We start from the raw sequence: 144179 nt of genomic DNA on the forward strand, positions 1-144179 counted from the left end.
GATGGTGTGCCGAAACGTGGAGCACAGGAATGTCATAGTACTCAAAGGAGAAGAAACCTGGACAACGGGGAAACCGACCATCCAACGAAAACGTATGTATCAAGAGGAGAATCAAACTGCAAGAAACAGAGAGACATCATGAAAGTACACAGTTCATGAAAAATAGTTTTAGTAAATAAAACAAAACATCAGTCAGAACATAAATAATGTAAATAAATAATATTCATATATATATAATATAATAATAAAAAATGACAAGATATAAATAACACAGACAAATAAACCCAGGGAGGGAGAAAAGCATAATGGGTGGGAAATATTCGCCTCCTGTCTTTAATAAAATTTAGATTATCTCTACACCAAGGCTAGAGTAATCCCCAATTTTATGGCAAGACAGGAGGCTTCATATTTGCAATTTTAAAGCGACACCAATAATCTAGAAGAAACGTGAGGACGAGGGCGATAATAAAAGCAGCGAAAAGTAGTTTCCCTAGACCAATCCGCCGCAGATAGAATATCAGAAAGGGAACCTCCCAAATCAAACGCAGCGGAGGCAGCAGCGCCTCGAACGGAGTGTGCGCCAAAACAACGATCGACACCCGCCAAACGGAGAATCCATTTAATCCATCTGGCCAGTGTAGGAGAAAAGACCGGTTTAAAAGGAGATACATAACTAATAAACAAAGGCCCCGAAACTGAGGATCGAAGAGATAATGTAGATGCAAGATAAACACGAACACAATCCGCCACACACAGCTTAGGGCGGTCAGAAAAATAGGGGTAAATGACTGAAGAAGAAGACTTCGTTCTACGAGATATAGACACCAAAACACCTTCCGGAGAAAACGAGAAGGAGGTAGTGTCAAAAGCTCTAATGTCTGAGACCCTACGAAAAGAGATCAAACAAAAAAGGAGGGCCAACTTAGCTGAAAATTGACGCAAAGACAGAGCGTTGTTAACCGGCCACGATTCCAAAAAATCGAGGACAAGCGAAACGTCCCAAAAAGTAGAATACCTGGAAGAAGGGGGTCTCGCGAGGCGAATCCCTCTAAGCCGACGACAAACAGTAGGATCCTTACCTACGCTCGACCCATCCACCGGAACATGGGCAGCTGGCCTTGGAGAATCAGTGGATGAGGGTTGCCGTCCTGATTCAGGAGAAGGTCTCGCAACTGAGGAAGCAAGAGAGGGTCTGCACATGACATCTCCAGCAACAGGGGAAACCACGGTTGCATTTTCCAGAAGGGCATGATCAGCAATAACGTGATCTGTTGTCTGCTCACCTGATGGAGGGTCCGGAGAATCATGGAGGGGCGGGAAAGAGTACGCTCCTGAAGGAGGCCAAACTTGAAGAAAGGCATCCACTGCCTGCGAAAGAGGATCCGGAAGCCAGCTGAAGAAAACTGGCAGCTGATGGTTGGTCCTGGACGCGAAAAGATCCAGAGATAGTGGACCTCGAAGTCGATCTAGAGATTTGAAAACCTCTGGAAGAAGACGCCAGTCGCTGACATCCCTCCAATGCCTGGAAAACCAATCCGCCACCATATTTTCTTTCCCTGGGATATACTCCGCCCTGATGGCAAGGTGATTGTCCAGGCAATACTGATACAGATCCCTGGTGAGATCCGACAGAAGCTTGGACTTGGAGCCCCCTAAATGATTGATGTAGCGGACAGCCGAAACATTGTCCATCCTGAGGACCAAAGAACAATGCGTTATGTTCTTGGTGAAACTTCGAATGGCAAATGAGCCGGCGATCAGTTCCAGGCAGTTTATATGGAACCCTCGTTCTTCTTCCGTCCAGAGTCCGCCGGTGGCCGAGTTTTCGCAGGCCGCCCTCCAACCAAGGAGGCTGGCATCCGACTCCAGATAAAAATCTGGAGCGTGACCGAAGATAGCCCGACCGTTCCAGGCATCCATGTGACGTAGCCACCAATGCAGTTCTACCCGAACCTCGTCCGTCAGCTGAATCGGTTGGTCGTATGAATCCGACCGACGTAGATAAGCCGTCTTGAGACGTTGCATAGCTCGATAGTGTAAAGGGCCAGGGAAAATAGCCTGAATGGAGGCCGAAAGTAACCCCAGGGTGCGCGCAAGGTCCCTTAGGGAAACACACTGGGAGCGAAGAATACGGCGTATATTCTTCCGTATAGCAATCAGTTTTCCCGATGGAAGTTTTAAAACAGCCTCCACGGAATCCACAAGAAATCCGAGGAACAGGACCGACTGGGAAGGGGAAAGGTCCGACTTCTTGTCGTTGATTATGAAACCCAGAGACTGGAAAAAGTTGGACAGCCATCTGAGTATCCCTGAGAAGGGTATCCCGGTCCTGTGCCATCAGGAGAACGTCGTCGAGGTAGATGATGGATCTGACGCCTCGTTCCCGCAAAAACTCCATGACTGGTTTCAGCAGTTTCGTGAAGCACCATGGAGCGGAACTGAGGCCAAAGGGAAGGCAAGTGAATTGCCAGAGAGCGTCCTCCCACCAAAACTGAAGGAACCGTCTGTCTTCTGTGTGGACCGGCACGGTAAGGTAAGCGTCCTTTAGATCCAAGCGAGTGAACCAGTCCCCTTGGCGTAGTAGATCGCGCAGCAGATGGATCCCTTCCATCTTGAAATGTTGATAGGTCACGTGGACGTTCAATGCTCGCAAATTGATGACAGGACGGAATTCCCGTTCTTCTTCTTCACCAGAAAAATGTTGCTCACAAACACCGGACGTCCACGAGTGCGTTCGATTGCGCCCTTCTCTCGAAGGGAAGAGAGTTCTGCATGAACCATCCTTAGTGAATCCCGTGACATATGAATAGGGAGAGGGGCCCGAGACTGACAAGGAGGGGAAAGGAAATCTATGCGAAAACCTCTGACACATTGAAGTACCCAAGGATCCCGTGTAAGACCTTCCCAACAGTGGGTGAAATGTACGAGTCTCCCCGCCACAGGAATATGAGGAAGAAAAATAGAGGTCCTTACCTGATGGAAATCTCCCTCTGAAGGATGAAGATGTGCCTCTTCCTCTAGTAGAACCTCTGGTGAGCGGGTTCCTGTATTGAAAGCGACGTGTCGCATCATATTGGAATCTGGGCCTGTTGCCCTGATAGGCAGCTCTGCTGGTGACTCGGCCCCTCTGTCGACCAGCCCTGGACAAAAAACGGTTCTCGCTTCTGAAAACCCTGCGTAGAGACGTCTGCGCCTTATTCAGTGAGGTAAAAATGTGAACGTGTTGGTTAAGTTCTTTTAAGAACTTATCACCAAAAAGAAGGCCCTTGGCCTCAGGGCCCAGTTCCTTGGGCGCCAGCTCAGATAACTTAGTGTCCAGCTTAAACAATGCCGCCTTCCTGCGCTCGGCCGAAATAGCAGCGTTGGCATTTCCCAGAAGGCAAACTGCACGTTGGGCCCATTCTCTAACTAAATAGGGATCCAATTGAGAGCCATCATTCAAGGCGTCATCAGCGATAGACAGTACTTGGGTCAGAGGGCCCGTAACATCCAGCAACTTGTCTTGTGCCGTCCGAAGGCCTTGTTCAATGCCTTTGCGTGGATCACGACCACTACGCGTCATGAAGGACACAAATGTACAGTCGAATTCGGGTGTCTGAGCCACCTTGTCGGGGATCGTAGGTCTCGGGCATTCAGCACGAAGTTTTTGACGTGCTTCTTTCTCCAGTGGGCGTCGCAGCCAAAATCGTATGAATTCGGCAACATGCGCAGAAGGAGCCCATTCTGAAGATCTTGGGTGACGTAAAACCCGAGGGTCGAACATGGGAAGTCCGGCCGCATCCAGAATCTCAGTCGTTAGTGCGGCAGCCGAGGTAGAAGGCTGCAGGTCTGTCGTCACATCTTTAGACTGTGATAGAACCGGAGGTGAAGTTGATCTGGAGACCACAGGTAAACATTCATCCACCACATCATAGTCGTCTTCCAACACAGCAGGATCCAGAGTGGTCACAGATGGACAGGAGGGATCCGATCGTGGACCTTTGTGACGCTTAAGGGGAGCCTTGCCCTTGAGGGAGACATCACCCTCGGTCCAAAGACGTTTGCGTGGACGATCTACCTCTTCAACCGGTAAATGGGAGTCATCAGATTCCGAAACCTCAGCATGAGGAGATCCGCCAGTAGGCGGTAGTGACTGGGGCACAGGGGCCCTATCAATAGAGGCCAATGCAGATGGCAATGAATCCATTAAAGCGGCCTTAAGCCATGCTTTGAGAGCAGCGGGCATTTGAGGAAGCTCTGAGTCAGACATAGCGACCAAGTATATGAAGAGAAAAACAAAGGAACATATGTTGGACACAAGCACATAAAAGCGGGGGTCATCCGCTAAGCCCAGAGAAATTCAGTCAAAGGGCTTAATATATTTTTTTTTTTTTATTTTTTTTTTTTTTTTTTTTTTTTTTTTTTTTTTTTTTAGGGTAAAAACCCAAATACAGAGCAGTGACCAAAGTACTGCAATCAAATGGAGCAACAGCCCCTATACATAGTCTATGATAGACATAGAATCACATCAGGCAGTAAGGCTTACCCTTACAAGGGGTTAACAGCCATATAAAAACATAATTGGGACATAAAACTTAAATAAAATCAGCAAAGTCCCACATATGTACATTGATTTAATGTATTTATTATTATTATTATTATTATTATTATTTTTTTTTTTTTTTTTTTTTTTTTTAAAGAAATGTGCGTGTCTCTTTAATTTTCAAATATGTAAGCCTGTGTGAATACTAGAAACAGCGGCATCGCGGTGCCGAACACAATCAGAGGGGAATTCCCTCATGACAGGAGGTGGTCAACCTCCCACCGCACGGAACAGCCTTATACAGAAACTGCAACGCGGGTACCATGGAAAGTATAGTCAGGTAAGTGAACAACCTTAGAGAAAAAACAGAGAAAAAACAGAGAAAAAACGGAGAGCGGGGTTTTATCGTTTATGCAACGAAAATAAAACCCCGCACTCGAACTGAATAAACAAACCGAAGGCAGAGGTAAAAGATACCTCGCCCCCGGAACGAGAAAAAATAACGGACCGCGCGTAGATAGGAAACAAACGCGCGATAAAACGACGCGCCGAGTAGATGGAAAAGGCGCGAAAAGAAAAAATCTGCGTCACAGACACAAATGGCAGTTGAAAGAAAAAAACTGTCACGGCAAGGCCCAGCAAGAGACCTAATTTAAAACAATAGAAAGGGAGCAGGATGATAGAATAAACACCGAAATAAACCTGTTAAAGGATGGTAGAAAGAAACCCAAATAATGATATATAAAATATATATATATTAAATAGGATAAAAACAAATGTAGGTAAAAAAGAGAGAAGATGGGTAAAACAATCAAAGGAATAAACCCAAAGTATAGAAATAAAGAAAAACACATATAAAAACAAAGTGAACAGATGAAATAAATGAACATAAAATATATAATATATGTATGTAGGTATGTCAAACTAGCCGTACAGAGTAGCACGCTAGCATGGAGAGTGCTCACCTGGAGGCCAGCAGCAAAGAAGAGGAAGTGGGATTGTTTTGGAGTGATATTTATGAACTTTTTCCTGTTTTCCTATTGGTCACTTTTTATTACATGTTAACTGTTTCTTTGCTGCTGGAGGTTTTGGAGTAAAGAAGTTATGCAAATATGAAGCCTCCTGTCTTGCCATAAAATTGACTTATACAATAACACTTTCTATAAATGTGTAAAATAATGGACTTTAATGGTTTCTAACTATGCTTGGCTTGCTGTGTGATTTTTAACTCAGGCGTGCAGGGACTTCGATATTCTCTTTCTTTGTCTTGTTTGCGTATTACTCTTGAGTGGCAGTACGGGAAGAGGAAAATGACTACTTTTTTATGCCCTTTCTATAGCAGATTATGCAAACAGGACCTATGAGATCATCATGGTGTCTATTGCAGGAAGTATTATGCTGGTATCTGCCGTTATCTTATTGCTGGCAATCATGAAAAGGTATGTCATGTGGCATTGATAAAGATTCTGACAGATAAGGGCGATTTAATGGATGGGGGAACAGCTGATCCCCATGATTTTCTTATTTCTCATGATATGAGGTCAGGCACTGGCACCTTCTGGTTTTTTTTTTTTTTACTTGTTATTATATGTATGCCCTCAAGGGGCATTTATGCTTAAATGTAGCTATGTCTTTAGTTTTGCCCTGGTCTTATACATATTTGGGAGGGACACATAACCTACCTCCTCATCCTTGTACTGAGTGTAATCTTGGAGTACCAGGACATGACTTCACATAATAACGCATCCAGAGGTCACACAGGTTGGCCAAAGGGGTATTAGGGAGGTCTGTGCCTGCTGTGATGTCCAACACACAGGAAAGCCTAGATCTAGATTTTTTACTCAGCCCAACAGTTGAAAGGGTGATAGTAGGGTATTATGTCAAAGTTGATACTTTATTGGGCCAACATACAAAACGATGTAAAGTTACAAAGGTTTTCAGAAAGTCATGGGTCTCTTCTTCAGATGGAACATTTTCTGTGAATATCACTTGTTTAAATGGTTCTTTGTCCTTCGCACAGGCGTTGGGGTGGCTGTGACTCCTCTTACAAAGAGTACGCGGAAGAAACAGGAGTCTCAAGTGTCAACGTGAATCGGAACACACATGACAACATCTCCACAACTGACTTCAAAGGCCCGGTGCATATAACTTATGTTACAGAGAAGGAGAAACCATGCTCGGAGATTCCCATCAGTAGGGTGAAGCTATCCAGATATGCTCTTTTCTATATTTCTCTGATAACCTGTATGTACCTTCCCGATGACATTGATTCAGAAGAAACTCTTTAGATGTCAATGCATCAACATTCGGTGATATAATCTTTAATTATGGGGAAACAGCTTATTGATCCAAGGAGAAATCTGACTGCCATTTTGGGGTCAAGAAGGAATTTTTTTCCCTGGTTAGTGCAAAATTGGAAAGAGCAAAACTGCGTTTTTTTTGCCTTCTTCTGGATCAACAGCAACAAATTAACAGATATAGAAAAGGCTGAACTTGATGGACGCATGTCTTTTTTCAGCCTATATAACTATGTAACTATGTGACATGATTCTAAGAATCGTTCCTAGAGTCCTGACTTGGTTGGCTAAAAACCACTTGGTATGGCCACTTTCACGTTCCCATGAAACCACCAAACTGCTTAACGACACTGGGACGGCGTGTACTGTATATATGTCTAGAGGAACTCTTAAATTATCCGGTGCCTAGTTACCACTTACCACGTCTTACCATGTCGAAAACATAGTAAACATAACAAATTATATCATTAATTAGAGAGAAAAAAAAACAATTGAAAAAAGTGAAATAAGTGCATTGATATTCAATAAATGAATAAGAAAGAGTTCACACTAGAAAACTCGTTCAAGGCTCCACCACAATATAATAATATCTCCATTTGTTGTATTAGACCCACTTGCCAGATAAAATTGAAGATCTGTAAGCAATGTGATGAAAACCAGGAATACATTGCTCATAACGGGATTCAGATTGAATTAATGAATTTTTATTTATGTATATTTTGAAGAAGTCAGTCGTTGTATCTTTAAAACAATATCAACATTTTGTCAGTTCCATTGTACAGTTGTGTCTATGTTAAGCATCTATCGTGTATTTAAAATATTTGAAATAAAATTAAAGGTGTAGCAAAGTCTTGGTATTGTTCTTACAGAGCTCCACAAGCAAAATGGACACTTAACTGTATAAGTTGTATGATTTATATTGAAAGGTGTGTGTTTGGACATCAGAGGTCTCTCCTACAGAAGATATGTTGACAAAAAGACCTCTGAGGTCTAGAAAGCCAGGTTAAAAAAGTATAAAGTGGGTGCAGGGTTATGTAGCAAGAAGGAAAAATAGGAAACTGGAAATGTACATACCTTTGGTATCCAGGTAGATAATTCCGATACCAGCCTGGAGTTGTTTTTTTTATATATATGACACCCCAGCCTGAAAAGCTTCCATCCACCAATTGGTGTACCCAAAACAAAAGTGCTTTGTGAAGACATGTAGAGTATGTTCTCTCCTCCATACAAAATGAAAGTTTGGTGCTGGTACATGTCAGCGGTAAGGGTGATGCACAGTTCCCAAAACCACAGTGCATTATCAATAACAATACAACATGGTGGGGTATACCTTTCCGATCAAAGTCAACAGCCCTACCTAGTGTTAGGCAAGACCACAACATGGTATACAAAAGTTGTGATCTACCTAACCAAAGTTGCCGTGTTTAATACATAGGTGCTTTAAGATAAATTTGGAACTGGCAAGAGCTACAATTTTCTACAGTTCCAGCTAAAGATTTTGAGAAACATCCTCTGATCCAAAGACAAAAATGGCATTTTCCTTGTACAATCCCCCCACAAAACACACAAAAAGTCTGCTATAAAAAAAAAGTATTAGGAAAAACTCGTTAGGTACCACTGCCCTTCCTGTCCCTCTCTACCAGGACTCTGTATCATACAAAAGTAGGGAATTGGAAATGTTTTCAATAATATATATCGTTCTGCTTTTGCTTTAACAGTAGGATTGCAATGACATCCTGGAGTGTTTTGATTCTGTTTTAGTTATGTTTATTTTTTTATTAATACTGCTGTATTTTTGTAATACTGTATTTTCTGACACGATCACAGTATGTTGATCTCCTCTCCGTATCTGGTGTTATTCACTGTCCACTGTTCATTCTAGAGTCTTTAGGACCCTGGTACGCTTACCGATATCGTTTTGTTTTACTGTGCAAACGCGGGAGGTGTCTCCCATTCCTCTAATGTACACACTATAACTTGTCTTTACGCATACCTTGAATAAACGGAGATTTGAATTGAGATAAAAAAATAAAAAAAAACTTAGGATTGCTGCAACTTAGTAAAACAAGATGAAAATGTGGGGTATTTTGATGGCACATAACCTACATAAAAACTCTTTGTTCCAGACAAATTCCCCCCCCAAAAATGTAAAAAAACCTATGCATGTAGGGTATTTCCATAATTTAAAAAAAACATATACTGTATTTCTCTGCCATAACACATAACCTGTGCCAAAAAAATCTAAAAAACACAGAAGCGTTGGTGAAACAAAGTTCAGGAAAGTATTTCTATAGCTAATTTCGGCAGTGATTGGTGGCCAAATGGCTGCTTGGAACGTGTCCTGAAGCCAGTAGTGACATATCCTAGATTGGGTGGAGTTTATGGCTTCTTTGTTTAAAATTTCCAGTTACAAACCCAACATACTAAATGTAAAAAAACAACAGTTCCAAAACAGCAATATACACCTTATAAGCCCAATTAAAATGCTCAAAACGCATATACAATCTGGACACCTTAATTGTTGTTGGGGGTAAGTTCTGTCAATTTAACTGATTTAGTGAGGGTTTAGATATATATGAAAAATATGGGGTTTTAGTATTTTTTTATAACATTACTCATTCTAAATGTTTAACTATGATGTGTGTAAAGATGTAAGTGACGTCTATACATGAGAAAAAAGACGCAGTGATGCAAATTTGTAACCTTTTAAATTCATACATTGTCCTTTTTCTACACCCATGCATTGGTGTTTTTTATTAAAGCATGAAATGCCTGGCAAAGGGCCCTGAGGAAGCCAGCCTTGCAGCTCTTTAGCGTACACACTGGTTGGGCCCGATCCATTGGTCTGGATAAACTCCATTCATTTTTGTTATTACATATGGTTACAGCTACTTTTAGTCAATAGTATAAAAAACACAACAGAAACTAATGGTCATTTAATTTATTTATTATTAATTACAACATTAATGAATTAATAGTCAAATTAATTAGGCCTGAAAGCACTGATCATGGTGACAGCTACCTCGAGACTCACGAAGAGTCACCTTTCAGCACACAGGAGAGGAAAAACCCCTAAGGGGGGAAACCTCTGGGGGAACCATGGCTTGAAAGATTGTCCTTCCCTCTGGACACTAAGAGGTTAACTGTGTATTTAGACTTGTAGAGAAGATAAGGCAAAACGTATTTGACAACACGGAAGCACAAAGCCTCTATGGATGATTATGCCTCCACCGCAAGCTCATTCCCTTGAATAGGCTGCCTTAAGTTCAATATAAATGGACATAGCATTAAACATGGAGATGGCTTTACAAATGGACATGGCATTAAACATGGAGATAGCATTACACATGGATGTAGAACTACCTGGACATATCATTACACATTTCATTACACATAGAGATAACATTAAACATGGAGATAGCATTAAATATGGATATAGCATTAAGCATGGATATAGCATTAAACATGGACATAGCATTACACAGAGATAACATTAAACATGGACATAGCATTAAACATGGACATATCATTAAACATGGACATAGCATTAAGCATGGATATAGCAGTAAACATGGACATAGCATTACACATAGAGATAACATTAAACATGGGCATGACATTAAACACAGCGATAACATTAAACATAGAGATCACATTAAACATGGACATGGCATTAAACATGGGCATACCATTAAACATGGGCATAGCATTACACATAGAAAAAACATTAAAAATGGACTTTGCACTAAACATGGACATAGAGTTAAACATGGACATAGCATTACATAACGACATACGATTTCACATGGACATAGCATTAAACAAGGATATAGCATTACACATAGAGACAACATTAAACATAGACATAGCATTAAACATAGAGATAACATTAAACATGGAGATAGGACTACACATAGAGATAATGTTAAACATGGACATAGCATTAAACATAGACATAGCATTACACATGCATATAGTATTACACATGGAGATCGTATTACACATGAACATAGCATTACACAAAGCGATAACATTAAACATGGCTATAGCATTACACATGGACATATCATTACAAATAGAGAAAACATTAAACATGGGCATAGCATTAACATGGATATAGCATTAAACATGGACATAACATTAAACATAGAGATAACATTAAACAAGGACATAGCATTAAACCTGGACATACATAAAATTACACATGGAGGGAGCATTAAATATGGAGCTAGCATGGATATAGCATTAAACATAGAGATAATATTAAACATATACATAGCATTAAACATAGAGATAACATTAAACATGGGCATAGTATAAAACATGGACATAGCATAAAACATGGACATAGCATGAGAAAAGGACATAGCATTAAACATAGAGATAAAATTAAACATGGGCATAGCATTAAACATGGATATAGCATTAAATATGGACATAAGATTGCACAGAGATAACATTAAACATGGACAAAGCATTAAACATTACAGAATACACATAGACACAGCCTTACACATAGATATAACATTAAAGATGGACATAGCATTCCACATAGAGATAACATTAAACATTGGCATAGCATAAAACATGGATATAGCATTAAACATGGACATATCATTAAACATAGAGATAACATTTAAACATAGAGGTAACATTAAACATGGACATAGCATTAAACATGGACATAGCATTAAACATGGATATAGCTTTAAACACGGAGATATAATTACACATGGAGATAACATTAAACATAGAGATAACATTAAACATGGACATAGCATTACACATGGATATAGCATTACACATGGAGATAACATTAAACATGGACATCGCATTACACATAGAGATAACATTAAACATGGGCATTATATTAAACATGGACATAGCATTAAACATGGACATAGCATTAAACACAGAGATAGCATTAACGTGGATATAGCATGAAACATGCACATAGCATTAGAAATGGATATAGCATTAAACATGGACATAGCAATAAACATGGACATAGCATTAAATATGGATATAGCATTACACACGGATATAGCATTAAACATGACATAGCATTACACATGGATATAGCATTAAACATGACATAGCATTACACAAGGAGATAGCATTAAACATGGACATAGCATTAGACATTGACATAGCCTTTCACATGGAGATAGCATTAAACATGGAGATATCATTAACATGGATATAGCATTAAACCTGGACATATCATTACACATAGAGATAACATTAAACATTGACAGAGCATTAACAAGGTCATAGCATTAAACATGGACATAGCATTACATATATAAATAAGATTAAACATGGACATAGCACTACACATGGATATAGCATTAATCATGGACACATCATTACACATAGAGGTAACATTCAACATGACATAGCATTACACATGGATATAGCATTAAACATCGGCATAGCATTAAACATAGAGATAACAGTGAACATGGACATAGTATTAAACATACAGATAACATTAAACATGGACATAGCACTACACATAGATATAACATTAAATATGGACATATCACTAAACATAGAGATAACAATAAACACGGACATAGCATTACACATGGAGATAGCTTTAAACATGGAGATAGCAAAAAACATGACATAGCATTACACATGGAGATATCATTAAAAATGGAGATATCATTAACATGGATATAGCATTAAACATGGACATAGCATTAAACATTGATATAGTATGAAACATGGATATAGCATTAAACTTGGACATATCATTACACATAGAGATAACATTAAACATTGACATAGCATTAACAAGGACATAGCATTAAACATGGACATAGCATGAAACATAGAGATAACATTAAACAAGGACATAGCATTAAACATAGACATAGTATTACATATATAGATAAGATTAAACATGGATATCGCATTAAACATGGACATAGCATTACACATAGAGATAACATTAAACATTGGCATAGCATAAAACATCGACATAGCATTCAACAAGGTCATAGCATTAAACAAGGACATAGCATTAAACATACAGATAACATTAAACATGGACAATGCATTAAACATGGACATAGAATTAAACATACAGATAACATTAAACATGGGAATAGCATTAAACATTGACATAGCAATAAACATGAACATTGCATTAAACATGACATAGCATTACACATGGAGATAGCATTAAACATGGAGAGAGCTTAACATGGATATAGCATGAAACATGCACATACCATTAAACATGGATATAGCATTAAACATGGACATAGAATTAAACATATTGATAACATTAAACATGGACATAGCATTAAACATGGACATAACATTACATATATAGATAAGATTAAACATGAATATAGCATTACACATAGAGATAACATTAAACATGGACATAGCATTGCACATACAGATAATATGAAACATGGGCATAGCATTAACCATGGATATAGCATTAAACATTGGATAAAGCATTAAACATAGAGATAACATGAAACATGGACATAGCATTAAACATGGACTTAGCATTACACATAGAGATAACATTAAACATAGACATAGCATTACACATGCATATAGTATTAAACATGGAGATAGCATTACACATGAACATAGCATTACACATGGAGATAACATTAAATATGGACATAGCATTACACATAGAGATAACATTAAACATGGACATGGCACTACACATGTATATAGCACTAATCATGGACAAAGCATTAAACATAGAGATAACATTAAACATGGACATTGCATAAAACATAGATATAGCATTACATATGGAGACAGCATTACACATGGACATAAGATTACACATGGACATAGCACTAAACATGGATACGGCAGTACACATAGAGATCACATTAAACATGGACATATCATTATACAGAGAGATAACATTAAACATGGACATAGCATTAAACATGGATATAGCATGAAACATGGACATAGCATTAAACATAAAGATAACATTAAAAATGCACATATCATTAAACATAGAGATAACATTAAACATGGACATTGCATAAAAAATGGATATAGCATTACATATGGAGACAGCATTACACATGGACATAAGATTAAACATGGACATAGCACTAAACATGGATACGGCAGTACACATAGAGATCACATTAAACATGGACATATCATTACACAGAGAGATAGCATTAAACATGGACATAGCATTAAACATGGATATAGCATGAAACATGGACATAGCATTAAACATAAAGATAACATTAAAAATGCACATATCATTAAACATAGAGATAACATTAAACATGGACATAGCAATAAACATTGACATAGCATTACACATGGAGATAGCTTTACAAGTAGATATTACATGGTTAATTCATGTAATCTATGTTAAACATGGACATATCATTACACATGGATTTAGCATTAAACATGGACATAGCACTGCACACAGATATAACATTAAACATGGACATAGCATTAAACATTAAACATAGACACAGCCTTACACATGGATATAGCATGGATATAGCATTCAACATAGAGATAACATTAAACACGGACAAAGCATTAAACATGCACATACCATTAAACATAGAGATATCATTAAACATGGACATAGCGTTAAACATGGATACAACATTAAATATGGACAAATACTTACACATATAGATAACATTAAACATGGACATAGCATTAAATATGGATATAGCACTAAACATGGACATAGTATTACACATAGAGATAACATTAAACATGGACATAGCGTCAAACATAGACATAGCATTAAGCATGGCTATAGCATGAAACATGGAAATAGCATTAAACATAGAGATAACATTAAACACGGGCATGGCATTAAACATAGAGCTAACATTAAACATAGTGATCACATTAAACATGGACATAGCATTACACATGGGCATAGGATCACACATAGAAAAAACATAAAAAATGGACTTTGCACTAAACATGGACATAGCATGAAACATGGACATAACATTACATATGGACATAAGATTTCACATGGACATAGCATTAAACATGGATATAGCATTAAACATGGACATAGCATTAAACATAGAGATAACATTAAACATAGAGATCACATTAAACATGGACATAGCATTAAACATGGATATAGCATTAAACATGGACATATCATTAAACATAGAGATAACATTAAACATGGACATAGCATTACACATAGACATATCATTAAACATAGAGAAAACATTAAACACGGACATAGCATTAAACATAGATATATCATTAGACATGGAGATAGCAAAAAACATGACATAGCAAAAAATATGACATAACATTACACATGGAGATAACATTAAACATTGGCATAACATTAACAAGGCCATAGCATTAAACATGGACAAAGCATTAAACATGGACATAGCATGAAACATGGACATAGCATTAAACCTGGACATACCATTACAGAGATAACATTAAACATTGGCATGGCATTTACAAGGCCATAGCATTAAACATGGACATAGCATTAAACATGAACATAGCATTACATATATACATAAGATTAAACATGGGCATAGCATTAAACATGGACATAGCACTACACATGGATATATCATTGATCATGGACACATCATTACACATAGAGATAACATTAAACATGGGAATAGCATTAATCATAGATATAGCATTAAACATGGACATAGAATTAAACAGAGAGATAACATTAAACATGGACATAGCATTAAGCATGGATATATCATTAAACATGGACATAGCATTAAGCATGGACATAGCATTAAACATAGAGATAGCATTAAACATAGTGATCACGTTAAACATGGACATAGCATTAAACATGGGCATAGCATTAAACATGGATATAGCATTAAACATGGATATAGCATTAAACATGGGCATAGAATTAAACATAGAAATAACATTAAACATGGGAATAGCATTAAACCTGATTATAGCATTAAACATGGACATAGCATTAAACATAGAGATAACATTAAACATGGACATAGCATTAAACATGGATATAGCATTACACAGAGATAACATTAAACATGGACATAGCGTTAAACATAGAGATAACATTAAACATAGAGATAACATTGAACATGGATATAGCATTAAACATGCACATATCATTACACATAGAGTTAACATTAAACATGGACATAGCATTAAACATGGATATAGCATTAAGCATGGATATAGCATTACACAGAGATACCATTAAACATGGACATAGCATTAAACATGTGCATAGCATTAAACATGGATATAGCATTAAACATGGGCATAGCATTACACATAGAAAGAACATTAAATATGGACTTTGCACTAAACATGGACTTTGCACTAAACATGGACATAGCATTACATATGGACATAAGATTTCACATGGACATAGCATTAAACAAGGATATAGCATTACACATGGAGATACCATTAAACATGGACATAGCATTAAACATGGACATAGCGTTAAACATAGAGATAACATTAAACATGGACATAGCATTAAACATGGACACTGCATTACACACGGATATAGCATTAAACATGGACATAGCATTACACATGGATATAGCATTAAACATTGACATAGCCTTCCACATGCACAGAGCATTAAACACAGAGATAGCATTAACGTGGATATAGCATGAAACATGCACATAGCAATAAACATGGACATAGAATTAAATATGACATAGCATTAAACATGGAGATAGCATTAACATGGATATAGTATGAAACATGCACATAGCATTAAACATGGACATAGCATTAAACATATTGATAACATTAAACATGGACATAGCATTAAACATGGACGTAGCATTAAACATGGACATAACATTACATATATAGATAACATTAAACATGATTATAGCATTAAACATGGACATAGCATTACACATAGAGATAACATTAAACATTGGCATAGCATAAAACATGGGCATAGCATTAAACAAGAACATAGCATTAAAGATACAGATAACATTAAACATGGGAATAGCATTAAACATGGATATAGCATTAAACATCGACATAGCATTAAACATAGAGATAACAATAAACATGGACATAGCATTAAATATGGATATAGCATTACACACGGATATAGCATTAAACATGACATAGCATTACACATGGATATAGCATTAACCATGACATAGCATTACACATGGAGATAGCATTAAACATGGACATAGCATTAGATATTGACATAGCCTTTCACATGGAGATAGCATTAAAAATGGAGATACCATTAACATGGATATAGCATTAAACATGGACATGGCATTAAACCTGGACATATCATTACACATAGAGATAACATTAAACATTGACATAGCATTAACAAGGTCATAGCGTTAAACATGGACATATCATTAAACATGGACATAGCATTACATATCTAAATAAGATTAAACATGGACATAGCACTACACATGGATATAGCATTAATCATGGACACATCATTACACATAGAGATAACATTCAACAAGACATAGCATTACACATGGATATAGCATTAAACATCGGCATAGCATTAAACATAGAGATAACAGTGAACATGGATATAGTATTAAACATACAGATAACATTAAACATGGACATAGCACTACACATAGATATAACATTAAACATGGACATAGCACTGCACACAGATATAACATTAAACATGGACACAGCCTTACACATGGATATAGCATGGATATAGCATTCAACATAGAGATAACATTAAACACGGACAAAGCATTAAACATGCACATAGCATTAAACATAGAGATATCATTAAACATGGACATAGCGTTAAACATGGATATAGCATTAAATATGGACAAATACTTACACATATAGATAACATTAAACATGGGCATAGCATTAAATATGGATATAGCATTAAACATGGACATAGTATTACACATAGAGATAACATTAAACATGGACATAGCGTTAAACATGGACATAGCATTAAGCATGGCTATAGCATGAAACATGGAAATAGCATGATGCCCACGTAGTCTGCATGGAACGGAGGGGGCCCTGACAGGGGTGCAGAGCAGGGCTAGGTCAGGGGGTTAAAGAAAGTTCAACGGGGAGGGGGAGGAAGTGAAGGGGGGTATATAAGGTTGGTGCGGAAGAATGTTCTGGGCTTTTTGTTGTGCCAGCCTACCCGGTGTGTTTGTCCCACCCTCCCTCCCTTTATGTTGTTCTGTTCCATGTGGTTGTGTGATCTTGTTTACTAATTTTCTGTGTTTCGTTTCAGGATTCTGTCACAGCCGGGGGGCGGTAGCTTGCCAGGTTGCCGGGGGGTGTTATGTGGTTATTGCCACTGGCGTTAAAGTGTCGGTGGGAGGTTCCTGGCTGGGCGGTTGCTGGAACCTCAGGTGGGGGAGGGGCATCATGGTATGCCCTCCCATAAGGTGATGCTTACAGTTTGGCCCCGGTTGGTCCTGGCAAGCTTTCGGGTGTTTTATTGTATTTGGGTCATTGCCGTGTTAATGCACCTTCTTTATGTTTACAGGTTGCGTGGCAATGACGTTAATAAATCGGCTGTGGCCTTTATTCATCCCACATTTGGTGTCCGTGTTTTTATTGGGGGGTTAACCAGGATGACATAGCCCGAGAGTCGAGGCTACCCCCTGTCATTAAACATAGAAATAACATTAAACACGGGCATGGCATTAAACATAGAGATAACATTAAACATAGTGATCACATTAAACATGGACATAGCATTAAACATGGGCATAGGATCACACATAGAAAACACATTAAAAATGGACTTTGCACTAAACATGGACATAGCATGAAACATGGACATAGCATTACATATGGACATAAGATTTCACATGGACATAGCATTAAACAAGGATATAGCATTACACATGGAGAAAACATTAAACATGGACATAGAATTAAACATAGAGATAACATTAAACATGGAAATAGCTTTAAACATGGACATAGCATTAAACATAGAGATAACATTAAACATAGAGATAACATTGAACATGGCTATAGCATTAAACATGGACATTTCATTACACATAGAGATAACATTAAACATGGACATAGCATTAAACATGGACATAGCATTAAACATAGAGATAACATTAAACATGGACATAGCGTTAAACATGGATATAGCATTAAATATGGACAAATCATTACACATATAGAAAATATTAAACATGGGCATAGCATTAAACATGGATATAGCATTAAACATGGACATAGCATTAAACATGGATATAGAATTAAACATGGACATAGCATTAAACATAGAGATAACATTAAACATGGGCATGACATTAAACATAGAGATAACATTAAACATAGAGATCACATTAAACATGGACATAGCATTAAACATGGATATAGCATCAAACATGGACATGGGCATAGCATTACATATGGACATACGATTTCACATGGACATAGCATTAAACAAGGATATAGCATTACATATAGAGATAACATCAAACATGGACATAGCATTAAACATAGAGATACCATTAAACATTGACATAGCATTAAACATATAGATAACATTAAACATGGACATATCATTACACATAGAGATAACATTAAACATGATCATAGCATTAAACATAGACATAGCATTACACACGCATATAGTATTACACATGGAGATAGCATTACACATGAACATAGCATTACACATAGCGATAACATTAAACATGGACATAGCATTAAACATGGACATAGCATTAAACATAGAGAAAACATTAAACATGGGCATACCACTACACATGGCTATAGCATTAAATGGACACATAATTACACATAGAGATAACATTACACATGGGAATAGCATTAAACATAGAGATAACATTACACATAGAGATAACATTAAACATGAACATAGCATTAAACATACAGATAACAATAAACATGGACAGAGCACTTCACATGGATATAGCATTAATCATGGACATATCATTACACATAGAGATAACATTACACATGGGAATAGCATTAAACATAGATATAGCATTAAACATCGACATAGCATTAAACATATAGATAACATTACACATGGACATAGCACTACACATGGATATAACATTAAACAAGGACATATCATTAAACATAGAGATAACATTAAACACGGACATAGCATTAAACATAGATATAGCATTACTCATGGAGATAGCATTAAAAATGGACATAGCAAAAAAACATGACATAGCGTTAGACATGGAGATAGCAATAAAAATGGAGATAGCATTAAACATGGACATAACATTAAACCTGGACATATCATTACACATAGAGATACCATTAACCAATGACATAGCATTAACATGGACATAGCATTAAACATGGACATAGCATTAAACATAGAGATAACATTAAACATGGATTTAGCATTAAACATAGAGATAACAATAAACATTGGAATAGCATAAAACATGAGCATAGCATTAAAGAAGGACACAGCATTAAACTTACAGATAACATTAAATATGGACATGGCATTAAACATGGACATAGAATTAAACATGGATATAGCATTAAACATGGACATATCATTAAACATAGAGATAACATTAAACATGGACATAGCATTACACATAGACATATCATTAAACATAGAGAAAACATTAAACACGGACATAGCATTAAACATAGATATATCATTACACATGGAGATAGCAATAAACATGAACATAGCAAAAAACATGACATAGCAAAAAATATGACATAACATCACACATGGAGATAACATTAAACATTGGCATAGCATTAACAAGGCCATAGCATTAAACATGGACATAGCATTAAACATGAACATAGCATTACATATATACATAAGATTAAACATGGGCATAGCATTAAACATGGACATAGCACTACACATGGATATATCATTGATCATGGACACATCATTACACATAGAGATAACATTAAACATGGGAATAGCATTAACCATAGATATTGCATTAAACATGGACATAGAATTAAACAGAGGGATAACATTAAACATGGGAATAGCATTAAACATGGATATAGCATTAAACATGGACATGGCATTAAACATAGAGATAACATTAAACATGGACATAGCATTAAGCATGGATATAGCATTAAACATGGACATAGAATTAAACATAGAGATAGCATTAAACATAGTGATCACGTTAAACATGGACATAGCATTAAACATGGGCATAGCATTAAACATGGATATAGCATTATAACATGGATATAGGATTAAACATGGGCATAGAATTAAACATAGAGATAACATTAAACATAGAGATAACATTGAACATGGATATAGCATTAAACATGGACATATCATTACACATAGAGTTAACATTAAACATGGACATAGCATTAAACATGGATATAGCATTAAGCATGGATATACCATTACACAGAGATACCATTAAACATGGACATAGCATTAAACATGGGCATAGCATTAAACATGGATATAGCATTAAACAAGGGCATAGCATTACACATAGAAAGAACATTAAATATGGACTTTGCACTAAACATGGACATAGCATGAAACATGGACATAGCATTACATATGGACATAAGATTTCACATGGACATAGCATTAAACAAGGATATAGCATTACACATGGAGATACCATTAAACATGGACATAGCATTAAACATGGACATAGCGTTAAACATAGAGATAACATTAAACATGGACATAGCATTAAACATGGACATTGCATTACACACGGATATAGCAATAAACATGGACATAGCATTACACATGGATATAGCATTAAACATTGACATAGCCTTCCACATGCACAGAGCATTAAACACAGAGATAGCATTAACGTGGATATAGCATGAAACATGCACATAGCAATAAACATGGACATAGCATTAAATATGACATAGCATTACACATGGAGATAGCATTAAACATGGAGATAGCATTAACATGGATATAGCATGAAACATGCACATAGCATTAAACATGGACATAGCATTAAACATATTGATAACATTAAACATGGACATAGCATTAAACATGGACATAGCATTAAACATGGACATAACATTACATATATAGATAACATTAAACATGATTATATCATTAAACATGGACATAGCATTACACATAGAGATAACATTAAACATTGGCATAGCATAAAACATGGGCATAGCATTAAACAAGAACATAGCATTAAAGATACAGATAACATTAAACATGGACATAGCATTAAACATGGACATAGAATTAAACAGAGAGATAACATTAAACATGGGAATAGCATTAAACATGGATATAGCATTAAACATAGAGATAACAATAAACATGGACATAGCATTAAATATGGATATAGCATTACACACGGATATAGCATTAAACATGACATAGCATTACACATGGATATAGCATTAACCATGACATAGCATTACACATGGAGATAGCATTAAACATGGACATAGCATTAGACATTGACATAGCCTTTCACATGGAGATAGCATTAAAAATGGAGATATCATTAACATGGATATAGCATTAAACATGGACATGGCATTAAACCTGGACATATCATTACACATAGAGATAACATTAAACATTGACATAGCATTAACAAGGTCATAGCATTAAACATGGACATAGCATTAAACATGGACATAGCATTACATATATAAATAAGATTAAACATGGACATAGCACTACACATGGATATAGCATTAATCATGGACACATCATTACACATAGAGATAACATTCAACATGACATAGCATTACACATGGATATAGCATTAAACATCGGCATAGCATTAAACATAGAGATAACAGTGAACATGGACATAGTATTAAACATACAGATAACATTAAACATGGACATAGCACTACACATAGATATAACATTAAACATGGACATATCACTAAACATAGAGATAACAATAAACACGGACATAGCATTACACATGGAGATAGCTTTAAACATGGAAATAGCAAAAAACTTGACATAACATTACACATGGAGATAGCATTAAAAATGGAGATATCATTAAACAAGGACATAGCATTAAACATGGACATAGTATTACATATATAGATAAGATTAAACATGGATATCGCATTAAACATGGACATAGCATTACACATAGAGATAACATTAAACATTGGCATAGCATAAAACATGGACATAGCATTCAACAAGGTCATAGCATTAAACAAGGACATAGCATTAAACATACAGATAACATTAAACATGGACAATGCATTAAACATGGACATAGAATTAAACAGAGAGATAACATTAAACATGGGAATAGCATTAAACATGGACATAGCAATAAACATGGACATTACATTAAACATGACATAGCATTACACATGGAGATAGCATTAAACATGGATATAGCATGAAACATGCACATACCATTAAACATGTATATAGCATTAAACATGGATATAGCATTAAACATGGAGATATCATTACACATAGAGATAACATTAAACATGGGCATAGCATAAACAAGGACATAGAATTAAACATATTGATAACATTAAACATGGACATAGCATTAAACATGGACATAACATTACATATATAGATAAGATTAAACATGAATATAGCATTACACATAGAGATAACATTAAACATGGACATAGCATTAACCATGGATATAGCATTAAACATTGGACAAAGCATTAAACATAGAGATAACATTAAACATGGACATAGCATTAAACATGAACTTAGCATTACACATAGAGATAACATTAAACATAGACATAGCATTACACATGCATATAGTATTAAACATGGAGATAGCATTACACATGAACATAGCATTACACATAGAGATAACATTAAACATGGACATAGCATTACACATAGAGATAACATTAAACATGGACATGGCACTACACATGTATATAGCACTAATCATGGACAAAGCATTAAACATAGAGATAACATTAAACATGGACATTGCATAAAACATGGATATAGCATTACATATGGAGACAGCATTACACATGGACATAAGATTACACATGGACATAGCACGAAACATGGATACGGCAGTACACATAGAGATCACATTAAACATGGACATATCATTATACAGAAAGATAACATTAAACATGGACATAGCATTAAACATGGATATAGCATGAAACATGGACATAGCATTAAACATAAAGATAACATTAAAAATGCACATATCATTAAACATAGAGATAACATTAAACATGGACATTGCATAAAACATGGATATAGCATTACATATGGAGACAGCATTACACATGGACATAAGATTAAACATGGACATAGCACTAAACATGGATACAGCAGTACACATAGAGATCACATTAAACATGGACATATCATTACACAGAGAGATAACATTAAACATGGGCATAGCATTAAACATGGACATAGCATGAAACATGGATATAGCATGAAACATGGATATAGCATTAAACATGGGCATAGAATTAAACATGGATATAGCATTAAACATGGATATAGGATTAAACATGGGCATAGAATTAAACATAGAAATAACATTAAACATGGGAATAGCATTAAACCTGATTATAGCATTAAACATGGACATAGCATTAAACATAGAGATAACATTAAACATGGACATAGCATTAAACATGGATATAGCATTACACAGAGATAACATTAAACATGGACATAGCGTTAAACATAGAGATAACATTAAACATAGAGATAACATTGAACATGGATATAGCATTAAACATGGACATATCATTACACATAGAGTTAACATTAAACATGGACATAGCATTAAACATGGATATAGCATTAAGCATGGATATAGCATTACACAGAGATACCATTAAACATGGACATAGCATTAAACATGGGCATAGCATTAAACATGGATATAGCATTAAACATGGGCATAGCATTACACATAGAAAGAACATTAAATATGGACTTTGCACTAAACATGGATATAGCATGAAACATGGACATAGCATTACATATGGACATAAGATTTCACATGGACATAGCATTAAACAAGGATTTAGCATTACACATGGAGATACCATTAAACATGGACATAGCATTAAACATGGACATAGTGTTAAACATAGAGATAACATTAAACATGGACATAGCATTAAACATGGACATAGCATTACACACGGATATAGCATTAAACATGGACATAGCATTACACATGGATATAGCATTAAACATTGACATAGCCTTCCACATGCACAGAGCATTAAACATAGACATAGCAATAAACATGGACATAGCATTACAAATGGACATAACATTAAACATGGACATAGCATTAAACATGGAGATAGGATTAACATGGATATAGCATGAAACATGCACATATCACAAAACATGGATATAGCATTAAACATGGACATAGCAATAAACATGGACATAGCATTAAACATGACATAGCATTACACATGGAGATAGCATTAAACATGGAGATAGCATTAACATGAATATAGCATTAAACATGGACATAGCAATATACATGGACATAGCATTAAACATGACATAGCATTACACATGGAGATAGCATTAAACATGGAGATAGCATTAACATGGATATAGCATGAAATATGCACATAGCATTAAACATGGATATAGCGTTAAACATGAACATATCATTACACATAGAGATAACATTAAAAATGGGCATAGCATTAACAAGGACATAGCATTAAACATGGGCATAGCATTAAACATATTGATAACATTAAACATGGACATAGCATTAAACATGGACATAGCACTACACATAGAGATAACATAAAACATTGGCATAGCATAAAACATGGACATAGGATTAAACATGGACATATCATTACACATGGATATAGCATTAAACATGTACATATCATTGCACATAGAGATAATATTAAACATGGGCATAGCATTAACCATGGATATAGCATTAAACATTGGACAAAACATTAAACATAGAGAAAACATTAAACATGGACATAGCATTAAACATAGAGATAACATTAAACACGGACTTAGCATTAAACATGGATATAGCATTACACATGGAGATAGCAATAAAAATGGAGATAGCATTAACATGGATATAGCATTAAACGTGGACATAGCATTAAACATGGATATAGCATGAAACATGGACATAGCATTAAACATGGACATAGAATTAAACATAGAGATAACATTAAACATGGACATAGCATTAAACATGGACATAGCATTAAACATGGACATAGAATTAAACAGAGAGATAACATTAAACATGGGAATAGCATTAAGCATGGATATAGCATTAAACATGGACATAGCATTAAACAGAGATAACATTAAACATGGACATAGCATCACACATAGACATATCATTACAGATATAACATTAAACAGCGGCATTAAAAATATTGATAACATGAAACACGGACATAGCATTAAACTTGGGTATAGCATTACACATGGAGATAGCATTAAACATGGATATAGCAATAAACATGACATAGCATTAAACATGGACATAGCATTAAACATGGACATAGCATTACATATATAGATACGATTAAACATGGATATAGCATTAAACATGAATATAGCATTACACATAGAGATAACATTACACATGGGCATATTATAAAACATGGGCATAGCATTAAACAAGTACATAGCATTAAACAAGGACATAGCATTAAACATACAGATAACATTAAACATGAAGATACCATTAAAGATGGACATAGCAAAAAAACATGGACATAGCATTACACATGGGCATATTATAAAACATGAACATAACATTGCACATAGAGGGTACGCCCCTGCGCACAACAGTTTTTCCCAATTTTTTTTTTATCCTTTATGCGGCCTGGAGCCTCCGCTCGTGATTCGCTCATAATTTACTTATGCAGTGAGAATTTCACCTTTAAAAAAACATTACAGTAAGTAATACTGTTGTGTAACTAATACTACATTATCACACTATAATGTAGTGTTATTAACCATGAGCGAGCTGTACCAAAAATATAGAATAACAATTTAAATGTAACATTTGCAGAAGCATATTGTGAGCACAAAATTTTGGCTCTGGGAAAATTTTTGTACAAGAGAAATTTTCTGCGCACACCACCTAAGAAAAATTGGAGGGAACATTGCTTATAACCCCTATATGCCACTGTGGCCCCCTGATATGCCTTATAGCACCTTATATGCCACTCTGTCTGCTGATATGCCTTATACCCCCTATATGCCACTGTGCCCCCCCGATATGCCTTATAGCCCCTTTTATGCCACTCATATGCCGCTCTGTCCCCTGATATGCCTTATACCTCCCTATATGCCACTGTGCCCCCCTCATATGCCTTATAGGCCCCTATATGCCGCTGTGCCCCCCTGATATGTCACTGATTTACCTTTTTCCCTCGATATGCCACTGTGCCCCTGATATGCCTTACAACCCCGATATGTCACTGTGCCCCAATATGCCTTATACCCCCCTATATGTCACTGAGCCCCCTGAAATACCTTATACCCCTTTATGCCACTATGCCCCCCTGATATGCCTTATACCCCCAGATATGTCTTATGCCCCCCTGATATAAGAAAAACTGACAGCGTTAAAATAGGTATAAAATAATGTGCTTTAATAAATATAGGCAAAAAAGAATAGATACTACACAATAAAATATATATAAATATATGGACAATGCAAACAATAAATCAAATATTACAGCAATCAAAAAAAAAAATACAAATTAAAGAATGCACATAAATAATCGATCCCGAAAAAATTCTACCTGCCCCACCAGAGGTTAATATATCAATAGAAGAAACACGGGGCAAATAAGCATAAAAATAAAGATAATACTCCAAGCTTAGCATACCCAGTGGTTCTTATTTGTCCCGTTTTTCTTCTGTTGACATATTAACCCCTGGTGGGGCAGGTAGAAGTGGAAGTGAAGGGAAGTAGCGGAGGTTGCACACATCGGCCACTAAAATCCAAATTCCCTGCAGCGCTGCAGGGGACCTGGATCCTGTCAGTCGGTGGGGGTCTGTGCGATGCGCGCAAACAACCTCCGCTTAACCCCTCCACTTCCCTTGGGGCTTCCATGATGGAGCGCCGGAAGATCACGTGACGCTGGCGTTCAGTAATAGAGAAGCCCCAGCGGAAATGGAGGGGAGAAGCTGAAGTTGAGGGGAGGGGAGAAGCGGAGGATGTCTGCGCGTATTCCACAGACCCCCACCGACTGACAGAGAGGAGAATCCAGGTCCCCTGCAGCTCTCCGGGGGGGTGACTCCCATACACCCCTCTGACTCCTCCCCCCTCCCATACACCAATATACCTCCTCCCCCTCCCATACACCACTCTGCCTCCTCCACCCTCCCATACACCGCTCTGCCTCCTCCCCCTCCCATACACCACTATGCCTCCTCGCCCCTCCCATACACCACTCTGCCTCCTCCCCCTCCCAAACATCACTTTGCCTCCCCCCCTCCAATACACCACTCTACCTCTTCCCCCTCCCATACACCACTTTGCCTCCCCCCCCTCCCATACATCACTCTGCTTCCTGTCAGCAACGGAGGTTCACAAGACACCAGGTAGCTGGGCAGAGAGGCAGATTGGTGTATGGGAGGGGGAGGAGCCAGAGTGGTGTATGGGAGGGTGGCTCCCATACACCCCTCTGACTCCTCCCCCTCCCATACACCACTCTGGCTCCTCCCCCTCCCATACACCACTCTTCCTCCTCCCCCTCCCATACACCACTCTGCCTTTCTCCCGACTCCCTGGTGTTTTGTGAACCTCCGTTGCTGACAGGCACTGTCACTGCAGATTCATAGAAGCCTCAGCGTAAGTGAAGGGCAGTAACGTAGGCTGTCTGTGCGCATCGCGCAGACCCCCACCAGCTGACAGAGAGGATGATCCTCTGCAGGAGACCTCGATTCTCTGTCAGCCCGTGGGGGTCTGCACGATGTGCACAGACAGCCTCCGTTACTCACCTTCACTTCCGCTGGGGCTTCTACATCATGTGATGCTGCCACTGCATCGTAGGAGCGGAAGTGGAGAGGAGCAAGTTGCCTGTGCGCATCGCACGGACACCCACCGGCTGACAGTGAGGGGAATCCAGGTCCCCTGCAGCGTTGCGGGGTATCATATAATCGATAAAAATGGATTCGACTAGTTGTTTCAGCCCTACTTTTAACATGGAGATAGCTTTAGGCATGGACATAGCATTAAACATAGAGATAACATTAAACATGGACTTTGCATTAAACATGGACATAGCATTAAACATGGAGATAGCATTATACATGGACATAAGATTTCAAGTGGACATAGAAATAAACATGGATATAGCATTACACATAGAGATAACATTAAACATGGGCATAGCATTAAACATTGAACATGGATACAGTATTAAACATGGACACGGCACTACACATGGACATAACACTACACATGGACACAGCACTAAACATGGATACGGCATTACACATAGAGATAACATTAAATATGGACATTTCATTACACATAGAGATAACATTAAACATGAACATAGCATTAAACATGGCTGTAGCATTAAACATGAACATAGTATTACACCTAGAAATAACATTAAACATGGACATAGCATTACACATGGACATGGCATTACACATGGAGATAGCATTAGACATGGCTATACCAATAAATATGGACATAACACTACTCATGGAGGTAGCAAAAAACATGGAGATAGCATTAAACATGGACATAGCATTACACATAGAGATAACTTTAAACATGGACATAGCATTACGCATGCATTTAGCATTAAACATGAAGATAGCATTACACATAGAGATAACATTAAACATGGACATAGCATTAAACATGGACATAACACTACTCATGGATATAGCATTAAAGATGGATATAGCATTGCACATAGAGATAACATTAAACATGGGCATAGGATGAAACATTAAACATGGACGCAGCATTACACATGGATGTAGCATTCAACATGGATATAGCATTACAAGTAGATATAAGATGGACATATCATTACATATGGATATAGCATTAAACATGGCCATAGCATTGCACATAGAGAATAAACATGAACATAGCATTAAACATTAAACATGGACACAACATTAAACGTGGACATAGCATTAAACATGGACATAGAACTACACATGGACACAGCACTAAACATGGATATAGCATTAAATATTGACATAAAATTACAAATGGAGATTAGGGATGCAACAACGAATCGATAAAGTCGATAATAATCGATTATGAAAATTGTTGTCAACAATTTTCATTATCAATTAGTTGAATCCATTTTTATCGATTTATAAAATGAGTTTTTTCAGAGCAAATGCTCTGAAAAACTCCCCTCCTTCTATAATCCGACCTCAAAAAGAGATCGGATTATAACTCTAGAATCCAGATCCCCCGCAGAGCTGGAGGAGACCTGGATTATCCTCTCAGTGGGGGCTTGTGCAAAACGCGCAGACATCCTCCGCTTCTCCCTGAGTCCCCTTCACTTCTGCTTCTCCCCTCCACTTCCGCTGGGGCTTCTATTAGTGAACGCCGGCGTCACGTGACTTTCCGGACCGGCGCACCATCATGGAAGCCCCAACAGAAGTGGAGGGGAGAAGCGGAGGCTGTCTGCGCGCATCGCACAGACCCCCACCGGCTGCCGGTGAGGATCCAGGTCCCCTGCAGCGCTGCAGTGGATTTGTATTTTGGTGCGCGATGTGTGAAACCTCCGCTACTTCCCTTCACTTACACTTCTACCTTCCCCACCAGGGGTTGATATATCAAAAGAAGAAAAACGAGACAAATAAGCACCACTGGGTAAGCTAAGCCTGGACTATTATCTTTATTTTTAGGCTTATTTGCCCCGTGTTTCTTCTGTTGGTATATTAACCCCTGCTGGGGCGTGTAGAATTTTTTCGGGATCTATTAATTATGTGCATTCTTTGTGGGTTTTTTTTTTGATTGCTGTAATATTTGATTTATTGTTTGTACTGTGCATATATTTATATTGTATTGTGTATTATCTATTCTTTTTTGTCTATATTTATTAAATTTTTATACCTATTTTAGCACTGTCAGTTTTTCTTATATCAGGGGGGTTTAAGGCATATCAGGGGGCACAGTGGCATATCGGGGTATAAGGCATATCAGGGGACACAGTGGCATCTCAGTGGCATATAGGGGGTATAAGGCATATTGGGGGTAAAAGGCATATCAGGGGACAGAGTAGCATATAGGAGGTATAAGGGATATCAGGGGGCACAGTGGCATCTCTGGCATATAGGAGGTATAAGGCATTCTGGGGCAGAGAGGCAAGCTGGGGGTGAGATTGGCAAATAAAAGAAAATATAAACAAGAGTCATTTCTCTCAATCATAGTTTTTATTAAATATGAAAAAATGGTTTACATGAATGAATATTTACTAGTAAAACTTTTTTTGGTATTTTGGTAAAACTTAGTTTGAGAAATAACGTGTTCTGGGTTCTTGTACCTTTAGAATATAGCTTTCATTATTATGTCAGTAAAATAAGAAGGCAAATAGAGAAATGCCATTGCGATAAAGAGAACAAAAGTGTTAATGACACATCTTAATGTAAATTATAAGTTTTTATTTTAAATAAAAGAAAAATTTGCATATAGCTTTTTTTATCCGATTAATCAATTAATCAAGAAAATAATCGGCCAACTAATTGATTATGAAAATAATCGTTAGTTGCAGCCCTAATGGAGATAGCATTAGACATAGAGATAACATTAAACATGGACATAGCATTAATCATGGACATAGCATTAATCATGGACATATCATTACACATGGATATAGCATTAAACATGGACATAGCGATAAACACGGACATAGCGATAAACACGGACATAACACTACTCATTGAGATAGCATTAAACATGGAGATAACATGCAACACATCGGAATATGTGGACCACTTCGTACAAAAATACGTACCCAACACCCCCGCATATATTAAAGATACTACACACCTACTCAATTTAATAGATTCGATAGTGTGGTATCTTCTTTATACACGGTAATAAGGCATGAAAGGGAATTGAAGCAATTAATAAAACACTAACCAGGGGACAATACAGAAGGCTTTCATTTTGGAATGTATCGATTTCATTCTGAAATATAACTATTTCTGGTTTGAACACCAGTTTTACCGTCATCTATGTGGGACAGCCGTGGGTGCCAGGTTCACGCCGAGTTACGCCAACCTTTCCGTAGCTGAATGGGAAGCAGAACAGATATGGCACAACAATCCATCCGAAGCGGACCTGGTGCTGTGGAAGAGATATATCGATGATGTGTTAATTATATGGAGGGGAACACTGGATAACTTACATTAATTTACAGAATACATCAACCTAAAATTTACTTTTAACACACTAAAGCAAATAGGGGTTTAGGATATGCAGGGCAATGCAAAAGGTTTTTTTTTTTTTTTTTTTTTTGTAACCCCTTTCCCCCATTTGAAATAAATAGACACAGACTACTTATTCATTCATGGGTTATTCAATATAACTTTTTACTATACATAACTCCAATATTTCGTATTTTGTATTATTGTTTGACACTTTTCCACCCTTATTGCTCTCTTTTCCGTGGATTCATATAGACATTTATGTATAAACAAAACCCATAGTATGTTTCTGCACAATCTTTAGTTATAGTTCATATATCCACGTTTAATATTTTCTAATTCATGCAATCACATCCTTAAACGTTTACATCTTATAGCGTTTATACCACCTTCATGTTAATCCGTCTTCAAATGTCATTGCTTAACATCTGCACTTCACAGCACAGCAGGACAATAGGACCCGATGCAACAATAGGAAAAGAGACAGCCCTACGGAGACGGAGAAGCCGGTACCTGCAAAAGAATGTGGCGTTTCCATGGGGACGCGTCTAAACAGAATGACTCCAGCATAGAGCACACGTCCAGCCTCCAATACGTCCTCACGTATTGTGGAATGACGTAACAGCGCCACCTAGTGCACATGTGCGTACAACACGTCCTCATGTTCTGGGAAACAACGTTACACTGCCATCTAGCGTATATGGAAGAAAATACAGCGAATTAACACTTAAAAAGAGTGGAAGAAGCGATCAAAGACTTTTTACCTCCTGAGGAAGCCATTAAAGGCGAAACGTGTTGAGGAAAGACTTTTTATTTCACGTAATCGTTTGACTTTTACAGATTTATATTTTATATATCGTAAAGTACTTTTTAAAAATGTATTTCCATAATAAATCTATATTTTTAAATATAAGCAGCAGTTGTTTATTCTGTGGTGGGGGGGGGTCCCGCTCCCCGGCTGGATTATCACAGCGCTCAGGGGATCGGACCTGAACATCCACGACATTTGGAGAAGAGATCCTGGACACCGTGGGGTTCCCCTAACCCCCTCCCTGAGCGCACCTTGCACATAATTTTATGTGCATTGGATCCCGTGAGTGCAACCATTTACTACCTTATCCACAAGCTTTTGTAAACAGTATCACGCTATTAGTTGTGCCTTCTCTCTCTTTAGTGACGTTTAATCCTGCTATGAGAGGGAAATGAGAAACAGACACAAATCTTCAGCACTATTGTGAGTGCAACTAACGCAATATAATTAAAACCGTATCGTCTGAAAAGTCTACACTATTGTTGTTTTGTTTGTTTTTCTTACATGAGCGCCCCCTATTGAAATTGAACCTATACTTTACAACACCTGGAGAGAGGTGTTTTTAAGGCGGCAGCTGTGAGAAAACAAAAGGGAAGTATTTTTAGAGATTTCCTTATTTAGCACACACTATTTTTGGGGCACACCGGTTCTCCAGACAATCAGCACTAATACACACACACCCAGACATTCACACTAACACAACCAGACCCATACGTTAACACACACCCAGAAACTAACACAACCAGACAAGCAGCACTAATACACACACAGACAATATCATACCCAGACACACACACTAAAAACATACCCAGAGAGACACACAGTAATAACATGCCCGCACACAGACTAACATAAAACAATAGAAGAATTACGCACGTACTCAGCTAATATCATTTACTGATCTGAGGAGTAAGTATTGGGGATTCCACCACACTATATGGCTATATAACGCTCAGTTGCCACTACATCAAAATACCCCGAGTTGGACGAGTGCTGTCTAACCAGCCTTAGATATAGCCATATAGTATAAAGAAATCCCCAATATATATTCTTTAGGTTTTTTGGAATGATATTTACTGGGTATGCACTGAATTCTTGCTTTGTTTTGTGTATAGTAGATAACATTAAACATGGACATAGCATTACACATAGACATAACATTAAACATGGACATAGGATTACACATAGACATAACATTAAACATGGACATAGCATTACACATAGACATACCATTAAACATGGACATAGCATTACACATAGACATAACATTAAACATGGACATAGCATTACCCATGGACATAGCATTGCACATGGACACTGGGTGCCGCTCATCAGGGGGGTGCCAACTTGCCGGCACCCATAACCCCTCCAGAGACGGACAGTAATGTACGCCACTGGAGGAGCAGGCTCGCATGGGAGCGGTATCGGAGGTCTTTAAGGATCTCCCTTGAACCCGGCTTAAAATCACTCAAGGAAGCCGGAGGTCTGTTAAAGACCTCCGATACTGCTCCCTTGCGATAGCAACAGCTGTGTGAGCCGGGGTTTGTTGTCAGATCCCGGCGCATAACACTGAATCCGCGCCCACCGCTGTCCGTGCCCTCTGAACCGGAAGAAGACAGAAGAACTGAAGAAGAGCAGCGAAGAGCAGGAAAAGGAGCTGTAAGGAGAAAAGAGGAAAGGTAGGAAAGCATCCAGTGAGAGTGACAGTGAGAGTGGATTGGTATGTGTGGATTGGTATGTGTGGATTAGTATATGTGTGGATTGGTATGTGTGTGGATTGGTATGTGTGTGGATTGGTATATGTGTGGATTTGTATGTGTGTGGATTGGTATGTGTGTGGATTGGTATGTGTGTGGATTGTTAAGTATGTGGATTGTTAAGTGTGTGGATTGTTAAGTGTGTGGATTGGTAAGCGTGTGAATTGGTAAGTGTGTGAATTGGTAAGTGTGTGGATTGGTAAGTGTGGATTGGTATGTGTGGATTGGTAAGTGTGGATTGGTAAGTGTGTGAGAGTGATGGGTGTTATGCTGTACCATTTCCAATGTATTTTTCATTATATAATTATGCTCTAAAGTACATCATAACTCCCATCACTCTATACTGTTCCGTACAGTGGCAGAGCTGGGAGACAGAGGCCTTGCACCCCCACCGCAGGACTCCTGAAAGGTAAGTGAACTTCAAAGAGGGAGAGGGTAGATAGTTGGGAGGGGGTAGATAGGGAGAAGGGAGTGAGACGGGGGATAGGGGTAGATAGGGAGAAGGGAGTGAGAAGGGGTAGATAGGGCAATCATACTCCTATCATGCCAAGTCTGCAAGTGCCTTCTGGAATCTGGGTATGCCTGGGCATGATACGAATGTGATTGCTGTTAAAAATTATAGATATATATATATATATATATATATATATATATATATATATATTAATATTGTTATTTAATTGTTTTGTCCTATTTTGGTGTGTTACTTACTTTAAATAAAAGTGTTAGATTTTTTTTATGGTGTGGGGGGATCATATTCAGTTTCGGCCAGGTAAATGCTACATTTTCGGTTTCAGTACAGAATTCGTTTTGGTGCATCCCTACTACTAATAAAGTGGTAGAACTACACCACATCAATGTGTGGCTTAGTATATAGTGATTGGGGTTATGCTGCACTATTGTCAATGTCTGGCTCAATGTATAGTGATAGGGATTACGCTGTACCACCGTCAATGTGTGCCTCAGTATATAGTGATAGGTGTTATGCTGTACCTCCGTCATTGTCTGCCTCAGTATATAATGGTAGGTGTTATGCTGTACCACCGTCAATTTCTGCCTCAGTATATAGTGATAAGTGTTATGCTGTACCACCGTCAATGTCTGCCTCAGTATATAATGATAACAGTAATGCTGTACCACCTTCAGTGTCTGCGCCGGTATATAACGGTAGAAGCTATGCAGTTTTAAAGTGTGTGTGTGTGTGGGGGGGGTGCCACATACAGGATCCATCCCGGGTGCCAAATACTCTAGGTACGCCCCTGATCCTAAAGATTGGAAGCTGTTTGTAGTGCTGGGATTCCTTTTCTTTGTTCGTGTGCTTCAGGAGGGTTTATGCTGTCCCTTTTTTCCTGCTAGCACCCAGCTTCCTGGGAGTTGAATGTAGAACCATTTTTCTTTTTTTTTAATTGCATTTAACATGTACATAGCATTAGGCAAGGAGATAACATTACACACGGGCATAGCACTACACACGGAGATAGGATTAAACATGGACATAGCATGAAACATTGACACATCATATATAGGGGGGTATAAGGCATATCAGGGAGGCAGCGTGGCATATAGGGGTAAAATGCAAATCTGAGGGGCAGAGTGGCAAATATAGGGTATAAGCATATCTGGGGGCCGAGTGGCATATAGGGGGTGTAAGGTATATCTGTGGGGCAGAGTGGCATATAGGGGGGGAGGTATAAGGCATTTCTGTGGGGCAAATATAAGGTATAAGGCTTATCTGAGGCATTTGTTTCCCTGGATTTTTTAAATGTAAAAGTCTTATTTTAATGTGATAATTGAAGCTATTAAGACTTACTTTGTTTCCTTTTCATTTCAGATATGAAAGAAGATCAAGTGAAATGTGGGAAGGGAGATTTCCTAAACAGGGATGCTTGGTTGTTTTATGATGTGTCTTTCCAACTGTATACATTTCTACAGATGAAATGGAATCGAAATATATTTTTTTATTTTTGGACATTGTGGTTTTTTTTCTAATATATATTTTACATGCTGTAAAAAAAAAGTATATCACTGGCAGTGGAGGCTCACACATGAACCCCCAAGCGCAAAAGGAAAAAAAATTGCAAAATTAATCCAAAATCCATTTTAATCTAAATAGATTAAGATGGATTTTTGATGAATTTTGCAAATTTTTTTCCCCTTTGCACTTTGGGGTTCACGTGCCATGAAGCCTCCTGTCCCCTGATGTAGCCTGCCTATGCCTCTTCCTATCGCACGTGCGATAGGAAGAGACCCTATTTGGCTCAATTGCTGAGCCGCCCATTTAATCTCTGTTCGCACACATTCGTTGCTGAGCAGTGTGGACTCTAACTGTGAGTATAAAATTCATATTTGGGCTGCTAAAAGTTAGGGGAGGTAGGGGTTAATTTTGGGGCAGTTATGGTTGATGGGATATTTAGGGTTAATTTAGGGGCAGTTATGGTTGATGGGGTGTTTAGGGTTAATTTAGAGGCGGTAATGTTTAATGGGGTCTTTAGGGTTAATTTAGGGTCAGTAATGTTTAAAGGGGTCTTTAGGGTTAATTTGGGGGCAGTTATGGTTGATTGGGTGCTTAAGGTTAATTTAGGGGCAGTTATGGTTGATGGGGTCTTTAGGGTTAATTTAGGGGCAGTTATGGTTGATGGGATGTTTAGGGTTAATTTAGGGGCAGTTATGGTTGATGGGATGTTTAGGGTTAATTTAGGGGCAGTTATGGTTCATGGGGTCTTTAGGGTTAACTTAGGGTCAGTTATGGTTAATGGGGCCTTTAGGGTTAATTTTGGGGCAATTATGGTTAATGGGGTCTTTAGGGTTAATTTAGGGCCGTTATGGTTGATGGGATGTTTAGGGTTAATTTAGGGGGCAGTTATGGTTGATGGGGTCTTTATGGAAATGTATTTTAACCTGTACATTAAGTAGTAAATGTACATTTCATTTTCAAAATGTATATATTGTGAACCCCCATTGGAATTATCCACCAGCCTCCACTGACCACTGGTTTATGGTATGGTGGGGCTTGGGGGAGAAACAGAGCATACCTATGGGTGGTGCGGCAGGGCGGACACTGTATTGTTTACAAATGGTTCTAATAAGGGACACGTACAGGAAAAAAGACTGAATCATTTGAAATATGTTAGTTTATCGTGGCGGAGGTTCTACTTCAGTTGTCTAAGGTAAAGACAAATAAGTCGATGGGGCCTGATGGGATACACCCCAAGTTATTAAAAGAGCTTGGGGGTGTACTAGCAAAACCGTTAACTGATTTATTTAACGAATCATTGGTAACGAGAGTCGTCCCAGGGGATTGGAAAGTAGCGAATGTCGTGTCCATTCACAAAAAAGGCAGTAGGGAGGAGTCGGGTAACTACAGGCCAGTTAGTCTTACATCTGTAGTGGGGAAATTAATGGAAACAATGTTAAAGGAAAGGATTGTTGAACATCTGAAGTCACATCGGTTTCAGGATCAAAAACAACATGGGTATTCCTTAGGAAGATCATGCCAAACAAATCTTATTGATTTTTTTGATTGGGTGACTAAAGTAATCGATCAAGGTGGTGCAGTAGACATTGCGTATCTGGATTTCAGTGAGGCCGTTGATACTGTGCCACATAGAAGACTTATAAATAAACTGCAATCTCTGAGTTTAGATCCCAATGTTGTTGAATGGATTAAGGAGTGACTGAGTGACAGACAACAGAGGGTTGTAGTCAATGGCGTATATTCAGAGCAAGGTCTTGTAACCAGTGGGATACCTCAGGGATCTGTACTTGGACCCATTCTCTTTAATATTTTTATTAGTGATATTGCTGATGGTCTTGATGGAAAGGTATGTCTATTTGCTGACGACACAAAAATTTGCAACAGGATTGATGTTCCTGGATGAAGAAGCCAAATGGCAAACTGGAAAAATGGTCAGAGTGGTGGCAACTGGCATTTAATGTGGATAAAAGCACAGTAATGCATCTAGGGCATACAAACCCAAGGGCAGAGTATAGAATATTTGATACTGCCCTAACCTCAACGTGTGAGGAAAGGTATTTAGGGGTAATTATTTCTGAGGATTTAAAGGTAGGCAGACAATGCAGTAGAGCAGCAGGTAACGCTAGCAGAATGCTTGGTTGTATAGCGAGAGGTATTAGCAGTAGAAAGAGGGACGTGCTCATGCCGTTGTACAGATCACTGGTGAGACCTCACTTGGAGTATTGTGTACAGTACTGGAGACCGTATCTCCAGAAGGACATAGATATGTTGGAGAAAGTTCAGAGAAGGGCTACTAAAATGGTTTATGGATTATAGGATAAACCTTAACAGGACAGGTTAAAGGATCTTAACCTATATAGCCTGGAAGAAAGACGTGACAGGGGGGATATGATAGAAACATTTAAATACTTAAAGGGAATCAACAAGATAAAGGGAGTTTATTTAAAATGAGAAAAGCTACCACAACAAGAGGACATAGTTATAAGCTAGAGGGGCAAAGGTTTAATGGTAACATCATAAAATATCACTTTACGGAAAGGGTAGTGGATGCATGGAATAGCCATTCAGCAGAAGTGGTAGATGTTAATACAGTAAAGGCATTTAAGCATGCATGGGATAGGCATGGGAATGCCAAGCTAGATATAGGATAAGGGCAGTTACTAAAGGAAAGTACTCAGAGGTTGGGCAGACTGGATGGGCCTACTGGTTCTTATCTGGCGTCACTTTCTATGTTTCACATCATAAGACAAAAGGCCCTGGTGCTCCAGTGTGGGAGTGATAAAGGGCCATTGGAACACGGGAGTGATGGGAGTGATAAAGGGCCATTGAAACACAGGAGTGATGGGAGTGATTAAAGGGCCATTGGAACACAGGAGTGATGGGAGTGATTAAAGGGCCTTTTCAACACAGGGGTGATGGGAGTGATAAAGGGCCTCTGTACGCCTATGAAGACATTCCATTAGAAAATCAGCTGTTTCCAGCTACAATAGTTATTTACAACATTAACCCCTTCTGATCTGGATTTCTGATCCATTTCATGTTATTTTAATGGACAAAATATACTTTTCTTTCAAGAACAAGAAAATTTCTAAGCAACCCCAAACTTTTGAACAGACCAGCCCCGGAGCATGAAATAGGTGTAGGGGCACCATGACCGGGGAAGGAACGAGGAGCACCCCATGACCTAACAAGGGGTTAAATATTGGTTGGATACATACATCCTCTGTGACTACTTGGCCCCTGGGTGAACTTTTGCCCCCACACTCTGAATGTTCAGGAACAGGAAGAAGGGGAGGGCACTGGGTGTCATCAACTAAATAAATTTGGGGACCTGCTCACAGATGAGCTTGTAGGTTTTTAAGTAGGCGAAATTCCCACCCTCCCTTCCCTCTTTTTATTGTTATCGTCTTGTGTGGCGGTTGGTGTTTATATTTTGGTCATTGTTAATATGTGGTTGGCTGGTTCGGTGCTTGAGACAACTATCTAAGGTATGGTTGTACTCGTGGTGCACATGCCTCAGGGCGGAAGTGCAGAACACTCCCTGGGCGCCTTGCTCAGGTGATACGTTGGGTGACGGGTGGTTGCTGGGCTTTGGACGCCGGCAGCCTCTACAGGTGACGTGGTTTGTTACGCCCTTACCAGCCCTATAGATGTACGGTGTTATATGGTTGGCTTGTAGCCAAAAAATTTGTGGTTTATAACGTTTAAGAAATATGATAATGAGTGTCACGGTTGGGGGATAATACTGGGATTTTGACCGTGGCCAAATTTATCCAAAATCGAACAATAAAGCAATTTTATTTACATGCATTGTCTATGTGTCTTATTTTGGGGAATGGGGCCGAAGTTGACGATACTAAGGTCAAGTATAGTATATACTGTATATTTGTTTTCTTAGGTCTCTGCCAAAATAAACGTTCCGGTCCAGGGCAGCAGAACATTGACTCCAATCCAGCTTCAGTCCCCTCTAGGTGGAGATCTAATCTCTGTTAATTAGCCGCTGGCATTTTTACAATGGAATTTATACAGGAAAAAATGTAAGGGGGGGGGCGATAGGAATGATTCAAGGTGCAATAAAATATATCATAAACCACCCAAGATAAAAGAGGAGAGCCAGAAACAAAATCAGAGTCCCGTGGGCTATAGAGGCAGAAGCATCTCTTTCCCAGGTAAATACACTCTGTGATTTATGTTCATTACATACAAGATTTACTAATCACATATGTTGTTCAGGACCAGCCATGTTAGTCGTATAAATGGAAAAAAAAATGTATAGGGGTCATAGCTTTCTTATTAGACTAATATTTTTATTTTAGGATATTCTCTAATCCACCACCCATTCCCATGGTATGAGTTTTGCTTTGAGGTTGATATTCTAGAACACTCGTCTTATCTTATTATTTTTTTTTTAACAAACACACATTTGCCTCTAATTCAATTAGCAATACAAATAAAAATGCTATTTTTTTATATATATTTTAAGGAAATATTGTTTAATAAAAGGATGTCACTTATTTTGTTTGGTTACGACAAAAAATAGTGTAAAACACAAGGGTGGAAAAAATACTAAACACAACCAGTCTTTAGTATGAAGGCTAAAGTATTGTTAAGGTAATCACTAAATAAAGTGCTAAGGTGACTAAACTATCCTTCTTACACTATGCTTTTTGATGCTATTATAAAGCAATATTTTGTCTTATAAATATCTTAAGAAAGTAACTATATATCGATAATACACAATAATTGAATTTCATTTTTAATAAAAATATTTATTATTATAATTATTATGTATGGAACCATCATATTCCACAGTGATGTACTATGGGATATATATATATATTTATGTTTTCTACTATGTTTAATATTATGTTTTGGTTGCTGTTTTACAGAATGGCTCTGGATAACTCTTGACTGAGGTAGCGCCAATGCGACGCCCTCTTTACCCCCCTTCCCGAAATAAATACACAAACACAAAATAAATAATATAATGCTTTATTATAGTCAACTATGGAAAAATTAAGGCCACGGTGCAGTCCGCTTTACGCCTTCCACACCGTGACACAGATATAAATAACTTTATTCATAGTAAAATGAACTTTATTTTGTAAACACATATAACATAGTATATAATATAGCAATGCACGTGCCGCACCACCCGACTTACTTATGGCACGTGCAAGACTTGAAACTAACAACTGTAAACCAAATATAAGGCTACAAATCGTAACCCTAAATTGTAAACAACCGAACCGGCTGGCACAGGCGTAAAACCGTAAAACGTAGAGACCACCGGCGTCCCCTGCACGGCAGCCATTGTCACGCTAGGATTCACCAAGGCACAAGCCCAAGGAGTGTCCTGCACTTAGGCCGAGGGCCTGTGCACCACGGGTCAAACCACACCTAAGGTGGTTAACCCTTGCGCTATGCCAGCTTGATAACCAACCGCCAAAAACAGAAAAAGAGAGGGGTGGGAGGGAGGGAAAGCTTTCCTGGTCAATAGAAAAGTGACCTAAACGGGGTGGGCACCCATATATATAGTGGCCCCCACCCCTAAGCCCAGTAAGGTGATGCACACCTATCAATCGCCAGCTCAGGGCCGTCAATCAACCTTGCCCGCCGGCCCCCCTAGCTGACTCAGCAAATTTAGTGACAAACAGGAAAACGGGAGGGGGGAGAGGGCTGCCTGTCATCCCCTCAGTCATGCGCCCTTCTTGCTCCATGCTCTCGCCTGGGGCTTTCTGAAAGCGAGATGGTTGCAGACACAAACTCTGAAAAAGGAGTTTTTTCTTTGTGGGCTGAAATATTAAATGCTTACGAGAGAGAGAGAACCACGCTTAGGCAACATTCAAGAAAGCTGTTACAAAACATGATACAGCAAAAGTTTTGCTTTGAGGTTGATATTCTAGAACACTCGTCTTATCTTATTTTTTTTTTTTTAACAAACACACATTTGCCTCTAATTCAATTAGCAATACAAATAAAAATGCTATTTTTTTATATATATTTTAAGGAAATATTGTTTAATAAAAGGATGTCACTTATTTTGTTTGGTTACGGCAAAAAATAGTGTAAAACACAAGGGTGGAAAAAATACTAAACACAACCAGTCTTTAGTATGAAGGCTAAAGTATTGTTAAGGTAATCACTAAATAAAGGGTTAAGGTGACTAAACTATCCTTCTTACACTATGCTTTTTGATGCTATTATAAAGCAATATTTTGTCTTATAAATATCTTAAGAAAGTAACTATATATCGATAATACACAATAATTGAATTTCATTTTTAATAAAAATATTTTTTATTATAATTATTATGTATGGAATCATCATATTCCACAGTGATGTACTATGGGATATATATATATTTATGTTTTCTACTATGTTTAATATTATGTTTTGGTTGCTGTTTTACAGAATGGCTCTGGATAACTCTGGAAGCGAGATGGTTGCAGACACAAACTCTGAAAAAGGAGTTTTTTCTTTGTGGGCTGAAATATTAAATGCTTACAAGAGAGAGAGAACCACGCTTAGGCAACATTCAAGAAAGCTGTTACAAAACATGATACAGCAAAAGTTTTACTGAGATGGTGGTTAATGCATGGCACAGCCTTCCAGATGATTATTGATTATCGCTTCTCGGCCTTTTGGCTAAGATCAAGTGTGGATTGATTCATTTTAATATTAAGTTATACATAGACTTGGGAACTAGCTTGGCACTCAAATACAACACTTCTGAATTAAGTCACCCGTACTCAAGCAGGGGTATGTTTCATTAATGTTCGTGAGCTCAGCTGTTCTGAGAAAAGTTAAAAGGAGCGCTAATTCACTTATACAATAACACTTTCTATAAATGTGTAAAATAATGGACTTTAATGGTTTCTGACTATGCTTGGCTTGCTGTGTGATTTTTAACTCAGGCGTGCAGGGACTTCGATATTCTCTTTCTTTGTCATGTTTGCGTATTACTCTTGAGTGGCAGTACGGGAAGAGGAAAATGACTACTTTTTTATGCCCTTTCTATAGCAGATTATGCAAACAGGACCTATGAGATCATCATGGTGTCTATTGCAGGAAGTATTATGCTGGTATCTGCCGTTATCTTATTGCTGGCAATCATGAAAAGGTATGTCATGTGGCATTGATAAAGATTCTGACAGAAAAGGGCGATTTAAAGGATGGGGGAACAGCTGATCCCCATGATTTTCTTATTTCTCATGATATGAGGTCAGGCACTGGCACCTTCTGGTTTTTTTTTTTTTACTTGTTATTATATGTATGCCCTCAAGGGGCATTTATGCTTAAATGTAGCTATGTCTTTAGTTTTGCCCTGGTCTTATACATATTTGGGAGGGACACATAACCTACCTCCTCATCCTTGTACTGAGTGTAATCTTGGAGTACCAGGACATGACTTCACATAATAACGCATCCAGAGGTCACACAGGTTGGCCAAAGGGGTATTAGGGAGGTCTGTGCCTGCTGTGATGTCCAACACACAGGAAAGCTTAGATCTAGATTTTTTACTCAGCCCAACAGTTGAAAGGGTGATAGTAGGGTATTATGTCAAAGTTGATACTTTATTGGGCCAACATACAAAACGATGTAAAGTTACAAATTTTTTCAGAATGTCATGGGTCTCTTCTTCAGATGGAACATTTTCTGTGAATATCACTTGTTTAAATGGTTCTTTGTCCTTCGCACAGGCGTTGGGGTGGCTGTAACTCCTCTTACAAAGAGTACGCGGAAGAAACAGGAGTCTCAAGTGTCAACGTGAATCGGAACACACATGACAACATCTCCACAACTGACTTCAAAGGCCCTGTGCATATAACTTATGTTACAGAGAAGGAGAAACCATGCTCGGAGATTCCCATCAGTAGGGTGAAGCTATCCAGATATGCTCTTTTCTATATTTCTCTGATAACCTGTATGTACCTTCCCGATGACATTGATTCAGAAGAAACTCTTTAAAGATGACAATGCATCAACATTCGGTGATATAATCTTTAATTATGGGGAAACAGCTTATTGATCCAAGGAGAAATCTGACTGCCATTTTGGGGTCAAGAAGGAATTTTTTTCCCTGGTTAGTGCAAAATTGGAAAGAGCAAAACTGCGTTTTTTTTTGCCTTCTTCTGGATCAACAGCAACAAATTAACAGATATAGAAAAGGCTGAACTTGATGGACGCATGTCTTTTTTCAGCCTATATAACTATGTAACTATGTGACATGATTCTAAGAATCGTTCCTAGAGTCCTGACTTGGTTGGCTAAAAACCACTTGGTATGGCCACTTTCACGTTCCCATGAAACCACCAAACTGTTTAACGACACTGGGACGGCGTGTACTGTATATATGTCTAGAGGAACTCTTAAATTATCCGGTGCCTAGTTACCACTTACCACGTCTTACCATGTCGAAAACATAGTAAACATAACAAATTATATCATTAATTAGAGAGAAAAAAAAACAATTGAAAAAAGTGAAATAAGTGCATTGATATTCAATAAATGAATAAGAAAGAGTTCACACTAGAAAACTCGTTCAAGGCTCCACCACAATATAATAATATCTCCATTTGTTGTATTAGACCCACTTGCCAGATAAAATTGAAGATCTGTAAGCAATGTGATGAAAACCAGGAATACATTGCTCATAACGGGATTCAGATTGAATGAATGAATTTTTATTTATGTATATTTTGAAGAAGTCAGTCGTTGTATCTTTAAAACAATATCAACATTTTGTCAGTTCCATTGTACAGTTGTGTCTATGTTAAGCATCTATCATGTATTTAAAATATTTGAAATAAAATTAAAGGTGTAGCAAAGTCTTGGTATTGTTCTTACAGAGCTCCACAAGCAAAATGGACACTTAACTGTATAAGTTGTATGATTTATATTGAAAGGTGTGTGTTTGGACATCAGAGGTCTCTCCTACAGAAGATATTTTGACAAAAATACCTCTGAGGTCTAGAAAGCCAGGTTAAAAAAGTATAAAGTGGGTGCAGGGTTATGTAGCAAGAAGGAAAAATAGGAAACTGGAAATGTACATACCTTTGGTATCCAGGTAGATAATTCCGATACCAGCCTGGAGTTGTTTTTTTTATATATATGACACCCCAGCCTGAAAAGCTTCCATCCACCAATTGGTGTACCCAAAACAAAAGTGCTTTGTGAAGACATGTAGAGTATGTTCTCTCCTCCATACAAAATGAAAGTTTGGTGCTGGTACATGTCAGCGGTAAGGGTGATGCACAGTTCCCAAAACCACAGTGCATTATCAATAACAATACAACATGGTGGGGTATACCTTTCCGATCAAAGTCAACAGCCCTACCTAGTGTTAGGCAAGACCACAACATGGTATACAAAAGTTGTGATCTACCTAACCAAAGTTGCCGTGTTTAATACATAGGTGCTTTAAGATAAATTTGGAACTGGCAAGAGCTACAATTTTCTACAGTTCCAGCTAAAGATTTTGAGAAACATCATCTGATCCAAAGACAAAAATGGCATTTTCCTTGTACAATCCCCCCACAAAACACACAAAAAGTCTGCTATAAAAAAAAGTATTAGGAAAAACTCGTTAGGTACCACTGCCCTTCCTGTCCCTCTCTACCAGGACTCTGTATCATACAAAAGTAGGGAATTGGAAATGTTTTCAATAATATATATCGTTCTGCTTTTGCTTTAACAGTAGGATTGCAATGACATCCTGGAGTGTTTTGATTCTGTTTTAGTTATGTTTATTTTTTTATTAATACTGCTGTATTTTTGTAATACTGTATTTTCTGACACGATCACAGTATGTTGATCTCCTCTCCGTATCTGGTGTTATTCACTGTCCACTGTTCATTCTAGAGTCTTTAGGACCCTGGTACGCTTACCGATATCGTTTTGTTTTACTGTGCAAACGCGGGAGGTGTCTCCCATTCCTCTAATGTACACACTATAACTTGTCTTTACGCATACCTTGAATAAACGGAGATTTGAATTGAGATAAAAAAATAAAAAAAAACTTAGGATTGCTGCAACTTAGTAAAACAAGATGAAAATGTGGGGTATTTTGATGGCACATAACCTACATAAAAACTCTTTGTTCCAGACAAATTCCCCCCAAAAAAATGTAAAAAAACCTATGCATGTAGGGTATTTCCATAATTTAAAAAAAACATATACTGTATTTCTCTGCCATAACACATAACCTGTGCCAAAAAATTCTAAAAAACACAGAAGCGTTGGTGAAACAAAGTTCAGGAAAGTATTTCTATAGCTAATTTCGGCAGTGATTGGTGGCCAAATGGCTGCTTGGAACGTGTCCTGAAGCCAGTAGTGACATATCCTAGATTGGGTGGAGTTTATGGCTTCTTTGTTTAAAATTTCCAGTTACAAACCCAACATACTAAATGTAAAAAAACAACAGTTCCAAAACAGCAATATACACCTTATAAGCCCAATTAAAATGCTCAAAACGCATATACAATCTGGACACCTTAATTGTTGTTGGGGGTAAGTTCTGTCAATTTAACTGATTTAGTGAGGGTTTAGATATATATGAAAAATATGGGGTTTTAGTATTTTTTTATAACATTACTCATTCTAAATGTTTAACTATGATGTGTGTAAAGATGTAAGTGACGTCTATACATGAGAAAAAAGACGCAGTGATGCAAATTTGTAACCTTTTAAATTCATACATTGTCCTTTTTCTACACCCGTGCATTGGTGTTTTTTATTAAAGCATGAAATGCCTGGCAAAGGGCCCTGAGGAAGCCAGCCTTGCAGCTCTTTAGCGTACACACTGGTTGGGCCCGATCCATTGGTCTGGATAAACTCCATTCATTTTTGTTATTACATATGGTTACAGCTACTTTTAGTCAATAGTATAAAAAACACAACAGAAACTAATGGTCATTTAATTTATTTATTATTAATTACAACATTAATGAATTAATATTCAAATTAATTAGGCCTGAAAGCACTGATCATGGTGACAGCTACCTCGAGACTCACGAAGAGTCACCTTTCAGCACACAGGAGAGGAAAAACCCCTAAGGGGGGAAACCTCTGGGGGAACCATGGCTTGAAAGATTGTCCTTCCCTCTGGACACTAAGAGGTTAACTGTGTATTTAGACTTGTAGAGAAGATAAGGCAAAACGTATTTGACAACACGGAAGCACAAAGCCTCTATGGATGATTATGCCTCCACCGCAAGCTCATTCCCTTGAATAGGCTGCCTTAAGTTCAATATAAATGGACATAGCATTAAACATGGAGATGGCTTTACAAATGGACATGGCATTAAACATGGAGATAGCATTACACATGGATGTAGAACTACCTGGACATATCATTACACATTTCATTACACATAGAGATAACATTAAACATGTACATAGCATTAACAAGGACATAGCATTAAACATGGACATAGCATTAAACATAGAGATAAAATTAAACATGGACATAGCATTACATATAGAGATAAGATTAAACATGGATATAGCATTAAACATGGACATAGCATTAAACATGGACATAGCATTAAACATGGACATAGCATTACACATGGATATAGCATTACAAGTAGATATAACATTAAACATGGGCATATCATTACACTTGGATATAGCATTAAACATGGACATATCATTGCACAAAGAGATGACATTAAACATGGAAATAGCATTAAACATTAAACATAGACACAGCCTTACACATTGATATAACATTAAACATGCATATAGCATTGCATACAGAGATAAAATTAAACATGGGCATAGCACTACACATGGAGATAGCATTAAACATGGAGATAGCATTAAACATGGAGATAGCATTACACATAGAGATAACATTAAACATGGGCATTATATTAAACATGGACATAACATTAAACATGGACATAGCATAAAACATGAACATAGCATTAAACATGGACATATCATTAAACATTGACATAGCATTAAACATTGACATAGCATTAAAAACGGATAAAGCATTACACACGGAGATAGCATTAAACATGGACATTTCATCAAACATGGAGATAGCATTAAATATGGATATAGCATTAAGCATGGATATAGCATTAAACATGGACATAGCATTACACAGAGATAACATTAAACATGGACATAGCATTAAACATGGACATATCATTAAACATGGACATAGCATTAAGCATGGATATAGCAGTAAACATGGACATAGCATTACACATAGAGATAACATTAAACATGGGCATGACATTAAACACAGCGATAACATTAAACATAGAGATCACATTAAACATGGACATGGCATTAAACATGGGCATACCATTAAACATGGGCATAGCATTACACATAGAAAAAACATTAAAAATGGACTTTGCACTAAACATGGACATAGAGTTAAACATGGACATAGCATTACATAACGACATACGATTTCACATGGACATAGCATTAAACAAGGATATAGCATTACACATAGAGACAACATTAAACATAGACATAGCATTAAACATAGAGATAACATTAAACATGGAGATAGGACTACACATAGAGATAATGTTAAACATGGACATAGCATTAAACATAGACATAGCATTACACATGGCTATAGCATTACACATGGACATATCATGTGTATGCATATAGTATTACACATGGAGATCGTATTACACATGAACATAGCATTACACAAAGCGATAACATTAAACATGGCTATAGCATTACACATGGACATATCATTACAAATAGAGAAAACATTAAACATGGGCATAGCATTAACATGGATATAGCATTAAACATGGACATAACATTAAACATAGAGATAACATTAAACAAGGACATAGCATTAAACCTGGACATACATAAAATTACACACGGAGGGAGCATTAAATATGGAGCTAGCATGGATATAGCATTAAACATAGAGATAATATTAAACATATACATAGCATTAAACATAGAGATAACATTAAACATGGGCATAGTATAAAACATGGACATAGCATAAAACATGGACATAGCATGAGAAAAGGACATAGCATTAAACATAGAGATAAAATTAAACATGGGCATAGCATTAAACATGGATATAGCATTAAATATGGACATAAGATTGCACAGAGATAACATTAAACATGGACAAAGCATTAAACATTACAGAATAAACATAGACACAGCCTTACACATAGATATAACATTAAAGATGGACATAGCATTCCACATAGAGATAACATTAAACATGGGCATAGCATAAAACATGGATATAGCATTAAACATGGACATATCATTAAACATAGAGATAACATTTAAACATAGAGGTAACATTAAACATGGACATAGCATTAAACATGGACATAGCATTAAACATGGATATAGCTTTAAACACGGAGATATAATTACACATGGAGATAACATTAAACATAGAGATAACATTAAACATGGACATAGCATTACACATGGATATAGCATTACACATGGAGATAACATTAAACATGGACATCGCATTACACATAGAGATGTGGAATCTTAGGATGTGGAGAGTGTGGGTAGGAAGAGGTTAACTGTTTCTGCAATTTGGTGATAAGAGTCTGATACACTGGGAGGTAGTATTGTTCTCTTGAGGAACATGATATATGGTAGAGGGCATAGGTCAATTTACACAGCTGGTGAGAATCTGGACCATAAGTGTAGGCTCAGGGTCAACTTCAGGGCACAGGATGTCTTCTTTAAATAACTGAAACCCCACCCATGTCATACATATTAATGATATGTAGGTTAGGCTTTTGCCTTTTATGGTAAACCCAGAGATATTACAAGTGTGCCAGCCCTTTTGTAGGAGTTTACTTATTTCTTTTGTTTTCAATGTATATATATTGTGTGAAAATGTAAAGCTGTTAGATTTGCCTGCTTTTGTGCAGATCTCCCTGCAGCTGCTTGTATCCGGAATAAACTTTTATACATTCAAAGAAGTCTGGTGGTCAGCACAACGTTTGATTTCCACAACAGAGATAACATTAAACATGGGCATTATATTAAACATGGACATAGCATTAAACATGGACATAGCATAAAACATGAACATAGCATTAAACATGGACATAGCATTAAACATGGACATAGCATTAAACACAGAGATAGCATTAACGTGGATATAGCATGAAACATGCACATAGCATTAGAAATGGATATAGCATTAAACATGGACATAGCAATAAACATGGACATAGCATTAAATATGGATATAGCATTACACACGGATATAGCATTAAACATGACATAGCATTACACATGGATATAGCATTAAACATGACATAGCATTACACAAGGAGATAGCATTAAACATGGACATAGCATTAGACATTGACATAGCCTTTCACATGGAGATAGCATTAAACATGGAGATATCATTAACATGGATATAGCATTAAACCTGGACATATCATTACACATAGAGATAACATTAAACATTGACATAGCATTAACAAGGTCATAGCATTAAACATGGACATAGCATTACATATATAAATAAGATTAAACATGGACATAGCACTACACATGGATATAGCATTAATCATGGACACATCATTACACATAGAGGTAACATTCAACATGACATAGCATTACACATGGATATAGCATTAAACATCGGCATAGCATTAAACATAGAGATAACAGTGAACATGGACATAGTATTAAACATACAGATAACATTAAACATGGACATAGCACTACACAGATATAACATTAAATATGGACATATCACTAAACATAGAGATAACAATAAACACGGACATAGCATTACACATGGAGATAGCTTTAAACATGGAGATAGCAAAAAACATGACATAGCATTACACATGGAGATAGCATTAAAAATGGAGATATCATTAAAAATGGAGATATCATTAACATGGATATAGCATTAAACATGGACATAGCATTAAACATTGATATAGTATGAAACATGGATATAGCATTAAACTTGGACGTATCATTACACATAGAGATAACATTAAACATTGACATAGCATTAACAAGGACATAGCATTAACAAGGACATAGCATTAAACATAGAGATAACATTAAACAAGGACATAGCATTAAACATGGACATAGTATTACATATATAGATAAGATTAAACATGGATATCGCATTAAACATGGACATAGCATTACACATAGAGATAACATTAAGCATTGGCATAGCATAAAACATGGACATAGCATTCAACACGGTCATAGCATTAAACAAGGACATAGCATTAAACATACAGATAACATTAGACATGGACAATGCATTAAACATGGACATAGAATTAAACAGAGAGATAACATTAAACATGGGAATAGCATTAAACATGGACATAGCAATCAACATGGACGTTGCATTAAACATGACATAGCATTACACATGGAGATAGCATTAAACATGGATATAGCATGAAACATGCACATACCATTAAACATGGATATAGCATTAAACATGGATATAGCATTAAACATGGACATAGCATTAAACCTGGAGATATCATTACACATAGAGATAACATTAAACATAGGCATAGCATAAACAAGGACATAGAATTAAACATATTGATAACATTAAACATGGACATAGCATTAAACATGGACATAACATTACATATATAGATAAGATTAAACATGAATATAGCATTACACATAGAGATAACATTAACCATGGACATAGCATTGCACATACAGATAATATTAAACATGGGCATAGCATTAACCATGGATATAGCATTAAACATTGGACAAAGCATTAAACATAGAGATAACATTAAACATGGACATAGCATTAAACATGGACTTAGCATTACACATAGAGATAACATTAAACATAGACATAGCATTACACATGCATATAGTATTAAACATGGAGATAGCATTACACATGAACATAGCATTACACATAGAGATAACATTAAACATGGACATAGCATTACACATAGAGATAGCATTAAACATGGACATGGCACTACACATGTATATAGCACTAATCATGGACAAAGCATTAAACATATAGATAACATTACACATGGACATAGCACTACACATGGATATAACATTAAACAAGGACATATCATTAAACATAGAGATAACATTAAACACGGACATAGCATTAAACATAGATATAGCATTACTCATGGAGATAGCATTACACATGGACATAGCAAAAAAAACATGACATAGCGTTAGACATGGAGATAGCAATAAAAATGGAGATAGCATTAAACATGGACATAACATTAAACCTGGACATATCATTACACATAGAGATACCATTAACCACTGACATAGCATTAACAAGGACATAGCATTAAACATGGACATAGCATTAAACATGGACTTAGCATTACACATAGAGATAACATTAAACATAGACATAGCATTACACATGCATATAGTATTAAACATGGAGATAGCATTACACATGAACATAGCATTACACATAGAGATAACATTAAACATGGACATAGCATTACACATAGAGATAACATTAAACATGGACATGGCACTACACATGTATATAGCACTAATCATGGACAAAGCATTAAACATAGAGATAACATTAAACATGGACATTGCATAAAACATGGATATAGCATTACATATGGAGACAGCATTACACATGGACATAAGATTACACATGGACATAGCACTAAACATGGATACGGCAGTACACATAGAGATCACATTAAACATGGACATATCATTACACAGAAAGATAACATTAAACATGGACATAGCATTAAACATGGATATAGCATGAAACATGGACATAGCATTAAACATAAAGATAACATTAAAAATGCACATATCATTAAACATAGAAATAACATTAAACATGGACATTGCATAAAAAATGGATATAGCATTACATATGGAGATAGCTTTACAAGTAGATATTACATGGTTAATTTATGTAAACTATGTTAAACATGGACATATCATTACACATGGATATAGCATTAAACATGGACATAGCACTGCACAAAGATATAACATTAAACATGGACATAGCATTAAACATTAAACATAGACACAACCTTACACATGGATATAGCATGGATATAGCATTCAACATAGAGATAACATTAAACACGGACAAAGCATTAAACATGCACATAGCATTAAACATAGAGATATCATTAAACATGGACATAGCGTTAAACATGGATATAGCATTAAATATGGACAAATACTTACACATATAGATAACATTAAACATGGGCATAGCATTAAATATGGATATAGCATTAAACATGGACATAGTATTACACATAGAGATAACATTAAACATGGACATAGCGTTAAACATGGACATAGCATTAAGCATGGCTATAGCATGAAACATGGAAATAGCATGATGCCCACGTAGTCTGCATGGAACGGAGGGGGCCCTGACAGGGGTGCAGAGCAGGGCTAGGTCAGGGGATTAAAGAAAGTTCAACGGGGAGGGGGAGGAAGTGAAGGGGGGTATATAAGGTTGGTGCGGAAGAATGTTCTGGGCTTTTTGTTGTGCCAGCCTACCCGGTGTGTTTGTCCCACCCTCCCTCCCTTTATGTTGTTCTGTTCCATGTGGTTGTGTGATCTTGTTTACTAATTTTCTGTGTTTCGTTTCAGGATTCTGTCACAGCCGGGGGGCGGTAGCTTGCCAGGTTGCCGGGGGGTGTTATGTGGTTATTGCCACTGGCGTTAAAGTGTCGGTGGGAGGTTCCTGGCTGGGCGGTTGCTGGAACCTCAGGTGGGGGAGGGGCATCATGGTATGCCCTCCCATAAGGTGATGCTTACAGTTTGGCCCTGGTTGGTCCTGGCAAGCTTTCGGGTGTTTTTTTGTATTTGGGTCATTGCCGTGTTAATGCACCTTCTTTATGTTTACAGGTTGCGTGGCAATGACGTTAATAAATCGGCTGTGGCCTTTATTCATCCCACATTTGGTGTCCGTGTTTTTATTGGGGGGTTAACCAGGATGACATAGCCCGAGAGTCGAGGCTACCCCCTGTCATTAAACATAGAGATAACATTAAACACGGGCATGGCATTAAACATAGAGATAACATTAAACATAGTGATCACATTAAACATGGACATAGCATTAAACATGGGCATAGGATCACACATAGAAAACACATTAAAAATGGACTTTGCACTAAACATGGACATAGCATGAAACATGGACATAGCATTACATATGGACATAAGATTTCACATGGACATAGCATTAAACAAGGATATAGCATTACACATGGAGAAAACATTAAACATGGACATAGAATTAAACATAGAGATAACATTAAACATGGAAATAGCTTTAAACATGGACATAGCATTAAACATAGAGATAACATTAAACATAGAGATAACATTGAACATGGCTATAGCATTAAACATGGACATTTCATTACACATAGAGATAACATTAAACATGGACATAGCATTAAACATGGACATAGCATTAAACATAGAGATAACATTAAACATGGACATAGCGTTAAACATGGATATAGCATTAAATATGGACAAATCATTACACATATAGAAAATATTAAACATGGGCATAGCATTAAACATGGATATAGCATTAAACATGGACATAGCATTAAACATGGATATAGAATTAAACATGGACATAGCATTAAACATAGAGATAACATTAAACATGGGCATGACATTAAACATAGAGATAACATTAAACATAGAGATCACATTAAACATGGACATAGCATTAAACATGGATATAGCATCAAACATGGGCATAGCATTACATATGGACATACGATTTCACATGGACATAGCATTAAACAAGGATATAGCATTACATATAGAGATAACATCAAACATGGACATAGCATTAAACATAGAGATACCATTAAACATGGATATAGCTTTAAACACGGAGATATAATTACACATGGAGATAACATTAAACATAGAGATAACATTAAACATGGACATAGCATTACACATGGATATAGCATTACACATGGAGATAACATTAAACATGGACATCGCATTACACATAGAGATGTGGAATCTTAGGATGTGGAGAGTGTGGGTAGGAAGAGGTTAACTGTTTCTGCAATTTGGTGATAAGAGTCTGATACACTGGGAGGTAGTATTGTTCTCTTGAGGAACATGATATATGGTAGAGGGCATAGGTCAATTTACACAGCTGGTGAGAATCTGGACCATAAGTGTAGGCTCAGGGTCAACTTCAGGGCACAGGATGTCTTCTTTAAATAACTGAAACCCCACCCATGTCATACATATTAATGATATGTAGGTTAGGCTTTTGCCTTTTATGGTAAACCCAGAGATATTACAAGTGTGCCAGCCCTTTTGTAGGAGTTTACTTATTTCTTTTGTTTTCAATGTATATATATTGTGTGAAAATGTAAAGCTGTTAGATTTGCCTGCTTTTGTGCAGATCTCCCTGCAGCTGCTTGTATCCGGAATAAACTTTTATACATTCAAAGAAGTCTGGTGGTCAGCACAACGTTTGATTTCCACAACAGAGATAACATTAAACATGGGCATTATATTAAACATGGACATAGCATTAAACATGGACATAGCATAAAACATGAACATAGCATTAAACATGGACATAGCATTAAACATGGACATAGCATTAAACACAGAGATAGCATTAACGTGGATATAGCATGAAACATGCACATAGCATTAGAAATGGATATAGCATTAAACATGGACATAGCAATAAACATGGACATAGCATTAAATATGGATATAGCATTACACACGGATATAGCATTAAACATGACATAGCATTACACATGGATATAGCATTAAACATGACATAGCATTACACAAGGAGATAGCATTAAACATGGACATAGCATTAGACATTGACATAGCCTTTCACATGGAGATAGCATTAAACATGGAGATATCATTAACATGGATATAGCATTAAACCTGGACATATCATTACACATAGAGATAACATTAAACATTGACATAGCATTAACAAGGTCATAGCATTAAACATGGACATAGCATTACATATATAAATAAGATTAAACATGGACATAGCACTACACATGGATATAGCATTAATCATGGACACATCATTACACATAGAGGTAACATTCAACATGACATAGCATTACACATGGATATAGCATTAAACATCGGCATAGCATTAAACATAGAGATAACAGTGAACATGGACATAGTATTAAACATACAGATAACATTAAACATGGACATAGCACTACACAGATATAACATTAAATATGGACATATCACTAAACATAGAGATAACAATAAACACGGACATAGCATTACACATGGAGATAGCTTTAAACATGGAGATAGCAAAAAACATGACATAGCATTACACATGGAGATAGCATTAAAAATGGAGATATCATTAAAAATGGAGATATCATTAACATGGATATAGCATTAAACATGGACATAGCATTAAACATTGATATAGTATGAAACATGGATATAGCATTAAACTTGGACGTATCATTACACATAGAGATAACATTAAACATTGACATAGCATTAACAAGGACATAGCATTAACAAGGACATAGCATTAAACATAGAGATAACATTAAACAAGGACATAGCATTAAACATGGACATAGTATTACATATATAGATAAGATTAAACATGGATATCGCATTAAACATGGACATAGCATTACACATAGAGATAACATTAAGCATTGGCATAGCATAAAACATGGACATAGCATTCAACACGGTCATAGCATTAAACAAGGACATAGCATTAAACATACAGATAACATTAGACATGGACAATGCATTAAACATGGACATAGAATTAAACAGAGAGATAACATTAAACATGGGAATAGCATTAAACATGGACATAGCAATCAACATGGACGTTGCATTAAACATGACATAGCATTACACATGGAGATAGCATTAAACATGGATATAGCATGAAACATGCACATACCATTAAACATGGATATAGCATTAAACATGGATATAGCATTAAACATGGACATAGCATTAAACCTGGAGATATCATTACACATAGAGATAACATTAAACATAGGCATAGCATAAACAAGGACATAGAATTAAACATATTGATAACATTAAACATGGACATAGCATTAAACATGGACATAACATTACATATATAGATAAGATTAAACATGAATATAGCATTACACATAGAGATAACATTAACCATGGACATAGCATTGCACATACAGATAATATTAAACATGGGCATAGCATTAACCATGGATATAGCATTAAACATTGGACAAAGCATTAAACATAGAGATAACATTAAACATGGACATAGCATTAAACATGGACTTAGCATTACACATAGAGATAACATTAAACATAGACATAGCATTACACATGCATATAGTATTAAACATGGAGATAGCATTACACATGAACATAGCATTACACATAGAGATAACATTAAACATGGACATAGCATTACACATAGAGATAACATTAAACATGGACATGGCACTACACATGTATATAGCACTAATCATGGACAAAGCATTAAACATATAGATAACATTACACATGGACATAGCACTACACATGGATATAACATTAAACAAGGACATATCATTAAACATAGAGATAACATTAAACACGGACATAGCATTAAACATAGATATAGCATTACTCATGGAGATAGCATTACACATGGACATAGCAAAAAAAACATGACATAGCGTTAGACATGGAGATAGCAATAAAAATGGAGATAGCATTAAACATGGACATAACATTAAACCTGGACATATCATTACACATAGAGATACCATTAACCACTGACATAGCATTAACAAGGACATAGCATTAAACATGGACATAGCATTAAACATGGACTTAGCATTACACATAGAGATAACATTAAACATAGACATAGCATTACACATGCATATAGTATTAAACATGGAGATAGCATTACACATGAACATAGCATTACACATAGAGATAACATTAAACATGGACATAGCATTACACATAGAGATAACATTAAACATGGACATGGCACTACACATGTATATAGCACTAATCATGGACAAAGCATTAAACATAGAGATAACATTAAACATGGACATTGCATAAAACATGGATATAGCATTACATATGGAGACAGCATTACACATGGACATAAGATTACACATGGACATAGCACTAAACATGGATACGGCAGTACACATAGAGATCACATTAAACATGGACATATCATTACACAGAAAGATAACATTAAACATGGACATAGCATTAAACATGGATATAGCATGAAACATGGACATAGCATTAAACATAAAGATAACATTAAAAATGCACATATCATTAAACATAGAAATAACATTAAACATGGACATTGCATAAAAAATGGATATAGCATTACATATGGAGATAGCTTTACAAGTAGATATTACATGGTTAATTTATGTAAACTATGTTAAACATGGACATATCATTACACATGGATATAGCATTAAACATGGACATAGCACTGCACAAAGATATAACATTAAACATGGACATAGCATTAAACATTAAACATAGACACAACCTTACACATGGATATAGCATGGATATAGCATTCAACATAGAGATAACATTAAACACGGACAAAGCATTAAACATGCACATAGCATTAAACATAGAGATATCATTAAACATGGACATAGCGTTAAACATGGATATAGCATTAAATATGGACAAATACTTACACATATAGATAACATTAAACATGGGCATAGCATTAAATATGGATATAGCATTAAACATGGACATAGTATTACACATAGAGATAACATTAAACATGGACATAGCGTTAAACATGGACATAGCATTAAGCATGGCTATAGCATGAAACATGGAAATAGCATGATGCCCACGTAGTCTGCATGGAACGGAGGGGGCCCTGACAGGGGTGCAGAGCAGGGCTAGGTCAGGGGATTAAAGAAAGTTCAACGGGGAGGGGGAGGAAGTGAAGGGGGGTATATAAGGTTGGTGCGGAAGAATGTTCTGGGCTTTTTGTTGTGCCAGCCTACCCGGTGTGTTTGTCCCACCCTCCCTCCCTTTATGTTGTTCTGTTCCATGTGGTTGTGTGATCTTGTTTACTAATTTTCTGTGTTTCGTTTCAGGATTCTGTCACAGCCGGGGGGCGGTAGCTTGCCAGGTTGCCGGGGGGTGTTATGTGGTTATTGCCACTGGCGTTAAAGTGTCGGTGGGAGGTTCCTGGCTGGGCGGTTGCTGGAACCTCAGGTGGGGGAGGGGCATCATGGTATGCCCTCCCATAAGGTGATGCTTACAGTTTGGCCCTGGTTGGTCCTGGCAAGCTTTCGGGTGTTTTTTTGTATTTGGGTCATTGCCGTGTTAATGCACCTTCTTTATGTTTACAGGTTGCGTGGCAATGACGTTAATAAATCGGCTGTGGCCTTTATTCATCCCACATTTGGTGTCCGTGTTTTTATTGGGGGGTTAACCAGGATGACATAGCCCGAGAGTCGAGGCTACCCCCTGTCATTAAACATAGAGATAACATTAAACACGGGCATGGCATTAAACATAGAGATAACATTAAACATAGTGATCACATTAAACATGGACATAGCATTAAACATGGGCATAGGATCACACATAGAAAACACATTAAAAATGGACTTTGCACTAAACATGGACATAGCATGAAACATGGACATAGCATTACATATGGACATAAGATTTCACATGGACATAGCATTAAACAAGGATATAGCATTACACATGGAGAAAACATTAAACATGGACATAGAATTAAACATAGAGATAACATTAAACATGGAAATAGCTTTAAACATGGACATAGCATTAAACATAGAGATAACATTAAACATAGAGATAACATTGAACATGGCTATAGCATTAAACATGGACATTTCATTACACATAGAGATAACATTAAACATGGACATAGCATTAAACATGGACATAGCATTAAACATAGAGATAACATTAAACATGGACATAGCGTTAAACATGGATATAGCATTAAATATGGACAAATCATTACACATATAGAAAATATTAAACATGGGCATAGCATTAAACATGGATATAGCATTAAACATGGACATAGCATTAAACATGGATATAGAATTAAACATGGACATAGCATTAAACATAGAGATAACATTAAACATGGGCATGACATTAAACATAGAGATAACATTAAACATAGAGATCACATTAAACATGGACATAGCATTAAACATGGATATAGCATCAAACATGGGCATAGCATTACATATGGACATACGATTTCACATGGACATAGCATTAAACAAGGATATAGCATTACATATAGAGATAACATCAAACATGGACATAGCATTAAACATAGAGATACCATTAAACATTGACATAGCATTAAACATATAGATAACATTAAACATGGACATATCATTACACATAGAGATAACATTAAACATGATCATAGCATTAAACATAGACATAGCATTACACACGCATATAGTATTACACATGGAGATAGCATTACACATGAACATAGCATTACACATAGCGATAACATTAAACATGGACATAGCATTAAACATGGACATAGCATTAAACATAGAGAAAACATTAAACATGGGCATACCACTACACATGGCTATAGCATTAAATGGACACATAATTACACATAGAGATAACATTACACATGGGAATAGCATTAAACATAGAGATAACATTACACATAGAGATAACATTAAACATGGACATAGCATTAAACATACAGATAACAATAAACATGGACAGAGCACTTCACATGGATATAGCATTAATCATGGACATATCATTACACATAGAGATAACATTACACATGGGAATAGCATTAAACATAGATATAGCATTAAACATCGACATAGCATTAAACATATAGATAACATTACACATGGACATAGCACTACACATGGATATAACATTAAACAAGGACATATCATTAAACATAGAGATAACATTAAACACGGACATAGCATTAAACATAGATATAGCATTACTCATGGAGATAGCATTAAACATGGAGATAGCATTAACATGGATATAGCATGAAACATGCACGTAGCATTAAACATGGACATAGCATTAAACATATTGATAACATTAAACATGGACATAGCATTAAACATGGACATAGCATTAAACATGGACATAACATTACATATATAGATAACATTAAACATGATTATATCATTAAACATGGACATAGCATTACACATAGAGATAACATTAAACATTGGCATAGCATAAAACATGGGCATAGCATTAAACAAGAACATAGCATTAAAGATACAGATAGCATTAAACATGGACATAGCATTAAACATGGACATAGTATTAAACAGAGAGATAACATTAAACATGGGAATAGCATTAAACATGGATATAGCAATAAACATAGAGATAACAATAAACATGGACATAGCATTAAATATGGATATAGCATTACACACGGATATAGCATTAAACATGACATAGCATTACACATGGATATAGCATTAACCATGACATAGCATTACACATGGAGATAGCATTAAACATGGACATAGCATTAGACATTGACATAGCCTTTCACATGGAGATAGCATTAAAAATGGAGATATCATTAACATGGATATAGCATTAAACATGGACATGGCATTAAACCTGGACATATCATTACACATAGAGATAACATTAAACATTGACATAGCATTAACAAGGTCATAGCATTAAACATGGACATAGCATTAAACATGGACATAGCATTACATATATAAATAAGATTAAACATGGACATAGCACTACACATGGATATAGCATTATTCATGGACACATCATTACACATAGAGATAACATTCAACATGACATAGCATTACACATGGATATAGCATTAAACATCGGCATAGCATTAAACATAGAGATAACAGTGAACATGGACAGAGTATTAAACATACAGATAACATTAAACATGGACATAGCACTACACATAGATATAACATTAAACATGGACATATCACTAAACATAGAGATAACAATAAACACGGACATAGCATTACACATGGAGATAGCTTTAAACATGGAAATAGCAAAAAACTTGACATAACATTACACATGGAGATAGCATTAAAAATGGAGATATCATTAAACAAGGACATAGCATTAAACATGGACATAGTATTACATATATAGATAAGATTAAACATGGATATCGCATTAAACATGGACATAGCATTACACATAGAGATAACATTAAACATTGGCATAGCATAAAACATGGACATAGCATTCAACAAGGTCATAGCATTAAACAAGGACATAGCATTAAACATACAGATAACATTAAACATGGACAATGCATTAAACATGGACATAGAATTAAACAGAGAGCTAACATTAAACATGGGAATAGCATTAAACATGGACATAGCAATAAACATGGACATTACATTAAACATGACATAGCATTACACATGGAGATAGCATTAAACATGGATATAGCATGAAACATGCACATACCATTAAACATGGATATAGCATTAAACATGGATATAACATTAAACATGGACATAGCATTAAACCTGGAGATATCATTACACATAGAGATAACATTAAACATGGGCATAGTATAAACAAGGACATAGAATTAAACATATTGATAACATTAAACATGGACATAGCATTAACCATGGATATAGCATTAAACATTGGACAAAGCATTAAACATAGAGATAACATTAAACATGGACATAGCATTAAACATGAACTTAGCATTACACATAGAGATAACATTAAACATAGACATAGCATTACACATGCATATGGTATTAAACATGGAGATAGCATTACACATGAACATAGCATTACACATAGAGATAACATTAAACATGGACATAGCATTACACATAGAGATAACATTAAACATGGACATGGCACTACACATGTATATAGCACTAATCATGGACAAAGCATTAAACATAGAGATAACATTAAACATGGACATTGCATAAAACATGGATATAGCATTACATATGGAGACAGCATTACACATGGACATAAGATTACACATGGACATAGCACGAAACATGGATACGGCAGTACACATAGAGATCACATTAAACATGGACATATCATTACACAGAGAGATAACATTAAACATGGACATAGCATTAAACATGGACATAGCATGAAACATGGATATAGCATGAAACATGGATATAGCATTAAACATGGGCATAGAATTAAACATGGATATAGCATTAAACATGGATATAGGATTAAACATGGGCATAGAATTAAACATAGAAATAACATTAAACATGGGAATAGCATTAAACCTGATTATAGCATTAAACATGGACATAGCATTAAACATAGAGATAACATTAAACATGGACATAGCATTATACATGGATATAGCATTACACAGAGATAACATTAAACATGGACATAGCGTTAAACATAGAGATAACATTAAACATAGAGATAACATTGAACATGGATATAGCATTAAACATGGACATATCATTACACATAGAGTTAACATTAAACATGGACATAGCATTAAACATGGATATAGCATTAAGCATGGATATAGCATTACACAGAGATACCATTAAACATGGACATAGCATTAAACATGGGCATAGCATTAAACATGGATATAGCATTAAACATGGGCATAGCATTACACATAGAAAGAACATTAAATATGGACTTTGCACTAAACATGGACATAGCATGAAACATGGACATAGCATTACATATGGACATAAGATTTCACATGGACATAGCATTAAACAAGGATTTAGCATTACACATGGAGATACCATTAAACATGGACATAGCATTAAACATGGACATAGCGTTAAACATAGAGATAACATTAAACATGGACATAGCATTAAACATGGACATAGCATTACACACGGATATAGCATTAAACATGGACATAGCATTACACACGGATATAGCATTAAACATTGACATAGCCTTCCACATGCACAGAGCATTAAACATAGACATAGCAATAAACATGGACATAGCAATAAACATGGACATAGCATTACAAATGGACATAACATTAAACATGGACATAGCATTAAACATGGAGATAGGATTAACATGGATATAGCATGAAACATGCACATATCATTAAACATGGATATAGCATTAAACATGGACATAGCAATAAACATGGACATAGCATTAAACATGACATAGCATTACACATGGAGATAGCATTAAACATGGAGATAGCATTAACATGGATATAGCATTAAACATGGACATAGCAATAAACATGGACATAGCATTAAACATGACATAGCATTACACATGGTGATAGCATTAAACATGGAGATAGCATTAACATGGACATAGCATGAAATATGCACATAGCATTAAACATGGATATAGCGTTAAACATGAACATATCATTACACATAGAGATAACATTAAAAATGGGCATAGCATTAACAAGGACATAGCATTAAACATGGGCATAGCATTAAACATATTGATAACATTAAACATGGACATAGCATTAAACATGGACATAGCACTACACATAGAGATAACATAAAACATTGGCATAGCATAAAACATGGACATAGGATTAAACATGGACATATCATTACACATGGATATAGCATTAAACATGTACATATCATTGCACATAGAGATAATATTAAACATGGGCATAGCATTAACCATGGATATAGCATTAAACATTGGACAAAACATTAAACATAGAGAAAACATTAAACATGGACATAGCATTAAACATAGAGATAACATTAAACACGGACATAGCATTAAACATGGATATAGCATTACACATGGAGATAGCAATAAAAATGGAGATAGCATTAACATGGATATAGCATTAAACGTGGACATAGCATTAAACATGGATATAGCATGAAACATGGACATAGCATTAAACATGGACATAGAATTAAACATAGAGATAACATTAAACATGGACATAGCATTAAACATGGACATAGCATTAAACATGGACATAGAATTAAACAGAGAGATAACATTAAACATGGGAATAGCATTAAGCATGGATAAAGCATTAAACATGGACATAGCATTAAACAGAGATAACATTAAACATGGACATAGCATCACACATAGACATATCATTACAGATATAACATTAAACAGCGGCATTAAAAATATTGATAACATGAAACACGGACATAGCATTAAACTTGGATATAGCATTACACATGGAGATAGCATTAAACATGGATATAGCAATAAACATGACATAGCATTAAACATGGACATAGCATTAAACATGGACATAGCATTACATATATAGATACGATTAAACATGGATATAGCATTAAACATGGATATAGCATTACACATAGAGATAACATTACACATGGGCATATTATAAAACATGGGCATAGCATTAAACAAGTACATAGCATTAAACAAGGACATAGCATTAAACATACAGATAACATTAAACATGAAGATACCATTAAACATGGACATAGCAAAAAAACATGGACATAGCATTACACATGGATATAGCATTACACATGGACATAACATTGCACATAGAGATAACATTAAACATTGACATAGCATTAAACATTAAAGAATAAACATAGACACAGCCTTACACATACATATAACATTAAACATGGACATAGCATTGCACATAGAGATAACATTAAACATGCACAGAGCATTAAACATTAAACATAGACACAGCCTTACACATAGACATAGCATTACACATATAGATAACATTAAACAGGGATATAGCTTTAAACATGGAGATATCATTACACGTGGAGATAACATTAAAAATAGAGATAACATTAAACATGGACATAACATTAACCAGGGTTGACTTTTTTTTTAAATCTAAATCTAGGAGCCAGCTAAAAAAGTTAGGAGCCAGGACTTTTTTTTGCCCCAGCACTTTGCCCTGCACCCACACTTTGCCCAGCACTAACAGTCTCACACTTTACCCTAGCCCTCACTTTGCCCCAGCACTTTGCCCTGCACTTACACTTTGCCCCAGCACTCACACTTTGCCCCAGCACTTTTCCCACACTAAAAAGCACCATTAATTAATTACCATTAATTAATCCCATTAACTCTGTCCCCAGTTTCCCATAGGCATCTTTGTCATTAAATAGCTTCCTATAGTCCCATGTTTAGTGACAAAGATGCCTACGGAAAACTGGGGACAGAATTTGCCTTTGCCCCCAGTTTCCCATTGGCCTCTTTGTCACTAAACATGTGACGATGGGAAGCTATTTAGTGACAAAGATGCCTATAGGAAATTGGGGACACGGTTTGCCTTTGCTCCCAGTCTCCCATAGGCATCTTTGTTACTAAACATGGGACTATGGGAAGCTATTTAGTGACAAAGATGCCTATAGGAAATTGGGGACAGAGTTTGTCTTTGCCCCCAGTCTCCCATAGCCAAACATGGACATAGCATTAAACATGGACATAGGGCTGCAACTAACGATTATTTTCATAATCAATTAGTTGGCCGATTACTTTTTCAATTAATCGGATAAAAAAATATGCAAATTTTTCGTTTACTTAAAATAAAAACTTGTGTCATTAACACTTTTTTCTCTTTATCACAATGGAATTAGACCCACATTATTTTTCAAACTAAATTTTACCAAAATACCAAAAAAAGTTTTACTAGTAAATATTAATTTATGTAAACTATTTCTCATATTTAATAAAAGCTATGATGGATAAAAATACCTCGTTTATATTTTATTTGCCAACCTGCCCCCAGTTATGCACATCGTACCCCCAATTTGCCACTATGCCCCAGAAATGCCTTATACCTCCTATATGCCATTGTGCCCCCCCTGATATGCCTTATACCTCCAAATATGCCACTGTGCCCCCCCTGATATGCCTTATACCCCCTATAAGCCACTGTTTCCTCCCTGATATGTCTCATAACCAGTGTTCCCACTAAGCTGTGCGCTTGTGCGCGCGCACATAGCTTTAAAAGGGAGCGCACACAAACAAAAATTGTGCGCACAACCAGTAGCGTACCGAACGGGGGGGCGGTCCGCTACTGGTTGTGTGCACGGCACCCCTCCAGAGACGGACAGTAATGTCCGCCGCTAGAGGTGCAGGCTCGGTTAGAGGGAGATCAAGGATCTCCCTCTAATCGTCTTAAAAAAAAATCAAGGGAGCGGGAGGTCTGTTAATGCAGACCTCCGATCCTGCTCCCTTGCGACGCACGCGGCAACTGATGTTGTGCGTCGGGATTTGATGTCATATCCCGGCGCACAGCACTGAAGCCACGCCCACCGCCTCCACTGCACTGGAAGAAGAGGACACAGAAGAGGAATAACGAAGAAGAGGAAAAGTGACAGGTAGGAAAACATTCTGTGAGAGTGAATTAGTAAGTGTGTGAGAGTGATGGGTGTAGTTTAAACTGAATGTTTGTGAATGAGTGTGTGTGTGATAGCATGGATGTGTAAGTGTGTGTGGGGGGATAGCATGGCATAGGGAGGCTGTAATCATATTCCTATCATGCTCGGGTTCCAGCATGTACTGGCTGCCTGAGCATGATAGGAGTGAGATTGCTGTTAGCAATTCTATTTTTTGTTCAATTTTGGTGTGTTAACCACGTCTTTATTAAAAGTAAGTAACACACCAAAATTGGACAGAAAAATGTGATAACAATATTAATATATATATATATATATATATATATATATATATATATATATATATGATTGCTAACAGCAATCCCACTCCTATCATGCCCAAGCAACCAGTACATGCTAGAACCTGGACATGATAGGAGTGTGATTGCTGTTTATCATATATTTATATATATATATATATATATATATATATATAGTTATTGATTTTTTTGTCTAATTTTGGTGTGTTACTTTTAATAAAAGTGTTTTTGTTTTTAAAGGTGTGTGGGGGGGTCATTTTCGGTTTCAGTCAAGTGAATGCTAAATGTTTCGGTGCATATATATATATATATATATATATATGGCCAGACTGGTTTCTGATGGAGGAGTTTATTGTATATATATATATATATATATATATATATATATATATATATATATATATATATATATATATATATATATATATAATACTAGGCCAGACACTAAAGTGGTAGGCCTACACCACATCAATGTTTGGCTTAGTATATAGTGATTGAGGTTATGCTGCATTATTGTCAATGTCTGGCTCAATGTATAGTGATAGGTGTTGTGTTGTACCACGGTCAGTGCGTGCGTCAGTATATAGCGATAGATGTTCTGCTGTACCACTGTCAGTGTTTGCCTCAGTATATAATGATAGCAGTTATGCTGTACCACCCTCAATGTTTGCCTCAGTATATAGGGATAGCAGTTATGCTGTACCACTGTCAATGTTTGCCTCACTATATAATGTTAGCAGTTATGCTGTACCACCGTCAATGTTTGCCTTAGTATATAATGATAGCAGTTATGCTGTACCACCGTCAATGTTCGCCTTAGTATATAATGATGGCAGTTATGCTGTACCACCCTCAATGTTTGCCTTAGTATATAATGATAGCAGTTATGCTGTAACACGGTCAATGTTTGCCTAACGATAGAAGCTATGCAGTTTTAAAGAGTGTGTGTGTGGGTGTCCCATGTACAGGATCTGCCCCAGGTGCCAAATACTCTAGGTACGCCCCTGCGCACAACAGTTTTTCCCAATTTTTTTTTTATCCTTTATGCGGCCTGGAGCCTCCGCTCGTGATTCGCTCATAATTTACTTATGCAGTGAGAATTTCACCTTTAAAAAAACATTACAGTAAGTAATACTGTTGTGTAACTAATACTACATTATCACACTATAATGTAGTGTTATTAACCATGAGCGAGCTGTACCAAAAATATAGAATAACAATTTAAATGTAACATTTGCAGAAGCATATTGTGAGCACAAAATTTTGGCTCTGGGAAAATTTTTGTACAAGAGAAATTTTCTGCGCACACCACCTAAGAAAAATTAGAGGGAACATTGCTTATAACCCCTATATGCCACTGTGGCCCCCTGATATGCCTTATAGCACCTTATATGCCACTCTGTCTGCTGATATGCCTTATACCCCCTATATGCCACTGTGCCCCCCCGATATGCCTTATAGCCCCTTTTATGCCACTCATATGCCGCTCTGTCCCCTGATATGCCTTATACCTCCCTATATGCCACTGTGCCCCCCTCATATGCCTTATAGCCCCCTATATGCCGCTGTGCCCCCCTGATATGTCACTGATTTACCTTTTTCCCTCGATATGCCACTGTGCCCCTGATATGCCTTACAACCCCGATATGTCACTGTGCCCCAATATGCCTTATACCCCCCTATATGTCACTGAGCCCCCTGAAATACCTTATACCCCTTTATGCCACTATGCCCCCCTGATATGCCTTATACCCCCAGATATGTCTTATGCCCCCCTGATATAAGAAAAACTGACAGCGCTAAAATAGGTATAAAATAATATGCTTTAATAAATATAGGCAAAAAAGAATAGATACTACAAAATAAAATATATATAAATATATGGACAATGCAAACAATAAATCAAATATTACAGAAATCAAAAAAAAAAATACAAATTAAAGAATGCACATAACTAATCGATCCCGAAAAAATTCTACCTGCCCCACCAGGGGTTAATATATCAATAGAAGAAACACGGGGCAAATAAGCATAAAAATAAAGATAATACTCCAAGCTTAGCATACCCAGTGGTTCTTATTTGTCCCGTTTTTCTTCTGTTGACATATTAACCCCTGGTGGGGCAGGTAGAAGTGGAAGTGAAGGGAAGTAGCGGAGGTTGCACACATCGGCCACTAAAATCCAAATTCCCTGCAGCGCTGCAGGGGACCTGGATCCTGTCAGCCGGTGGGGGTCTGTGCGATGCGCGCAAACAACCTCCGCTTAGCCCCTCCACTTCCGTTGGGGCTTCCATGATGGAGCGCCGGAAGATCACGTGACGCTGGCGTTCAGTAATAGAGAAGCCCCAGCGGAAATGGAGGGGAGAAGCTGAAGTTGAGGGGAGGGGAGAAGCGGAGGATGTCTGCGCGTATTCCACAGACCCCCACCGACTGACAGAGAGGAGAATCCAGGTCCCCTGCAGCTCTCAAACATCACTTTGCCTCCCCCCCTCCAATACACCACTCTACCTCCTCCCCCTCCCATACACCACTTTGCCTCCCCCCCCTCCCATACATCACTCTGCTTCCTGTCAGCAACGGAGGTTCACAAGACACCAGGTAGCTGGGCAGAGAGGCAGAGTGGTGTATGGGAGGGGGAGGAGCCAGAGTGGTGTATGGGAGGGTGGCTCCCATACACCCCTCTGACTCCTCCCCCTCCCATACACCACTCTGGCTCCTCCCCCTCCCATACACCACTCTTCCTCCTCCCCCTCCCATACACCACTCTGCCTTTCTCCCGACTCCCTGGTGTTTTGTGAACCTCCGTTGCTGACAGGCACTGTCACTGCAGATTCATAGAAGCCTCAGCGTAAGTGAAGGGCAGTAACGTAGGCTGTCTGTGCGCATCGCGCAGACCCCCACCAGCTGACAGAGAGGATGATCCTCTGCAGGAGACCTCGATTCTCTGTCAGCCCGTGGGGGTCTGCACGATGTGCACAGACAGCCTCCGTTACTCACCTTCACTTCCGCTGGGGCTTCTACATCATGTGATGCTGCCACTGCATCGTAGGAGCGGAAGTGGAGAGGAGCAAGTTGTCTGTGCGCATCGCACGGACACCCACCGGCTGACAGTGAGGGGAATCCAGGTCCCCTGCAGCGTTGCGGGGTATCATATAATCGATAAAAATGGATTCGACTAGTTGTTTCAGCCCTACTTTTAACATGGAGATAGCATTAGACATGGACATAGCATTAAACATAGAGATAACATTAAACATGGACTTTGCATTAAACATGGACATAGCATTAAACATGGAAATAGCATTATACATGGACATAAGATTTCAAGTGGACATAGAAATAAACATGGATATAGCATTACACATAGAGATAACATTAAACATGGGCATAGCATTAAACATTGAACATGGATACAGTATTAAACATGGACACGGCACTACACATGGACATAGCACTACACATGGACACAGCACTAAACATGGATCCGGCATTACACATAGAGATAACATTAAATATGGACATTTCATTACACATAGAGATAACATTAAACATGAACATAGCATTAAACATGGCTGTAGCATTAAACATGAACATAGTATTACACCTAGAAATAACATTAAACATGGACATAGCATTACACATGGACATGGCATTACACATGGAGATAGCATTAGACATGGCTATACCAATAAATATGGACATAACACTACTCATGGAGGTAGCAAAAAACATGGAGATAGCATTAAACATGGACATAGCATTACACATAGAGATAACTTTAAACATGGACATAGCATTACGCATGCATTTAGCATTAAACATGAAGATAGCATTACACATAGAGATAACATTAAACATGGACATAGCATTAAACATGGACATAACACTACTCATGGATATAGCATTAAAGATGGATATAGCATTGCACATAGAGATAACATTAAACATGGGCATAGCATGAAACATTAAACATGGACACAGCATTACACATGGATGTAGCATTCAACATGGATATAGCATTACAAGTAGATATAACATGGACATATCATTACATATGAATATAGCATTAAACATGGCCATAGCATTGCACATAGAGAATAAACATGAACATAGCATTAAACATTAAACATGGACACAACAATAAACGTGGACATAGCATTAAACATGGACATAGAACTACACATGGGCACAGCACTAAACATGGATATAGCATTAAATATTGACATAAAATTACAAATGGAGATTAGGGATGCAACAACGAATCGATAAAGTCGATAATAATCGATTATGAAAATTGTTGTCAACAATTTTCATTATCAATTAGTTGAATCCATTTTTATCGATTTATAAAATGAGTTTTTTCAGAGCAAATGCTCTGAAAAACTCCCCTCCTTCTATAATCCGACCTCAAAAAGAGATCGGATTATAACTCTAGAATCCAGATCCCCCGCAGAGCTGGAGGAGACCTGGATTATCCTCTCAGTGGGGGCTTGTGCAAAACGCGCAGACATCCTCCGCTTCTCCCTGAGTCCCCTTCACTTCTGCTTCTCCCCTCCACTTCCGCTGGGGCTTCTATTACTGAACGCCGGCGTCACGTGACTTTCCGGACCGGCGCACCATCATGGAAGCCCCAACAGAAGTGGAGGGGAGAAGCGGAGGCTGTCTGCGCGCATCGCACAGACCCCCACCGGCTGCCGGTGAGGATCCAGGTCACCTGCAGCGCTGCAGTGGATTTGTATTTTGGTGCGCGATGTGTGAAGCCTCCGCTACTTCCCTTCACTTACACTTCTACCTTCCCCACCAGGGGTTGATATATCAAAAGAAGAAAAACGAGACAAATAAGCACCACTGGGTAAGCTAAGCCTGGACTATTATCTTTATTTTTAGGCTTATTTGCCCCGTGTTTCTTCTGTTGGTATATTAACCCCTGCTGGGGCGTGTAGAATTTTTTCGGGATCTATTAATTATGTGCATTCTTTGTGGGTTTTTTTTTTGATTCCTGTAATATTTGATTTATTGTTTGTACTGTGCATATATTTATATTGTATTGTGTATTATCTATTCTTTTTTGTCTATATTTATTAAAGCAAATTTTTATACCTATTTTAGCACTGTCAGTTTTTCTTATATCAGGGGGGTTTAAGGCATATCAGGGGGCACAGTGGCATATCGGGGTATAAGGCATATCAGGGGACACAGTGGCATCTCAGTGGCATATAGGGGGTATAAGGCATATTGGGGGTAAAAGGCATATCAGGGGACAGAGTAGCATATAGGAGGTATAAGGGATATCAGGGGGCACAGTGGCATCTCTGGCATATAGGAGGTATAAGGCATTCTGGGGCAGAGAGGCAAGCTGGGGGTGAGATTGGCAAATAAAAGAAAATATAAACAAGAGGCATTTCTCTCAATCATAGTTTTTATTAAATATGAAAAAATAGTTTACATGAATGAATATTTACTAGTAAAACTTTTTTTGGTATTTTGGTAAAACTTAGTTTGAGAAATAACGTGTTCTGGGTTCTTGTACCTTTAGAATATAGCTTTCATTATTATGTCAGTAAAATAAGAAGGCAAATAGAGAAATGCCATTGCGATAAAGAGAAAAAAAGTGTTAATGACACATCTTAATGTAAATTATAAGTTTTTATTTTAAATAAAAGAAAAATTTGCAAAAGCTTTTTTTATCCGATTAATCAATTAATCAAGAAAATAATCGGCCAACTAATTGATTATGAAAATAATCGTTAGTTGCAGCCCTAATGGAGATAGCATTAGACATAGAGATAACATTAAACATGGACATAGCATTAATCATGGACATAGCATTAATCATGGACATATCATTACACATGGATATAGCATTAAACATGGACATAGCGATAAACACGGACATAACACTACTCATTGAGATAGCATTAAACATGGAGATAACATGCAACACATCGGAATATGTGGACCACTTCGTACAAAAATACGTACCCAACACCCCCGCATATATTAAAGATACTACACACCTACTCAATTTAATAGATTCGATAGTGTGGTATCTTCTTTATACACGGTAATAAGGCATGAAAGGGAATTGAAGCAATTAATAAAACACTAACCAGGGGACAATACAGAAGTCTTTCATTTTGGAATGTATCGATTTCATTCTGAAATATAACTATTTCTGGTTTGAACACCAGTTTTACCGTCATCTATGTGGGACTGCCGTGGGTGCCAGGTTCACGCCGAGTTACGCCAACCTTTCTGTAGCCGAACAGATATGGCACAACAATCCATCCGAAGCGGACCTGGTGCTGTGGAAGAGATATATCGATGATGTGTTAATTATATGGAGGGGAACACTGGATAACTTACATTAATTTACAGAATACATCAACCTAAAATTTACTTTTAACACACTAAAGCAAATAGGGGTTTAGGATATGCAGGGCAATGCAAAAGGTTTTTTTGTTTGTTTTTTGTAACCCCTTTCCCCCATTTGAAATAAATAGACACAGACTACTTATTCATTCATGGGTTATTCAATATAACTTTTTACTATACATAACTCCAATATTTCGTATTTTGTATTATTGTTTGACACTTTTCCACCCTTATTGCTCTCTTTTCCGTGGATTCATATAGACATTTATGTATAAACAAAACCCATAGTATGTTTCTGCACAATCTTTAGTTATAGTTCATATATCCACGTTTAATATTTTCTCATTCATGCAATCACATCCTTAAACTTTTACATCTTATAGCGTTTATACCACCTTCATGTTAATCCGTCTTCAAATGTCATTGCTTAACATCTGCACATCAGCACAGCAGGACAATAGGACCCGATGCAACACTAGGAAAAGAGACAGCCCTACGGAGACGGAGAAGCCGGTACCTGCAAAAGAATGTGGCGTTTCCATGGGGACGCGTCTAAACAGAATGACTCCCGCATAGAGCACACGTCCAGCCTCCAATACGTCCTCACGTATTGTGGAATGACGTAACATCGCCACCTAGTGCACATGTGCGTACAACACGTCCTCATGTTCTGGGAAACAACGTTACACTGCCATCTAGCGTATATGGAAGAAAATACAGCGAATTAACACACATAAAAAGACTGGAAGAAGCGATCAAAGACTTTTTACCTCCTTAGGAAGCCATTAAAGGCGAAACGTGTTGAGGAAAGACTTTTTATTTCATGTAATCGTTTGACTTTTACAGATTTATATTTTATATATCGTAAAGTACTTTTTAAAAATGTATTCCCATAATAAATCTATATTTTTAAATATAAGCAGCAGTTGTTTATTCTCTGGTGGGGGGGGGTCCCGCTCCCCGGCTGGATTATCACATCGCTCAGGGGATCGGACCTGAACATCCACGACATTTGGAGAAGAGATCCTGGACACCATGGGGTTCCCCTAACCCCCTCTCTGAGCGCACCTTGCACATAATTTTATGTGCATTGGATCCCGTGAGTGCAACCATTTACTACCTTATTCACAAGCTTTTGCAAACAGTATCACGCTATTGGTTGTACCTTCTCTCTCTTCAGTGACGTTTAATCCTGCTATGAGAGGGGAATGAGAAACAGACACAAATCTTCAGCACTATTGTGAGTGCAACTAACGCAATATAATTATAACCGTATCGTCTGAACAGTCTACACTATTGTTGTTTTGTTTGTTTTTCTTACATGAGCGCCCCCTATTGAAATTGAACCTATACTTTACAACACCTGGAGAGAGGTGTTTTTAAGCTGTGAGAAAACAAAAGGGAAGTAGTTTTAGAGATTTCCTTATTTAGCACACACTATTTTTGGGGCACACCGGTTCTCCAGACAATCAGCACTAATACACACACACCCAGACATTCACACTAACACAACCAGACCCATACATTAACACACACCCAGACACTAACACAACCAGACAAGCAGCACTAATACACACACAGACAATATCATACCCAGACACACACACTAAAAACATACCCAGAGAGACACACAGTAATAACATGCCCGCACACAGACTAACATAAAACAATAGAAGAATTACGCACGTACTCAGCGAATATCATTCACTGATCTGAGGAGTAAGTATTGGGGATTCCACCACACTATATGGCTATATAACGCTCAGTTGCCACTACATCAAAATACCCCGAGTTGGACGAGTGCTGTCTAACCAGCCTTAGATATAGCCATATAGTATAAAGAAATCCCTAATATATATTCTTTAGGTTTTTTGGAATGATATTTACTGGGTATTCACTGATTTCTTGCTTTGTTTTGTGTATAGCAGATAACATTAAACATGGACATAGCATTACACATAGACATAACATTAAACATGGACATAGCATTACACATAGACATAACATTAAATATGGGCATAGCATTACACATAGACATACCATTAAACATGGACATAGCATTACACATAGACATAACATTAAACATGGACATAGCATTACCCATGGACATAGCATTGCACATGGACATAACTTGACAAATGCCCTGTTCTCCAGAAGGACATAGATATGTTGGAGAAAGTTCAGAGAAGGGCTACTAAAATGGTTTATGGATTATAGGATAAACCTTAACAGGACAGGTTAAAGGATCTTAACCTATATAGCCTGGAAGAAAGACGTGACAGGGGGGATATGATAGAAACATTTAAATACTTAAAGGGAATCAACAAGATAAAGGGAGTTTATTTAAAATGAGAAATGCTACCACAACAAGAGGACATAGTTATAAACTAGAGGGGCAAAGGTTTAATGGTAACATCATAAAATATCACTTTACGGAAAGGGTAGTGGATGCATGGAATAGCCATTCAGCAGAAGTGGTAGATGTTAATACAGTAAAGGCATTTAAGCAAGAATGGGATAGGCATAATGCCAAGCTAGATATAGGATAAGGGCAGGTACTAAAGGAAAGTACTCAGAGGTTGGGCAGACTGGATGGGCCTACTGGTTCTTATCTGGCGTCACTTTCTATGTTTCACATCATAAGACAAAAGGCCCTGGTGCTCCAGTGTGGGAGTGATAAAGGGCCATTGGAACACGGGAGTGATGGGAGTGATAAAGGGCCATTGAAACACAGGAGTGATGGGAGTGATAAAGGGCCATTGGAACACAGGAGTGATGGGAGTGATAAAGGGTCTTTTCAACACAGGGGTGATGGGAGTGATAAAGGGCCACTGTACACCTATGAAGACATTCCATTAGAAAATCAGCTGTTTCCAGCTACAATAGTTATTTATAAAAAATATACTTTTCTTTCAAGAACAAGAAAATTTCTAAGCAACCCCAAACTTTTGAACAGTATAGTATATATATATATATATATATATATATATATATATATATATATATATACACACTGTATATTTGTTTTCTTAGGTCTCTGCCAAAATAAACGTTCTGGTCCAGGGCAGCAGAACATTGACTCCAATCCAGCTTCAGTCCCCTCTAGGTGGAGATCTAATCTCTGTTAATTAGCCGCTGGCATTTTTACAATGGAATTTATACAGGAAAAATGTAAGGTGGGGGGGTGATAGGAATGATTCAAGGTGCTAACTCTATGCAATAAAATATATCATAAACCACCCAAGATAAAAGAGGAGAGCCAGAAACAAAATCAGAGTCCCGTGGGCTATAGAGGCAGAAGCGTCTCTTTCCCAGGTAAATACACTCTGTGATTTAAGTTCATTACATACAAGATTTACTAATCACATATGTTGTTCAGGACCAGCCATGTTAGTCGTATAAATGGAAAAAAAATGTATAGGGGTCATAGCTTTCTTATTAGACTAACGTTTTTATTTTAGGATATTCTCTAATCCACCACCCACTCCCATGGTATGAGTTTTGCTTTGAGGTTGATATTCTAGAACACTCGTCTTATCTTATTATTATTTTTTAACAAACACACATTTGCCTCTAATTCAATTAGCAATACAAATAAAAATGCTATTTTTTTATATATATTTTAAGGAAATATTGTTTAATAAAAGGATGTCACTTATTTTGTTTGGTTACGGCAAAAAATAGTGTAAAACACAAGGGTGGAAAAAATACTAAACACAACCAGTCTTTAGTATGAAGGCTAAAGTATTGTTAAGGTAATCACTAAATAAAGGGTTAAGGTGACTAAACAATCCTTCTTACACTATGCTTTTTGATGCTATTATAAAGCAATATTTTGTCTTATAAATATCTTAAGAAAGTAACTATAAATCGATAATACACAATTATTGAATTTCATTTTTAATAAAAATAATATTTATTATTATAATTATTATGTATGGAACCATCATATTCCACAGTGATGTACTATGGGATATATATATATTTATGTTTTCTACTATGTTTTATATTATGTTTTGGTTGCTGTTTTACAGAATGGCTCTGGATAACTCTGGAAGCGAGATGGTTGCAGACACAAACTCTGAAAAAGAGTTTTTTCTTTGTGGGCTGAAATATTAAATGCTTACGAGAGAGAGAGAACCACGCTTAGGCAACATTCAAGAAAGCTGTTACAAAACATGATACAGCAAAAGTTTTACTGGGATGGTGGTTAATGCATGGCATAGCCTTCCAGATGATTATTGATTATCGCTTCTCGGCCTTTTGGCTAAGATCAAGTGTGGATTGATTCATTTTAATATTAAGTTATACATAGACTTGGGAACTAGCTTGGCACTCAAATACAACACTTCTGAATTAAGTCACCCGTACTCAAGCAGGGGTATGTTTCATTAATGTTCGTGAGCTCAGCTGTTCTGAGAAAAGTTAAAAGGAGCGCTAATTGACTTATACAATAACACTTTCTATAAATGTGTAAAATAATGGACTTTAATGGTTTCTGACTATGCTTGGCTTGCTGTGTGATTTTTAACTCAGGCGTGCAGGGACTTCGATATTCTCTTTCTTTGTCATGTTTGCGTATTACTCTTGAGTGGCAGTACGGGAAGAGGAAAATGACTACTTTTTTATGCCCTTTCTATAGCAGATTATGCAAACAGGACCTATGAGATCATCATGGTGTCTATTGCAGGAAGTATTATGCTGGTATCTGCCGTTATCTTATTGCTGGCAATCATGAAAAGGTATGTCATGTGGCATTGATAAAGATTCTGACAGATAAGGGCGATTTAAAGGATGGGGGAACAGCTGATCCCCATGATTTTCTTATTTCTCATGATATGAGGTCAGGCACTGGCACCTTCTGTTTTTTTTTTTTACTTGTTATTATATGTATGCCCTCAAGGGGCATTTATGCTTAAATGTAGCTATGTCTTTAGTTTTGCCCTGGTCTTATACATATTTGGGAGGGACACATAACCTACCTCCTCATCCTTGTACTGAGTGTAATCTTGGAGTACCAGGACATGACTTCACATAATAACGCATCCAGAGGTCACACAGGTTGGCCAAAGGGGTATTAGGGAGGTCTGCGCCTGCTGTGATGTCCAACACACAGGAAAGCCTAGATCTAGATTTTTTACTCAGCCCAACAGTTGAAAGGGTGATAGTAGGGTATTATGTCAAAGTTGATACTTTATTGGGCCAACATACAAAACGATGTAAAGTTACAAAGGTTTTCAGAAAGTCATGGGTCTCTTCTTCAGATGGAACATTTTCTGTGAATATCACTTGTTTAAATGGTTCTTTGTCCTTCGCACAGGCGTTGGGGTGGCTGTGACTCCTCTTACAAAGAGTACGCGGAAGAAACAGGAGTCTCAAGTGTCAACGTGAATCGGAACACACATGACAACATCTCCACAACTGACTTCAAAGGCCCGGTGCATATAACTTATGTTACAGAGAAGGAGAAACCATGCTCGGAGATTCCCATCAGTAGGGTGAAGCTATCCAGATATGCTCTTTTCTATATTTCTCTGATAACCTGTATGTACCTTCCCGATGACATTGATTCAGAAGAAACTCTTTAAAGATGACAATGCATCAACATTCGGTGATATAATCTTTAATTATGGGGAAACAGCTTATTGATCCAAGGAGAAATCTGACTGCCATTTTGGGGTCATGAAGGAATTTTTTTCCCTGGTTAGTGCAAAATTGGAAAGAGCAAAACTGCGTTTTTTTTTTGCCTTCTTCTGGATCAACAGCAACAAATTAACAGATATAGAAAAGGCTGAACTTGATGGACGCATGTCTTTTTTCAGCCTATATAACTATGTAACTATGTGACATGATTCTAAGAATCGTTCCTAGAGTCCTGACTTGGTTGGCTAAAAACCACTTGGTATGGCCACTTTCACGTTCCCATGAAACCACCAAACTGTTTAACGACACTGGGACGGCGTGTACTGTATATATGTCTAGAGGAACTCTTAAATTATCCGGTGCCTAGTTACCACTTACCACGTCTTACCATGTCGAAAACATAGTAAACATAACAAATTATATCATTAATTAGAGAGAAAAAAAAACAATTGAAAAAAGTGAAATAAGTGCATTGATATTCAATAAATGAATAAGAAAGAGTTCACACTAGAAAACTCGTTCAAGGCTCCACCACAATATAATAATATCTCCATTTGTTGTATTAGACCCACTTGCCAGATAAAATTGAAGATCTGTAAGCAATGTGATGAAAACCAGGAATACATTGCTCATAACGGGATTCAGATTGAATTAATGAATTTTTATTTATGTATATTTTGAAGAAGTCAGTCGTTGTATCTTTAAAACAATATCAACATTTTGTCAGTTCCATTGTACAGTTGTGTCTATGTTAAGCATCTATCGTGTATTTAAAATATTTGAAATAAAATTAAAGGTGTAGCAAAGTCTTGGTATTGTTCTTACAGAGCTCCACAAGCAAAATGGACACTTAACTGTATAAGTTGTATGATTTATATTGAAAGGTGTGTGTTTGGACATCAGAGGTCTCTCCTACAGAAGAAATGTTGACAAAAAGACCTCTGAGGTCTAGAAAGCCAGGTTAAAAAAGTATAAAGTGGGTGCAGGGTTATGTAGCAAGAAGGAAAAATAGGAAACTGGAAATGTACATACCTTTGGTATCCAGGTAGATAATTCCGATACCAGCCTGGAGTTGTTTTTTTTATATATATGACACCCCAGCCTGAAAAGCTTCCATCCACCAATTAGTGTACCCAAAACAAAAGTGCTTTGTGAAGACATGTAGAGTATGTTCTCTCCTCCATACAAAATGAAAGTTTGGTGCTGGTACATGTCAGCGGTAAGGGTGATGCACAGTTCCCAAAACCACAGTGCATTATCAATAACAATACAACATGGTGGGGTATACCTTTCCGATCAAAGTCAACAGCCCTACCTAGTGTTAGGCAAGACCACAACATGGTATACAAAAGTTGTGATCTACCTAAGTTGCCGTGTTTAATACATAGGTGCTTTAAGATAAATTTGGAACTGGCAAGAGCTACAATTTTCTACAGTTCCAGCTAAAGATTTTGAGAAACATCCTCTGATCCAAAGACAAAAATGGCATTTTCCTTGTACAATCCCCCCACAAAACACACAAAAAGTCTGCTATAAAAAAAAGTATTAGGAAAAACTCGTTAGGTACCACTGCCCTTCCTGTCCCTCTCTACCAGGACTCTGTATCATACAAAAGTAGGGAATTGGAAATGTTTTCAATAATATATATCGTTCTGCTTTTGCTTTAACAGTAGGATTGCAATGACATCCTGGAGTGTTTTGATTCTGTTTTAGTTATGTTTATTTTTTTATTAATACTGCTGTATTTTTGTAATACTGTATTTTCTGACACGATCACAGTATGTTGATCTCCTCTCCGTCACTGTCCACTGTTCATTCTAGAGTCTTTAGGACCCTGGTACGCTTACCGATATCGTTTTGTTTTACTGTGCAAACGCGGGAGGTGTCTCCCATTCCTCTAATGTACACACTATAACTTGTCTTTACGCATACCTTGAATAAACGGAGATTTGAATTGAGATAAAAAAAATAAAAAAAAACTTAGGATTGCTGCAACTTAGTAAAACAAGATGAAAATGTGGGGTATTTTGATGGCACATAACCTACATAAAAACTCTTTGTTCCAGACAAATTCCCCCCAAAAAATGTAAAAAAACCTATGCATGTAGGGTATTTCCATAATTTAAAAAAAACATATACTGTATTTCTCTGCCATAACACATAACCTGTGCCAAAAAATTCTAAAAAACACAGAAGCGTTGGTGAAACAAAGTTCAGGAAAGTATTTCTATAGCTAATTTCGGCAGTGATTGGTGGCCAAATGGCTGCTTGGAACGTGTCCTGAAGCCAGTAGTGACATATCCTAGATTGGGTGGAGTTTATGGCTTCTTTGTTTAAAATTTCCAGTTACAAACCCAACATACTAAATGTAAAAAAACAATAGTTCCAAAACAGCAATATACACCTTATAAGCCCAATTAAAATGCTCAAAACGCATATACAATCTGGACACCTTAATTGTTGTTGGGGGTAAGTTCTGTCAATTTAACTGATTTAGTGAGGGTTTAGATATATATGAAAAATATGGGGTTTTAGTATTTTTTTATAACATTACTCATTCTAAATGTTTAACTATGATGTGTGTAAAGATGTAAGTGACGTCTATACATGAGAAAAAAGACGCAGTGATGCAAATTTGTAACCTTTTAAATTCATACATTGTCCTTTTTCTACACCCGTGCATTGGTGTTTTTTATTAAAGCATGAAATGCCTGGCAAAGGGCCCTGAGGAAGCCAGCCTTGCAGCTCTTTAGCGTACACACTGGTTGGGCCCGATCCATTGGTCTGGATAAAATCCATTCATTTTTGTTATTACATATGGTTACAGCTACTTTTAGTCAATAGTATAAAAAACACAACAGAAACTAATGGTCATTTAATTTATTTATTATTAATTACAACATTAATGAATTAATAGTCAAATTAATAAGGCCTGAAAGCACTGATCATGGTGACAGCTACCTCAAGACTCACGAAGAGTCACCTTTCAGCACACAGGAGAGGAAAAACCCCTAAGGGGGGAAACCTCTGGGGGAACCATGGCTTGAAAGATTGTCCTTCCCTCTGGACACTAAGAGGTTAACTGTGTATTTAGACTTGTAGAGAAGATAAGGCAAAACGTATTTGACAACACGGAAGCACAAAGCCTCTATGGATGATTATGCCTCCACCGCAAGCTCATTCCCTTGAATAGGCTGCCTTAAGTTCAATATAAATGGACATAGCATTAAACATGGAGATGGCTTTACAAATGGACATGGCATTAAACATGGAGATAGCATTACACATGGATGTAGAACTACCTGGACATATCATTACACATTTCATTACACATAGAGATAACATTAAACATGTACATAGCATTAACAAGGACATAGCATTAAACATGGACATAGCATTAAACATAGAGATACAATTAAACATGGACATAGCATTACATATAGAGATAAGATTAAACATGGATATAGCATTAAACATGGACATAGCATTAAACATGGACATAGCATTAAACATGGACATAGCATTACACATGGATATAGCATTACAAGTAGATATAACATTAAACATGGGCATATCATTACACTTGGATATAGCATTAAACATGGACATATCATTGCACAAAGAGATGACATTAAACATGGAAATAGCATTAAACATTAAACATAGACACAGCCTTACACATTGATATAACATTAAACATGGATATAGCATTGCATACAGAGATAAAATTAAACATGGGCATAGCACTACACATGGAGATAGCATTAAACATGGAGATAGCATTAAACATGGAGATAGCATTACACATAGAGATAACATTAAACATGGGCATTATATTAAACATGGACATAACATTAAACATGGACATAGCATAAAACATGAACATAGCATTAAACATGGACATATCATTAAACATTGACATAGCATTAAACATTGACATAGCATTAAAAACGGATAAAGCATTACACACGGAGATAGCATTAAACATGGACATTTCATCAAACATGGAGATAGCATTAAATATGGATATAGCATTAAGCATGGATATAGCATTAAACATGGACATAGCATTACACAGAGATAACATTAAACATGGACATAGCATTAAACATGGACATATCATTAAACATGGACATAGCATTAAGCATGGATATAGCAGTAAACATGGACATAGCATTACACATAGAGATAACATTAAACATGGGCATGACATTAAACACAGCGATAACATTAAACATAGAGATCACATTAAACATGGACATGGCATTAAACATGGGCATACCATTAAACATGGGCATAGCATTACACATAGAAAAAACATTAAAAATGGACTTTGCACTAAACATGTACATAGCATTAAACATGGACATAGCATTACATAACGACATACGATTTCACATGGACATAGCATTAAACAAGGATATAGCATTACACATAGAGACAACATTAAACACGGACATAGCATTAAACATAGAGATAACATTAAACATGGAGATAGGACTACACATAGAGATAATATTAAACATGGACATAGCATTAAACATAGACATAGCATTACACATGCATATAGTATTACACATGGAGATCGCATTACACATGAACATAGCATTACATAAAGCGATAACATTAAACATGGCTATAGCATTACACATGGACATATCATTACAAATAGAGAAAACATTAAACATTGGCATAGCATTAACATGGATATAGCATTAAACATGGACATAACATTAAACATAGAGATAACATTAAACAAGGACATAGCATTAAACCTGGACATACATAAAATTACACAAGGAGGGAGCATTAAATATGGAGCTAGCATGGATATAGCATTAAACATAGAGATAATATTAAACATATACATAGCATTAAACATAGAGATAACATTAAACATGGGCATAGTATAAAACATGGACATAGCATAAAACATGGACATAGCATGAGAAAAGGACATAGCATTAAACATAGAGATAGAATTAAACATGGGCATAGCATTAAACATGGATATAGCATTAAATATGGACATAAGATTGCACATAGAGATAACATTAAACATGGACATAGCATTAAACATTACAGAATAAACATAGACACAGCCTTACACATAGATATAACATTAAAGATGGACATAGCATTCCACATAGAGATAACGTTAAACATGGGCATAGCATAAAACATGGATATAGCATTAAACATGGACATATCATTAAACATAGAGATAACATTTAAACATAGAGGTAACATTAAACATGGACATAGCATTAAACATGGACATAGCATTAAACATGGACATATCATTAAACATAGAGATAACATTTAAACATAGAGGTAACATTAAACATGGACATAGCATTAAACATGGACATAGCATTACACATGGATATAGCATTACACATGGAGATAACATTAAACATGGACATCGCATTACACATAGAGATAACATTAAACATGGGCATTATATTAAACATGGACATAGCATTAAACATGGACATAGCATAAAACATGAACATAGCATTAAACATGGACATAGCATTAAACATGGACATAGCATTAAACACAGAGATAGCATTAACGTGGATATAGCATGAAACATGCACATAGCATTAGAAATGGATATAGCATTAAACATGGACATAGCAATAAACATGGACATAGCATTAAATATGGATATAGCATTACACACGGATATAGCATTAAACATGACATAGCATTACACATAGATATAGCATTAAACATGACATAGCATTACACATGGAGATAGCATTAAACATGGACATAGCATTAGACATTGACATAGCCTTTCACATGGAGATAGCATTAAACATGGAGATATCATTAACATGGATATAGCATTAAACCTGGACATATCATTACACATAGAGATAACATTAAACATTGACATAGCATTAACAAGGTCATAGCATTACATATATAAATAAGATTAAACATGGACATAGCACTACACATGGATATAGCATTAATCATGGACACATCATTACACATAGAGATAACATTCAACATGACATAGCATTACACATGGATATAGCATTAAACATCGGCATAGCATTAAACATAGAGATTACAGTGAACATGGACATAGTATTAAACATACAGATAACATTAAACATGGACATAGCACTACACATAGATATAACATTAAATATGGACATATCACTAAACATAGAGATAACAATAAACACGGACATAGCATTACACATGGAGATAGCTTTAAACATGGAGATAGCAAAAAACATGACATAGCATTACACATGGAGATAGCATTAAAAATGGAGATATCATTAAAAATGGAGATATCATTAACATGGATATAGCATTAAACATGGACATAGCATTAAACATTGATATAGTATGAAACATGGATATAGCATTAAACTTGGACATATCATTACACATAGAGATAACATTAAACATTGACATAGCATTAACAAGGACATAGCATTAAACATGGACATAGCATTAAACATAGAGATAACATTAAACATTGGCATAGCATAAAACATGGACATAGCATTCAACAAGGTCATAGCATTAAACAAGGACATAGCATTAAATATACAGATAACATTAAACATGGACAATGCATTAAACATGGACATAGAATTAAACATACAGATAACATTAAACATGGAAATAGCATTAAACATGGACATAGCAATAAACATGAACATTGCATTAAACATGACATAGCATTACACATGGAGATAGCATTAAACATGGAGAGAGCTTAACATGGATATAGCATGGAACATGCACATACCATTAAACATGGATATAGCATTAAACATGGACATAGCATTAAACCTGGAGATATCATTACACATAGAGATAACATTAAACATGGGCATAACATAAACAAGGACATAGAATTAAACATATTGATAACATTAAACATGGACATAGCATTAAACATGGACATAACATTACATATATAGATAAGATTAAACATGAATATAGCATTACACATAGAGATAACATTAAACATGGACATAGCATTGCACATACAGATAATATGAAACATGGGCATAGCATTGACCATGGATATAGCATTAAACATTGGATAAAGCATTAAACATAGAGATAACATTAAACATGGACATAGCATTAAACATGGACTTAGCATTACACATAGAGATAACATTAAACATAGACATAGCATTACACATGCATATAGTATTAAACATAGAGATAGCATTACACATGAACATAGCATTACACATGGAGATAACATTAAATATGGACATTAGGGCTGAAACAACGAATCGATAAAATCGATAATAATCGATAACGGAAATCGTTGTCGACGATTTCCGTTATCGATTAATCGAGTGATCGATTCGTTGTTGGAGCACTCGGCTCCTTTTACTTACCTCCGCGAGCGTTCCCCGCTTCTGGCTACACGCTCTGCAGTCTCCGCCTTCTTTCAGCTACGTGACGGATGTGACGCCTTCCGGAGGTAAGTATTCTTCATGTCTATGTGCGAATCGCTCTGTGCGAGTGGCTCCATTCGCACAGAGCGATTCGCTCTGTACGATTCGCTCTGTGCGAGTGGCTCCATTCGCACGGAGCGGTTCGCTCTGTGCCAGTGGCTCCATTCGCACAGAGCGATTCGCGGGGGTGGGGGTCCACGGCGGGGTGGGGGTGGGGTTTCAGGGGATGCAGGGCAGGGTGTGAGTGTGGGTGCAGGGCAGAGTGGGGGTGGTGGGTGCAGGGCAGAGTGGGGGTGGGGGTGCAGGGCAGAGTGGGGGTGGGGGGGCAGGCCAGGGTAGGTGACTGGGTGCAGGGCAGAGTGGGGGTGGGGGGGCAGGCCAGGGTAGGTGACTGAGTGCAGGGCAGAGTGGGGGTGGGGATGCAGGGCAGGGTGTGAGTGTGGGTGCAGGGCAGAGTGGGGGTGGGGGGTGTAGGGCAGAGTGGGGGTGGGGGGGCAGGGCAGAGTGGGGGTGGGGGGCAGGGCAGGAGACTGGGTGCAGGGCAGAGTGGGGATGCAGGGCAGAGTGGGAGACTGGGTGCAGGGCAGAGTGGGGGTGGGGATGCAGGGCAGGGTGTGAGTGTGGGTGCAGGGCACAGTGGGTGCAGGGCAGAGTGTGGGGGCAGGGCAGAATGTGGGGGCAGGGCTGGGTGCAGGGCAGAGTTGGAGACTGGGTGCAGGGGCACAGTGCAAAGTGCTGGGTGCAAAGTGCCAGGGCTGGGTGCAAAGTGCTGGGTGCAAAGTGCCAGGGCTGGGTGCAAAGTGCTGGGTGCAAAGTGCTGGGTGCAAAGTGCTGAGTGCTGGGGCAAAGTGCTGGGTGCAAAGTGCTGAGTGCTGGGTGCAAAGTGCTGGGTGCAAAGTGCTGGGTGCAAAGTGCCAGGGCTGGGGCAAAGTGCTGGGTGCAAAGTGCCAGGGCTGGGTGCAAAGTGCTGGGTGCAAAGTGCTGGGTGCAAAGTGCTGAGTGCTGGGGCAAAGTGCTGGGTGCAAAGTGCTGAGTGCTGGGTGCAAAGTGCTGGGTGCAAAGTGCTGGGTGCAAAGTGCTGGGTGCAAAGTGCAAAGTGCCAGGGCTGGGGCAAAGTGCTGGGTGCAAAGTGCCAGGGCTGGGTGCAAAGTGCTGGGTGCAAAGTGCTGGGTGCAATGTGCTGAGTGCTGGGGCAAAGTGCTGGGTGCAAAGTGCTGAGTGCTGGGTGCAAAGTGCTGGGTGCAAAGTGCTGGGTGCAAAGTGCTGGGTGCAAAGTGCAAAGTGCCAGGGCTGGGGCAAAGTGCTGGGTGCAAAGTGCCAGGGCTGGGTGCAAAGTGCTGGGTGCAAAGTGCTGGGTGCAAGGTGCAAAGTGCTGGGTGCAAAGTTTCTTGAACAGTAATAGTCCACCTCTTTTCAGAATGTTTGGGGTTATTTTGTTTCATAAATATTGTGTTTGGGTTCTTGTACTTTGAAAATATTGTTTTTTATTACATCATAACAAAATAAGAATGTTAATGTAAATTTTAAGTTGTTTTTTAACATCCAGTTCATTAAATTATTTTAAATAAACGAAAAATTTGCATATTGTTTTTTTTATCCGATTAATCGATTAATCGAAAAAATAATCGGCCAACTAATCGATTATTTAAATAATCGTTAGTTGCAGCCCTAATGGACATAGCATTACACATAGAGATAACATTAAACATGGACATGGCACTACACATGTATATAGCACTAATCATGGACAAAGCATTAAACATAGAGATAACATTAAACATGGACATTGCATAAAACATGGATATAGCATTACATATGGAGACAGCATTACACATGGACATAAGATTACACATGGACATAGCACTAAACATGGATACGGCAGTACACATAGAGATCACATTAAACATGGACATAGCATTACACATAGAGATAACATTAAACATTGGCATAGCATAAAACATGGACATAGCATTCAACAAGGTCATAGCATTAAACAAGGACATAGCATTAAACATACAGATAACATTAAACATGGACAATGCATTAAACATGGACATAGAATTAAACATACAGATAACATTAAACATGGAAATAGCATTAAACATGGACATAGCAATAAACATGAACATTGCATTAAACATGACATAGCATTACACATGGAGATAGCATTAATCATGGAGAGAGCTTAACATGGATATAGCATGGAACATTCACATACCATTAAACATGGATATAGCATTAAACATGGACATAGCATTAAACCTGGAGATATCATTACACATAGAGATAACATTAAACATGGGCATAGCATAAACAAGGACATAGAATTAAACATATTGATAACATTAAACATGGACATAGCATTAAACATGGACATAACATTACATATATAGATAAGATTAAACATGAATATAGCATTACACATAGAGATAACATTAAACATGGACATAGCATTGCACATACAGATAATATGAAACATGGGCATAGCATTAACCATGGATATAGCATTAAACATTGGATAAAGCATTAAACATAGAGATAACATTAAACATGGACATAGCATTAAACATGGACTTAGCATTACACATAGAGATAACAGTAAACATAGACATAGCATTACACATGCATATAGTATTAAACATGGAGATAGCATTACACATGAACATAGCATTACACATGGAGATAACATTAAATATGGACATAGCATTACACATAGAGATAACATTAAACATGGACATGGCACTACACATGTATATAGCACTAATCATGGACAAAGCATTAAACATAGAGATAACATTAAACATGGACATTGCATAAAACATGGATATAGCATTACATATGGAGACAGCATTACACATGGACATAAGATTACACATGGACATAGCACTAAACATGGATACGGCAGTACACATAGAGATCACATTAAACATGGACATATCATTATACAGAGAGATAACATTAAACATGGACATAGCATTAAACATGGATATAGCATGAAACATGGACATAGCATTAAACATAAAGATAACATTAAAAATGCACATATCATTAAACATAGAGATAACATTAAACATGGACATTGCATAAAAAATGGATATAGCATTACATATGGAGACAGCATTACACATGGACATAAGATTAAACATGGACATAGCACTAAACATGGATACGGCAGTACACATAGAGATCACATTAAACATGGACATATCATTACACAGAGAGATAACATTAAACATGGACATAGCATTAAACATGGAGTTAGCATGAAACATGGATATAGCATGAAACATGGACATAGCATTAAACATAAAGATAACATTAAACATGGACATAGCAATAAACATTGACATAGCATTACACATGGAGATAGCTTTACAAGTAGATATTACATGGTTAATTCATGTAAACTATGTTAAACATGGACATATCATTACACATGGATATAGCATTAAACATGGACATAGCACTGCACAAAGATATAACATTAAACATGGACATAGCATTAAACATTAAACATAGACACAGCCTTACACATGGATATAGCATGGATATAGCATTCAACATAGAGATAACATTAAACACGGACAAAGCATTAAACATGCACATAGCATTAAACATAGAGATATCATTAAACATGGACATAGCGTTAAACATGGACATAGCATTAAGCATGGCTATAGCATGAAACATGGAAATAGCATGATGCCCACGTAGTCTGCATGGAACGGAGGGGGCCCTGACAGGGGTGCAGAGCAGGGCTAGGTCAGGGGGTTAAAGAAAGTTCAACGGGGAGGGGGAGGAAGTGAAGGGGGGTATATAAGGTTGGTGCGTAAGAATGTTCTGGGCTTTTTGTTGTGCCAGCCTACCCGGTGTGTTTGTCCCACCCACCCTCCCTCCCTTTATGTTGTTCTGTTCCATGTGGTTGTGTGATCTTGTTTACTAATTTTCTGTGTTTCGTTTCAGGATTCTGTCACAGCCGGGGGGCGGTAGCTTGCCAGGTTGCCGGGGGGTGTTATGTGGTTATTGCCACTGGCGTTAAAGTGTCGGTGGGAGGTTCCTGGCTGGGCGGTTGCTGGAACCTCAGGTGGGGGAGGGGCATCATGGTATGCCCTCCCATAAGGTGATGCTTACAGTTTGGCCCCGGTTGGTCCTGGCAAGCTTTCGGGTGTTTTATTGTATTTGGGTCATTGCCGTGTTAATGCACCTTCTTTATGTTTACAGGTTGCGTGGCAATGACGTTAATAAATCGGCTGTGGCCTTTATTCATCCCACATTTGGTGTCCGTGTTTTTATTGGGGGGTTAACCAGGATGACATAGCCCGAGAGTCGAGGCTACCCCCTGTCATTAAACATAGAGATAACATTAAACACGGGCATGGCATTAAACATAGAGATAACATTAAACATAGTGATCACATTAAACATGGACATAGCATTAAACATGGGCATAGGATCACACATAGAAAACACATTAAAAATGGACTTTGCACTAAACATGGACATAGCATGAAACATGGACATAGCATTACATATGGACATAAGATTTCACATGGACATAGCATTAAACAAGGATATAGCATTACACATGGAGATAACATGAAACATGGACATAGCATTAAACATGGACATAGCATTAAACATAGAGATAACATTAAACATGGACATAGCGTTAAACATGGATATAGCATTAAATATGGACAAATCATTACACATATAGAAAATATTAAACATGGGCATAGCATTAAACATGGATATAGCATTAAACATGGACATAGCATTAAACATGGATATAGAATTAAACATGGACATAGCATTAAACATAGAGATAACATTAAACATGGGCATGACATTAAACATAGAGATAACATTAAACATAGAGATCACATTAAACATGGACATAGCATTAAACATGGATATAGCATCAAACATGGGCATAGCATTACATATGGACATACGATTTCACATGGGCATAGCATTAAACAAGGATATAGCATTACATATAGAGATAACATCAAACATGGACATAGCATTAAACATAGAGATACCATTAAACATTGACATAGCATTAAACATATAGATAACATTAAACATGGACATATCATTACACATAGAGATAACATTAAACATGATCATAGCATTAAACATAGACATAGCATTACACACGCATATAGTATTACACATGGAGATAGCATTACACATGAACATAGCATTACACATAGCGATAACATTAAACATGGACATAGCATTAAACATGGACATAGCATTAAATATAGAGAAAACATTAAACATGGGCATACCACTACACATGGCTATAGCATTAAATGGACACATCATTACGCATAGAGATAACATTACACATGGGAATAGCATTAAACATAGAGATAACTTTAAACATGGACATAGCATTAAACATACAGAAAACAATAAACATGGACATAGCACTTCACACGGATATAGCATTAATCATGGACATATCATCACACATAGAGATAACATTACACATGGGAATAGCATTAAACATAGATATAGCATTAAACATCGACATAGCATTAAACATATAGATAACATTACACATGGACATAGCACTACACATGGATATAACATTAAACAAGGACATATCATTAAACATAGAGATAACATTAAACACGGACATAGCATTAACAAGGACATAGCATTAAACATGGACATAGCATTAAACATAGAGATAACATTAAACATGGACTTAGCATTAAACATAGAGATAACATTAAACATTGGAATAGCATAAAACATGAGCATAGCATTAAAGAAGGACATAGCATTAAACATACAGATAACATTAAAAATGGACATAGCATTAAACATGGACATAGAATTAAACATGGATATAGCATTAAACATGGACATATCATTAAACATAGAGATAACATTAAACATGGACATAGCATTACACATAGACATATCATTAAACATAGAGAAAACATTAAACACGGACATAGCATTAAACATAAATATATCATTACACATGGAGATAGCATTAAATATGGACATAGCAAAAAACATGACATAGCAAAAAATATGACACAACATTACACATGGAGATAACATTAAACATTGGCATAGCATTAACAAGGCCATAGCATTAAACATGGACATAGCATGAAACATGGACATAGCATTAAACCTGGACATAGCATTAAACCTGGACATACCATTACACATAGAGATAACATTAAACATTGGCATAGCATTTACAAGGCCATAGCATTAAACATGGACATAGCATTAAACATGGGCATAGAATTAAACATAGAAATAACATTAAACATGGGAATAGCATTAAACCTGATTATAGCATTAAACATGGACATAGCATTAAACATAGAGATAACATTAAACATGGACATAGCATTAAACATGGATATAGCATTACACAGAGATAACATTAAACATGGACATAGCGTTAAACATAGAGATAACATTAAACATAGAGATAACATTGAACATGGATATAGCATTAAACATGGACATATCATTACACATAGAGTTAACATTAAACATGGACATATCATTAAACATGGATATAGCATTAAGCATGGATATAGCATTACACAGAGATACCATTAAACATGGACATAGCATTAAACATGGGCATAGCATTAAACATGGATATAGCATTAAACATGGGCATAGCATTACACATAGAAAGAACAGTAAATATGGACTTTGCACTAAGCATGGACATAGCATGAAACATGGACATAGCATTACATATGGACATAAGATTTCACATGGACATAGCATTAAACAAGGATATAGCATTACACATGGAGATACCATTAAACATGGACATAGCATTAAACATGGACATAGCGTTAAACATAGAGATAACATTAAACATGGACATAGCATTAAACATGGACATAGCATTACACACGGATATAGCATTAAACATGGACATAGCATTACACATGGATATAGCATTAAACATTGACATACCCTTCCACATGCACAGAGCATTAAACATAGACATAGCAATAAACATGGACATAGAAATAAACATGGACATAGCATTACAAATGGACATAACATTAAACATGGAAATAGCATTAAACATGGAGATAGGATTAACATGGATATAGCATGAAACATGCACATATCATTAAACATGGATATAGCATTAAACATGGACATAGCAATAAACATGGACATAGCATTAAACATGACATAGCATTACACATGGAGATAGCATTAAACATGGAGATAGCATTAACATGGATATAGCATTAAACATGGACATAGCAATAAACATGGACATAGCAAAAACATGACATAGCATTACACATGGAGATAGCATTAAACATGGAGATAGCATTTACATGGATATAGCATGAAATATGCACATAGCATTAAACATGGATATAGTGTTAAACATGAACATAGCATTACACATAGAGATAACATTAAAAATGGGCATAGCATTAACAAGGACATAGCATTAAACATGGGCATAGCATTAAACATATTGATAACATTAAACATGGACATAGCATTAAACATGGACATAACATTACATATATAGATAAGATTAAACATGAATATAGCATTAAACATGGACATAGCACTACACATAGAGATAACATAAAACATTGGCATAGCATAAAACATGGACATAGGATTAAACATGGACATATCATTACACATGGATATAGCATTAAACATGTACATATCATTGCACATAGAGATAATATTAAACATGGGCATAGCATTAACCATGGATATAGCATTAAACATTGGACAAAACATTAAACATAGAGATAACATTAAACATGGACATAGCATTAAAGATAGAGATAACATTAAACACGGACATAGCATTAAACATGGATATAGCATTACACATGGATATAGCATTAAACGTGGACATAGCATTAAACATGGATATAGCATGAAACATGGACATAGCATTAAACATGGACATAGAATTAAACATAGAGATAACATTAAACATGGACATAGCATTAAACATGGACATAGCATTAAACATGGACATAGAATTAAACAGAGAGATAACATTAAACATGGGAATAGCATTAAGCATGGATATAGCATTAAACATGGACATAGCATTAAACAGAGATAACATTAAACATGGACATAGCATCACACATAGACATATCATTACAGATATAACATTAAACAGCGGCATTAAAAATATTGATAACATGAAACACGGACATAGCATTAAACTTGGATATAGCATTACACATGGAGATAGCATTAAACATGGACATAGCATTAAACATGGACATAGCATTACATATATAGATACGATTAAACATGGATATAGCATTAAACATGGATATAGCATTACACATAGAGATAACATTACACATGGGCATATTATAAAACATGGGCATAGCATTAAACAAGTACATAGCATTAAACAAGGACATAGCATTAAACATACAGATAACATTAAACATGAAGATACCATTAAACATGGACATAGCAAAAAAACATGTACATAGCATTACACATGGATATAGCATTACACATGGACATAACATTGCACATAGAGATAACATTAAACATTGACATAGCATTAAACATTAAAGAATAAACATAGACACAGCCTTACACATACATATAACATTAAACATGGACATAGCATTGCACATAGAGATAACATTAAACATGCACAGAGCATTAAACATTAAACATAGACACAGCCTTACACATAGACATAGCATTACACATATAGATAACATTAAACAGGGATATAGCTTTAAACATGGAGATATCATTACACGTGGAGATAACATTAAAAATAGAGATAACATTAAACATGGACATAACATTAACCAGGGTTGACTTTTTTTTTAAATCTAAATCTAGGAGCCAGCTAAAAAAGTTAGGAGCCAGGACTTTTTTTTTGCCCCAGCACTTTGCCCTGCACCCACACTTTGCCCAGCACTAACAGTCTCACACTTTACCCTAGCCCTCACTTTGCCCCAGCACTTTGCCCTGCACTTACACTTTGCCCCAGCACTCACACTTTGCCCCAGCACTTTTCCCACACTAAAAAGCACCATTAATTAATTACCATTAATTAATCCCATTAACTCTGTCCCCAGTTTCCCATAGGCATCTTTGTCATTAAATAGCTTCCTATAGTCCCATGTTTAGTGACAAAGATGCCTACGGAAAACTGGGGACAGAATTTGCCTTTGCCCCCAGTTTCCCATTGGCCTCTTTGTCACTAAACATGTGACGATGGGAAGCTATTTAGTGACAAAGATGCCTATAGGAAATTGGGGACACGGTTTGTCTTTGCTCCCAGTCTCCCATAGGCATCTTTGTTACTAAACATGGGACTATGGGAAGCTATTTAGTGACAAAGATGCCTATAGGAAATTGGGGACAGAGTTTGTCTTTGCCCCCAGTCTCCCATAGCCAAACATGGACATAGCATTAAACATGGACATAGGGCTGCAACTAACGATTATTTTCATAATCAATTAGTTGGCCGATTACTTTTTCAATTAATCGGATAAAAAAATATGCAAATTTTTCGTTTACTTAAAATAAAAACTTGTGTCATTAACACTTTTTTCTCTTTATCACAATGGAATTAGACCCACATTATTTTTCAAACTAAATTTTACCAAAATACCAAAAAAAGTTTTACTAGTAAATATTAATTTATGTAAACTATTTCTCATATTTAATAAAAGCTATGATGGATAAAAATACCTCGTTTATATTTGATTTGCCAACCTGCCCCCAGTTATGCACATCGTACCCCCAATTTGCCACTCTGCCCCAGAAATGCCTTATACCTCCTATATGCCATTGTGCCCCCCCTGATATGCCTTATACCTCCAAATATGCCACTGTGCCCCCCCTGATATGCCTTATACCCCCTATAAGCCACTGTTTCCTCCCTGATATGTCTTATAACCAGTGTTCCCACTAAGCTGTGCGCTTGTGCGCGCGCACATAGCTTTAAAAGGGAGCGCACACAAACAAAAATTGTGCGCACAACCAGTAGCGTACCGAACGGGGGGGCGGTCCGCTACTGGTTGTGTGCACGGCACCCCTCCAGAGACGGACAGTAATGTCCGCCGCTAGAGGTGCAGGCTCGGTTAGAGGGAGATCAAGGATCTCCCTCTAATCGTCTTAAAAAAAAATCAAGGGAGCGGGAGGTCTGTTAATGCAGACCTCCGATCCTGCTCCCTTGCGACGCACGCGGTAACTGATGTTGTGCGTCGGGATTTGATGTCATATCCCGGCGCACAGCACTGAAGCCACGCCCACCGCCTCCAATGCACTGGAAGAAGAGGACACAGAAGAGGAATAACGAAGAAGAGGAAAAGTGACAGGTAGGAAAACATTCTGTGAGAGTGAATTAGTAAGTGTGTGAGAGTGATGGGTGTAGTTTAAACTGAATGTTTGTGAATGAGTGTGTGTGTGTGATAGCATGGATGTGTAAGTGTGTGTGGGGGGGATAGCATGGCATAGGGAGGCTGTAATCATATTCCTATCATGCTCGGGTTCCAGCATGTACTGGCTGCATGAGCATGATAGGAGTGAGATTGCTGTTAGCAATTCTATTTTTTGTTCAATTTTGGTGTGTTAACCACGTCTTTATTAAAAGTAAGTAACACACCAAAATTGGACAGAAAAATGTGATAACAATATTAATATATATATATATATATATATATATATATATATATGATTGCTAACAGCAATCCCACTCCTATCATGCCCAAGCAACCAGTACATGCTAGAACCTGGACATGATAGGAGTGTGATTGCTGTTTATCATATATTTATATATATATATATATATATATATATATATATAGTTATTGATTTTTTTGTCTAATTTTGGTGTGTTACTTTTAATAAAAGTGTTTTTGTTTTTAAAGGTGTGTGGGGGGGGTCATTTTCGGTTTCAGTCAAGTGAATGCTAAATGTTTCGGTGCATATATATATATATATATATATATATGGCCAGACTGGTTTCTGATGGAGGAGTTTATTGTATATATATATATATATATATATATTGATATATATATATATATATATATATATATATATATATAATACTAGGCCAGACACTAAAGTGGTAGGCCTACACCACATCAATGTTTGGCTTAGTATATAGTGATTGGGGTTATGCTGCATTATTGTCAATGTCTGGCTCAATGTATAGTGATAGGTGTTGTGTTGTACCACGGTCAGTGCGTGCGTCAGTATATAGCGATAGATGTTCTGCTGTACCACTGTCAGTGTTTGCCTCAGTATATAATGATAGCAGTTATGCTGTACCACCCTCAATGTTTGCCTCAGTATATAGGGATAGCAGTTATGCTGTACCACTGTCAATGTTTGCCTCACTATATAATGTTAGCAGTTATGCTGTACCACCGTCAATGTTTGCCTTAGTATATAATGATAGCAGTTATGCTGTACCACCGTCAATGTTCGCCTTAGTATATAATGATGGCAGTTATGCTGTACCACCCTCAATGTTTGCCTTAGTATATAATGATAGCAGTTATGCTGTAACACGGTCAATGTTTGCCTAACGATAGAAGATATGCAGTTTTAAAGAGTGTGTGTGTGGGTGTCCCATGTACAGGATCCGCCCCAGGTGCCAAATACTCTAGGTACGCCCCTGCGCACAACAGTTTTTCCCAATTTTTTTTTTATCCTTTATGCGGCCTGGAGCCTCCGCTCGTGATTCGCTCATAATTTACTTATGCAGTGAGAATTTCACCTTTAAAAAAACATTACAGTAAGTAATACTGTTGTGTAACTAATACTACATTATCACACTATAATGTAGTGTTATTAACCATGAGCGAGCTGTACCAAAAATATAGAATAACAATTTAAATGTAACATTTGCAGAAGCATATTGTGAGCACAAAATTTTGGCTCTGGGAAAATTTTTGTACAAGAGAAATTTTCTGCGCACACCACCTAAGAAAAATTAGAGGGAACATTGCTTATAACCCCTATATGCCACTGTGGCCCCCTGATATGCCTTATAGCACCTTATATGCCACTCTGTCTGCTGATATGCCTTATACCCCCTATATGCCACTGTGCCCCCCCGATATGCCTTATAGCCCCTTTTATGCCACTCATATGCCGCTCTGTCCCCTGATATGCCTTATACCTCCCTATATGCCACTGTGCCCCCCTCATATGCCTTATAGCCCCCTATATGCCGCTGTGCCCCCCTGATATGTCACTGATTTACCTTTTTCCCTCGATATGCCACTGTGCCCCTGATATGCCTTACAACCCCGATATGTCACTGTGCCCCAATATGCCTTATACCCCCTATATGTCACTGAGCCCCCTGAAATACCTTATACCCCTTTATGCCACTATGCCCCCCTGATATGCCTTATACCCCCAGATATGTCTTATGCCCCCCTGATATAAGAAAAACTGACAGCGCTAAAATAGGTATAAAATAATATGCTTTAATAAATATAGGCAAAAAAGAATAGATACTACACAATAAAATATATATAAATATATGGACAATGCAAACAATAAATCAAATATTACAGCAATCAAAAAAAAAAAATACAAATTAAAGAATGCACATAACTAATAGATCCCGAAAAAATTCTACCTGCCCCACCAGGGGTTAATATATCAATAGAAGAAACACGGGGCAAATAAGCATAAAAATAAAGATAATACTCCAAGCTTAGCATACCCAGTGGTTCTTATTTGTCCCGTTTTTCTTCTGTTGACATATTAACCCCTGGTGGGGCAGGTAGAAGTGGAAGTGAAGGGAAGTAGCGGAGGTTGCGCACATCGGCCACTAAAATCCAAATTCCCTGCAGCGCTGCAGGGGACCTGGATCCTGTCAGCCGGTGGGGGTCTGTGCGATGCGCGCAAACAACCTCCGCTTCGCCCCTCCACTTCCGTTGGGGCTTCCATGATGGAGCGCCTGAAGATCACGTGACGCTGGCGTTCAGTAATAGAGAAGCCCCAGCGGAAATGGAGGGGAGAAGCTGAAGTTGAGGAGAGGGGAGAAGCGGAGGATGTCTGCGCGTATCGCACAGACCCCCACCGACTGACAGAGAGGAGAATCCAGGTCCCCTGCAGCTCTCCGGGGGGTGACTCCCATACACCCCTCTGAGTCCTCCCCCCTCCCATACACCAATATGCCTCCTCCCCCTCCCATACACCACTCTGCCTCCTCCACCCTCCCATACACCGCTCTGCCTCCTCCCCCTCCCATACACCACTATGCCTCCTCGCCCCTCCCATACACCACACTGCCTCCTCCCCCTCCCATACACCACTTTGCCTCCCCCCCTCCAAAACACCACTCTACCTCCTCCCCCTCCCATACATCACTCTGCTTCCTGTCAGCAACGGACGTTCACAAGACACCAGGTAGCTGGGCAGAGAGGCAGAGTGGTGTATGGGAGGGGGAGGTGCCAGAGTGGTGTACGGGAGGGTGGCTCCCATACACCCCTCTGACTCCTCCCCCTCCCATACACCACTCTGGCTCCTCCCCCTCCCATACACCACTCTTCCTCCTCCCCCTCCCATACACCACTCTGCCTTTCTCCCGACTCCCTGGTGTTTTGTGAACCTCCGTTGCTGACAGGCACTGTCACTGCAGATTCATAGAAGCCTCAGCGTAAGTGAAGGGCAGTAACGTAGTCTGTCTGTGCGCATCGCGCAGACCCCCACCACCAGACAGAGAGGATGATCCTCTGCAGGAGACCTCGATTCTCTGTCAGCCCGTGGGGGTCTGCACGATGTGCACAGACGGTTACTCACCTTCTCTTCCGCTGGGGCTTCTACATCATGTGATGCTGCCACTGCATCGTAGGAGCGGAAGTGGAGAGGAGGAAGTTGTCTGTGCGCATCGCACGGACACCCACCGGCTGACAGTGAGGGGAATCCAGGTCCCCTGCAGCGTTGCGGGGGATCATATAATCGATAAAAATGGATTCGACTAGTTGTTTCAGCCCTACTTTTAACATGGAGATAGCATTAGACATGGACATAGCATTAAACATAGAGATAACATTAAACATGGACTTTGCATTAAACATGGACATAGCATTAAACATGGAGATAGCATTATACATGGACATAAGATTTCAAGTGGACATAGAAATAAACATGGATATAGCATTACACATAGAGATAACATTAAACATGGGCATAGCATTAAACATTAAACATGGATACAGTATTAAACATGGACACGGCACTACACATGGATACGGCATTACACATAGAGATAACGTTAAATATGGACATTTCATTACACATAGAGATAACATTAAACATGAACATAGCATTAAACATGGATGTAGCATTAAACATGAACATAGTATTACACCTAGAAATAACATTAAACATGGACATAGCATTACACATGGACATGGCATTACACATGGAGATAGCATTAGACATGGCTATACCAATAAATATGGACATAACACTACTCATGGAGGTAGCAAAAAAACATGGAGATAGCATTAAACATGGACATAGCATTACACATAGAGATAACTTTAAACATGGACATAGCATTACGCATGCATTTAGCATTAAACATGAAGATAGCATTACACATAGAGATAACATTAAACATGGACATAGCATTAAACATGGACATAACACTACTCATGGATATAGCATTAAAGATGGATATAGCATTGCACATAGAGATAACATTAAACATGGGCATAGCATGAAACATTAAACATGGACACAGCATTACACATGGATATAGCATTCAACATGGATATAGCATTACAAGCAGATATAACATGGACATATCATTACATATGGATATAGCATTAAACATGGCCATAGCATTGCACATAGAGATTAAACATGAACATAGCATTAAACATTAAACATGGACACAACATTAAACGTGGACATAGCATTAAACATGGACATAGAACTACACATGGACACAGCACTAAACATGGATATAGCATTAAATATTGACATAAAATTACAAACGGAGATTAGGGATGCAACAACGAATCGATAAAGTCGATAATAATCGATTATGAAAATTGTTGTCAACAATTTTCATTATCAATTAGTTGAATCCATTTTTATCGATTTATAAAATGAGTTTTTTTTCAGAGCAAATGCTCTGAAAAACTCCCCTCCTTCGATAATCCGACCTCAAAAAGAGATCGGATTATAACTCTAGAATCCAGATCCCCCGCAGAGCTGGAGGAGACCTGGATTATCCTCTCAGTGGGGGCTTGTGCAAAACGCGCAGACATCCTTCGCTTCTCCCTGAGTCCCCTTCACTTCTGCTTCTCCCCTCCACTTCCGCTGGGGCTTCTATTACTGAACGCCGGCGTCACGTGACTTTCCGGACCGGCGCACCATCATGGAAGCCCCAACAGAAGTGGAGGGGAGAAGCGGAGGCTGTCTGCGCGCATCGCACAGACCACCACCGGCTGCCGGTGAGGATCCAGGTCCCCTGCAGCGCTGCAGTGGATTTGTATTTTGGTGCGCGATGTGTGAAACCTCCACTACTTCCCTTCACTTACACTTCTACCTTCCCCACCAGGGGTTAAGTGTGTGGATTGGAAAGAAGAAAAACGAGACAAATAAGCACCACTAGGTAAACTAAGCCTGGACTATTATTTTTATTTTTAGGCTTATTTGCCCCGTGTTTCTTCTGTTGGTATATTAACCCCTGCTGGGGCGTGTAGAATTTTTTCGGGATCTATTAATTATGTGCATTCTTTGTGTTTTTTTTTTTGATTGCTGTAATATTTGATTTATTGTTTGTACTGTGCATATATTTATATTCTATTGTGTATTATCTATTCTTTTTTGTCTATATTTATTAAAGCAAATTTTTAGACCTATTTTAGCACTGTCAGTTTTTCTTATATCAGGGGGGTTTAAGGCATATCAGGGGGCACAGTGGCATATCGGGGTATAAGGCATATCAGGGGACACAGTGGCATCTCAGTGGCATATAGGGGGTATAAGGCATATTGGGGGTAAAAGGCATATCAGGGGACAGAGTAGCATATAGGAGGTATAAGGGATATCAGGGGGCACAGTGGCATCTCTGGCATATAGGAGGTATAAGGCATTCTGGGGCAGAGAGGCAAGCTGGGGGTGAGATTGGCAAATAAAAGAAAATATAAACATGAGGCATTTCTCTCAATCATAGTTTTTATTAAATATGAAAAAATAGTTTACATGAATGAATATTTACTAGTAAAACTTTTTTTGGTATTTTGGTAAAACTTAGTTTGAGAAATAACGTGTTTTGGGTTCTTGTACCTTTAGAATATAGCTTTCATTATTATGTCAGTAAAATAAGAAGGCAAATAGAGAAATGTCATTGCGATAAAGAGAAAAAAAGTGTTAATGACACATCTTAATGTAAATTATAAGTTTTTATTTTAAATAAATGAAAAATTTGCATATAGTTTTTTTTATCCGATTAATCAATTAATCAAGAAAATAATCGGCCAACTAATTGATTATGAAAATAATCGTTAGTTGCAGCCCTAATGGAGATAGCATTAGACATAGAGATAACATTAAACATGGACATAGCATTAATCATGGACATATCATTACACATGGATATAGCATTAAACATGGACATAGCGATAAACACGGACATAACACTACTCATTGAGATAGCATTAAACATGGAGATAACATGCAACACATCGGAATATGTGGACCACTTCGTACAAAAATACGTACCCAACACCCCCGCATATATTAAAGATACTACACACCTAATCAATTTAATAGATTCGATAGTGTGGTATCTTCTTTATACACGGTAATAAGGCATGAAAGGGAATTGAAGCAATTAATAAAACACTAACCAGGGGACAATACAGAAGGCTTTCATTTTGGAATGTATCGATTTCATTCTGAAATATAACTATTTCTGGTTTGAACACCAGTTTTACCGTCATCTATGTGGGACAGCCGTGGGTGCCAGGTTCACGCTGAGTTACGCCAACCTTTTCGTAGCCGAATGGGAAGCAGAACAGATATGGCACAACAATCCATCCGAAGCGGACCTGGTGCTGTGGAAGAGATATATCGATGATGTGTTAATTATATGTAGGGGAACACTGCATAACTTACATTAATTTACAGAATACATCAACCTAAAATTTACTTTTAACACACTAAAGCAAATAGGGGTTTAGGATATGCAGGGCAATGCAAAAGGTTTTTTTGTTTGTTTTTTGTAACCCCTTTCCCCCATTTCAAATAAATAGACACAGACTACTTATTCATTCATGGGTTATTCAATATAACTTTTTACTATACATAACTCCAATATTTCGTATTTTGTATTATTGTTTGACACTTTTCCACCCTTATTGCTCTCTTTTCCGTGGATTCATATAGACATTTATGTATAAACAAAACCCATAGTATGTTTCTGCACAATCTTTAGTTATAGTTCATATATCCACGTTTAATATTTTCTCATTCATGCAATCACATCCTTAAACGTTTACATCTTATAGCGTTTATACCACCTTCATGTTAATCCGTCTTCAAATGTCATTGCTTCACAGCACAGCAGGACAATAGGACCCGATGCAACAATAGGAAAAGAGACAGCCCTACGGAGACGGAGAAGCCGGTATCTGCAAAAGAATGTGGCGTTTCCATGGGGACGCGTCTAAACAGAATGACTCCCGCATAGAGCACACGTCCAGCCTCCAATACGTCCTCACGTATTGTGGAATGACGTAACAGCGCCACCTAGTGCACATGTGCGTACAACACGTCCTCATGTTCTGGGAAACAACGTTACACTGCCATCTAGCGTATATGGAAGAAAATACAGCGAATTAACACACACAAAAATACTGGAAGAAGCGATCAAAGACGTTTTACCTCCTGAGGAAGCCATTAAAGGCGAAACGTGTTGAGGAAAGACTTTTTATTTCATGTAATCGTTTGACTTTTACAGATTTATATTTTATATATCGTAAAGTACTTTTTAAAAATGTATTCCCATAATAAATCTATATTTTTAAATATAAGCAGCAGTTGTTTATTCTCTGGTGGGGGGGGGGGTCCCGCTCCCCGGCTGGATTATCACATCGCTCAGGGGATCGGACCTGAACATCCACAACATTTGGAGAAGAGATACTGGACACTGTGGGGTTCCCCTAACCCCCTCCCTGAGCGCACCTTGCACATAATTTTATGTGCATTGGATCCCGTGAGTGCAACCATTTACTACCTTATTCACAAGCTTTTGCAAACAGTATCACGCTATTGGTTGTGCCTTCTCTCTCTTCAGTGACGTTTAATCCTGCTATGAGAGGGGAATGAGAAACAGACACAAATCTTCAGCACTATTGTGAGTGCAACTAACGCAATATAATTATAACCGTATCGTCTGAACAGTCTACACTATTGTTGTTTTGTTTGTTTTTCTTACATGAGCGCCCTCTATTGAAATTGAACCTATACTTTACAACACCTGGAGAGAGGTGTTTTTAAGGCGGCAGCTGTGAGAAAACAAAAGGGAAGTATTTTTTGAGATTTCCTTATTTAGCACACACTATTTTTGGGGCACACCGGTTCTCCTCACAATCTTTTTACTAAAGCACACACACCCAGGCACTCACACTAACACAACCAGACAATCAGCACTAATACACACACACCCAGACATTCACACTAACACAACCAGACCCATACATTAACACACACCCAGACACTAACACAACCAGACAAGCAGCACTAATACACACACAGACACACAGACAATATCATACCCAGACACACACACTAAAAACATACCCAGGGAGACAAACAGTAATAACATGCCCGCACACAGACTAACATAAAACAATAGAAGAATTACGCACGTACTCAGCGAATATCATTCACTGATCTGAGGAGTAAGTATTGGGGATTCCACCACACTATATGGCTACATAACGCTCAGTTGCCACTACATCAAAATACCCCGAGTTGGACGAGTGCTGTCTAACCAGCCTTAGATATAGCCATATAGTATAAAGAAATCCCCAATATATATTATTTAGGTTTTTTGGAATGATATTTACTGGGTATGCACTGATTTCTTGCTTTGTTTTGTATATAGCAGATAACATTAAACATGGACATAGCATTACACATAGACATAACATTAAACATGGACATAGCATTACACATAGACATAACATTAAACATGGACATAGCATTACACATAGACATACCATTAAACATGGACATAGCATTACACATAGACATAACATTAAACATGGACATAGCATTACCCATGGACATAGCATTGCACATGGACATAACTTGACAAATGCCCTGTTTGGCCAAAACGTTGCTTTTTTGCTTCCTCTAAATAAAGCATCCTAAAAAGTAGCGTACCTAGCGGGGGGCGGGGGGGGCGGTCCGCACCGGGTGCCGCTCATCAGGGGGGTGCCAACTTGCCGGCACCCATAACCCCTCCAGAGACGGACAGTAATGTCCGCCACTGGAGGAGCAGGCTCGCATGGGAGCGGTATCGGAGGTCTTTAAGGATCTCCCTTGAACCCGGCTTAAAATCACTCAAGGAAGCCGGAGGTCTGTTACAGACCTCCGATACTGCTCCCTTGCGATCCGCGCGGCAACAGCTGTGTGAGCCGGGGTTTGTTGTCAGATCCCGGCGCATAACACTGAATCCGCGCCCAGCGCTGTCTGTGCCCTCTGAACCGGAAGAAGACAGAAGAACTGAAGAAGAGCAGCGAAGAGCAGGAAAAGGAGCTGTAAGGAGAAAAGAGGAAAGGTAGGAAAGCATCCAGTGAGAGTGACAGTGAGAGTGGATTGGTATGTGTGGATTGGTATGTGTGGATTAGTATATGTGTGGATTGGTATGTGTGTGGATTGGTATGTGTGTGGATTGGTATGTGTGTAGATTGGTATGTGTGTGGATTGTTAAGTGTGTGGATTGTTAAGTGTGTGGATTGGTAAGCGTGTGAATTGGTAAGTGTGTGGATTGGTAAGTGTGGATTGGTATGTGTGGATTGGTAAGTGTGGATTGGTAAGTGTGTGAGAGTGATGGGTGTTATGCTGTACCATTTCCAATGTCTTTTTCATGATCTAATTATGCTCTAAAAGTACATCATAACTCCCATCACTCTATACTGTTCCATACAGTGGCAGAGCTGGGAGGCAGAGGCCTTGCACCCCCACCGCAGGACTCCTGAAAGGTAAGTGAACTTCAAAGAGGGAGAGGGTAGATAGTTAGGAGGGGGTAGATAGGGAAAAGGGCGTGAGACGGGGGAAAGAGGGTAGATAGGGAGAAGGGAGTGAGAAGGGGTAGATAGGGGAGAAGGGAGTGAGAAGGGGTAGATGGGGCAGAAGGGAGTGAGAAGGGGTAGATAGGGCAATCATACTCCTATCATGCCAAGTCTGCGAGTACATCCTGGAATCTGGGTATGCCTGGGCATGATAGGAATGTGATTGCTGTTAACAATCATATATATATACATATAATATTGTTTTTTAATTGTTTTGTCCTATTTTGGTGTGTTACTTACTTTAAATAAAAGTGTTAGATTTTTTTATGGTGTGGGGAGGTCATATTCGGTTTCGGACAGGTAAATGCTGCATTTTCGGTTTCAGTCCAGAATTCGTTTCGGTGCATCCCTACTACTAAGCCAGACAATGAAGTGGTAGGCCTACACCACATCAATGTTTGGCGTAGTATATAGTGATTGGTGTTATGCTGCACTATTGTCAATGTCTGGCTCAATGTATAGTGATAGGGATTACGCTGTACCACTGTCAATGTGTGCCTCAGTATATAGTGATAGGTGTTATGCTGTACCGCCGTCAATTTCTGCCTCAGTATATAGTGATAAGTATTATGCTGTACCACCGTCAATGTCTGCCTCAGTATATAATGATAACAGTGAGAAGAGGCAGAGGTGGTAGATAGTGATACAGGGGGATAGATAGTGAGAAAGGGGAGTTTTGTTACAAGTTTTTATTCCTTTCTTTTTTTGGGATGGGGGGGCACCAGAGGAGTAGTCCGCACAGGGCGCCAGAACACCTAAGGCCGGCTCTGCCTTAGAGTGGCGGACCCGGTTGCAGTTGCGGCGGGCTTAAGGGGCTCTGCCTTAATGCGGCCATATTTTAAGGTACTAGCCTGGAGCTGCAGCTCCATCAGCCCCTAAGTCAATCCTGCCCTGCCACAGGCGCGGTCGCAGTTGCTGCTTGCTCTGGCAACAAGGTAAGTAGGGTGAGGGAGGGGGCTGCAGTGAGAAGGGGCAGAGGGGGGTTAGGTAGTGAGAAAGGGGGAGAGGGGATAGATAGAGGCGGTACATATTGATAAGTGGGGAAGGGGGTTACATAGTGAAAAGGGGGAACATAGTGAGAAGGGGCAGATAAGATGATGAGAAGGTGTGAATGCGTATGAGAATGAATGAATAAATGTGTGGATGAATTGTGTGAATGCGTATGACAATTAATGAATTCATGTGTGGATGAATTGCTTGAATGAATTGTGAGACTGCATTAATGAATGTGTTAATGATTTGTGTGAATGATTAAATGCAAAGATGGTACATGAAGGGTGGGCTTTAACAATAAATAAATAAATATGGGCTGCTCAGGCTTAAATGCCCGGGCGTATTTTTTGTCCCAGTCCGGGCCTGACGGGAGTCGTCCCAGGGGATTGGAAAGTAGCGAATGTCGTGTCCATTCACAAAAAAGGCAGTAGGGAGGAGTCGGGCAACTACAGGCCAGTTAGTCTTACATCTGTAGTGGGGAAATTAATGGAAACAATGTTAAAGGAAAGGATTGTTGAACATCTGAAGTCACATCGGTTTCAGGATCAAAAACAACATGGGTATTCCTTAGGAAGATCATGCCAAACAAATCTTATTGATTTTTTTGATTGGGTGACTAAAGTAATCGATCAAGGTGGTGCAGTAGACATTGCGTATCTGGATTTCAGTAAGGCCGTTGATACTGTGCCACATAGAAGACTTATAAATAAACTGCAATCTCTGAGTTTAGATCCCAATGTTGTTGAATGGATTAAGGAGTGACTGAGTGACAGACTACAGAGGGTTGTAGTCAATGGCGTATATTCAGAGCAAGGTCTTGTAACCAGTGGGATACCTCAGGGATCTGTACTTGGACCCATTCTCTTTAATATTTTTATTAGTGATATTGCTGATGGTCTTGATGGAAAGGTATGTCTATTTGCTGACGACACAAAAATTTGCAACAGGATTGATGTTCCTGGATGAAGAAGCCAAATGGCAAACTGGAAAAATGGTCAGAGTGGTGGCAACTGGTATTTAATGTGGATAAAAGCACAGTAATGCATCTAGGGCATACAAACCCAAGGGCAGAGTATAGAATATTTGATACTGCACTAACCTCAACGTGTGAGGAAAGGGATTTAGGAGTAACTATTTCTGAGGATTTAAAGGTAGGCAGACAATGCAGTAGAGCAGCAGGTAATGCTAGCAGAATGCTTGGTTGTATAGCGATAGGTAATAGCAGTAGAAAGAGGGAAGTGCTCATGCCATTGTACAGATCACTGGTGAGACCTCACTTGGAGTATTGTGTACAGTACTGGAGACCGTATCTCCAGAAGGACATAGATATGTTGGAGAAAGTTCAGAGAAGGGCTACTAAAATGGTTTATGGATTATAGGATAAACCTTAACAGGACATGTTAAAGGATCTTAACCTATATAGCCTGGAAGAAAGACGTGACAGGGGGGATATGATAGAAACATTTAAATACTTAAAGGGAATCAACAAGATAAAGGGAGTTTATTTAAAATGAGAAATGCTACCACAACAAGAGGACATAGTTATAAACTAGAGGGGCAAAGGTTTAATGGTAACATCATAAAATATCACTTTACGGAAAGGGTAGTGGATGCATGGAATAGCCATTCAGCAGAAGTGGTAGATGTTAATACAGTAAAGGCATTTAAGCAAGAATGGGATAGGCATAATGCCAAGCTAGATATAGGATAAGGGCAGGTACTAAAGGAAAGTACTCAGAGGTTGGGCAGACTGGATGGGCCTACTGGTTCTTATCTGGCGTCACTTTCTATGTTTCACATCATAAGACAAAAGGCCCTGGCGCTCCAGTGTGGGAGTGATAAAGGGCCATTGGAACACAGGAGTGATGGGAGTGGTTAAGGGCCATTGGAACGCAGGAGTGATGGGAGTGATAAAGGGCCATTGGAACACGGGAGTGATGGGAGTGATAAAGGGCCATTGAAACACAGGAGTGATGGGAGTGATAAAGGGCCATTGGAACACAGGAGTGATGGGAGTGATAAAGGGCCTTTTCAACACAGGGGTGATGGGAGTGATAAAGGGCCACTGTACACCTATGAAGACATTCCATTAGAAAATCAGCTGTTTCCAGCTACAATAGTTATTTATAAAAAATATACTTTTCTTTCAAGAACAAGAAAATTTCTAAGCAACCCCAAACTTTTGAACAGTATAGTATATATATATATATATATATATATATATATATATACACACTGTATATTTGTTTTCTTAGGTCTCTGCCAAAATAAACGTTCTGGTCCAGGGCAGCAGAACATTGACTCCAATCCAGCTTCAGTCCCCTCTAGGTGGAGATCTAATCTCTGTTAATTAGCCGCTGGCATTTTTACAATGGAATTTATACAGGAAAAAATGTAAGGTGGGGGGGTGATAGGAATGATTCAAGGTGCTAACTCTATGCAATAAAATATATCATAAACCACCCAAGATAAAAGAGGAGAGCCAGAAACAAAATCAGAGTCCCGTGGGCTATAGAGGCAGAAGCGTCTCTTTCCCAGGTAAATACACTCTGTGATTTAAGTTCATTACATACAAGATTTACTAATCACATATGTTGTTCAGGACCAGCCATGTTAGTCGTATAAATGGAAAAAAAATGTATAGGGGTCATAGCTTTCTTATTAGACTAACGTTTTTATTTTAGGATATTCTCTAATCCACCACCCACTCCCATGGTATGAGTTTTGCTTTGAGGTTGATATTCTAGAACACTGTTCTTATCTTATTATTTTTTTTTAACAAACACACATTTGCCTCTAATTCAATTAGCAATACAAATAAAAATGCTATTTTTTTATATATATTTTAAGGAAATATTGTTTAATAAAAGGATGTCACTTATTTTGTTTGGTTACGGCAAAAAATAGGGTAAAACACAAGGGTGGAAAAAATACTAAACACAACCAGTCTTTAGTATGAAGGCTAAAGTATTGTTAAGGTAATCACTAAATAAAGTGTTAAGGTGACTAAACTATCCTTCTTACACTATGCTTTTTGATGCTATTATAAAGCAATATTTTGTCTTATAAATATCTTAAGAAAGTAACTATAAATCGATAATACACAATTATTGAATTTCATTTTTAATAAAAATAATAATTATTATGTATGGAACCATCATATTCCACAGTGATGTACTATGGGATATATATATATATATATATATATATATATATATATATATATATATATATGTGTTTTCTACTATGTTTTATATTATGTTTTGGTTGCTGTTTTACAGAATGGCTCTGGATAACTCTGGAAGCGAGATGGTTGCAGACACAAACTCTGAAAAAGGAGTTTTTTCTTTGTGGGCTGAAATATTAAATGCTTACGAGAGAGAGAGAACCACGCTTAGGCAACATTCAAGAAAGCTGTTACAAAACATGATACAGCAAAAGTTTTACTGAGATGGTGGTTAATGCATGGCACAGCCTTCCAGATGATTATTGATTATCGCTTCTCGGCCTTTTGGCTAAGATCAAGTGTGGATTGATTCATTTTAATATTAAGTTATACATAGACTTGGGAACTAGCTTGGCACTCAAATACAACACTTCTGAATTAAGTCACCCGTACTCAAGCAGGGGTATGTTTCATTAATGTTCATGAGCTCAGCTGTTCTGAGAAAAGTTAAAAGGAGCGCTAATTCACTTATACAATAACACTTTCTATAAATGTGTAAAATAATGGACTTTAATGGTTTCTGACTATGCTTGGCTTGCTGTGTGATTTTTAACTCAGGCGTGCAGGGACTTCGATATTCTCTTTCTTTGTCATGTTTGCGTATTACTCTTGAGTGGCAGTACGGGAAGAGGAAAATGACTACTTTTTTATGCCCTTTCTATAGCAGATTATGCAAACAGGACCTTTGAGATCATCATGGTGTCTATTGCAGGAAGTATTATGCTGGTATCTGCCGTTATCTTATTGCTGGCAATCATGAAAAGGTATGTCATGTGGCATTGATAAAGATTCTGACAGATAAGGGCGATTTAAAGGATGGGGGAACAGCTGATCGCCATGATTTTCTTATTTCTCATGATATGAGGTCAGGCACTGGCACCTTCTGCTTTTTTTTTTTACTTGTTATTATATGTATGCCCTCAAGGGGCATTTATGCTTAAATGTAGCTATGTCTTTAGTTTTGCCCTGGTCTTATACATATTTGGGAGGGACACATAACCTACCTCCTCATCCTTGTACTGAGTGTAATCTTGGAGTACCAGGACATGACTTCACATAATAACGCATCCAGAGGTCACACAGGTTGGCCAAAGGGGTATTAGGGAGGTCTGTGCCTGCTGTGATGTCCAACACACAGGAAAGCCTAGATCTAGATTTTTTACTCAGCCCAACAGTTGAAAGGGTGATAGTAGGGTTTATGTCAAAGTTGATACTTTATTGGGCCAACATACAAAACGATGTAAAGTTACAAAGGTTTTCAGAAAGTCATGGGTCTCTTCTTCAGATGGAACATTTTCTGTGAATATCACTTGTTTAAATGGTTCTTTGTCCTTCGCACAGGCGTTGGGGTGGCTGTGACTCCTCTTACAAAGAGTATGCGGAAGAAACAGGAGTCTCAAGTGTCAACGTGAATCGGAACACACATGACAACATCTCCACAACTGACTTCAAAGGCCCGGTGCATATAACTCATGTTACAGAGAAGGAGAAACCATGCTCGGAGATTCCCATCAGTAGGGTGAAGCTATCCAGATATGCTCTTTTCTATATTTCTCTGATAACCTGTATGTACCTTCCCGATGACATTGATTCAGAAGAAACTCTTTAAAGATGACAATGCATCAACATTCGGTGATATAATCTTTAATTATGGGGAAACAGCTTATTGATCCAAGGAGAAATCTGACTGCCATTTTGGGGTCAAGAGGGAATTTTTTTCCCTGGTTAGTGCAAAATTGGAAAGAGCAAAACTGCGTTTTTTTTGCCTTCTTCTGGATCAACAGCAACAAATTAACAGATATAGAAAAGGCTGAACTTGATGGACGCATGTCTTTTTTCAGCCTATATAACTATGTAACTATGTGACATGATTCTAAGAATCGTTCCTAGAGTCCTGACTTGGTTGGCTAAAAACCACTTGGTATGGCCACTTTCACGTTCCCATGAAACCACCAAACTGTTTAACGACACTGGGACGGCGTGTACTGTATATATGTCTAGAGGAACTCTTAAATTATCCGGTGCCTAGTTACCACTTACCACGTCTTACCATGTCGAAAACATAGTAAGAATAACAAATTATATCATTAATTAGAGAGAAAAAAAAAACAATTGAAAAAAGTGAAATAAGTGCATTGATATTCAATAAATGAATAAGAAAGAGTTCACACTAGAAAACTCGTTCAAGGCTCCACCACAATATAATAATATCTCCATTTGTTGTATTAGACCCACTTGCCAGATAAAATTGAAGATCTGTAAGCAATGTGATGAAAACCAGGAATACATTGCTCATAACGGGATTCAGATTGAATTAATTAATTTTTATTTATGTATATTTTGAAGAAGTCAGTCGTTGTATCTTTAAAACAATATCAACATTTTGTCAGTTCCATTGTACAGTTGTGTCTATGTTAAGCATCTATCGTGTATTTAAAATATTTGAAATAAAATTAAAGGTGTAGCAAAGTCTTGGTATTGTTCTTACAGAGCTCCACAAGCAAAATGGACACTTAACTGTATAAGTTGTATGATTTATATTGAAAGGTGTGTGTTTGGACAGGTGTGTGTTAGGTCTCTCCTACAGAAGAAATGTTGACAAAAAGACCTCTGAGGTCTAGAAAGCCAGGTTAAAAAAGTATAAAGTGGGTGCAGGGTTATGTAGCAAGAAGGAAAAATAGGAAACTGGAAATGTACATACCTTTGGTATCCAGGTAGATAATTCCGATACCAGCCTGGAGTTGTTTTTTTTATATATATGACACCCCAGCCTGAAAAGCTCCCATCCACCAATTGGTGTACCCAAAACAAAAGTGCTTTGTGACATGTAGAGTATGTTCTCTCCTCCATACAAAATGAAAGTTTGGTGCTGGTACATGTCAGCGGTAAGGGTGATGCACAGTTCCCAAAACCACAGTGCATTATCAATAACAATACAACATGGTGGGGTATACCTTTCCGATCAAAGTCAACAGCCCTACCTAGTGTTAGGCAAGACCACAACATGGTATACAAAAGTTGTGATCTACCTAACCAAAGTTGCCGTGTTTAATACATAGGTGCTTTAAGATAAATTTGGAACTGGCAAGAGCTACAATTTTCTACAGTTCCAGCTAAAGATTTTGAGAAACATCCTCTGATCCAAAGACAAAAATGGCATTTTCCTTGTACAATCCCCCCACAAAACACACAAAAAGTCTGCTATAAAAAAAAGTATTAGGAAAAACTCCTTAGGTACCACTGCCCTTCCTGTCCCTCTCTACCAGGACTCTGTATCATACAAAAGTAGGGAATTGGAAATGTTTTCAATAATATATATCGTTCTGCTTTTGCTTTAACAGTAGGATTGCAATGACATCCTGGAGTGTTTTGATTCTGTTTTAGTTATGTTTATTTTTTTATTAATACTGCTGTATTTTTGTAATACTGTATTTTCTGACACGATCACAGTATGTTGATCTCCTCTCCGTATCTGGTGTTATTCACTGTCCACTGTTCATTCTAGAGTCTTTAGGACCCTGGTACGCTTACCGTTATCGTTTTGTTTTACTGTGCAAACGCGGGAGGTGTCTCCCATTCCTCTAATGTACACACTATAACTTGTCTTTACGCATACCTTGAATAAACGGAGATTTGAATTGAGATAAAAAAATAAAAAAAAACTTAGGATTGCTGCAACTTAGTAAAACAAGATGAAAATGTGGGGTATTTTGATGGCACATAACCTACATAAAAACTCTTTGTTCCAGACAAATTCCCCCCCAAAAAATGTAAAAAAACCTATGCATGTAGGGTATTTCCATAATTTAAAAAAAACATATACTGTATTTCTCTGCCATAACACATAACCTGTGCCAAAAAATTCTAAAAAACACAGAAGCGTTGGTGAAACAAAGTTCAGGAAAGTATTTCTATAGCTAATTTCGGCAGTGATTGGTGGCCAAATGGCTGCTTGGAACGTGTCCTGAAGCCAGTAGTGACATATCCTAGATTGGGTGGAGTTTATGGCTTCTTTGTTTAAAATTTCCAGTTACAAACCCAACATACTAAATGTAAAAAAACAACAGTTCCAAAACAGCAATATACACCTTATAAGCCCAATTAAAATGCTCAAAACGCATATACAATCTGGACACCTTAATTGTTGTTGGGGGTAAGTTCTGTCAATTTAACTGATTTAGTGAGGGTTTAGATATATATGAAAAATATGGGGTTTTACTATTTTTTTATAACATTACTCATTCTAAATGTTTAACTATGATGTGTGTAAAGATGTAAGTGACGTCTATACATGAGAAAAAAGACGCAGTGATGCAAATTTGTAACCTTTTAAATTCATACATTGTCCTTTTTCTACACCCGTGCATTGGTGTTTTTTATTAAAGCATGAAATGCCTGGCAAAGGGCCCTGAGGAAGCCAGCCTTGCAGCTCTTTAGCGTACACACTGGTTGGGCCCGATCCATTGGTCTGGATAAACTCCATTCATTTTTGTTATTACATATGGTTACAGCTACTTTTAGTCAATAGTATAAAAAACACAACAGAAACTAATGGTCATTTAATTTATTTATTATTAATTACAACATTAATGAATTAATAGTCAAATTAATTAGGCCTGAAAGCACTGATCATGGTGACAGCTACCTCGAGACTCACGAAGAGTCACCTTTCAGCACACAGGAGAGGAAAAACCCCTAAGGGGGGAAACCTCTGGGGGAACCATGGCTTGAAAGATTGTCCTTCCCTCTGGACACTAAGAGGTTAACTGTGTATTTAGACTTGTAGAGAAGATAAGGCAAAACGTATTTGACAACACGGAAGCACAAAGCCTCTATGGATGATTATGCCTCCACCGCAAGCTCATTCCCTTGAATAGGCTGCCTTAAGTTCAATATAAATGGACATAGCATTAAACATGGAGATGGCTTTACAAATGGACATGGCATTAAACATGGAGATAGCATTACACATGGATGTAGAACTACCTGGACATATCATTACACATTTCATTACACATAGAGATAACATTAAACATGGACATAGCATTAACAAGGACATAGCATTAAACATGGACATAGCATTAAACATAGAGATAAAATTAAACATTACATATAGAGATAAGATTAAACATGGATATAGCATTAAACATGGACATAGCATTAAACATGGACATAGGATTAAACATGGACATAGCATTACACATGGATATAGCATTACAAGTAGATATAACATTAAACATGGGCATATCATTACACTTGGATATAGCATTAAACATGGACATATCATTGTACAAAGAGATGACATTAAACATGGAAATAGCATTAAACATTAAACATAGACACAGCCTTACACATTGATATAGCATTAAACATGGATATAGCATTGCATACAGAGAAAAAATTAAACATGGGCATAGCACTACACATGGAGATAGCATTAAACATGGAGATAGCATTAAACATGGAGATAGCATTACACATAGAGATAACATTAAACATGGGCATTATATTAAACATGGACATAACATTAAACATGGACATAGCATAAAACATGAACATAGCATTAAACATGGACATATCATTAAACATTGACATAGCATTAAACATTAGAATCAGGAATCTGCACTCACTCCCCACAGGAACTCAGGTGCTTAGCTGTGCCAGGAAGGGCCAGCTCCCCAGTAAATCAAAATAGAAAAAGGCTCCAGGCAGTCATGGGTTCCATCAGGCAGATTTATTGGAAGAGATGAACAACAACGTTTCGACCTCACGATGAGGTCTTTATCAAGTTGATAAAGACCTCATCGTGAGGTCGAAACGTTGTTGTTCATCTCTTCCAATAAATCTGCCTGATGGAACCCATGAGTGCCTGGAGCCTTTTTCTATTTTGATAGCATTAAACATTGACATAGCATTAAAAACGGATAAAGCATTACACACGGAGATAGCATTAAACATGGACATTTCATCAAACATGCAGAAAGCATTAAATATGGATATAGCATTAAGCATGGATATAGCATTAAACATGGACATCGCATTACACAGAGATAACATTAAACATGGACATAGCATTAAACATGGACATATCATTAAACATGGACATAGCATTAAGCATGGATATAGCAGTAAACATGGACATAGCATTACACATAGAGATAACATTAAACATGGGCATGACATTAAACACAGCGATAACATTAAACATAGAGATCACATTAAACATGGACATGGCATTAGACATGGGCATACCATTAAACATGGGCATAGCATTACACATAGAAAAAACATTAAAAATGGACTTTGCACTAAACATGGACATAGAGTTAAACATGGACATAGCATTACATAACGACATACGATTTCACATGGACATAGCATTAAACAAGGATATAGCATTACACATAGAGACAACACTAAACATAGACATAGCATTAAACATAGAGATAACATTAAACATGGAGATAGGACTACACATAGAGATAATGTTAAACATGGACATAGCATTAAACATAGACATAGCATTACATATGCATATAGTATTACACATGGAGATCGTATTACACATGAACATAGCATTACACAAAGCGATAACATTAAACATGGCTATAGCATTACACATGGACATATCATTACAAATAGAGAAAACATTAAACATGGGCATAGCATTAACATGGATATAGCATTAAACATGGACATAACATTAAACATAGAGATAACATTAAACAAGGACATAGCATTAAACCTGGACATACATAAAATTACACACGGAGGGAGCATTAAATATGGAGCTAGCATGGATATAGTATTAAACATAGAGATAATATTAAACATATACATAGCATTAAACATAGAGATAACATTAAACATGGGCATAGTATAAAACATGGACATAGCATTAAACATGGACATAGCATGAGAAAAGGACATAGCATTAAACATAGAGATAAAATTAAACATGGGCATAGCATTAAACATGGATATAGCATTAAATATGGACATAAGATTGCATAGAGATAACATTAAACATGGACAAAGCATTAAACATTACAGAATAAACATAGACACAGCCTTACACATAGATATAACATTAAAGATGGACATAGCATTCCACATAGAGATAACATTAAACATGGGCATAGCATAAAACATGTATATAGCATTAAACATGGACATATCATTAAACATAGAGATAACATTTAAACATAGAGGTAACATTAAACATGGACATAGCATTAAACATGGACATAGCATTAAACATGGATATAGCTTTAAACACGGAGATATAATTACACATGGAGATAACATTAAACATAGAGATAACATTAAACATGGACATAGCATTACACATGGATATAGCATTACACATGGAGATAACATTAAACATGGACATCGCATTACACATAGAGATAACATTAAACATGGGCATTATATTAAACATGGACATAGCATTAAACATGGACATAGCATAAAACATGAACATAGCATTAAACATGGACATAGCATTAAACATGGACATAGCATTAAACACAGAGATAGCATTAACGTGGATATAGCATGAAACATGCACATAGCATTAGAAATGGATATAGCATTAAACATGGACATAGCAATAAACATGGACATAGCATTAAATATGTATATAGCATTACACACGGATATAGCATTAAACATGACATAGCATTACACATGGATATAGCATTAAACATGACATAGCATTACACAAGGAGATAGCATTAAACATGGACATAGCATTAGACATTGACATAGCCTTTCACATGGAGATAGCATTAAAAATGGAGATACCATTAACATGGATATAGCATTAAACATGGACATGGCATTAAACCTGGACATATCATTACACATAGAGATAACATTAAACATTGACATAGCATTAACAAGGTCATAGCGTTAAACATGGACATATCATTAAACATGGACATAGCATTACATATCTAAATAAGATTAAACATGGACATAGCACTACACATGGATATAGCATTAATCATGGACACATCATTACACATAGAGATAACATTCAACATGACATAGCATTACACATGGATATAGCATTAAATATCGGCATAGCATTAAACATAGAGATAACAGTGAACATGGACATAGTATTAAACATACAGATAACATTAAACATGGACATAGCACTACACATAGATATAACATTAAACATGGACATATCACTAAACATAGAGATAACAATAAACACGGACATAGCATTACACATGGAGATAGCTTTAAACATGGAAATAGCAAAAAACATGACATAACATTACACATGGAGATAGCATTAAAAATGGAGATATCATTAAAAATGGAGATATCATTAACATGGATATAGCATTAAACATGGACATAGCATTAAACATTGATATAGTATGAAACATGGATATAGCATTAAACTTGGACGTATCATTACACATAGAGATAACATTAAACATTGACATAGCATTAACAAGGACATAGCATTAACAAGGACATAGCATTAAACATAGAGATAACATTAAACAAGGACATAGCATTAAACATGGACATAGTATTACATATATAGATAAGATTAAACATGGATATCGCATTAAACATGGACATAGCATTACACATAGAGATAACATTAAGCATTGGCATAGCATAAAACATGGACATAGCATTCAACAAGGTCATAGCATTAAACAAGGACATAGCATTAAACATACAGATAACATTAGACATGGACAATGCATTAAACATGGACATAGAATTAAACAGAGAGATAACATTAAACATGGGAATAGCATTAAACATGGACATAGCAATCAACATGGACGTTGCATTAAACATGACATAGCATTACACATGGAGATAGCATTAAACATGGATATAGCATGAAACATGCACATACCATTAAACATGGATATAGCATTAAACATGGATATAGCATTAAACATGGACATAGCATTAAACCTGGAGATATCATTACACATAGAGATAACATTAAACATAGGCATAGCATAAACAAGGACATAGAATTAAACATATTGATAACATTAAACATGGACATAGCATTAAACATGGACATAACATTACATATATAGATAAGATTAAACATGAATATAGCATTACACATAGAGATAACATTAAACATGGACATAGCATTGCACATACAGATAATATTAAACATAGGCATAGCATTAACCATGGATATAGCATTAAACATTGGACAAAGCATTAAACATAGAGATAACATTAAACATGGAGATAGCATTACACATGAACATAGCATTACACATAGAGATAACATTAAACATGGACATAGCATTACACATAGAGATAACATTAAACATGGACATGGCACTGCACATGTATATAGCACTAATCATGGACAAAGCATTAAACATATAGATAACATTACACATGGACATAGCACTACACATGGATATAACATTAAACAAGGACATATCATTAAAAATAGAGATAACATTAAACACGGACATAGCATTAAACATAGATATAGCATTACTCATGGAGATAGCATTACACATGGACATAGCAAAAAAAACATGACATAGCGTTAGACATGGAGATAGCAATAAAAATGGAGATAGCATTAAACATGGACATAACATTAAACCTGGACATATCATTACACATAGAGATACCATTAACCACTGACATAGCATTAACAAGGACATAGCATTAAACATGGACATAGCATTAAACATGGACATAGCATTAAACATGGACTTAGCATTACACATAGAGATAACATTAAACATAGACATAGCATTACACATGCATATAGTATTAAACATGGAGATAGCATTACACATGAACATAGCATTACACATAGAGATAACATTAAACATGGACATAGCATTACACATAGAGATAACATTAAACATGGACATGGCACTACACATGTATATAGCACTAATCATGGACAAAGCATTAAACATAGAGATAACATTAAACATGGACATTGCATAAAACATGGATATAGCATTACATATGGAGACAGCATTACACATGGACATAAGATTACACATGGACATAGCACTAAACATGGATACGGCAGTACACATAGAGATCACATTAAACATGGACAAATCATTACACAGAAAGATAACATTAAACATGGACATAGCATTAAACATGGATATAGCATGAAACATGGACATAGCATTAAACATAAAGATAACATTAAAAATGCACATATCATTAAACATAGAGATAACATTAAACATGGACATTGCATAAAAAATGGATATAGCATTACATATGGAGATAGCTTTACAAGTAGATATTACATGGTTAATTCATGTAAACTATGTTAAACATGGACATATCATTACACATGGATATAGCATTAAACATGGACATAGCACCGCACAAAGATATAACATTAAACATGGACATAGCATTAAACATTAAACATAGACACAACCTTACACATGGATATAGCATGGATATAGCATTCAACATAGAGATAACATTAAACACGGACAAAGCATTAAACATGCACATAGCATTAAACATAGAGATATCATTAAACATGGACATAGCGTTAAACATGGATATAGCATTAAATATGGACAAATACTTACACATATAGATAACATTAAACATGGGCATAGCATGATGCCCACGTAGTCTGCATGGAAGGGGGCCCTGACAGGGGTGCAGAGCAGGGCTAGGTCAGGGGGTTAAAGAAAGTTCAACGGGGAGGGGGAGGAAGTGAAGGGGGGTATATAAGGTTGGTGCGTAAGAATGTTCTGGGCTTTTTGTTGTGCCAGCCTACCCGGTGTGTTTGTCCCACCCTCCCTCCCTTTATGTTGTTCTGTTCCATGTGGTTGTGTGATCTTGTTTACTAATTTTCTGTGTTTCGTTTCAGGATTCTGTCACAGCCGGGGGGCGGTAGCTTGCCAGGTTGCCAGGGGGTGTTATGTGGTTATTGCCACTGGCGTTAAAGTGTCGGTGGGAGGTTCCTGGCTGGGCGGTTGCTGGAACCTCAGGTGGGGGAGGGGCATCATGGTATGCCCTCCCATAAGGTGATGCTTACAGTTTGGCCCCGGTTGGTCCTGGCAAGCTTTCGGGTGTTTTATTGTATTTGGGTCATTGCCGTGTTAATGCACCTTCTTTATGTTTACAGGTTGCGTGGCAATGACGTTAATAAATCGGCTGTGGCCTTTATTCATCCCACATTTGGTGTCCGTGTTTTTATTGGGGGGTTAACCAGGATGACATAGCCCGAGAGTCGAGGCTACCCCCTGTCATTAAACATAGAGATAACAATAAACACGGGCATGGCATTAAACATAGAGATAACATTAAACATAGTGATCACATTAAACATGGACATAGCATTAAACATGGGCATAGGATCACACATAGAAAACACATTAAAAATGGACTTTGCACTAAACATGGACATAGCATGAAACATGGACATAGCATTACATATGGACATAAGATTTCACATGGACATAGCATTAAACAAGGATATAGCATTACACATGGAGATAACATTAAACATGGACATAGAATTAAACATAGAGATAACATTAAACATGGAAATAGCTTTAAACATGGACATAGCATTAAACATAGAGATAACATTAAACATAGAGATAACATTGAACATGGCTATAGCATTAAACATGGACATATCATTACACATAGAGATAACATTAAACATGGACATAGCATTAAACATGGACATAGCATTAAACATAGAGAAAACATTAAACATGGACATAGCGTTAAACATGGATATAGCATTAAATATGGACAAATCATTACACATATAGAAAATATTAAACATGGGCATAGCATTAAACATGGATATAGCATTAAACATGGACATAGCATTAAACATGGATATAGAATTAAACATGGAAATAGCATTAAACATAGAGATAACATTAAACATGGGCATGACATTAAACATAGAGATAACATTAAACATAGAGATCACATTAAACATGGACATAGCATTAAACATGGATATAGCATCAAACATGGGCATAGCATTACATATGGACATACGATTTCACATGGACATAGCATTAAACAAGGATATAGCATTACATATAGAGATAACATCAAACATGGACATAGCATTAAACATAGAGATACCATTAAACATTGACATAGCATTAAACATATAGATAACATTAAACATGGACATATCATTACACATAGAGATAACATTAAACATGATCATAGCATTAAACATAGACATAGCATTACACACGCATATAGTATTACACATGGAGATAGCATTACACATGAACATAGCATTACACATAGCGACAACATTAAACATGGACATAGCATTAAACATGGACATAGCATTAAACATAGAGAAAACATTAAACATGGGCATACCACTACACATGGCTATAGCATTAAATGGACACATAATTACACATAGAGATAACATTACACATGGGAATAGCATTAAACATAGAGATAACATTACACATAGAGATAACATTAAACATGGACATAGCATTAAACATACAGATAACAATCAACATGGACAGAGCACTTCACATGGATATAGCATTAATCATGGACATATCATTACACATAGAGATAACATTACACATGGGAATAGCATTAAACATAGATATAGCATTAAACGTCGACATAGCATTAAACATATAGATAACATTACACATGGACATAGCACTACACATGGATATAACATTAAACAAGGACATATCATTAAACATAGAGATAACATTAAACACGGACATAGCATTAAACATAGATATAGCATTACTCATGGAGATAGCATTAAACATGGACATAGCAAAAAAACATGACATAGCGTTAGACATAGAGATAGCAATAAAAATGGAGATAGCATTAAACATGGACATAACATTAAACCTGGACATATCATTACACATAGAGATACCATTAACCACTGACATAGCATTAACATGGACATAGCATTAAACATGGACATAGCATTAAACATAGAGATAACATTAAACATGGACATAGCATTAAACGTAGAGATAACATTAAACATTGGAATAGCATAAAACATGAGCATAGCATTAAAGAAGGACATAGCATTAAACATACAGATAACATTAAAATTGGACATAGCATTAAACATGGACATAGAATTAAACATGGATATAGCATTAAACATGGACATATCATTAAACATAGAGATAACATTAAACATGGACATAGCATTACACATAGACATATCATTAAACATAGAGAAAACATTAAACACGGACATAGCATTAAACATAGATATATCATTACACATGGAGATAACATTAAACATTGGCATAGCATTTACAAGGCCATAGCATTAAACATGGACATAGCATAAAACATGGACATAGCATTACATATATACATAAGATTAAACATGGGCATAGCATTAAACATGGACATAGCACTACACATGGATATATCATTGATCATGGACACATCATTACACATAGAGATAACATTAAACATGGGAATAGCATTAACCATAGATATAGCATTAAACATGGACATAGAATTAAACAGAGAGATAACATTAAACATGGGAATAGCATTAAACATGGATATAGCATTAAACATGGACATAGCATTAAACATAGAGATAACATTAAACATGGACATAGCATTAAGCATGGATATAGCATTAAACATGGACATAGAATTAAACATAGAGATAGCATTAAACATAGTGATCACGTTAAACATGGACGTAGCATTAAACATGGGCATAGCATTAAACATGGATATAGCATTAAACATGGATATAGGATTAAACATGGGCATAGAATTAAACATGGGAATAGCATTAAACCTGATTATAGCATTAAACATGGACATAGCATTAAACATAGAGATAACATTAAACATGGACATAGCATTAAACATGGATATAGCATTACACAGAGATAACATTAAACATGGACATAGCGTTAAACATAGAGATAACATTAAACATAGAGATAACATTGAACATGGATATAGCATTAAACATGGACATATCATTACACATAGAGTTAACATTAAACATGGACATAGCATTAAACATGGATATAGCATTAAGCATGGATATAGCATTACACAGAGATACCATTAAACATGGACATAGCATTAAACATGGGCATAGCATTAAACATGGATATAGCATTAAACATGGGCATAGCATTACACATAGAAAGAACATTAAATATGGACTTTGCACTAAACATGGACATAGCATTACATATGGACATAAGATTTCACATGGACATAGCATTAAACAAGGATTTAGCATTACACATGGAGATACCATTAAACATGGACATAGCATTAAACATGGACATAGCGTTAAACATAGAGATAACATTAAACATGGACATAGCATTAAACATGGACATAGCATTACACATGGATATAGCATTAAACATTGACATAGCCTTCCACATGCACAGAGCATTAAACATGGACATAGCAATAAACATGGACATAGCAATAAACATGGACATAGCATTACAAATGGACATAACATTAAACATGGACATAGCATTAAACATGGAGATAGGATTAACATGGATATAGCATGAAACATGCACATTTCATTAAACATGGATATAGCATTAAACATGGACATAGCAATAAACATGGACATAGCATTAAACATGACATAGCATTACACATGGAGATAGCATTAAACATGGAGATAGCATTAACATGGATATAGCATTAAACATGGACATAGCAATAAACATGGACATAGCATTAAACATGGAGATAGCATTAACATGGATATAGCATGAAATATGCACATAGCATTAAACATGGATATAGCGTTAAACATGAACATATCATTACACATAGAGATAACATTAAAAATGGGCATAGCATTAACAAGGACATAGCATTAAACATGGGCATAGCATTAAACATATTGATAACATTAAACATGGACATAGCATTTAACATGGACATAGCACTACACATAGAGATAACATAAAACATTGGCATAGCATAAAACATGGACATAGGATTAAACATGGACATATCATTACACATGGATATAGCATTAAACATGTACATATCATTGCACATAGAGATAATATTAAACATGGGCATAGCATTAACCATGGATATAGCATTAAACATTGGACAAAACATTAAACATAGAGAAAACATTAAACATGGACATAGCATTAAACATAGAGATAACATTAAACACGGACATAGCATTAAACATGGATATAGCATTACACATGGAGATAGCAATAAAAATGGAGATAGCATTAACATGGATATAGCATTAAACGTGGACATAGCATTAAACATGGATATAGCATGAAACATGGACATAGCATTAAACATGGACATAGAATTAAACATAGAGATAACATTAAACATGGACATAGCATTAGACATGGACATAGCATTAAACATGGACATAGAATTAAACAGAGAGATAACATAAAACATGGGAATAGCATTAAGCATGGATATAGCATTAAACATGGACATAGCATTAAACAGAGATAACATTAAACATGGACATAGCATCACAGATAGACATATCATTACAGATATAACATTAAACAGCGGCATTAAAAATATTGATAACATGAAACACGGACATAGCATTAAACTTGGATATAGCATTACACATGGAGATAGCATTAAACATGGATATAGCAATAAACATGACATAGCATTAAACATGGACATAGCATTAAACATGGACATAGCATTACATATATAGATACGATTAAACATGGATATAGCATTAAACATGGATATAGCATTACACATAGAGATAACATTACACATGGGCATATTATAAAACATGGGCATAGCATTAAACAAATACATAGCATTCAACAAGGACATAGCATTAAACATACAGATAACATTAAACATGAAGATACCATTAAACATGGACATAGCAAAAAAACATGGACATAGCATTACACATGGATATAGCATTACACATGGACATAACATTGCACATAGAGATAACATTAAACATTGACATAGCATTAAACATTAAAGAATAAACATAGACACAGCCTTACACATAGACATAGCATTACACATATAGATAACATTAAACAGGGATATAGCTTTAAACATGGAGATATCATTACACGTGGAGATAACATTAAAAATAGAGATAACATTAAACATGGACATAACATTAACCAGGGTTGACTTTTTTTTAAAATCTAAATCTAGGAGCCAGCTATAAAAGTTAGGAGCCAGGACTTTTTTTTGCCCCAGCACTTTGCCCTGCACCCACACTTTGCCCAGCACTAACAGTCTCACACTTTACCCTAGCCCTCACTTTGCCCCAGCACTTTGCCCTGCACTTACACTTTGCCCCAGCACTCACACTTTGCCCCAGCACTTTTCCCACACTAAAAAGCACCATTAATTAATTACCATTAATTAATCCCATTAACTCTGTCCCCAGTTTCCCATAGGCATCTTTGTCATTAAATAGCTTCCTATAGTCCCATGTTTAGTGACAAAGATGCCTACGGAAAACTGGGGACAGAATTTGCCTTTGCCCCCAGTTTCCCATTGGCCTCTTTGTCACTAAACATGTGACGATGGGAAGCTATTTAGTGACAAAGATGCCTATAGGAAATTGGGGACACGGTTTGCCTTTGCTCCCAGTCTCCCATAGGCATCTTTGTTACTAAACATGGGACTATGGGAAGCTATTTAGTGACAAAGATGCCTATAGGAAATTGGGGACAGAGTTTGTCTTTGCCCCCAGTCTCCCATAGCCAAACATGGACATAGCATTAAACATGGACATAGGGCTGCAACTAACGATTATTTTCATAATCAATTAGTTGGCCGATTACTTTTTCAATTAATCGGATAAAAAAATATGCAAATTTTTCGTTTACTTAAAATAAAAACTTGTGTCATTAACACTTTTTTCTCTTTATCACAATGGAATTAGACCCACATTATTTTTCAAACTAAATTTTACCAAAATACCAAAAAAAGTTTTACTAGTAAATATTAATTTATGTAAACTATTTCTCATATTTAATAAAAGCTATGATGGATAAAAATACCTCGTTTATATTTTATTTGCCAACCTGCCCCCAGTTATGCACATCGTACCCCCAATTTGCCACTCTGCCCCAGAAATGCCTTATACCTCCTATATGCCATTGTGCCCCCCCTGATATGCCTTATACCTCCAAATATGCCACTGTGCCCCCCCTGATATGCCTTATACCCCCTATAAGCCACTGTTTCCTCCCTGATATGTCTTATAACCAGTGTTCCCACTAAGCTGTGCGCTTGTGCGCGCGCACATAGCTTTAAAAGGGAGCGCACACAAACAAAAATTGTGCGCACAACCAGTAGCGTACCGAACGGGGGGGGCGGTCCGCTACTGGTTGTGTGCACGGCACCCCTCCAGAGACGGACAGTAATGTCCGCCGCTAGAGGTGCAGGCTCGGTTAGAGGGAGATCAAGGATCTCCCTCTAATCGTCTTAAAAAAAAATCAAGGGAGCGGGAGGTCTGTTAATGCAGACCTCCGATCCTGCTCCCTTGCGACGCACGCGGCAACTGATGTTGTGCGTCGGGATTTGATGTCATATCCCGGCGCACAGCACTGAAGCCACGCACACCGCCTGCACTGCACTGGAAGAAGAGGACACAGAAGAGGAATAACGAAGAAGAGGAAAAGTGACAGGTAGGAAAACATTCTGTGAGAGTGAATTAGTAAGTGTGTGAGAGTGATGGGTGTAGTTTAAACTGAATGTTTGTGAATGAGTGTGTGTGTGTGATAGCATGGATGTGTAAGTGTGTGTGGGGGGGATAGCATGGCATAGGGAGGCTGTAATCATATTCCTATCATGCTCGCGTTCCAGCATGTACTGGCTGCCTGAGCATGATAGGAGTGAGATTGCTGTTAGCAATTCTATTTTTTGTTCAATTTTGGTGTGTTAACCACGTCTTTATTAAAAGTAAGTAACACACCAAAATTGGACAGAAAAATGTGATAACAATATTAATATATATATATATATATATATATATATATATATATATATATATATATATATGATTGCTAACAGCAATCCCACTCCTATCATGCCCAAGCAACCAGTACATGCTAGAACCTGGACATGATAGGAGTGTGATTGCTGTTTATCATATATTTATATATATATATATATATATATATATATATATATATAGTTATTGATTTTTTTGTCTAATTTTGGTGTGTTACTTTTAATAAAAGTGTTTTTGTTTTTAAAGGTGTGTGGGGGGGGGTCATTTTCGGTTTCAGTCAAGTGAATGCTAAATGTTTCGGTGCATATATATATATATATATATGGCCAGACTGGTTTCTGATGGAGGAGTTTATTGTATATATATATATATATATATATATATATATATATATATATATATATATATATATATCTAATACTAGGCCAGACACTAAAGTGGTAGGCCTACACCACATCAATGTTTGGCTTAGTATATAGTGATTGGGGTTATGCTGCATTATTGTCAATGTCTGGCTCAATGTATAGTGATAGGTGTTGTGTTGTACCACGGTCAGTGCGTGCGTCAGTATATAGCGATAGATGTTCTGCTGTACCACTGTCAGTGTTTGCCTCAGTATATAATGATAGCAGTTATGCTGTACCACCCTCAATGTTTGCCTCAGTATATAGGGATAGCAGTTATGCTGTACCACTGTCAATGTTTGCCTCACTATATAATGTTAGCAGTTATGCTGTACCACCGTCAATGTTTGCCTTAGTATATAATGATAGCAGTTATGCTGTACCACCGTCAATGTTCGCCTTAGTATATAATGATGGCAGTTATGCTGTACCACCCTCAATGTTTGCCTTAGTATATAATCATAGCAGTTATGCTGTAACACGGTCAATGTTTGCCTAACGATAGAAGCTATGCAGTTTTAAAGAGTGTGTGTGTGGGTGTCCCATGTACAGGATCCGCCCCAGGTGCCAAATACTCTAGGTACGCCCCTGCGCACAACAGTTTTTCCCAATTTTTTTTTTATCCTTTATGCGGCCTGGAGCCTCCGCTCGTGATTCGCTCATAATTTACTTATGCAGTGAGAATTTCACCTTTAAAAAAACATTACAGTAAGTAATACTGTTGTGTAACTAATACTACATCATCACACTATAATGTAGTGTTATTAACCATGAGCGAGCTGTACCAAAAATATAGAATAACAATTTAAATGTAACATTTGCAGAAGCATATTGTGAGCACAAAATTTTGGCTCTGGGAAAATTTTTGTACAAGAGAAATTTTCTGCGCACACCACCTAAGAAAAATTAGAGGGAACATTGCTTATAACCCCTATATGCCACTGTGGCCCCCTGATATGCCTTATAGCACCTTATATGCCACTCTGTCTGCTGATATGCCTTATACCCCCTATATGCCACTGTGCCCCCCGATATGCCTTATAGCCCCTTTTATGCCACTCATATGCCGCTCTGTCCCCTGATATGCCTTATACCTCCCTATATGCCACTGTGCCCCCCTCATATGCCTTATAGCCCCCTATATGCCGCTGTGCCCCCCTGATATGTCACTGATTTACCTTTTTCCCTCGATATGCCACTGTGCCCCTGATATGCCTTACAACCCCGATATGTCACTGTGCCCCAATATGCCTTATACCCCCATATATGTCACTGAGCCCCCTGAAATACCTTATACCCCTTTATGCCACTATGCCCCCCTGATATGCCTTATACCCCCAGATATGTCTTATGCCCCCCTGATATAAGAAAAACTGACAGCGCTAAAATAGGTATAAAATAATATGCTTTAATAAATATAGGCAAAAAAGAATAGATACTACACAATAAAATATATATAAATATATGGACAATGCAAACAATAAATCAAATATTACAGCAATCAAAAAAAAAAAATACAAATTAAAGAATGCACATAACTAATCGGTCCCGAAAAAATTCTACCTGCCCCACCAGGGGTTAATATATCAATAGAAGAAACACGGGGCAAATAAGCATAAAAATAAAGATAATGCTCCAAGCTTAGCATACCCAGTGCTTCTTATTTGTCCCGTTTTTCTTCTGTTGACATATTAACCCCTGGTGGGGCAGGTAGAAGTGGAAGTGAAGGGAAGTAGCGGAGGTTGCACACATCGGCCACTAAAATCCAAATTCCCTGCAGCGCTGCAGAGGACCTGGATCCTGTCAGCCGGTGGGGGTCTGTGCGATGCGCGCAAACAACCTCCGCTTAGCCCCTCCACTTCCGTTGGGGCTTCCATGATGGAGCGCCGGAAGATCACGTGACGCTGGCGTTCAGTAATAGAGAAGCCCCAGCGGAAATGGAGGGGAGAAGCTGAAGTTGAGGGGAGGGGAGAAGCGGAGTATGTCTGCGCGTATTGCACAGACCCCCACCGACTGACAGAGAGGAGAATCCAGGTCCCCTGCAGCTCTCCGGGGGGGTGACTCCCATACACCCCTCTGACTCCTCCTCCCTCCCATACACCAATATACCTCCTCCCCCTCCCATACACCACTCTGCCTCCTCCACCCTCCCATACACCGCTCTGCCTCCTCCCCCTCCCATACACCACTATGCCTCCTCGCCCCTCCCATACACCACTCTGCCTCCTCCCCCTCCCAAACATCACTTTGCCTCCCCCCCTCCAATACACCACTCTACCTCCTCCCCCTCCCATACACCACTTTGCCTCCCCCCCCTCCCATACATCACTCTGCTTCCTGTCAGCAACGGAGGTTCACAAGACACCAGGTAGCTGGGCAGAGAGGCAGAGTGGTGTATGGGAGGGGGAGGAGCCAGAGTGGTGTATGGGAGGGTGGCTCCCATACACCCCTCTGACTCATCCCCCTCCCATACACCACTCTGGCTCCTCCCCCTCCCATACACCACTCTTCCTCCTCCCCCTCCCATACACCACTCTGCCTTTCTCCCGACTCCCTGGTGTTTTGTGAACCTCCGTTGCTGACAGGCACTGTCACTGCAGATTCATAGAAGCCTCAGCGTAAGTGAAGGGCAGTAACGTAGGCTGTCTGTGCGCATCGCGCAGACCCCCACCAGCTGACAGAGAGGATGATCCTCTGCAGGAGACCTCGATTCTCTGTCAGCCCGTGGGGGTCTGCACGATGTGCACAGACAGCCTCCGTTACTCACCTTCACTTCCGCTGGGGCTTCTACATCATGTGATGCTGCCACTGCATCGTAGGAGCGGAAGTGGAGAGGAGGAAGTTGTCTGTGCGCATCGCACGGACACCCACCGGCTGATAGTGAGGGGAATCCAGGTCCCCTGCAGCGTTGCGGGGTATCATATAATCGATAAAAATGGATTCGACTAGTTGTTTCAGCCCTACTTTTAACATGGAGATAGCTTTAGGCATGGACATACCGTGTTTCCCCGAAAGTAAGACAGTGTCTTACTTTCTTTTTATCCCTAAAAGCCCCACTATGTCTTACTTTCGGGGTATGTCTTATATTGGGAAAAAATTGAGAGTGATGGGAGTTATGATGTACTTTTAGAGCATAATTAGATCATGAAAAAGACATTGGAAATGGTACAGCATAACACCCATCACTCTCACACACTTACCAATCAACACACCTACCAATCCACACGTATACCAATCCACACACATATACACCAATCCACACGTATACACAAATCCACACACATATACACTAATTCACACACATATACCAATCCACACACATATACACCAATCCACACACACATATACACCAATCCACACACACATATACACCAATCCACACACACATATACACCAATCCACACACACATATACACCAATCCACACACACATATACACCAATCCACTCTCACTTAATGCTTTCCTACCTTTCCTTTCTTCTTTCAGCTTCTTTTCCTCCTCTTCGCTCCTCTTCTTCAGTTCTTGTCTCCTTCCGGGTCAGAGGGCACGGACAGCGGTGGGCGCGGCTTCAGTGTTGTGCGCCGGGATCTGACAAGAAACCCCGGCGCACAACAGCTGTTGCCGCGCAGATCACAAGGGAGCGGTATCGGAGGTCATTAACAGACCTCCGGCTCCCTTGAGTGATTTTAAGCCGGGTTGAACCCGGCTTAAAATCACTCAAGGGAGCCGGAGGTCTGTTAAAGACCTCCGATACCGCTCCCTTGCGAGCCTGCTCCTACAGCGGCGGACATTACTGTCCGTCTCTGGAGGGGTGCCGGGTGCCGCAGGTTGGCACCCCCTGGAGTGTGGCGCCCTGTGCGGTCGCACACCCCAAAGGTCGGCCCTGCTCTAAGGGGCCGGCCTTAGGGGTCTGCGGCCGCACAGGGTTTAAATAAAAACATCGGGGGGTTTTTTCAACTTTATTTAACATCCTCCATGTTAAATAAAGTTAAAAAAACTTTATTTAACATCCTCCATGTTAAATAAAGTTTTTTTTAACTTTATTTAACATGGAGGATGTTAAATAAAGTTAAAAAAAAACCCCGATGTTTTAATTTAAATCCTGTGCGGCCGCAGACACGTAAGGCCGGCCTTGGTGGGGACTTCCCGGCCCCTTAGAGTGGCGGACCCGGCAAATCCCCCGTGTTTCCCCGAAAGTAAGACATATGTCTTACTTTCGGGGTACGGCTTATATTAGCCGACCCCTCTGAAACTCCCGATACGTCTTACAATCGGGGGTGTCTTACTATCGGGGAAACACGGTAGCATTAAACATAGAGATAACATTAAACATGGACTTTGCATTAAACATGGACATAGCATTTAACATGGAGATAGCATTATACATGGACATAAGATTTCAAGTGGACATAGAAATAAACATGGATATAGCATTACACATAGAGATAACATTAAACATGGGCATAGCATTAAACATTGAACATGGATACAGTATTAAACATGGACACGGCACTACACATGGACATAGCACTACACATGGACACAGCACTAAACATGGATACGGCATTACACATAGAGATAACATTAAATATGGACATTTCGTTACACATAGAGATAACATTAAACATGAACATAGCATTAAACATGGCTGTAGCATTAAACATGAACATAGTATTACACCTAGAAATAACATTAAACATGGACATAGCATTACACATGGACATGGCATTACACATGGAGATAGCATTAGACATGGGTATACCAATAAATATGGACATAACACTACTCATGGAGGTAGCAAAAAACATGGAGATAGCATTAAACATGGACATAGCATTACACATAGAGATAACTTTAAACATGGACATAGCATTACGCATGCATTTAGCATTAAACATGAAGATAGCATTACACATAGAGATAACATTAAACATGGACATAGCATTAAACATGGACATAACACTACTCATGGATATAGCATTAAAGATGGATATAGCATTGCACATAGAGATAACATTAAACATGGGCATAGCATGAAACATTAAACATGGACACAGCATTACACATGGATGTAGCATTCAACATGGATATAGCATTACAAGTAGATATAACATGGACATATCATTACATATGGATATAGCATTAAACATGGCCATAGCATTGCACATAGAGAATAAACATGAACATAGCATTAAACATTAAACATGGACACAACATTAAACGTGGACATAGCATTAAACATGGACATAGAACTACACATGGACACAGCACTAAACATGGATATAGCATTAAATATTGACATAAAATTACAAATGGAGATTAGGGATGCAACAACGAATCGATAAAGTCGATAATAATCGATTATGAAAATTGTCAACAATTTTCATTATCAATTAGTTGAATCCATTTTTATCGATTTATAAAATGAGTTTTTTCAGAGCAAATGCTCTGAAAAACTCCCCTCCTTCTATAATCCGACCTCAAAAAGAGATCGGATTATAACTCTAGAATCCAGATCCCCAGCAGAGCTGGAGGAGACCTGGATTATCCTCTCAGTGGGGGCTTGTGCAAAACGCGCAGACATCCTCCGCTTCTCCCTGAGTCCCCTTCACTTCTGCTTCTCCCCTCCACTTCCGCTGGGGCTTCTATTACTGAACGCCGGCATCACGTGACTTTCCGGACCGGCGCACCATCATGGAAGCCCCAACAGAAGTGGAGGGGAGAAGCGGAGGCTGTCTGCGCGCATCGCACAGACCCCCACCGGCTGCCGGTGAGGATCCAGGTCCCCTGCAGCGCTGCAGTGGATTTGTATTTTGGTGCGCGATGTGTGAAACCTCCGCTACTTCCCTTCACTTACACTTCTACCTTCCCCTCCAGGGGTTGATATATCAAAAGAAGAAAAACGAGACAAATAAGCACCACTGGGTAAGCTAAGCCTGGACTATTATCTTTATTTTTAGGCTTATTTGCCCCGTGTTTCTTCTGTTGGTATATTAACCCCTGCTGGGGCGTGTAGAATTTTTTCGGGATCTATTAATTATGTGCATTCTTTGTGGTTTTTTTTTGATTGCTGTAATATTTGATTTATTGTTTGTACTGTGCATATATTTATATTGTATTGTGTATTATCTATTCTTTTTTGTCTATATTTATTAAAGCAAATTTTTATACCTATTTTAGCACTGTCAGTTTTTCTTATATCAGGGGGGTTTAAGGCATATCAGGGGGCACAGTGGCATATCGGGGTATAAGGCATATCAGGGGACACAGTGGCATCTCAGTGGCATATAGGGGGTATAAGGCATATTGGGGGTAAAAGGCATATCAGGTGACAGAGTAGCATATAGGAGGTATAAGGGATATCAGGGGGCACAGTGGCATCTCTGGCATATAGGAGGTATAAGGCATTCTGGGGCAGAGAGGCAAGCTGGGGGTGAGATTGGCAAATAAAAGAAAATATAAACAAGAGGCATTTCTCTCAATCATAGTTTTTATTAAATATGAAAAAATAGTTTACATGAATGAATATTTACTAGTAAAACTTTTTTTGGTATTTTGGTAAAACTTAGTTTGAGAAATAACGTGTTCTGGGTTCTTGTACCTTTAGAATATAGCTTTCATTATTATGTCAGTAAAATAAGAAGGCAAATAGAGAAATGCCATTGCGATAAAGAGAAAAAAAGTGTTAATGACACATCTTAATGTAAATTATAAGTTTTTATTTTAAATAAAAGAAAAATTTGCATATAGCTTTTTTTATCCGATTAATCAATTAATCAAGAAAATAATCGGCCAACTAATTGATTATGAAAATAATCGTTAGTTGCAGCCCTAATGGAGATAGCATTAGACATAGAGATAACATTAAACATGGACATAGCATTAATCATGGACATATCATTACACATGGATATAGCATTAAACATGGACATAGCGATAAACACGGACATAGCGATAAACACGGACATAACACTACTCATTGAGATAGCATTAAACATGGAGATAACATGCAACACATCGGAATATGTGGACCACTTCGTACAAAAATACGTACCCAACACCCCCGCATATATTAAAGATACTACACACCTACTCAATTTAATAGATTCGATAGTGTGGTATCTTCTTTATACACGGTAATAAGGCATGAAAGGGAATTGAAGCAATTAATAAAACACTAACCAGGGGACAATACAGAAGGCTTTCATTTTGGAATGTATCGATTTCATTCTGAAATATAACTATTTCTGGTTTGAACACCAGTTTTACCGTCATCTATGTGGGACAGCCGTGGGTGCCAGGTTCACGCCGAGTTACGCCAACCTTTCTGTAGCCGAACAGATATGGCACAACAATCCATCCGAAGCGGACCTGGTGCTGTGGAAGAGATATATCGATGATGTGTTAATTATATGGAGGGGAACACTGGATAACTTACATTAATTTACAGAATACATCAACCTAAAATTTACTTTTAACACACTAAAGCAAATAGGGGTTTAGGATATGCAGGGCAATGCAAAAGGTTTTTTTGTTTGTTTTTTGTAACCCCTTTCCCCCATTTGAAATAAATAGACACAGACTACTTATTCATTCATGGGTTATTCAATATAACTTTTTACTATACATAACTCCAATATTTCGTATTTTGTATTATTGTTTGACACTTTTCCACCCTTATTGCTCTCTTTTCCGTGGATTCATATAGACATTTATGTATAAACAAAACCGATAGTATGTTTCTGCACAATCTTTAGTTATAGTTCATATATCCACGTTTAATATTTTCTCATTCATGCAATCACATCCTTAAACGTTTACATCTTATAGCGTTTATACCACCTTCATGTTAATCCGTCTTCAAATGTCATTGCTTAACATCTGCACTTCACAGCACAGCAGGACAATAGGACCCGATGCAACACTAGGAAAAGAGACAGCCCTACGGAGACGGAGAAGCCGGTACCTGCAAAAGAATGTGGCGTTTCCATGGGGACGCGTCTAAACAGAATGACTCCCGCATAGAGCACACGTCCAGCCTCCAATACGTCCTCACGTATTGTGGAATGACGTAACAGCGCCACCTAGTGCACATGTGCGTACAACACGTCCTCATGTTCTGGGAAACAACGTTACACTGCCATCTAGCGTATATGGAAGAAAATACAGCGAATTAACACACAAAAATACTGGAAGAAGCGATCAAAGACTTTTTACCTCCTGAGGAAGCCATTAAAGGAGAAACGTGTTGAGGAAAGACTTTTTATTTCATGTAATCGTTTGACTTTTACAGATTTATATTTTATATATCGTAAAGTACTTTTTAAAAATGTATTCCCATAATAAATCTATATTTTTAAATATAAGCAGCAGTTGTTTATTCTCTGGTGGGGGGGGGGTCCCGCTCCCCGGCTGGATTATCACATCGCTCAGGGGATCGGACCTGAACATCCACGACATTTGGAGAAGAGATCCTGGACACCATGGGGTTCCCCTAACCCCGTCTCTGAGCGCACCTTGCACATAATTTTATGTGCATTGGATCCCGTGAGTGCAACCATTTACTACCTTATTCACAAGCTTTTGCAAACAGTATCACGCTATTGGTTGTGCCTTCTCTCTCTTCAGTGACGTTTAATCCTGCTATGAGAGGGGAATGAGAAACAGACACAAATCTTCAGCATTACTGTGAGTGCAACTAACGCAATATAATTATAACCGTATCGTCTGAACAGTCTACACTATTGTTGTTTTGTTTGTTTTTCTTACATGAGCGCCCCCTATTGAAATTGAACCTATACTTTACAACACCTGGAGAGAGGTGTTTTTAAGGCGGCAGCTATGAGAAAACAAAAGGGAAGTATTTTTAGAGATTTCCTTATTTAGCACACACTATTTTTGGGGCACACCGGTTCTCCTCACAATCTTTTTACTAAAGCACACACACCCAGGCACTCACACTAACACAACCAGACAATCAGCACTAATACACACACACCCAGACATTCACACTAACACAACCAGACCCATACATTAACACACACCCAGACACAAACACAACCAGACAAGCAGCACTAATACACACACAGACACACAGACAATATCATACCCAGACACACACACTAAAAACATACCCAGAGAGACAAACAGTAATAACATGCCCGCACACAGACTAACATAAAACAATAGAAGAATTACGCACGTACTCAGCGAATATCATTCACTGATCTGAGGAGTAAGTATTGGGGATTCCACCACACTATATGGCTATATAACGCTCAGTTGCCACTACATCAAAATACCCCGAGTTGGACGAGTGCTGTCTAACCAGCCTTAGATATAGCCATATAGTATAAAGAAATCCCCAATATATATTCTTTAGGTTTTTTGGAATGATATTTACTGGGTATTCACTGATTTCTTGCTTTGTTTTGTGTATAGCAGATAACATTAAACATGGACATAGCATTACACATAGACATAACATTAAACATGGACATAGCATTACACATAGACATAACATTAAATATGGGCATAGCATTACACATAGACATACCATTAAACATGGACATAGCATTACACATAGACATAACATTAAACACGGACATAGCATTACCCATGGACATAGCATTGCACATGGACATAACTTGACAAATGCCCTGTTTGGCCAAAACGTTGCTTTTTTGCTTCCTCTAAATAAAGTATCCTAAACAGTAGCGTACCTAGCGGGGGGCGGGGGGGTTCGGTCCGCACCGGGTGCCGCTCATCAGGGGGGTGCCAACTTGCCGGCACCCATAACCCCTCCAGAGACGGACAGTAATGTCCGCCACTGGAGGAGCAGGCTCGCATGGGAGCGGTATCGGAGGTCTTTAAGGATCTCCCTTGAACCCGGCTTAAAATCACTCAAGGAAGCCGGAGGTCTGTTAAAGACCTCCGATACTGCTCCCTTGCGATCCGCGCGGCAACAGCTGTGTGAGCCGGGGTTTGTTGTCAGATCCCGGCGCATAACACTGAATCCGCGCCCACCGCTGTCCGTGCCCTCTGAACCGGAAGAAGACAGAAGAACTGAAGAAGAGCAGTGAAGAGCAGGAAAAGGAGCTGTAAGGAGAAAAGAGGAAAGGTAGGAAAGCATCCAGTGAGAGTGACAGTGAGAGTGGATTGGTATGTGTGGATTGGTATGTGTGGATTAGTATATGTGTGGATTGGTATGTGTGTGGATTGGTATGTGTGTGGATTGGTATATGTGTGGATTTGTATGTGTGTGGATTGGTATGTGTGTGGATTGGTATGTGTGTGGATTGTTAAGTGTGTGGATTGTTAAGTGTGTGGATTGTTAAGTGTGTGGATTGTTAAGCGTGTGAATTGGTAAGTGTGTGAATTGGTAAGTGTGTGGATTGGTAAGTGTGGATTGGTATGTGTGGATTGGTAAGTGTGGATTGGTAAGTGTGTGAGAGTGATGGGTGTTATGCTGTACCATTTCCAATGTATTTTTCATTATATAATTATGCTCTAAAGTACATCATAACTCCCATCACTCTATACTGTTCCATACAGTGGCAGAGCTGGGAGACAGAGGCCTTGCACCCCCACCGCAGGACTCCTGAAAGGTAAGTGAACTTCAAAGAGGGAGAGGGTAGATAGTTAGGAGGGGGTAGATAGGGAGAAGGGAGTGAGACGGGGGATAGGGGTAGATAGGGAGAAGGGAGTGAGAAGGGGTAGATAGGGCAGAAGGGAGTGAGAAGGGGTAGATAGGGCAATCATACTCCTATCATGCCAAGTCTGCAAGTGCCTCCTGGAATCTGGGTATGCCTGGGCACGATACGAATGTGATTGCTGTTAACAATTATATATATATATATATATATATATAGATATATATCTATATATATATATATATATATATATAAATATTGTTATTTAATTGTTTTGTCCTATTTTGGTGTGTTACTTACTTTAAATAAAAGTGTTAGATTTTTTTTATGGTGTGGGGGGGTCATATTCAGTTTCGGCCAGGTAAATTCTGCATTTTCGGTTTCAGTCCAGAATTCGTTTTGGTGCATCCCTACTACTAATAAAGTGGTAGGACTACACCACATCAATGTGTGGCTTAGTGTATAGTGATTGGGGTTATGCTGCACTATTGTCAATGTCTGGCTCAATGTATAGTGATAGGGATTACGCTGTACCACCGTCAATGTGTGCCTCAGTATATAGTGATAGGTGTTATGCTGTACCACCGTCATTGTCTGCCTCAGTATATAGTGGTAGGTGTTATGCTGTACCACCGTCAATTTCTGCCTCAGTATATAGTGATAAGTGTTATGCTGTACCACCGTCAATTTCTGCCTCAGTATATAATGATAACAGTAATGCTGTACCACCTTCAGTGTCTGCGCCGGTATATAATGGTAGAAGCTATGCAGTTTTAAAGTGTGTGTGTGTGTGGGGGGGTGCCACATACAGGATTCATCCCGGGTGCCAAATACTCTAGGTACGCCCCTGATCCTAAAGATTGGAAGCTGTTGGTAGTGCTGGGATTCCTTTTCTTTGTTCGTGTGCTTCAAGAGGGTTATGCTGTCCCTTTTTTTCCTGCTAGCACCCAGCTTCCTGGGAGTTGAATGCAGAACCATTTTTCTTTTTTTTTTTTAGCATTTAACATGTACATAGCATTAGGCAAGGAGATAACATTACAATCGGGCATAGCACTACACACGGAGATAGCATTAAACATGGACATAGCATGAAACATTGACACATCATATATAGGGGGGTATAAGGCATATCAGGGATGCAGAGTGGCATATTAGGGGTAAAATGCAAATCTGAGGGGCAGAGTGGCAAATATAGGGTATAAGCATATCTGGGGGCCGAGTGGCATATAGGGGGTGTAAGGTATATCTGTGGGGCAGAGTGGCATATAGGGGGGGAGGTAAAAGGCATTTCTGTGGGGCAAATATAAGGTATAAGGCTTATCTGAGGCATCTGTTTCCCTGGATTTTTTAAATTTAAAAGTCTTATTTTAATGTGATAATTGAAGCTATTAAGACTTACTTTGTTTCCTTTTCATTTCAGATATGAAAGAAGATCAAGTGAAATGTGGGAAGGGAGAATTCCTAAACAGGTATGCTTGGTTGTTTTATTATGTGTCTTTCCAACTGTATACATTTCTGCAGATGAAATGGAATCGAAATATATTTTTTTATTTTTGGACATTGTGGTTTTTTTGCTAATATATATTTTACATGCTGTAAAAAAAAGTATACCACTGGCAGTGGAGGCTCACACATGAACCCCCTAGCGCAAAAGGAAAAAAAATTGCAAAATGAATCCAAAATCCATTTTAATCTAAATAGATTAAGATGGATTTTTGATGAATTTTGCAAATTTTTATCCCCTTTGCACTTTGGGGTTCACGTGCCATGAAGCCTCCTGTCCCCTGATGTAGCCTGCCTATGCCTCTTCCTATCGCACGTGCGATAGGAAGAGACCCTATTTGGCTCAATTGCTGAGCCGCCCATTTAATCTCTGTTCGCACACATTCGTTGCTGAGCAGTGTGGACTCTAACTGTGAGTATAAAATTCATATTTGGGCTGCTAAAAGTTAGGGGAGGTAGGGGTTAATTTAGGGGCAGTTATGGTTGATGGGATGTTTAGGGTTAATTTAGGGGCAGTTATGGTTGATGGGGTGTTTAGGGTTAATTTAGAGGCGGTAATGTTTAATGGGGTCTTTAGGGTTAATTTAGGGTCAGTAATGTTTAAAGGGGTCTTTAGGGTTAATTTGGGGGCAGTTATGGTTGATTGGGTGCTTAAGGTTAATTTAGGGGCAGTTATGGTTGATGGGGTCTTTAGGGTTAATTTAAGGGCAGTTATGGTTGATGGGATGTTTAGGGTTAATTTAGGGGCAGTTATGGTTGATGGGATGTTTAGGGTTAATTTAGGGGCAGTTATGGTTCATGGGGTCTTTAGGGTTAACTTAGGGTCAGTTATGGTTAATGGGGCCTTTAGGGTTAATTTTGGGGCAATTATGGTTAATGGGGTCTTTAGGGTTAATTTAGGGGCCGTTATGGTTGATGGGATGTTTAGGGTTAATTTAGGGGGCAGTTATGGTTGATGGGGTCTTTATGGAAATGTATTTTAACCTGTACATTAAGTAGTAAATGTACATTTCATTTTCAAAATGTATATATTGTGA

The sequence above is a fragment of the Spea bombifrons genome, chromosome 1 (assembly GCF_027358695.1).
Source record: "Spea bombifrons isolate aSpeBom1 chromosome 1, aSpeBom1.2.pri, whole genome shotgun sequence".
Classification (NCBI taxonomy): domain Eukaryota; kingdom Metazoa; phylum Chordata; class Amphibia; order Anura; family Pelobatidae; genus Spea; species Spea bombifrons.